Genomic DNA, 127,944 nt, shown 5'->3' on the forward strand with positions numbered 1-127,944 from the left:
CTTCTTCAGTCCCCAAGACAAGAAGGGGCAGTCTTCTCTTTTATTCCTTTCATACCATATCCTTGGTTTCCTGGCTCTAGTCGCCACTTCAGAGGACTGGAATTCCTTTTGGAAGCAATCCTTTGAGGTAGATGTTATGATTGTCATTATGGACAGATGAGGCAATCAGAGACGAGAGATTAAATTAACTCTTCCTTTGGTAGAAACTTGGATCTAGATCTGGATCTTGATTATGTTAAATGGGAGCTAAATGAATAAAGAAAATGATTTCTCTCTGAGTCCAATTTCAAGTCTACTGTCTTGCTGAACAATCCTATTTTGAGTCTCAATAGATGCATATTAGCTCTTTTCTTCTCTTTATATTCCTTCTGAAACAATCCTAATCTTCTCACAAGCAGATTGATGCCACTACCAAATAAGAAGGAGGTCATTTAGTTGTTAAGAGCAAAGAGAAAAGCACATGTATAGTTTCTCCATACATTACTCATTCCAGCTCCCTGTTTCTACCTGACTTCCCTTCTCCAAAGTCTAGTGAATTTTTATCTAGTCCTCTGATTGTGTGCATGCACACGTGTGTCAATATGTGCGTATGTATGTGTGTGAATGCATTGGATGTGTGACAGTGCTGAGAAAAATGAACTCTTTAATTATTCTTCTAAAACTGTTTCTTTTATATAAATGTATTTATTTTATTTATTTATTTTTGGCTGCATTGGTCTTTGTTGCTGTGCGTGGGCTTTCTCTAGTTGCGGTGCGCGTGGGCTACTCTTCGTTGTGGTACGTGGTCTTCTCATTGCGGTGGCTTCTCTTGTTGTGGAGCACGGGCTCTAGGTGTGTGGGCTTCAGTAGTTGTGGCTCATGGGCTCTAGAGCGCAGACTCAGTAGTTGTGGCGCACGGGCTTAGTTGCTCCTCGGCATGTGGGATCTTCCAACCGTCTCTGTGCTGGTGGTCAGAATGCAGTTAACGTCTTCCACCTGGTGGGGGTTTTAGTATCTGCAAAACAACTCAAGGATATGGCTCAGGATATGATCTGTAGCTCATGAGGAGCTAAATGTCCTTGAGTTTGTTTTATGACTAAAGTATTATCATTTTGTCTTGCTTGACTGTTTTCCTTTGTTTCTGCATTTTTTTTTACTTCTCTGATGAAATTTGCTCTTTGAAACTTGGGGAAGGCCTAGGAGGCTATGGCTTTTTTTTTTACAAACAAGAGGCAGGGGACACAGTGGGTGGTGGGGGGAAGGTCTATCCCCAGGAAGGCCCTGCAGGGTCCTGCTTGGTTTCAGTAGGTATTATCATTCTTACTTTTTTTTTTTTTTTTTTGCCGTACGTGGGCCTCTCACTGTTGTGGCCTCTCCTGTTGCGGAGCACAGGCTCTGGACGCACAGGCTCAGCAGCCATGGCTCACGGGCCCAGCCGCTCCACAGCATGTGGGATCCTCCCGGTCCGGGGCACGAACCCGTGTCCCCTGCATCGACAGGCGGACTCTCAACCACTGCACAACCAGGGAAGCCCTCATTCTTACTTTTTAATGGTGAGGGAGCACAGCCTGAAAGAGGTTGAATAAATTCTCCAAAGCCTCACAGCTAAAACATGAAAGAGGTGGGATTCAAACCCTATCCACTGTGACTACTAACCTCACCATCCTTTCCCTATGTTAAGGTGCCTCTTGAGAGAATGTGCTGGCACTACATGGGGAGGACTCTATAAAGATGAGTATTTTCAGGACTTCCCTGTTGGCGCATTGGATAAGACTCCACGCTCCCAATGCAGGGGGCCCAGGTTCGATCCCTGGTCAGGGAACTAGATCCCATATGCATGCCGCAACTAAGAGTTCACATGCCACAACTAAGGAGCCTGCCTGCCACAACTAACACCCAGTGCAACCAAATAAATAAATTAAAAAAAAAATAGGTGAGTATTTTCTTCCTTGTAGAAGTTTATTTTTTAAACAAGCAGAAAAGTAAGTATACCTAATCTGGTTTTAAACTAAAGGGATCAGATTTAAGCCACTGAAAAAAAAATCACAAGTGGAGAGGGAGGTCCCAGCTCCCTTGCCATGTGTTAGAAGGAGCTCATACTAGGATGGGTCCAAAAGTCACCCTGTCTGGAGGTACTTTTGGGAGCATTTCCTATTCTTCTCTTTAAACTTAGGCTTTTGAAGCATATAACTGTGGGTGAAGAAAACAATACCCATGGTTCATTCTTCTTAAAGATTTTTTAAAATTCTAAAATGTATTTTTTCTTCCAGACCAGCATATGCTTTTAGCTGCCTTGTATGTTTGGCTCTTTTCAAGTACAGTCTAAATGTTGTCAGACCTTCTTGGTCTGTAGAGGAAGTCTCTCAAACACTGAGAACTCAAAGTTCCTCTTCTGGTTCAGTTTTGGTTATCTGTTGATATATAACAAACTGCCCCAAAACATGGTGTCTTAAAACAGTAACCATTTTATTGTTTCTCACAATTCAGTGGGTCAGGAATTCTGGCAGGTCACAGCTCGCCTCTGAGCCCTGTAGTGTCCACTGGGGCTGGAAGGTCCATGAGGATGTCTTCACTCATGTGTCTAGAGCCTCAGGTCGGAGGGCTCCCAGTGGCCAGGGGATGACTAGAACTGTTCAACTGTGGTTACACTTCTGAGGCCTCAGTTCTCAGTACTTTGTCATGAAATCTCAGGGTCTCTCCCTTTCCGTGTGGCCTCTCCGTGCAGTCACTCCAACAGGGTAGACAGACTTCTTACCTGGAGATTCAGAGTTCCCAGAGAGGAAAAATAGAAACTATCAGGTTTCTGAAGGCTTAGGCTCAGAACTGGCACATAGTCACGCCCACTGTGCTCTATTAAATCAGGCCACAGGGCCAGCATAGATTCAAGGAGAGGGAACTACACGAGGTTGTGAATATTGGGAGGCATCCACTGGAGATCACCTATGTCACAGACCACCACAGGTCTCAACCTGCATCGGCCAGTCCTGCAAACAATTCCCTCTCCTGGTATTTCTAGATGAGCCCACAAGAGGCCTTACATGTGTTCATAAACATCAGCTGTGGCCACCTTGAAGCATCTGCCATGTTCTTCCTCTTCTATTCTGCTTCAGTGCCCACAGTTCTCAGAACCACTCAAGGAAGTTTTGCTTTCTAACGCTCATATCTCACTAACATCCATTCCCACTGGAAGTAAATTCTTTACTATAATTGGTTCATGCAATGCATTCCTGATGAACTAGCCAATGTCTTTTTGCCTTCACTTGTGAAGAAAAACAATTCACCTGGACAGTAATGCCTCAGGGTTTCACTGAGTCCTTATTTATCACAAATCCTGAAGGCTTATCTAGATGACAGAAAGTTCCCTAGAGGTTTGACTTTGTTGCAATACATAAATGGTTTGCTTCTTCGCTCTCTTTCTCAAGGCTCCTCCCAGGGAGACAACATCCAGCTTGCTAAAGCTTTCAGCCTTAAAGGGACATGAGGTTGCCAAAGAGAAAATGCAGTTTGCCAAAACCTGGATTTGATATCCGGGCATCTGCTATCAGAACAAGGGCTACACCTAGATCCAGTTAGACTTCATGGTATCCTAAGTTTCCCAAAACCCAAAACTAAGTGCCAACTGTGAGGTTTTCTCTGGATAATTGGTTATTGCCAAAATTGGATTCCAAATTTCTCTCTTATGGCCAAACCTCAGTATGTTTTACTCAATAGTAACAACCCCAACCCAATTTTATGGAAAGAACTGGAGGACTTAGATTTAAGGCTTTAAAGGAGAGTGTAATGAACCCACACACCGTTAGGCATCCCAATTATCAGATTCCCTTTTTCCTTTTTGTATATGAAAACTAAGGGAATGTCCTTGGGATATTCACCCCAAAACACGGGGACCACCATTGACCCATCATGTCCCTTGCCTTAGAGCCATTATGGTCACTGCCCTTTAGGTTGAAGCCACTGAGAAAATTGTTGTGGATCCCCTTTAGCCATTTATACCTCATGCAGTAGAAGCGCCCCTGAATTCTCATTACACTGAACATTTCTCAGCCAGATGCCTCGCCTCCTATGAAGTCCTTTTGTTAAATGGTCTCATGTAACTCATTTATGTTCTAGTAATCTTAACCCTGCTACTCTTCTCCCCTTTTCACCAATGAAATCCCTCACAACTGCTTAATGCTGATGGACCACCTTGTGATTCCTCTTGGTGATCTTGAGGAACTTCCTCTGGGTAATTCTGATTTCTTATGGTTTACTGATGGTTCTTATTTAAAAGGTGATAGCAGTACATATTGTTCTGGGTATGCTACTACAACTCCTTTTGATGCTCAGGCAGCATCTTTACCTATGGCCAACAGGCTGAAGTTTCTGTTTTTACATGGGCTTGTACTTCAGCCAAGGACAAAACTGCCAATATTTATACTAATAGTAGATATGTTTTCAGAGTAGTTCATGATTTTGGAATGCTGTGGAAGCACTGTGGCTTCCTTACTTCCAGTGGAAATAAAATTTAAAATGGCCCCTATGTGCAGAAATTATTAGGTGCAATACTTTTACCTGCCACTTTAACTACTGGTAAAATTCTGGGGCATTCTGAACTTGACTCTCTGGAAGTTAAGGGAAACCACCTTGCTGATACTTCCACAAGAAATGCTGCCCTTAAAGGGACTACCAGCAGCCAAACTTCTGTCACAGTCCAAAGGGATATTTCTCCCAAATGATAACTTAGAAAAACTGGCTAGAGAAGCCCAACCAATTGGCCTCAGAAAAGGAAAAAAAAGATTAGGAATTCAACAGTTGTTGCTTTGACTCTAAAATTCCCACTCCTCACCACTGTACATGGATTAACCCATTGGGCTACTGACAAAATGATAGCATTCACGAATCAATATTGGTGAGGAAGCATTAACAAGGCCACAAAAAGTGCCCACTTCACTTGTCCCACTTGTCAGAAGTATAACCCATGGAAGCCTATTCATACTTCTCCTACACTTAAACTGCCTAATGGACCATTCAAGATCTGGCAAATGGATTTCAAACAACTTCCTCCATCTCATGGATATATGTTTTCGTCATGGTCTGTATGTTTTCACTCTGGACCAAAGCCTTCCCTTGCAGATGAGCTACTGCCTCTATTGTGACTAAAATCCATTTGGAAAAGATTATCCCTACCTGAGGAAACTCCTCTCAAACTTCATTAGTGATCAAGGAACCCACTATATTGGCCAGATACCTCAACAAGTCTGTACTGTTTGGCCAGTTTTACAATGCTTTCACTGTGCTTACTACTCTCAATCCTCTGGTTTAGTCGAATGCACTAATGGCATCATTAAGACTTAACTGGAAAAATTTGTAGAGGTCCTTCAATTACCTTGGAGAGACCCTCCAAAAGCATTGCCATGGGTCCTTCTAAGTCTCAGATCCACCCCTTTTGGAACTCATAAGCACTCACCCTTTGAGGTAGTCACAGGATGCCCAATGCACTTGGCTTCTGCTTCTTTTGACTCACAACTGATAAAAGGAGAGACACTCCAATATTGCAAAGGCCTAATTTCTTCTATTAAAAATAACCGTGCTTTGATCTTGAGAACGAAAAATGGAGCTGGAGGAATCAGGCTCCCTGACTTCAGACTATACTACAAAGCTACAGTAATCAAGACAGTATGGTACTGGCACAAAAACAGAAAGATAGATCAATGGAACAGGATAGAAAGCCCAGAGTTAAACCCACGGACATATGGTCACCTTATCTTTGATAAAGGAGGCAGGAATGTACAGTGGAGAAAGGACAGTCTCTTCAATAAGTGGTCCTGGGAAAACTGGATAGGGACATGTAAAAGTATGAGATTCGATCACTCCCTAACACCATACACAAAAATAAGCTCAAAATGGATTAAAGACCTAAATGTAAGGCCAGACACTATCAAACTCTTAGAGGAAAACATAGGCAGAACACTCTATGACATAAATCACAGCAAGATCCTTTTGGACCCACCTCCTAGAGAAATGGAAATAAAGACAAAAATAAACACATGGGACCTAATGAAACTTAAAAGCTTTTGCACAGCAAAGGAAACCATAAACAAGACCAAAAGACCACCCTCAGAATGGGAGAAAATATTTGCAAATGAAGCAACTGACAAAGGATTAATCTCCAAAATTTATAAGCAGCTCATGCAGCTCAATAACAAACAAACAAACAACCCAATCCAAAAATGGGCAGAAGACCTAAATAGACATTTCTCCACAGAAGATATACAGACTGCCAACAAACACATGAAAGGATGCTCAACATCTTTACTCATTAGAGAAATGCAAATCAAAACTACAATGAGATATCATCTCACACCAGTCAGAATGGCCATCATCAAAAAATCTAGAAACAATAAATGCTGGAGAGGGTGTGGAAAAAAGGGAACACTCTTGCACTGCTGGTGGGAATGTGAATTGGTACAGCCGCTATGGAGAACGGTATGGAGGTTCCTTAAAAAACTACAAATAGAACTACCATATGACCCAGCAATCCCACTACTGGGCATATACCCTGAGAAAACCATAATTCAAAAAGAGACATGTACCAAAATGTTCATAGCAGCCCTATTTACAATAGCCCGGAGATGGAAACAACCTAAGTGTCCATCATCGGATGAATGGATAAAGAAGATGTGGCACATATATACAATGGAATATTACTCAGCCATAAAAAGAAATGAAATTGAGCTATTTGTAATGAGGTGGATAGACCTAGAGTCTGTCATACAGAGTGAAGTAAGTCAGAAAGAGAAAGACAAATACTGTATGCTGACACATATATATGGAATTTAAGAAAAAAAAATGTCATGAAGAACCTAGGGGTAAGACAGGAATAAAGACACAGACCTACTAGAGAATGGACTTGAGGATATGGGGAGGGGGAAGGGTAAGCTGTGACAAAGTGAGAGAGTGGCATGAACATATATACACTACCAAAAGTAAGGTAGATAGCTAGTGGGAAGCAGCCGCATAGCACAGGGAGATCAGCTCGGTGCTTTGTGACCGCCTGGAGGGGTGAGATAGGGAGGGTGGGAGGGAGACGCAAAAGGGAGGGGATATGGAAACATATGTATATGTATAACTGATTAAATTTGTTATAAAGCAAAAAAAAAAAAATAACCGTGCTTTGGTAGAGCAGTCTTTCCACAGTGCATACTCAGGAGAGAAAGACCTTAAGCATCACACCTTGCAACCTGGAGACATCATCTCTTGGAAAAGAAACCTCCAGAAGGACTCTCTTCAGCCTCTCCGGAAAGGCTTTTACTGGGTACTTCTACCAACCATTGTGCTGCCAAACTCCAAGGAACAGACTCTTGGATTTACCTGACACACCTAAAGAAAGTACTGAACCCTGACTGTATCTGCACATCATTTGGTGACCTGATAAAGATTCCCAGAATTGAAGCAGATGACATCTGATGAGACAGCTTTCCCAAGATATCCAGACCAGGCCTGTTGAAAAATTTTCCCCAAACCTTTTTGATGACGTAATACTTCAGATGGGGACTTCCCTGGTGGTCCAGTGGCTAAGACTCCATGCTCCCAATGCAGAGGGCCCGGGTTCGATCCCTGGTCAGGGAACTAGATTCAACATGCCACAACTAAAAGTTCACATGCTGCATCTAAAGGTCCCACATGCCGCAACTAAAAGATCCCATGTGTCGCAGCTAAGGCCCGGCATGGCCAAATAAATAAATAAGTAAATATTAAAAAAAAAAAAACTTCAGGACTTCCCTGGTGGCGTGGTGGTTAAGAATCCGCCTGCCAATGCAGGGGACACGGATTCGAACCCTGGTCTGGAAAGATCCCACATGCTGTGGAGCAACTGGGTCCATGCTCCACAACTGCTGAGCCTGCACTCTAGAGCCCGCCAGCCACAGCTATTGAGCCCACGTGACACAACTACTGAAGCCTGCGTGCCTGGAGCCCATGCTCTGCAACAAGAGAAGCCACCACAATGAGAAGCCCGCGCACCTCAATGAAGAGTAGCTCCTGCTCACCGCAACTAGAGAAAGCCCGTGAGCAGCAATGAAGACCCAATGTAGCCAAAAATAAATAAATAAATAAATAAAATTTATATTTAAAAAAAACTTCAGATGGTATCCAGTGTCTATGATCTTGATAACATGTGGACTTTAGGTAAAAGGCACATGAGAGTTCTCCCTCGTGCCCCTCCTTGTTGCTCAAATGTGACCTTGATAGGTTTTCAATCTGTGCATTTTCTCTCTGACATAAGACACTACACCCAAGAAAGATCCTTCCTGATACTGAGGGACAAAAAGCCGTTGAAACTAGAACACCTGTCTCTGGATCTGCAATGCTTTCAGAGAATGATCTTGATCAAAAGGGAGAAATGTAAAAAAAGTAGTATCAATAAATAGAAACCTCAATTAAATACAGTCAGGAGACCAGCACGGGGAGCTCTCACACCCTGCGACAACAGCAGAGACCAATAGGAAGAAGAAAGACTCCTTTCCTGGCAAGGACTCCGCCAGTGAAAAGCCATGGATTCTTTGTTTGCTATAGCCCTCCCAACTTCCCTCCCTTGCTGTGTAGGGACTTGCACGTGCCTCACCAGACTGCAGATCCCGAACTGCAACTCTCTGCGGATCCCTAATAAGCCTATCTTTGCTGGAGAAATATCTGGCAGTCTATTTACTTTAGGTCAACAGTACTAATTAGAGAGACTCTAGACTGGAGGACATCAGAGAGCAAGGGTGTCATCCTGAAATAGGAGGATTAAGTGAAAATTAAGAGTTTCCCAGTGAAAGTTGAGATTCCCCGCCTTTCCCCCCACTTGGCTCACAGACCCTGACGACCAGACTGTAACCCTGCAGACAAGAGATTGTCCAGGAAATATGACAAGGACAAAAGTAAAGACCTAAAAATACAGATGGAAGTTCCCAAGTAACAGCCCAGCTAGGTCACTACAGCAGACATCACTGCCCCCACTCGTATCCTGTGGGCAATCCCACTTCAGTGTACTCCTGCTGACTTCCAGCTGCCAAAATCTAAGCCTTTTTGCCTGGAGTCTCTCTCCAAAGCCAGGTAAGGCGACCTTGCCCAGGTACAAGGCAGAGGCCAGAGGTTCTAGGGAATTAATACCTTCCTCCACAGGAGCAGCTCTCAACCAATGACTGTCGGAATTTGATGTATAAATGCTCCATCTCTCTCGCCCTTGTATGCAATAATTGAGGTGTGTGTTTTACACCATTTTCCCAAAGTTACTCCATAGCATTCAGCCTCAATCATAGTTAGTTTTACAGCTGTTTTCTCTTCCCTGTCTCACTTTCCTACTCCCCTACTATGTTTCCACCAAGTACTTCCACTCGAATACATGGCTTTCGGTTCTCTTTTGGGAGAACCCAAACTAAGATTATCATGTTAAAGTTGAAAAGCCCCATGCAAAGTGAACAGATCTTCTAATCAGCTTTTTAGTGCACCATTTAAAAATAAATTTATTTATTTTTGGCTGCATTGTGTCTTCATTGCTGCACATGGGCTTTCTCTAGTTGCTGCAGGCAGTGGCTTCTCTTGTTGCAGAACACGGGCTCTAGGTGCACAGGCTCCTAGTGCACCCAGGCTTAGTTGCTCTGCATCATGTGGGATCTTCCCAGACCAGGGATCAAACCTGTGTCCCCTGCATTGGCAGGCGGATTCTTAACCTCTGCACCACCAAGGAAGTCCCACCATTCTTAAATATAGGCAGACAGCCAAGGATCATCAGAAGTTTAAGAAAAATCTCCAACTGGAAATATAGAGATCAAAATAAGAAAATACCTCATAGGAAACAGAGACTAAAAAGGAGGAAGAAAACTTGCCAAAATATCTATTATTAATTTCTTGAAGAGAGTTAAGAAAAGAAATTACATTCATGAAACAATAACAGAATACTATAAAAAATAATATTCAGAAAACAAAACAGAACTCTTGAAAATGAAAAAAAAATATATGATAGAAGTGAAAAACATAGAGATTGGAAAGATAATCTTGGTGAAATCGCCCAGAAAGTAGAGCAAAAGGAAAACAATATGAAAAATGAGGGGAGAAAAGGATTAAAAAATTTAGAGAATCAGTCCAAGAGATCCAGTACCTGATTCTGGGAGTTATATAAAGAAGGAAAACAGCTGGAAGGATATAACCAAAGAAATAATTTAAGAAATTTCCCAGGACTGACAGATGAGTTTCTAGAATGACAGGGCCCAGCACATTAAACAAAAATATGCCCGTTCCAGAGTTATATCATTTTGAAATTTCACCAGTGAGGAAAAAGAGAAGATCCTAACAACTCCTAAAGGAAGATAAAACAGGTTTTGTTTTGTTTGGTTTGGTTGCACCACGTGGCATGAGGGATCCTAGTTTCCCGAGCAGGGATCAAACCTGCGCCCCCTGCAGTGGAAGCACAGAGTCTCAACCACTGGACCACCAGGGAAGTCCCCTAATAAAGGTTTTATACAAAGAATCAAGAGCAAGAATGCCATCCATTGAAAGCAAGAACACAGTGGAGCAATGCCTTCAAATTTCTTAGGAAATTTTTTTTCCTGAATCTAAGATTCAGTACCAAACCAAACTACTAATCAGTGTATGAATAGGATAAATACATTTCCAGACATACAAAGTCTCAAAGCATTTACTTCTCGTGCACCTTTGCTCTGGAAACTTTTACAGGATGTGCTCCACCACAACTAGGAGGTAAACAAAAAAGAAGGCTTGATATGTATGAAACAGGAGGTCAAACACAAGGGAGGAGGAAAATTCCTAGGAGGACAGTGAAGGGAGACCCCAAACACCAGAGCTGTTCGGCAGGACTGGAGGGCAGCCACTTCCCATTGGAGCTGATCAGAGGCTTCGAGAGGGAATTTCATTCAGAAGATGTGATAGACTACTTGATGTATTTGAACAAATTGAGAAGAAATACATACTGGAAGATATTTGGGGGTTGAATTAATGGTAAGAACATAGAAATAATATACAAAAAGGCAATTATTAGGTCAAGGGAAAATGAGAGCTTATTCAGTGAGTAATGTTTGTGCAGTTGTAATAGGTTAATGATGAATATCCATCTAAGCAAAATGAGCTATAATGTACTAACTCTGTATAGTGACAGATGATAATTAGACTTATCATGGTGATCATTTCATAATGTATAAAAATATCAAATCACTATGTTGTATGCCTGAAACTGATATAATATTATATGTCAATTATAATTCAATAAATAAATAAATAAATAGTTTTAAAAAATGGGCTATGTTGGACTGGAGAAATGGGCAGATGGGTGGGAGAAGGGATGTTGTTTCCCAACTATTTGAATCTTTAGACTATGTGCATGAATAACTTTGATTAAAAAATAATAAAAGTATGAAATTAATAGCAAAATAAATAGCTAAGTGAAATAAGGTTGGGACCTCTAAACAGGAGAGGAGATAAAAGTAAGGATCAGCAGTTTACTTTTTTTTAAAGCCTTTTTAAATTTTTTATTTATTTATTTATTTATTGGCTTCGTTGGGTCTTCATTGCTGCGTGTGGGCTTTCTCTAATTGCAGCAATCGGGGGCTACTCTTCATTGCGGTGCACGGGCTTCTCCTTGCGGTGGATTCTCTTGTTGTGGAGCATGGGCTATAGGCACGCAGGCTTCAGTAGTTGCAGCACGTGGGCTTCAGTGTTGTGGTATGCAGGTTCAGTAGTTGTGGCTTGCAGGCTCTAGAGCGCAGGCTCAGTAGTTGTGGTGCACGGGCTTAGCTGCTCCACAGCACATGGGATCTTCCCAGACCGGTAGTGAACCTGTGTCCCCTGCATTGGCAGGTGGATTCTTAACCACTGCACCACCAGGGAAGTCCCTATTTTTCTAATTTAAAAAATTTTTTTATTTTTTGTTATTGTTCTACCTTTTATTTTATTTTATTTTATTTTTCTGCTGTGCCTCACGGCTTGCAGGATCTTGGCTCCCAAGCTGGGGTCAGGCTTGAGCTCCTGTGGTGGGAGCGCCGAGTCCAGACTGCTGGACTAACAGAGAACCTCAGACCCCAGGGAATATTAACTGGAGTGAGGTTTCCCGGAGGTCCTCATCTTGGCACCAAGACCCGGTTCTACCTAACTGCCTGCAAACTCCAGTCCTGGACACCTCAGGCCAAACAACCAGTAAGACAAGAATACAGCCCCACCCATCAATAAAAATGAGACGACTAAAGAATATGTTACAGATGAAGGAGCAAGGTAAAAACCTACAAGACCAAATAAATGAAGAGGAAATAGGCAACCTACCTGAAAAAGAATTCTGAGTAATGATAGTAAAGATGATCCCAAATCTCAGAAATAGAATGGAGGCATGGATCGAGAAAATACAAGAAATGTTTAACAAAGACCTAGAAGAACTAAAGAACAAACAGTGATGAACAACACAATAACTGAAATGAAAAATACTCTAGAAGGAATCAATAGCAGAATAACTGAGGCAGAAGAACAAATAATGACCTCAAAGATAGAATGGTGGAAATAACTGCTGAAGAGCAGAATAAAGAAAAAAGAATGAAAAGAATTGAGGACAGTCTCAGAGACCTCTGGGACAATATTAAATGCACAAACATTCGAATTATAGGGGTCCCAGAAGAAGAGAAAGAGAAAGGGTCTGAAAAAATATCTGAAGAGATTATAGTTGAAAACTCCCCTAACGTGGGAAAGGAAATAGCCACCCAAGCCCAGGAAGTGAGAGTCCCATATAGGATAAACCCTAGGAGAAACACACCAAGACACATATTAATCAAATTAACAAAAATTAAATCCAAAGAAAAAAATATCAAAAGCAGCAAGGGAAAAGCAACAAATAACATGCAAGGGGATCCCCGTAAGGTTATCAGCTGATTTTTCAGCAGAAACTCTGCAGGCAGAATGGAGTGGCAGGATATATTTAAAGTGATGAAAGGGAAAAACTTACAACCAAGATTACTCTACCCATCAAGGATCTCATTCAGATTCACCGGAGAAATCAAAAGCTTTACAGACAAGCAAAAGCTAAGAGAATTCAGCACCACCAAACCAGCCTTACAATAAATGCTAGAGGAACTTCTCTAGGTGGAAAACACAAGAGAAGAAAAAGACCCACAAAAACAAACCCAAAACAGTTAAGAAAATGGTAATAGGAATATGCATATCAATAATTACCTTGAGGGCTTCCCTGGTGGCGCAGTGGTTGAGAGTCCGCCTGCCGATGCAGAGGACACGGGTTCGTGCCCCAGTCCGGGAAGATCCCACATGCCACGGAGCAGCTAGGCCCGTGAGCCATGGCCGCTGAGCCTGCGCGTCCGGAGTCTGTGCTCCGCAACGGGAGAGGCCACAACAGTGAGAGGCCCGCGTACCGCAAAAAAAAAAAAATAATAATAATAATAATTACCTTGAATGTAAATGGATTAAATGCTCCAAACGAAAGACACAAGCTGGCTGAATGGATACAAAAACAAGACCCGTATATATGCTGTCTACAAGAGACCCACTTCAGACCTAGGGACACATACAGACTGAAAGTAAGCGGATGGAAAAAGATATTCCATGCAAATGGAAATCAAAAGAAAGCTGCAGTAGCAATACTCATATTAGATAAAGTAGACTTTAAAGACTGTTACAAGAGATAAGGAAGGACACTACATAATGACCAAGGGATCAACCCAAGAAGAAGGTATCATAATTATAAATATTTATGCACCCAACATAGGAGCATCTCAGTACATAAGGCAAATGGTAACATCCATAAAAGGGGAAATAGACAGTAACACAGTAATAGTGGGGGATTTAACACCCCATTTACACCAATGGACAGATCATCCAGGCAGAAAATAAATAAGAAAACACAAGCTTTAAATGACACAATAGACCAGATAGATTTAATTGATATTTATAGGACATTCCATCCGAAAGCAGCCGAATACACTTTCTTCTCAAGTGCACACAGAACATTCTCCAAGATAGATCACATCTTGGGTCACAAATCAAGCCTCGGAAAATTTAAGAAAATTGAAATCGTACCAAGCATCCCAGAGAAAAGGAAACCCTCTCACACTGTTGGTGGGAATGTAAAACTGATACAGCCACTGTGGAGAACAGTATGGAGGTTCCTTAAAAAACTAAAAATAGGACTACCATATGACCCAGCAATCCCACTACTGGGCATATACCCTGAGAAAACCATAATTCAAAAAGACACACGTAGGGGCTTCCCTGGTGGCGCAGTGGCTGAGAGTCTGCCTGCCAATGCAGGGGACATGGGTTTGTGCCCCAGTCTGCGAAGATCCCACATGCTGTGGAGCAGCTAGGCCCGTGAGCCATGGCCGCTGATCCTGCGCGTCCGGGGCCTGTGCTCCTCAACGGGAGAGGCCACAACAGTGAGAGGCCCGCGTACCGCACAAAAAAAAAAAAAAAAAAAAAAGACACGTGTACCCCAATGTTCATTGCAGCACTATTTACAATAGCCAGGTCATGGAAACAACCTAAATGTCTATCAACAGATGAATGGATAAAGAAGATGTACATATACATAATGGAATATTATGCAGCCATAAAAAGTAACAAAATTGGGTAATTTGTAGAGATGTGGATGGACCTAGAGTCTGTCATACAGAGTGAAGTAAGTCAGAAAGAGAAAAACAAATATCGTATATTGATGCATATATGTGGAATCTAGAAAAATAGTACAGATGAACCTATTTCCAGGGCAAGAATAGAGATGCAGATGTAGAGAACAGATGTATGGACACAGGGGCAGAAGTGGAGGGTGGGATGAATTGGGAAATTAGGTTTGACACAAATACACTACCATGTGTAAAATAGATAGCTAGGGGGAACCTGTGGAATAGCACAGGGAGCTCAGCTTGGTGCTCTGGGATAACCTAGATGGGCAGGATGGAGGGATGGGAGGCAAGTCCAAGCGGGAGGGGATATATGTACACATATATAGCTGATTCACTTCATTGTACAGCAGAAACTAACACAACATTGTAAAGCAATTATACTCCAATAAAAAAAAGTTTAAAAAAAGTTTTAAAAAAATCTCAAAAACAAACAAAAATTCATGAAGAAGACATCATAGTCCTAAATGTTCATGCACTGAACACAGCTCCAAAATACATATTGCAAAACTTATAGAACTGAAAGTCAAAATAGATAAATCCACAGTTATAGCTGGAGGCTTCAATACTCCTGTCTCAGTAATTGATGAAACAAGTAAACAGAAAATCAGCAAAGGTAAAAAGATCTGAACACTCTATCAACAGATTTGACCTAATTGACATTTATAGAACATTCCACCCAACAACAGAAGAACAACATTCTTTCCAAGGGCACATGGAGCGTTCATCAAGATAGATAATAGTCTGGACCATAAAACAAGCCTCAACAAATTTTAAATAACTGAAATCATAAAAAGTATGTTCTCTGACCACAACTGAATTAAATTAGAATGATATCTGGAAAATCTCCCAAATATTTGCAGGTTAAACAACACACTTCTAAATTACCCATGGGTCAAAGAGGAAGTCACAAGGGAAACTAGAAAATATTTTGAATTGAATAAAAATGGAAAAATAACATATCAAAATTTGTGGGACACAGCCAAAGTGGTGCCTAAATGGAAATTTAAACATTAAACTAGAAAACAAAAAAGTTGCAAATTATTAATCTATGTTCCATCTTAAGAAGCCAGAAAAAAGAAGAGCAAATTAAATTCAAAGTGAATAAGTAAGAAACAAGGAAGATTAGAGCAGAAATCAATGAAATTGAGAACAGAAAAATAGAGAAAAATCAATGATACCAAAAGCAGGTTATTTGAAAAGATCATTAAAATCAATAAACCTATAGACAGACACTAAGAAAAACTATTTTTAAAAATCTGGGGGCTTCCCTGGTGGCGCAGTGGTTGAAAGTCCGCCTGCCGATGCAGGGGACACGGGTTCGTGCCCCGGTCTGGGAGGATCCCACATGCCACGGAGCAGCTGGGCCCGTGAGCCATGGCCGCTGAGCCTGCGCGTCCGGAGCCTGTGCTCTGCAACGGGAGAGGCCACAACAGTGAGAGGCCCATGTACCGCAAAAAAAAAAAAAATCTGTAGGAGCAGAAATCAGATCAGTGCTTGCTAGTGGCTTCATGTTGGGGGAGGCGATTGACTACAAAGGAGCCTGAGGGAATTTTGAGGTGGATGGAAATGTCCTATATCTTGATTGTGGTGATGTCTGCGACTGCATACATTTGTCAAAACGCATGGAACTGTACACCTAACAAGGGTGGATTTTACTGTATGTAAATTATGTCTCAATGAACCTGAAGTAAAAGAAAATACAAGAGTGCATTTTAGCACTTTATGTAGAAGGAGAATTTCATGAAATTTTTGTTTTGGATGCATGTGTTCTGGATTGCAGTAATAAAATGCTTTTTATCCCATAAATTGTAGTTAAAAAAGAAAAAGCAAGTCATTGCCCGAGAACGTGCCAAGGTCTTCCCTGTCTTGCGACTTGACACTAGCCAGTCCCTCTGCCTGAAACACTGGGACAGTTCATTCTCCGACTTCAAGTCGCCCCAGGGAGTCATTTCCAGGCCACTCTATCAAGAAACCCAATACCTCCCTTCTCTCTATAGCTCTAATTCTCTCTCACGCTGTTTATTTCCTTTATATCACTTACTACAATCTATAATTTTTTTCTCTCTGTAGCAGTACATTGAGTCTGTGGGCTTGTAGGTTGTAATCAGATAATAGCTTTATCCTTTTCCCCCATTGTCCCTGGTAACCTGCCCTGTGGAGCTAGTTCTTTCTCTGCCTTTGAACAATACTCAGGAAGGTCACAGAGCGAATCTGCTCAATCTCTCTATAAAAAGTCCTCCACACTTCATTTTATTTTTTTATTTTTTTGCGGTACGCGGGCCTCTCACTGTTGTGGCCTCTCCTGTTGCGGAGCACAGGCTCCGGACGCGCAGGCTCAGCGGCCATGGCTCACGGGTCCAGCCGCTCCGCGGCATGTGGGATCTTCCCGGACCGGGGCACGAACCCGTGTCCCCTGCATCGGCAGGCGGACTCAACCACTGCGCCACCAGGGAAGCCCGCACACTTCATTTTAAATTAAGTTTCTTCCCTCGGCCAGCTATCACTGGCTTGACTTGGAAAGTTGTGCTGGGGAACAAAGACAGTGTCGCCGGATTCTTCTTTGTGAATTTCTTTCCAGACTCCCGCAGCATCCCACCATACCCATCAGTGCCAGATGCAGGTGAGGAAATGCTTTACTTAACCAGCACAGATCAGAAGTGGTTTTGGTTTCCTCTGGCTGTGATAGATGTTCAGATTGACTTTTGCTCTGTGGAATGTTTGTAGGTTTGTATAGCCCCATGATTGCTGGCTATCTCTCACATGCACTCTGTATCCCACACTTCACATTTATCTAGGTGTAGAATTGGCTGCAATTCTCCCCACTTCCTGTTATCTGAGCTCTTTGCAATGTTCTCTTGGCAGCTACTCCATCAGAAGGTGGAGCTTGTTGCCGCACTCCTGGAATCTGGATTGGCCTTGTGACTGGCTTAGGTCAATAAAACCAGGTGGAATCAACCTTGTGCCAGCCAAGGCCTCAGAAGGCCCTGTACACTTCTGCTCTCAATCCCGAAACCCTGCCAGCCAACACCCTCAGGCTAGTCTTCTGTATGACAAGACCTGTGGCCCAGGCACCTCTTATCACTGCAGCAACACCCAGGCAACCTTCAGAAGCAGAGCTGTCCAACTGACCAGCTGCTGATCACAAACATATGAGTGAGCTTTGCTGAGATTACAAGAATTCCATACAGGAGCCCAGCCCATGCTGCCAACCCACAGAAGGGTGAGTTAATTAAATGGTTAAGACACAAAATATTGGGATAGTGAGATACACAGTGTTAGAAAACAAACTGAACAGAGAGAATTTGAAGATCTAATTGGCTTTATTCAATGATTCGTGAATTGAGCAGCATCCTATCTAACAAAGAGGAGTGTGCTCAGGGAATTCCCTGGTGGTCCAGTGGTTAAGACTCAGCACTTTCCCTGATGTGGGCCTGGGTACGATCCCCGGTCGGGGAACTAGGATCCCACAAGCCATGCAGCAGGGCCAAAAAACACTGCCAAGAAACTAGGGCTTCCCTGTTGGTGCACTGGTTAGGAACCCGCCTGCCAATACAGGGGACACAGGTTCGATCCCTGGTCCTGGAAGATCCCACATGCCGTGGAGCAACTAAGCCCGTGCGCCACAACTACTGAGCCTGTGCTCTAGAGCCCGTGCTCTGCAGCAAGAGTAGCCACCGCAATGAGAAGCCTGCACACCGCAATGAAGAGTAGCCCCTGCTCGCCGCAACTAGAGAAAGCCAGCGCACAGTAGCGAAGACTCAACGCAGCCAAAAATAAATAAATAAAACAAATAAATTTATTTAAAAACAAACAAACAAACAAAACCCACCAAAAAACAAAGAGAACTGTGCTCTGAGGAGATGTTCAAGATGGAAAGATTTTAAAAGCAGAAGGAGGATGAGACAAGGAAGTTAAGTGAATTTTCCAGGGAAGATCCCCTTGCGTTAGGGGAAGGCAGGGGGTCTTATCAAGCTGATTACTTCACTAGGGTTGATCAGGTACTTTCAGACTAATTGGTTTAAAATTCCACTCCTGGGAGAAGTTGAAAGTACAATTAAGTTAGGTACTAAGTCTTGGTGGAGCTTAGCATAAATGACTCCATTTGGGGTCTGGTGTTCCTTTTTAAAAACAGCAATTAGGACTTCCCTTGTGGCGCAGTGGTTAAGAATCCGCCTGCCAATGTAGGGGACACGGGTTAAAGCCCTGGTCCAGGAAGATCCCACATGCCACGGAGCAACTAAGCCTGTGTGCCACAACTCCTGAATCCACATGCCACAACTACCGAAGCCTGTGTGCCTAGATCCCGTGCTCTGCAACAAGAGGAGTCACCGCAATGAGAAGCCCGTACCCCAACGAAAAGTAGCCCCTGCTCGCCACAACTAGAGAAAGCCCGCGGCAACGAAGACCCAACGCAGCCATAAATAAATAAATAAATAAATAAATAAATAAATACCAAAAATAAATGAATAAATAAAAACAGCAATTAGCTAACTAATACAGTCTGTTAAGAAGTTATCTGTGCCAGCTGGATTCTTGTTCAAAATTTGCATGGCATACTCTTATCACTTTGCCTTAATTTTTTGTGTGTCCTTATGATTTTTTTTTTAAATTAAGGGTACCTTTATTTATTTATTTATTTATTTATTTATTTTTGGCTGTGTTGGGTCTTCGTTTCTGTGCAAGGGCTTTCTCTAGTTGTGGCAAGCGGGGGCCACTCTTCATCGTGGTGCACGGGCCTCTCACTGTCGTGGCCTCTCTTGTTGCGGAGCCTCTCTTGTTGCGGAGCACAGGCTCCGGACGTGCAGGCTCAGTAGTTGTGGCTCACGGGCCTAGTTGCTCCGCGGCATGTGGGATCTTCCCAGACCAGGTCTTGAACCCGTGTCCCCTGCATTAGCAGGCAGATTCTCAACCACTGCGCCGCCAGGGAAGCCCCTTATGATTCTTTTTAAAAAGCCAAATAACAGGACCAGAATTATTGTTTATTTTGGTTTTCCAAGCTATTTTTTCTTGGCATAGGCTCTTTAACTCCAACTTTGTGAAGTAGAGATTATTATCTACTTTATGGATAGTTGATTGAGTCAATGAAATTTAAAAGATTTGTCCAAAGTTACTTAGTTAGCAAGAGGCAGAACTGGAACATGAACCCAGCAGTCTGGCTCCAGAGCTGATGCTATTAAACACCATCTACTCTGTTCCCTGCCATACTGACAAGTATTTCCTGGGATGTGTGTAAACCAGTTTGAAAAGCATGGTTTAAAATAAAGTATGTATATATTTACCTCCAGCCCTTACTTTCCCAAAGTTATTTCTAAATAACAGGCAGCACTCCCCAACATATAAAAATCTCTTTCAAATCAATAAGAAAAATATTGACAACCAATGGAAAATGAGCAAAGACATAGATTATTTATAGGAAAGGAAATTCAAATAGTTTTTCAACCACTTGACTGAAATAGAAATACACTTAATTTCACTCCTAACTTTTAAAAGTAAATTAAAATAACAATGACACCCTATTTCTTGCCCATCATATAGACACAGATATAGAAGTTTGATAACACTCTCAGTTGGCAGGGGCCAGGGAATGAAATTAATACTGTCCACACATTGATGGGAGGGTGCAACCTCTACAGACAGCAATTTTATAATATCTACTGAAGTTAAATATTTACATATTCTTTAATCTAGTGATTCTCCTTCAAAGAATATACATCTACACTGGACATTTTTGAGAATCTAAGGGAGCACTGTTACAAGCAAGGACTACCCCAGACACCTGCAGGTATGGTCACCCTGACTGTGAATTACATACAAGGTTATTCATTGAAGCACCGTGTGTATGGGTAGAATAGTGGAAATAACTCAATTATTCATCAATAGATGAATGTTTACATAAAAGTACCATTATCCCTACAATAGAATGTAACACGATGGTTAAAAAGGAGGCAACTCTTGTAAATACTGATTTCAAGATATGAAGTGTAAAAAAGCAAGGCAGAGAACAATGAATATGATATACTACTGTTTATGTATTTTTATAGAATATATGCAAATACACGCTTGTATATGAAGACACTGTCTCTGGAAGCTAGCAGATTCAGGTTTGAGGGGCTCTGAAACTTGTACAATTCTGGTGGCCCTTTTTAAGAAAAAGAATACAAAAAGTACAAATACAAAATTCGGTATAAGGCCTGGGAAGGGGCCTAAGCAAGCAACGGACGCTGATGCAGAAGCATAGTTGGCTTCACAGTAAATTGCCTCTATCTGGAAAGATGCAGGAGAAACCAGTAAAAGAGTTTGGCTCCTGAGAGGTGAACTGGGTGGCTGCAGGACACGAGAAAACAAGCGATGCATCTTTCTTCCTTTGGGATTTTGCACATACGTTATCTATTCAATAGGAAGAATTCCTTTGTAAATTAATTGCAGTATCAAACCAATACAATTCCTAAATAACCAGAACAAACAGTAATTTCTCAGAGAAAGATACATTTCTTTCTTTAGAGACTCCCTTCATTTTCAAGACAGAAGAAGAAGATACATACCATTTTTGGTTGGTTGAGCTAAGGATAATAATGACAACTGTTGTTTTTTAAATACCAGTAGCTTCTTTCCCTCATCAGAAGAAAAATCTGGATCTTAAAATCGGCCTTAAGGTTTTATTTCTCATATAGTGTTGATCATCTTACAGCACCTCCTTGCTGATTTTTTACAGCATCCTGTTCTTCTTTCAGAGATACTCTAGCTTATCTATGAAGTTTATTATAGTTTATGTGACATTCCCCTCTTCTCTCTGCCTCTGTTTGCTCTGTATTTTGTTGTTGTTGTTTGTTTGTTCTTTGCCACAGACAGAGCCCGTTGTTCATAGACCTCTGCCTTGTCCGTCTGTCCATCCATCCGTCCGTTCTCCTATGTATCTGTATATGTCTACGGAAGGGGAAAGGGGGTTTCTCATGTAAAAATCCAAAATATAGTTCTATGAACACCCATGTACTAGTCAGTCCGAGTGTGGCTGTGAAGCCCCAAGCAAGCCTTGGCACACGGGGCCGGACCCTTGGTCTGGGGGGCCACGCCCAGACCCGGGCCTCTAGGAGACAGTGGGGTCCCTGGCTTTGGGGGGGCTCAGAGCCCATCAGCAGGGAGATGGTGGGGTTGTCGGCGTGGTCGGCCTCCTGCGAGAAGCAGGAGCCCTCCCCCAGCTCTAAGAGCACCGGCAGACCGCTGCCCCGCACTTCCACGGAGCCCAGGTCCAGCAAGAGCTGCTTCCCCAAGTCAGGGCTGCTGCTCTCTGCCTCGCGAGGCCTGGGGGTCTCGCGGGCCAGGCTGCTGTCAAAGTCGGGCAGACTCCTGTCGGGCACTGTCACCGAGGGGCCAAACAGGTCTGGCAGGGCACTGGTGTCCACGCTGAAGACGTGGCTAGTCGGCTTGGTCTGCAGGTCGCCCAGGTTGGAGTCCATGGCGTCCAAGTGGTCCCTGAGCTCGGTCCCCTGGCTGGACTCAAACACGCAGAGAGGAGGAGGGGCAGGGGAAGAAGCGGGCGACCCCAGCCATCTGTGGAGCGCGAGTCAAATTGTCCAGGTGGGCTACACTGAGGCACTTCTGGGAGGGATGGGGGTGGGGCCGAGGCGGGCAGGAGCGAGAGGGGGCACCCCTCCCCCCTCCGCCCCCGCGTCTGTGAAGGGTGTGGCCGAGGCAGCCGGCGCAGGCTCTCCCACAGGATGGAGTCAGTGAGGGTGGTTGCGGACAGGGGCGTATCCACCATGGTGGACGGGTGCCTGGGACCGGCATCCTCTGCCCGGGGGCTCCTTCTTGACTCGAACCAAGGGCCTACTGGACAGGGGCCTCTCGTCGACTATGCTCCTGCCTGGAGAGGCCAAGGGGCTAGTGGGACAGCTCAGTGATGTCAGAGATGATGGGTCCCGAGCCGGCGACAGCATCTGGGGAACAGAGGCTGCAGCCGCTGTAGGCCAGGCTGGAGCCGAGAAGGGGCCCGGGCCATGGATGTACTCCAGGGAGTACTGGGCATGGAATAGCTGTCATACAGCATCAGGGGGATCTTTCTCTTCACCCCCAGGATCTGGTTCCGCTGCACCAGCGAGATGAGGAACTGGATGAGCTTGTTGATGACTTTCTGCTGCCGGGCATGCTTCTGCCGCAGGCCAGCCACCTTTCGCCACAGGGCCTCGTTCTCTTGCTTCACGGTCAGCAGTTTGGAATCCATGCTCTCCTGCTTCCCCATCATCCGCTGCACGTCGGTCAGAAGCTTGGTGACACTGTCCTGGGGAATCTTTATGTCCTCGCTCCGCAGAGTGGACACGCTGGTCACTTTCCTCTTGACCAGGGGCTGCTCCTGGCCGCACAGGAAGCACGGGTGCTGGAACTCTGTGTCGCCCCCCTCTGGCTTGACCAGGCTGCCCTGCTCAATGCGGACCACCTTCCGGAAGCCACACATGTTGAGCTGCCCCACGAAGCTGGCCGTGCTGCTGTGCTTGGAGGACTTAGATGGCACCTCCTTGGCAAACGGGCCCTGGTTGAGCACGTGGACGCTGCTCCTGCTCGGGCTCCAGAACGTCTGTGTCTTGGCTGCTCACGAAGGTCCACAACTTGATCAGGAAGACCTGGACGTTGCTGGGCTCTACTGTGCCCAGGCCCGCGGGCAGATCCATCCCGGGCAAGGTGGGAGAGGCGGAAGGAGTGACCACGAAGAGAGACCACGGGCCGGCCTAAGGCCATGAACGCCGCCATCTTGCGACGGGCGAGCTCCCACCGGCGCCGCCCACCGGCCTCTTTTTAGCTTTTTATTTTGATTTTTTGTTCACGTCCAAAGTCTCCCTCAAATACAGTATATGGTGGTCCTGACCTGAGCACCCCTGTTTAAAAGCGAAACACCCACAAGCTGGTGGGCCACTCTGGAACCTAGGTGGGAACTAGTGGCCTTGAGTAATTGAGTGGGAATCCAGACTTTAAAATTTTTGAATCATGGGAATTCCCTGGCAGGACAGTGGTTAGGACTCCGCGCTTTCCTGCACGCAGAATGGCAAATTTTTTGAATCACATTCAAACGTCAATATCTGTGGGTATTTTTTCTTGAAGGAGTCAGTTGCCCTGGGGGGTGAGAGTGGATTGTCAGTCTTCTGGGAACCAAATGGGGAAAGGGGGCTGGCTGGTGGTTCACTGCTTGGGATATAGATCTTCACTAAAGGCCCCTGTGTTCTGTATGGAGCCTGCTCTCTGCTCTCATTTGGGCTTGGTGTCCCCAAGGCCAGAATCTGTCTGGTTTGGCCTTTCCCCAGTCTTCTCCCAGCATGATGGGCTGGCCTGGGACTTGCCTGGTTACCAGCTGTGGGGGGAATTAACTGCAGGTATCTCAGCTTCTTCAAAAACTTTTAATCCATCCTCCCCTTGCACCTCTGCTTTCACGGGAAGCTAGAGCTGTGAAATTCCTACATCTTCCCGAAGTTCTGCCTCAGGAATTGCTTCTTGTTGCCCACAGCTCCTGCTCTCAGCCTTAGGTTTTGCTTTTTCAGATTGACAAGGTCAGTAATCACTCTTCTCTCAGCTCCACCAGCTTTCCAATTAAGATGTTGTCTTCTCCTGTCTGATATTGTCTCTTCCCCTGTTCTCGTTGTGCCTTTCTTATCCCATTTCAGGGAGGTTTGCGGCATGAGGCGAGAGGAACTTGAATGTCCAATTCTCAAGATTTAACCAAAAGAGCTTAAAATTGCTTTCAAGTTCAAAGAAATGAAGCACAAATTTGTCCTTGGATCAAGATATACCTTTGTTTGGGGATGGACTACTTCTGTAAACCTTTTGTTTAGCATTGGTTTTTTCATCAGTTGATTCAAAAATATTTCCAAGTGTCCAGTATACTGCACAGACTGGACAAGACAGTGTTGGTTGCCAGCCTCATAGAGCTTTGATTCCAGTTTTGAGAAAGGAGACCCACAGATAAAGAAGAGAAGACAATATGTATATATATATTATAAATTGCAGTAAACATTATAATGAAAACAAATAAAAGGGATAAAGAATAATCCTATTGTCCTCCTCCAAATAAGAATTGTTAGTATTGGCTTTTCCCATCCCCCACCTCCCACTCATTTTTCACAACCCACTCCAGTTGGGCTTCTGCCTCTTACTCTCCTAAATCCCCCAATGACTTGGATGTAACTAAATACAATAAATTTCCAGACCTCCTCTTACTTGATTTCCCCAGCACCAGATGAGTGGACTTCCACTTTCTTGGGACACTTTCCTTTGTCTCCAAGACCCACTTTCTAATATCCACCTCTGTGATCACTCTTGACCTCCATTGCCTTCTTGATCCTGATGATCTTGGGAGACGCAGCAGCAGTGAGTGGTGGCTTGAAGCAAGATCTTAGTTCCCTGCCCAGGAATTGAACCTGGGTAGCCTGGATGAAAACCAGGAATCCTAGCCACTAGACCAGCAAGGGCTGGAGGCTAGAAGTAAATTTTCTCTGGCTCTTGCCTCCACTGAAAAATGCATTTCTCAGGGAGACAAAAACTGTAAAAACAGGTATGAAGTTTATTATTAGAGACACAGCACAACAAGTGGGAGAGCACACAGAGAAAGTTTGTTTAGTTAAGACAGAAGCAAGGCAGAGATAACACACCCAGACAGAAAGGGTGTGGGCGTTCTCCCTAAGGAGGAGGAGTAAAGAGGCGGTTAAATCATTTATACAGCGTGGCTCTTCCCAGTCTTTGTTTACCTTTGGCCAATTATCTGGTTTCTTTTTCCACACCTGACCTGTCCTAGGACCCTCCCCAACTTGCGTGCACAACTTTTTTCCAAGATGGATTCCAGCTCAGAGGCCTATGGGGGCCATTGGCATCACCTCTTCTGGGGTGGTGACCCCTCCTTTTTGACCCCCAAGGAGTCTTTCTGCACATGTGCAGTGTCTCCTTTGCCCCAAAGATGGGAAATATAGGACCTCTTGATCTTTTACTCAAACAGGGTTTAGCCCCTCTCTGTTCCTGCCATGACTGTTATCTTAAAGTGTACGCAGGAGACAAAGCCTGACTACTTACCCTGTTCTGTTGTTATTCCTATTTCGAAGTGCAAACAGGAGGCTGGTTTTAAATATCTATCCTGGAGCCCACCTATCTCCTGTTTCAGGAAATGCAAACAGGAGGCCTGTTGTAAATGCTTAGCCTGGAGCCCATCTACCACCTGCCCCACTGACATTAAATATTGGAGCTGTCCAAAGCTTGAACCCCCTTCTTTTCTCATTTTGCTACCCTGGGAGAGTTCATCCTTAAGAACTGGAAATTTTAGGACTCACCTTCCTGTCTGGACTTCACCAATAATCCTGATGTTACCTTACATACAGCCTTGACTCCTTTGCTCCTTCCCAGCACTCTTGGCAAAGTCCTAACTCTCTGCCAACTCTGCCATTGCATGCATGTGGCTGAACATATCTGGAGGGAAAGGAAAACACATACCATGCTGACTGGTCTCACTTTGAATTTTTGGTTAAGTCTCAAGTAGACCTTGTGCTGGCTGACAATCATACTACATGTCCCTAGTCCAGTGGTCTTCACCCTGGAGTGTGCAGACTCCAAGGAATACACAAAGTCCTACAAGGGACAGGAGGACATGGCCAGTTATGAATGTATCCATTTTCACATTCTCTATTTCTGTATATCCTTTTCCTAAAACTGATTTACCTGCGAACTTTTGTGCATATTTTCATTTCTCTCCTCCTCTTTTGCCATTGCCCATTTGCCATTCTCCCAAGATGAGGAAATATAAAAACATCTGAGTTGCTAAACTAAAGTACAATTTGAAATATTTGAAATATTGTTTTTGAAAGTAAATGACTCTAATGATTAATGAATCCTTTAGCAAGTCAGGTGGTTTTCAATTCGTTGCTTTCAACAAAATTAAAAGAGAATCTAATTGAGTTTTCAGCTTGAATATCATTAAAATACATTTAATGATGGCTCATTATGTGATTTTTGGCATATAATTCAGAAGGATTTCAAAGAAGTGAGTGTCATTGCTATAATAAAAGTATTTCCATTCCCATTTACTTATTTATGTGAACAAGAACTCTCAGCTTTTATTCTGATGAAAAAAAATAGATAGAGAATTGTTACTGAAGGTTGTCTTATTCCAGCTATGCTATTCTTACGATTCAATGATACATGAATTGTTACCTAAAGCAAGCCCATGTGCCTGAGGCACAGTGAGGCCAAACAATACCGGAACGTTGTTGTTGTCAGAGTCTGGAGCAGAGAAAGGTTTACTGCAGGGCCAGGCAAAGAGACAGGTGGCTCATGCCTTAAAAAGCCCAAACTCCCCAAAGGCTTTCAAGCAAAGCCTTTTTCTTTTTCTTTCTTTCTTTTTTTTTTTTTTTTGGCCACACTGTAGGGCATGCAGGATTTTAGTTCACTGACCAGGTATTGAACCCGTGCCCCATATAGTGGAAGCAAATGTGGAGTCTTTACCACTGGACTGCCAGGGAAGTCCAGCAAAACCCTTCTAAAGGCAAGATGAGGGAGTGGCGTGGTTAGTTGTCGCAAACTTCTTGGTGTGGGATCGTTTGTTCTTGCAGCTGTCCAGGTAGGTCAGTTCACAGGTCATGATGTTCCTCTAAACCTCCAACAAGACAAATGTTATTCTGTGTTCAGGTCAGGTCAAGGTCAGGCTATCCTGTATACTTGAAGCTATAGGCAACATTCTTTTACAAAAGGTGCAGAGCCAGCGTGACTAAGCACAGGCAACAGAGCATAAAGATTAAAGTAAAAGGAGGACTTACCTGGTGGCACACTGGTTAGGAAACTGCCTGCCAATGCAGGGGACACAGATTCGAACCCTGCTCCTGGAAGATTCCACATTCTGTGGAGCAACTAAGCCCATGCACCACAACTAGGGGGCCTGTGCTCTAGAGCCCAAGAGCCACAACTACTGAGCCTGCATGCTGCAACTACTGAAGCCCACACGCCTAGAGCTTGTGCTCCGCAACAAGAGAAGCCACCGCTCACCACAATTAGAGAAAGCCTGCGCACAGCAACAAAGACCCACCACAGCCAAAAATAAATAAATAAATAAATAAATAAATAAATAAAAATTTTAAAATAAAAGAAAAAAGTAAAAGGAACAGATCTAATATGGAGTCAGATTTGTTCTTCCTTAATACAGAACTAGCTAAAAACCCATTAAAATATGCATTGTGAATAAAATTTTATATTTATGTTTATTGATATCTATCAAGATGTATAATATATTTATGTGATTTTGATCAATTTGCTTTGTTGCTAATAGTTCAATCCAAAAGAAAAGTTTAAATATTTAGAGTATTATGCTTAAAAGAAATTAAAAAGAACTAATTTTTAAAAATATATTTTGTTAAGAGAAATATAGAAAGATCAATACAAGACTTTCACATATAAAATACATTAAGAAAAAATTATGTAGTGGAAGTGAATGAAATATGAATTCAAGGAAAAAGTAAATAATGTAAAATGTCCAGCTGTTGAAGAAGACTTTATTCATATGTTCTATCTGTTTTTTTTTAAAGATTTGTTTTTTGGATGTGAACCATTTTTTAAAAGTCTTTATGGAATTTGTTACAGTATTGCTTCTGTTTTATGTTTTTTGGGTTTTGGCCTGAGGCATGTGAGATCCTAGCTCTCCGATCAGGGATTGAACCTGTAATCCTGCATTGGAAGGCGAAGTCTCAACCACTAGACCCCCTGAGAAGTCCCTATTCATATGTTTTTCAAAAGGATGATGTTGAATAACAAAAAGCTATGGCATTGGGACTTCACTGGCGGTCCAGTGGTTAACACTCTGCTCTTCCACTGCTGAGGGCGCGGGTTCAATCTCTGGTTGGGGAACTAAGATCCCACATGCCTCGCAGTACAGTCAAAAAAAAAAAAAAAGCTATGGCATTTAGGTTCTATTGGTTACATTTAAAACAGTAATATAAACAGTCTTATTTTTAAATGTTGATATTTATAAGATACTAAAATTTTTACACTGTTTGTAGTTATTTAAATTTACAAGGAAAGAAATTAGATATGAAGTAAAAGATATGCAGAAGGTCACATAGTTTTCCAAAATGTTTTTAGGGAACATGCAAGCAAAAAAATTGAAGACTGATGAACTAGTCCTGGTACTATTAGTACACCCAGGCAAGAAGGGACTCTGCCTTGAGCCCACATTTAAGAGGACACCTCATGTCAACACACACAAATGATTTCGAAGGGACATAGGGGTATCTCTGTTACTAAGGATCTGACACTTAATTCTGGCACAGTGTATTAATTATCTCTCACTATATAAAATTACCCCCAAACTAGTAGCTCAAAACAACACACATTATTTCATGATTTCTGTCAGTCAGAAACCTGGGAGAAGCTTAGCTGGATCCTCTGCTTCAGGGTCTCCCATGAAGCTGCAATCAGGGTGTTGCCAGTGATCTCATCTGAAGGCTCAGTTGGGGAAAGACCTGCTTCTAATCTTGCTCCATAAATTGCTGGCAGGATTCAGTTCCTTTAAGGTTGTTGGACTGAAGGTATCAGTCTCTTTTTGGTTATTTCCCAGAGGCCACCCTCAGTTTCTTGCCATGTGGGCCTCTCCAAAGTGGCAGCTTGCTTCTTCAAAGCCAGCAATAGAGTGCCTACAAGACAAAAGTCATGACTTTTAATCTCAGAATTGACATCCCGTCACTCTTTACCAAATTCTGTTCATTAGAAGCAAGTCACTAGGGGACTTCCCTGGTGGCGCAGTGGTTAAGAATCTGACTGCCAATTCAGGGGACACGGGTTCGTGCCCCAGTCTGGGAAGATCCCACATGCCGCGGAGCAGCTGGGCCCATGAGCCATGGCCGCTGGGCCTGCGCGTCCGGAGCCTGTGCTCTGCAGTGGGGGAGGCCACAACAGTGAGAGGCCCGTGTACCACACACACACACACACAAAATATATATATATATATATATTTCATAGGATTTAATTAAAATTTCAAAGTTAAATTTTCAAATGGCAGCTTTCTTTCTTCTTAATTAATTAATTTATTTTATTTTATTTTTGGCTGTGTTGGGTCTTTGTTGCTGCTCGCGGGCTTTCTCTAGTTGCGGCGAGTGGGGGCTACTCTTACTTGTGGTGCGCAGGCTTCTCATTGCAGTGGCTTCTCTTGTTGCGAGCACGGGCTCTAGGCATGCAGGCTTCAGTAGTTGTGGCACGTGGCCTCAGTAGTTGTGGCTCACGAGCTCTAGAGTGCAGCCTCAGTAGTTGTGGCGCATGGGCTTAGTTGCTCTGTGGCATGTGGGATCTCCCTGGACCAGGGCTCAAACCTGTGTCCCCTACATTGGCAGGCAGATTCTTAACCACTGTGCCACCAGGGAAGCCCTCCCTTCAAATGGCAGCTTTCTATAAATAACTTTTAATATTTATTCAGTATAATTTGCAATTTACACTTCAATTTTAATAGATGATTTAAATATTATAAAAATAACATTTGAAAGCATGATAATAATTTTAATTTTACATTAACTTCATTATATGTCTTCATGAAAATATATTCAAATTATGTAAAGTTTGAAGTCAGTTGCATTTAAGTTTTATTTTATTTTTAATTAACTAATTTTTGGCTGCATTGGGTCTTCACTGTTGTGTGCAGGCTTTCTCTAGTTGTGGTGAGCAGGAACTACTCTTCGTTGCAGTGCACAGGCTTCTCATTGTGGTGGCTTCTCTTGTTGCGGAGCATGGGCTCTAGTTATGTGAGCTTCAGTAGTTGTGGCACGTGGGCTTGGTATTTGTGGCTCATGGGCTTAGTTGTTCCACGCCATGTGGGATCTTCCCTGACCAGGGCTTGAACCCATGTCTCCTGCATTGGCAGGCGGATTCTTATCCACTGTGCCACCAGGGAAGTCCTGCATTTAACTTTTAAATTCTTTAGCCCATTACGGTTAATAGAACATAGATTATATGAAAATCTCAATTATAACAACATAATTAATGACTGCAAAAATGAAGATAAGAAAAATAAATGGTTTGAAATATATATTTATTAACTTGTAAATAATGCATGTCTCTTTTAAATTGAGGTAACATTGGTTTATAACATAAGTTTCATGTGTACAACATTATACTTTTACTTCTGTATACACTATAGTGTGCTCACCACCAAAAACTTTGTTTCCATCCATCACCATAAAGTTGACCTCCTTTACCCACTTCACCCTCCCCTCATCCCTTCACCTCTGGTAGCCACTGCTCTCTCCTCTGTATCTACGTGTTTGTTTTTGTTTGTTTTGTTTTGTTTATTTATTTATTTATTTATTTATTTTATTCCACATATGAGTGAAATCATATGGTATTTGTCTTTCTCCATCTGACTTATATCACTTAGTGGAATACCCTCAAGATCCGTCCATATTGTCTCAAATGGCAAGATTTCATCTTTTTTATGGCTGCATAGTGTTCCATTTAATATACATACACCACATCTTATTTATCCTTTCATCTGCCAGTGGGCACTTAGTTTGTTTCCATAGAGTAGCTGTTGTAAATGATGCTGCAATAACACAGGGGTGCATATTTCTTTTAATTAGTGTTTTCATATTTTGGGGATAAATACCCAAAAGTGGAATGGCTGAGTCATATGGTAATTCTATTCTTAATTTTTTGAGGAATCTCCATACTGTTTTCCACAGTGGCTGTAGCAGTTTACATTCCCACCAACAATGTACAAGAGTTCCTTTTCTCCCTCCACATCCTCATCAACACTTGTTATTTCTTGCCTTTTTGATAATAGCCATTCTGACAGGCATGAGATGATATCTTGTGATTTGATTTGCATTTCCCTAATAATTAGCGATGTAGAACATCTTTTTCATGCGCCTATTGGCCATCAGTGTGTCTTCCTTTGAAAAATGTCTATTTGGCTCCTCTGCCCATGTAAAAAAATCAAGTAGTTTTTGAGTTGTATGAGTTCTTTATATATTTTAGATTTTAAGCCCTTATCAGATATATGATTTGTAAATATCTTCTCCCATTCGGTAAGTTGTCTTTTCATTTTGTTGATGGTTTCCTTTGCTGTGCAGAAGCTTTTTAACTTGATATAGTCTCTTTTGTTTATTTTTGCTTTTGTTTCCCTTGCCTATGGAGACATATCCGGAAAGATATTGCTACAATCGATGTCAAAGAGCATACTGTGTATGCTTTTTTCCAGGAGTTGTATGGTTTCAGGTCTTACATTCAAGTCTTTAATCCATTTTGAGTTGATTTTTGTAAATGGTGTGAGGTAGTGGTCTAGTCTCTCCCTCTCCCTCTCTCTCTCTCTCTCTTTTTTTTTTTTTTTTGCATGCATGTTGGCTGTCCAGTTTTCCCAGCATCATTTATTGAAGAGACTATTCTTTCTCCAGTAATGCACATCTTTATTTTGTTACTCATCCAGCCATATCTGGTCCACCAAAAGAATACCTAGATACATGCGATAATAATTAAATGTAGTCATTTTGATATTTTTTTCAGCTGTGCTTCTTTACACACATTCTTTTGTTGTTATGAAAGTAGACTTGGCAAAGTAAGAGTAAAGAACATACCTAACAGTTTATTAGCTTGATGATTAACCTTAAAAAATTTAGACGTATGATATGTGAGCTTCCATTTTTATTCTTGCCCTGGGGCACCTTCTTTTCTCTCCTCAAATCAACTCCCTCATGCCCAGCTGATGACATTACTTCCTAGTTCACTGAAAACCAGGGACAACAGAAAAGAAGTTCTTTTTCCACTTCCCACCTTCTCCTACATTTCTGCCCTTAGACTCTGTCTCCCTCCAGGTATCACAAATGTGTCTATCTAGGGTCACCCCCTCCACTTGTGCACTGAATCCCAGTCCTTCCCAGTCAAGAGCATCACTCCTACAATCCCACTCTCTGGTCCCTGTCCCTGTCTACTTTGTCATTCCTATCAGCATATAAAAATACCAAAATATGCCCATTTTAAATATCCTTCCTCTGAGCCCACATTTCTTTCTACATTATGCTGCATTTCTTTCCTTACCTTTATGGCAAAATTCTTTGAAAGGACTGGCTGTACTCTTGTTGTCTTTCTCATCTACTACTTTGTCTTGAACTCTTTCCATTTCTTCTGTCAAGAGGTTGGTTTATAGACTCACAGACAAAGAGAACAGACTTGTGGTTGCCAAGGATGGGGGGGTGGGGGAGGGGAGGATTGGGAGTTTGGGATGAGCAGATGCAAACTATTATATATAGGATGGATAAACAACAGGGTCCTACTGTATAGCACAGGGAACTATATTCAATATCCTGTGATAAACCATAATGATAAAGAATATGAAAAAGAATCTATCTATCTATCTATATATATGTATAACTGAATCAATTTGCTATACAGCAGAAATTAACACAACTTTGTAAATCAACTACACTTCAATAAAGTAATTTAAAAAAAGAAGTGGGTTATGAGGTCCATACCTCCTCCCCTTAAATCTAAACATGTTTGTAACTGTGTTATAACCAACAGAACGCAGCAGAAGTCACACTGCATGATTTCTGAGGCTAGCTCAGAAAAGATTAAACAGCTTCTGCCTTACTCATTTCAACATGCTTTTGGAGCCATGAGTGCCATGTAAGAATTTTAACTATCTCAAGGTTGCCATGCTGTGAAAAAGCTCATGCTACATGGAGAGGACAAGTGCATGTGTTCTGGCCAACACCCCTGGCAAAGAGCCAGCTGACAGCTAGCATCAACTACCAGAAATGTGACAGAAGATGCCTCCAGATGATCCCAGCTCTCAGTGGTTAAGTCACCCTCAGCCTTTAAGTCTCCCCAGATAAGGACCCAGACATCACTGAGCAAAGACAAGCCATCCTTACTGTGTTCTTTTTGACACAGTATTCCACGAGCATAATAAAATGGTTGTTTTACACCAAGTTTTGGGTGGTATGTTAGGTGGCTATAGTAACTGGAACAGTGTGTATGTGTGTGTGTGTGTGTGTGTGTGTATGTATGTGTATATATATATATACATTCATATATTTCCTAGCTCTATTTGCTGAGAAGGCCTAGGAACAATGGCATCATAGTAGCAATGAAGATATCTGGCACCCAGATCTTGGTTTCCAAATACTACCCTTTGTTAAAAGAAGCCAGAGAGGGCTTCCCTGGTGGCACCGTGGTTAAGAATCTGCCTGCCAATGCAGGGGACACCGGTTTGAGCCCTGATCCGGGAAGATCCCACATGCGTGGAGCAACTAAGCCCGTGAGCCACAACTACTGAGCCTGTGCTCTAGAACCCTCGAGCCACAACTACTGAAGCCTAGAGCCTGTGCTCCACAACAAGAGAAGTCACGTAATGAGAAGCCCACGCGCTGCGATGAAGAGTAGCCCCCGCTCACTGCAACTAGAGAAAGCCCACAGACAGCAACGAAGACCCAACGCAGCCATAAATAAAATAAATAAATTTATTAAAAAAAAAAAAAAAAAGAAGCCAGAGGCTCTTGAAGAAATGGTTGATTCCTGGGCTAAGTCAGGAAAAGTACAAATTGAGCCTGAATTACCTCTTGTACCAGAAAGTAAGGGAATGATCAAATAATGTTGTAGACATTGCAAAAGGACACAGGAACCAGCTTGGAGCACTTTCTCATTTGCCAAACTTGGGATACTTTTTTTTAAACTTACTTTCTGTTTAATTCATTTTGCCAAACAAACATAGTGAAAACTTTAATCTGACTAATTGTACAGAAAATAGAATTTGTAGCAAACATAACAGGATAGACTTAAGTCCCTGGCAAGCTGGATCTCCACGAGATCCCATAGATTGCCTTGTAGATGGCCTCCTGGGAGGGAGGTCCTATGAGGGAGAGGCACAGATCTGCCAGTCCCTATCAGAAGCACAGGCTGCACGTGGGAAGGAAAAGCACAAAAGGTAGAACTGATGTTACTTGGATCTCTTATCACTACACGTGGAAGAGTTCTGATTGCTGGCCAAACTCAAGGTGTTGTCTTCCCAAACCCATAGTCCTTGGGCATCCTGCCTGCATCCGTAGGGGATAAGTTTCAAGTTCAATGGTTCTGAAGCCTCAGTACTGTCAACCAGTGCCCCAGGAGTATGAGGGAGTTCAACAGTGGCGGCCTAAGGTCCCCACTAAGCTGCTAGGTGTCTGGGAGTCCTGAAGGCCGAAGTGGGACTTGCTCACATCCTGTGCTTTTTGCGGATGACAGCCATAGCCAGCAGCCGATCCCTCTCGAGGAGTTCTTCACGGAGCTTGGCCTCGGTGAGACACAGGTGAGGATGCTGCCCTTCATCTCCTTCATCTTCACCTCCATCAGCGCCAGGATGTCCAGCTGCTCATCCAGCTTGCAGGAGCTCCTCCTCCATGGTGCCTGACGACGAGTGGTCCAAGCCAGTATCAGGGAAGCCCTCACCCCCCTCCCTGCCCCCACCAGCTGGGGGCCCTTGGGGCTGTAGCAACCTCTAGCTCCGATGCTGCAGCTGCTGCAGCTGTGGCCTATGAACTCCACTTGCACCACCAAGCCCATGGGCTTCCCATCTTCTCCCGCGGGAATGGTGGGCGCCAGGCGGCACGGATCCCAGAGTCTGGCGCCACCCAAATTTGGGATAATTTGTGCATGAAGTTAATGATGATAGTAACTGACTACCATTAATTAAATAAAATAGAGATGCATGGGTCCAGGCAATATAAATAAATATGGTAGTAATGGATTACAGGTTATTGAGTAAAATTGGAATCCATGAGTCCATATGATATAAATAAATAAATGAATAAATGAGGGAGAAAGAAATGTTCTTTTATAGTCGATTGTTGACTGAAAACTGAAGAAGAAATGACGGAGTAAAAAAAAAACCATCACCATTTAATAAACATCATCCGGCTTCCCTGGTGGCGCAGTGGTTAAGAATCTGCCTGCCAATGCAAGGGACATGTGTACGAGCCCTGGCCTGGGAAGATCCCACATGCTGCGGAGCAACTAAGCCTGTGCGCCCCAACTACTGAGCCTGAGCTCTAGAGCCCACAAGCCACAGCTACTGAGCCGACGAGACACAACTACTGAAGCCTGCACGCCTAGAGCCCGTGCCCCACTACAAGAGAAGCCACGACAATGAGAAGCCACAACGAAGAGTAGCCCCCGCTCACCGCAACTAGAGAAAGCCTGCGCACAGCAACGAAGACCCAACACAGCCAAAAATAAATAAATAAATAAATAAATAAAAATTTAAAATAAACATCATCATGCTTATTCCGATGAGAGTCATTAAGGGGATGCTAAGGCAGGTAGGTGGAGATTTGGTGATGTGTCAGATACTTAGGAATTACAAAGGGACAGTTAGGACTTTAAGGTGGAGAACGTGCCAGACTGGTTTGGCAGCATCAGGAGTGAGATGGTTTTGCCTCCAGCAACTTCTGATGTGATACACAAAGGCCACATCATTTCTCTCTTGCCCCAACATGCACTTAGGTTGGAGAGATTGTACAGAAATGAAAAGCCTGTACTCTTTTAAACTAATTCATGAAAGAGAAAGACAGAAGAACTGCCCACATTGAAGGAGTCTGCAGATGTGACTACCAAATGAGATTTGTGATCCTAGACCAAAAAGGACAGAGGCATTAGTGGGACAGCTGAGGAAATCTGAATTGTACCTATAATTGGATAGTGGTGTTGATTTCCTGATTAAGATGGTGTATTTGTTTGTTAGGGCTGCCATAACAAAGTACCACAAACGGGGTGGCTTAAACAGTAGAAATTTATTTTCTTACAGTTCTGAAGGCTAGAAGTCAGAAATCAAAGAGTCAGCAGGGTTGGTTCTCTCTGAGGGCTGTGACAGAAGTCTCTTCCATGCCTCTCCCCTAGATTCTGGTGGTTTGCTGGCAATCTTTGGCATTCTTTGGCTTGTAGACACATCAACCCTATCTCTGCCTTCACATTCACATGACATTCTGGTCTTGACGTATGCTGGTCTGGACGTGATGTTCTGGTCTGGACATGACATGCTGGTCTGTGTCCAAATTTCTCCTTTTTATAAGGACATCAGTCATATTGGATTAAGGGTCCACCCTACTGGAGTATGACCTCATTTTATTTTAACCAATTACATCTGCAACAACCCTATTTCCAAATAAGGTCATATTCTGAGGTACTGGGAGTTAGGGCTTCACTATTTGAATTTTGAAGGGACACAATTCAACCCATAATAGATGGTTATATTGGGGTTGAGAGAAATAAGCAAATATAACCAAATGTTGACAAATGGGGAAGCAGGGTGAAAAGGATACCAGAGTTCCTGATACTGTTCTTAAGTGTTTTCTGTAAGTTTGAAATTACTTCAAAATTTTTTAAAAATTCAATAAAGTGCTGAGTTTATGTATTACACAAGATCTTAGTGCTGAACCTACCATGGGGAAGGAACTATAAGGAAATGATAAAGGTGTTTGGGTGGCCTTATTGCAAACTTGCCTGAGACATAGTGAGGGTATCAGAAATTAATACATTATGTTTACACAGCACTTCATAATTTACAAAAAAAAAAAAATCTTATTTCGTTTGTCCCTCCTGACGATTTTGTGAGGCAAGACTTTTTCAATTCTATAAAAAAACTAAAGAAAGTTCAGGTAACTGGCCCAAGGTCCCCATCATACAACTGTTAAAGGTAAACTGAGGCATGTTAAATTTTTAAGTTTATTTGAGCAAAAAATGCATTCAAATGGGGCCGCGCCAAACCAGAAGTGGTTATGAGCGCTCCTCAGACCTCAACCAGAAGAAAAACTTAAATGCAGAAAGTGTGGAAACAGAGAAAGGAAATTATTTGATTGGCTATAGCTTAGCCTAGTTGGCTGTGTGTGATTGGTTGTCCTTTAGTGGTTTTTTTGTTTTGTTTTGATGTTTTGTTTTTGTTTTTGTTTTGCCTGTGCCTCCCAGCATGCAGGATCTTAGTTCCCCAAACAGGGATCGAACCTGTGCCCCCTGGAGTGGAAGTGCTGAGTCCTAACCACTGGACTGCCAGGGAATTCCCTCCCTTGGCATCTTGATTACATGACCTTGAGGCATTTACAGGTTTAGATTTTGGCTTGCTTAAGTAGGCCGCCATGACATTAGAGCCACTCAGTCTGATGGCCTCCTTGTTTAATTAACACAACTAATAAATGATTAGTTTGGCCCTGATCCAGTTTTTTTTTTTTTTTTTTTGACTCGTAATGACCTCCTGTAGCGGTAGCAAACGATAATACGAGTTGACTCTAAACAAAACTGTCACTTCCCTGGTGGTCCAGTGGGTAAGACTCCACGCTCCCAATGCAGGGGGCACTGTACGATCCCTGGTCGGGAACTAGATCCCACATGTATGCCTCAACGAAGTCAGCATGCCACAACTACGACCCAGCGCAGCCAAAATAAATAAACAAATATTTAAACAACAACAACAAAAAAAACCCTGTGACATCCTTTGTACCATTTTGGGGTAAACAAGTTCTTCCCAAGAAAACAATGTCTTCTTATTAAGATTAAACTGGAGTTTAGGTACGAGACCATAGAGGCTCCAGATATGAGGTTCACTATGGACCCTTTCCTCCACTGTCCACACTCCACCCCCCAACCACCACCTACGGGGCGGGTGCGGGCCTGTCCCCATATGGACTTCGATTGCCCTCACGAACTTTCAGGCCAGTGCCTGGGGAACAGGGTCAAGAAAAGGCCTTCAACCCGTGCCACAAGACAACCTCTTGGACATTTCCCACCAGCAACTCTCAGACCACGCCCCTCACGCACAAGCTCGCTCTTCCTTATTATTGCCCCAATAGTTAAGTCCCAATCATTCTCCTTCGCACCGCTGGCTAATCATGTTCTTTCTCTTTTTATAAACCTCCGCCCTGGCTCCTGCAGTCCCATGATTGATATAATCGTCTTCGAAGTCACGAAGTGAGCGTGCGGGGTTTCAGCGCTGCAACCTCGGGGCCCCGCAGACCTGGGGAAGAACTGCGCGCCTTCGCGGACTGTAGCCACCGCTGCTCGCTCCCCCGCCACCAGCCACCTAGGTTAGGCGTGTCCCACCCACCCACCCCCGACCACCCAATGTAAAGCCGAAAAGGGCCTTAGGTGCTTGACTGACAGCGGCTCACAGTAGCATTCTAGGTCCACTAGCTCACTCTGTCTGTAGGGGCCCAAGACCTTGAGCCTTAAGCTTAGAGGCCCAGAATGACTTGGGCAGCTCCAGCTGGCATGTCTCTGTTGGGCCTTCAGCTTCCGAAACACAGAATTATAAAACAGTAAAGCTGGACAGACTTTAGGAATTGTTTAATCCAGACCATTCACATTGCATTGACTGTTCCAAAGGCTCAGAGGCCCTCCTCTCCTTTCTTTCTCTTGGTTGGGGGAATTAGGGTCAAACTCGGCAGGTGCAGGACTTGCTGACACCACGCCCCTTAATCCTGGCAAGGCTGAGTAAGGGCTTCCATCCCAGCCTCCGTGCTCCAGCCAGCTGTCACACCGTGGGTTAGGATGGCTGAGGAGGAGGGTGATGTGGACGAGGAGGATGTGTTCCTGGCGTTTGCCCGGAGGCCCTCTCCTCCCAGGGGTCCCCTGCGGCAGGCCATGGACAAGGCCTTCTTTATCTTCCTGGTCCTCATCCTGACACTTCTGACGCTGGAGGCTGTTTATAAGCTGCTGTGGCTGTTACCATGGGCAAAGTTTGGGGACTGGCTCCTGAGAACACCTCAGATGGAGGAGGAGCTGGAACTGTGACCGCCTTTCCTATAACCGTCCTCTTTCCCTGCCACAGAGGTGAGAGGGGAGAAAGGGGGAAATGGGGCTTTGGAGGGACACTTGGAGAGCTGAGAGCAGCTATCTTAAAATTTCTGCACCTATACTCCGGGAATTAATTTTGAAAAAGTTTATACTCCTCAAGTATTTTTAAGTAAGCACCTAAAACTTTTCATCATACATTAACATTGTTTCAAGGATGTAATTCCTGGCATACAAAAAATATTCACATTTTAAAATAAAACAATTAAATCAATCTTTTGTGTGTCCAGGGGAGTAGAAATATCAGAGTGACTTGATATTCACCACCACTCGTTTAAAAATATAATTGGGAATCCTTCCTTTTCTTCTTCCATCATTCTCTTTTCTCCTAGAACTCCTATTACCATTCTACTTCTCCACAGACAATTTTATGCTTTTATACTTGAAAGTCTTTTATTGACCAATCTATCACTCTTTCCTACATAAGCATATATATTAATTGAGATGAAAAATATTTTTCTTTCTTGTGACCATAAGACTCTAGTTTTTTAGAAAAATTTCTTCTGGGTTATCATTACAATTATTACATGAGCAGAACTGATTAAATAGCATAAAGATTGTACACATTTTCATAATTGTTAATATTGAAGGTACATTATTTTTTTCTATGTTTCAGCTTGCAGGATCTTAGTTCCCTGACCAGGGATCAAACCCTGGCACCCTGCTTGGCAGCACAGAGGCCTAACCACTGGACTGCCAGGAAACTACCTAAAAGTACATTTTAAATGAGATAGATGAGGTGGTGCTTACCGTGCCTTGAAAGAAATAGGTTACATGTCTCTTTATTTAAGACAAGGTAAGGGAATTCCCTGGCAGTCCAGTGGTCAAAAGAAAAACAAACACAAACAAACAAAACCAAAAAACAAACAAACAAAAAACAAGGTAACATTATCCCCAGGAGATTTCATGACTGAGAACTACAGTAGCCTTTTTTTTTTTTTTTTTTTTTTAAGAGAGAGAAAGTCTATTGTAAAAGAGGAAAGGAAGAAGGAGAAGCTCTACTGCAGGAATTTACTGAGGAAAATAAATTTTGGGAAAATTGAGAATCTGGAAATTAAGTCCCTTATATCTCCCAAATCCGAGTACCCTTGGCCAAGTCTTCATGTCCCCCAATTTGAAGACTATAGGCTTAGACGACTGAAGAGAAGTGGTGTGGGATTCTTTAATGGAAGGGAGAGTTTGAGGTTCTGGGACCCTGAGGGCTTGGGGATGTAAGGGTCTGTGGTCCCAGAAAGTGGCAAGATGCTCACCATCTGTGGAATTCGCAAGGATGCAGGAAGTGGGAAACTCAGCACTTGGAACCGTGTTAACATTTCCAGTTTCCCCAGAAGCTCACCTTTGGATCCAGCTCTGCCTCCACGAGTCCCTCCAGCTTCCCTAAAGCTGGGTTGGGGTGGGGGGTGTTGGGTGGGCGAGGCGGGCGTCAAAGTCGGTTTCTTCTCTCTTCCTTCTTTCATCAGCTCTCTCAGAGGAAGAGGACGAGAGAGACTCGAGGTATTTTACGAGCCTCATTTCGTCTCACAGCCCTCACAGCGGCAATTTGCACAGATTCTTCTCAGAAACCCCTCCCCACATCGCCCGTCCTCAGGCCCTGGAGCCCCTGGACAAAGCACAGCCTCCTGGTCATCAGCGCCTGCGCCTCGGGAATCCCCTCCAGAGAAGGAAGGAGAACCACCCAGGTCCCACCTACTTGGTTGGTCATTAGTTCTGTGGTGAAGCTTGAAAAGCAAACCAACAACAATAGCAGTAATAATAACACATTTGTACAGCGTGTTGTGCTCATTTGTGTGCATGTGTTATGACTTCACGATTGGGAGATGTAGGCAACTGGATGTAGAAATAGCTTCTGGACAGCGACAAGGGAGCGCACAGCCCACAGAAAGGAATGACAGGCGCAGTCGATTAAGCCGTGGAAACTGGTACCTGGCAGGTAGGAAAGCAGCACCAGAAGGCTTGTCAATAGCCCAGTGGATGGAAAGGTTTTATTTCCCTCTTAGGAGATTCCCGCCCTTCCGTGCATCCTTGTGCAGCCTTGTAAGGCCAATTCCTCAGCTGCCCTGTTCCGTTCCCCCCTCCGCTACTTAGAAAGGTGGCTCAGTCCTCCCGGCACGCGACTCGCCGGCAGTTGGGCCAGGATGCGGGAAGTTTCTGATTGGCGGAGTGGCAGAAGCACCGGGTGAAAAGAGCTCCACTGGCGGCGCGCCCCAATCCGGGCGTAGCCAGCGCCGTACGGCAAAATGGTGGCCTCCAGGTATTTGGGACGCCCGGATGGGACAATTCCGCCCCCTGCAGGTCAGGGGGAAGGGAGCCGCAGACAATGTGGGCGGCATTGGAAGCCCTCGCGGGGCGGGTCTACCGTCACTTCCGGCCACGGGGGGGCGGGGGGACTGGATTCCGTACGACAATATGGCCGCACCCGGGTGCCTGTGGGCGGAAACTCCGCGGTTTCCGGTCCGGAGTAGGGCCTGCGGTGGGAGGGGGAAGGAAGACGGAGGGAACCATGCGAGGTTTTGAGATCAACGGCGAGGGTCTTCTCGAGCGACCGTTTCTGAGGTGGGGGCCGGACGGTGCGGGGGGCGAAGGCGGGGGCGAGAATGTCGAGGGAGAGGTACTGGGGGGTTCCGGGCGCTGAGTCTGAGGGGCAAGCTGTGGTACCTTCCTTCCTATCCCTGAAGGGGAGTGGGGCGGCCGGGGGGCTGAACTGGGGGAGGGGTACTTGGCGGGAAGCTCATCTAGGGGAAGGACCGGACTCAGGGCTGGAATCTGAGTGGAAGCAGGAGAGCCCAGTGTGGGGCTCACGGTCGGTTTCAGGTCCCAGAAAGAGAATGGGGAAAATTAGGGTGGGGTGAGAGGTAGGGGGCTTGAGGTGAAATATCTCCAACCTAACGCCCCGGTTTGAGGAGAGCCATCAGAGGGTGGAATATGGAGATAATTTAAGTAGGAGAAAGGGAAATGGATTGTTGGGAGGGAACCTTCTTCGCCTCAGAGGGTCTCGGAGTTGGGGTGATCCTTCAGGATGGAGTGAGGGTGTGGATTTGATGTGAGAGCGAAAGGGGAAAACACCTGAGGTGGTGCCAGCGGGGGTGTGGTATCTGTTCGAGGGGATGTCAAGGAAATCTGGAGTGCAATGTGAGAGGTCGTCCAGGGGTTGAGAGGAAGAATCAACTTGCCAACTATGAGAAATAGTGGGGAAATGCAACTGAAAGACCGGATATCGACGTGAGGGGTGGAGCTGGGGGTGGGACTTAAGGTTTTCAGATGGTTTGGGGCTCCCACAGTAAAGGGCCCCAAAAACATATGGTACTAATGGTTGCTGAAGATAGGCAGTGAGGACACTGTTGGGCATGGCTGGGTGTTTTGAAACCCAAGAAGACTGGAAAATGTGTGAGATGAAGGGATGGGGCTATGCTGGAGGGGCTCTGTCTGAGGCCCCATCCCCTTCCAGCAGGAATTACGAAATCCCCAACACTTCCTCCCTCCGGGGGATTTGATCCCCCATGGCCACCGCTAACAGCATCATCGTGCTGGATGATGATGACGAAGATGAAGCAGCTGCTCTGCCAGGGCCCTCCCACCCACCCCCCAATCCGGCCTCACCCAGGGCAGAAGCCCCTGGCTCCTCCCAGCCCCATGGGGCTGGAGGAAGCAGTAGTTCGGGCGGCAAGAAATGCTACAAGTTGGAGAATGAGAAGCTGTTTGAAGAGGTGAGCTTTAGGGGAGAAGATTCTTGTACCCCAGGGAGGGGGATGGCTGACTGGCTCTCCTGTCCTTTCTTCCCCACTAACCCCACCTCGCCTTCTTTCTCTCAATCCCATCCCTTGTCTCTTTCCCCCTCCCTTTTTCTCCTGAACCTTCCAGTTCCTTGAACTGTGTAAGACGCAGACGGCGGACCACCCTGAGGTGGTCCCGTTCCTCTATAACCGGCAGCAGCGGGCCCACTCTCTGTTTTTGGCCTCGGCGGAGTTCTGCAACATCCTCTCTCGGGTCCTCTCTCGGGCCCAGAGCCGGCCAGCTAAGCTCTATGTCTACATTAATGAGCTCTGCACTGTTCTCAAGGCCCACTCAGCCAAGAAGAAGCTGAACGTGGCCCCTGTCGCCACCACCTCTAGTGAGCTCTCTGGGAATAACCCTCCCGCAGACCCGTCCTCGGACCCCACAAGTGCTGAGACCACTGCCTCTGAGGCCCCAAGGACCCATGGTTCCCGGCGGCAGATCCAGCACTTGGAGCAGCTGCTGGCACTCTACGTGGCAGAGATCCGGCGGCTGCAGGAAAAGGAGTTGGATCTCTCAGAATTGGATGACCCAGACTCCACTTACCTGCAGGAGGCGAGGTTGAAGCGTAAGCTGATCCGCCTCTTTGGGCGGCTGTGTGAGCTGAAAGACTGCCCTTCACTGACAGGCCGGGTCATAGAGCAGCGCATACCCTACCGTGGTACCCGCTACCCAGAGGTCAACAGGCGCATTGAGCGGCTCATCAACAAGCCAGGGCCTGATACCTTCCCTGACTATGGAGACGTACTGCGGGCCGTAGAGAAGGCAGCTGCTCGGCACAGCCTTGGCCTCCCCCGGCAGCAGCTCCAGCTTATGGCTCAGGATGCCTTCCGAGATGTGGGCATCAGGTTACAGGAGCGTCGCCACCTTGATCTCATCTACAACTTTGGCTGTCACCTCACAGATGACTATAGGCCAGGTAGGCATTAGTGAGCTGCTCCTTGGTCACCCTCATTCGTCAGGTGTGTGGTGGAGGGGGTGTCTCTCTAGTCCCCGCTTCGAGGGCTCTGGGTGAGTACACTGACTTTGTATCTTCCCGCACAGGCATTGATCCCGCACTGTCAGATCCTGCCCTGGCTCGGCGCCTGCGGGAGAACCGGAGCTTGGCTATGAGCCGGCTGGATGAGGTCATCTCCAAGTATGCAATGATGCAAGACAAGAGCGAGGAGAGCGAGAGACAGAAGAGAAGAGCGCGGCTCCCCCAAGCCACCTCTTCCCACTCTGCAGCCCCCTCCAAAGCCTCCTTGGATTCTGGTGAGGTATCGAAGGGAATACACCCTTCAGAGAGACCTTGTCCTTCCACTGCACTGGCCAGGAGGGAGTACGTGGTGACTGATCATGGCGTGTGCAGAAGGAACGCAAGAAGCAGCCCCTCTGGGGCAAGGGATTCCTTAGAGAAACTCCTTTGTCCCCTGCAGGGCCCTAGTGGGATGGCATCCCAGGAGTGCCCTACCACCTCCAAGGCTGAGACCAATGATGAAGATGAGGAAAGTGATGAGGAGGAGGAGGAAGAGGAGGAAGAGGAAGATGAGGAGGAGGAAGACGAGGAGGCCACAGATTCTGAAGAAGAGGAGGATTTGGAACAGATGCAGGAAGGTCAGGGGGACGATGAAGAGGAGGAGGAGGAGGAGGAAGCAGGTATGTCAAGGAAACAGTCTTCTCATCGGTTCCCTCTACTCTGTTGGGCATGAGCCCCCAGTTTGAGATCCTTCCCTTCTTCCTCTTACTCCTAGTGTCCTCTCAGCAGTTTTCTTTCCCCTAGCTCTTTTGGTACCCCTCCCCTCTTTTCTTCTTTTCCAGGGAAGGATGGAGATAAGAGCCCCATGTCCCCACTACAGATCTCCACTGAAAAGAACCTGGAACCTCGCAAAGGGATCAGCGGGTCGTTGGGGGAGCAGCAAAACAAAGGCCTCACAGTGTCACCATCTTCACTGGCAGAAGAGCCCCCGGCCCACTCCAGCGTAGTTGCTGAAAGCAGTGAAGAGCACCTTGAGGAGTTGCCCCTGAAGGAAGAGAGCCCTATGTCTCAGCTCTTTGAGCTAGAGATTGAAGCCTTGCCCCTGGATACTACTCCTTCCCCTGAGGAGAGGGACGTTTCCTCTTCCAGGAAGCAATCAGAAGACCCCCTCACCACTGTCTTGGAGAATGGAGCAGCCATGGTCACCTCCACTTCCTTCAACGGAGGCGTCTCTCCTCACACCTGGGGAGATTCCAGTCCTCCCCACAAGAAATCTCGGAAGGAGAAGCAAACAGAAGCCGGGCCATTAGGAAAGAGGTAACAGCAATAAGGAGGAGAAAGAGGGAAGCCAAGGAGGGACGGTGGGGGCTTTCTGAGAGGAATACTGTGGAACGGAGTCTGCGGGGAGAAACTGGATGCTCCCCCTCCAGCCTCAGTCTCCACATACCCTTCCACCCACATATGTTTCTGTCTCTAGCTATGTGGAAAGGCAAAGGGCAGTGCATGAGAAGAATGAGAAGAAGACATATACCCTGCCCAGCCCGCCTTCCCCCTTGGCTTCCATGGCTCCAGTTGCCGATTCCTCCACGAGGGTGGATTCTCCTAGCCACGGCCTGGTGACCAGCTCCCTCTGTAGCCCATTTCCAGCCCGGTTGTCCCACACCCCACAATCACAACCCTCCAGGCCTGGTACTTTTAAGGTAAGAGAGGGAGGGCCTCCCTGGTGGCGCAGTGGTTGAGAGTCCGCCTGCCGATGCAGGGGATACGGGTTCGTGCCCTGGTCTGGGAGGATCCCATATGCCGCGGAGCGGCTGGGCCCGTGAGCCATGGCCGCTGAGCCTGCGCGTCCGGAGCCTGTGCTCTGCAACGGGAGAGGCCACAACAGTGAGAGGCCCGCATACCGAAAAAAATAAAAATAAATAAATAAATAAATAAATAAATAAGGTAAGAGAGGGAGGCTGTGTTTCCTGACTTCATTCTCTTTCATTGTTCAGTTTGGGGTTCTCTGTCTGCTGCACTCATCACCTCCTCTCTCTCTTTTCCCACCCCAGTTTTTTTTTTTTTTTTTTTTTTTTTTTTTTTGAGGTTTGCGGGCCTCTCACTGTTGTGGCCTCTCCCGTTGCGGAGCACAGGCTCTGGACGTGCAGGCCCAGTGGCCATGGCTCACGGGCCCAGCCGCTCCACGGCATGTGGGATCTTCCCGGACTGGGGCACGAACCCGTGTCCCCTGTATCGGCAGGCGGACTCTCAACCACTGCGCCACCAGGGAAGCCCCACCCCAGTTTTTGATCTCTGATAAGTCCTTTCCTTGGCTTCTCGTCCGCTGTGTTCCAGACCTCTCTGACTCTCTGTCTCTCACTCCCCTGCAGATGAGTGTGGCCACACAGTGCGATCCAGAGGAGATCATCGTGCTCTCAGACTCTGATTAACTGCCTCCCCCTCCTCCCTGCCTCCAAAATGTTTTGGGATAGTATTTGGAGGACGGTGGGAAGCAGACGACTGAGGAAGGGATGGACTGAGCTAATCGCCTTTTGGTGGTTTCTTTAAAAAAAAAAAGCTTAAGTTTTACACAGAAACGTTAATAAACAATAAAGTTGTTTTCTTATTGTATCCCTGTCTTTTCCTTGTCCCGCTCTCATCAGCTGGTGATTGGCACGAGCTGTTCTCTGGCTTAGGGTTAGCCGTGCCCCCGGGATAGCCCTAGATCTGTCCTTTCCAGCTGCCTTCGGTACGCCTCTCGCGGAGTTTTTCTCGCCCTCAGGCCTTCTCCGTGCCCTCTGCCACGCGCTGAAAAAATGTACTTCAGCCTCCTGAACGCGCTTTACTTTCTCACTTTGAGCGGTAGCGGTAAAAAGGCCAATCACGGGCCGACTCAAGGTTACTTAGCCAATCCAGGCCCGGAGGTAGGGGGCGGGGTTTCAGGGGGACTGTCAGAAGCTGGGAGACCGGGGCGATTAGATCCCGCAAACCCGCTAATGGCCACAGCTCAGGGGCGGAGCCCAGGTAGCGACGGCCTAGACCCATCGCCAATGGGAAGAGGCAGGCTTACCGAATTAAAGGGGAATGAGAGCTTCGGCCGAACCGAGTCCTGCGTCCTCATCGGCGGAAGAGACCTGGTACCCTTAAGGTGGAAGGAAGAAGCTGTTCTTTAAAGGAGAAGTGGCCGAGTCGGCCGAGTATTGCCCAGCGGGTCGGGCGGGGTTCCCGCCTGTGCCTTTAAAGCCTGAGGGGCGGGAGGCGGAGCGGAGGCGGAGGGCGGAGGGAGTCGGCGCAAGATGGCGGCGGGAGGGGCCCAGGCTGCGGCTCTGGCCGCCGAGTGAGGGGCGGGGGGGCCCGGGGGCGCGCGGCCCGGTAAGCGGGGACGCGCGGGGTTGGGGGGCGCCTTCCGGGTGGGAGAGGAGGTCGAAGTAACGCTTGGGGCGGAGCAGAAGGGGGCGGGGCCCGATGTGGGCGGGGGCAGATAAGGGGCGGAGCCCAAAAGCTATGGGCGGGGCCGAAATGGGCGGGGTTAGGGATAACTGGGGGCAAGGGGCGTGGCCAGCGAGAGAGCCGGGGGCCATGGCCTAAAGGGAAGTGGAGAGAGGGGTGGTTTTCAACACTAGAGCCAACCTGCCCCCCTCCCAAGAAAAGGGTACAAAACCCCAGAAGGTAAATTTTGGAAAGTCAGGCTCTCAGGCAAATGGGAATTTCTGAGGGGAGGCACCCGACTCCCCAAGAGCACCTTATTTGTGTAATGTCCAAGGAAAGAGCACTAGATTTGGAGTTAGGACACCTGCGTTTGTGGGTGCTGCCACTTAATGGTGTAACCTTGGATAATCTCTTAATCTTTCTGAGCCTCAGTTTCCTCATCTGTCAAGTGGGGTTGAAAGGAATACCTACCTTATAGTGTCTCTGTGGGGAGTTACTCAGATAATGTGTGAACATGTTTTTAAACTGTAAAGGGCTGTGTCATTATAGGATGTTATCATTCTTCTCTCTTTCTTTCCAGAGACCCCCCCGGCCGCCCTCCTCCTTCCCTTGTTCCTGTGGCTGGGGGGGTACCCCTTCCTTCCATACCATGGAGCCATCTCCTCTGTCTCCCAGCGGGTCAGCACTCCCCCTGCCTCTATCGCTGGCCCCACCACCACTGCCCCTGCCTGCAGCGGCAGTGGTGCACGTGTCCTTCCCCGAGGTGACCAGTGCCCTCTTGGAGTCTCTCAATCAGCAGCGGCTGCAGGGCCAGCTCTGTGATGTGTCCATCCGAGTGCAGGGACGGGAGTTCAGGGCTCATCGTGCTGTCCTGGCTGCCTCTTCCCCTTACTTCCACGACCAGGTCCTACTCAAGGGCATGACCTCCATCTCGCTGCCCAGTGTCATGGACCCAGGCGCCTTCGAGACTGTCTTGGCTTCAGCTTATACTGGCCGCCTGAGCATGGCTGCTGCTGACATTGTCAACTTCCTCACAGTGGGGTCTGTGCTCCAAATGTGGCACATCGTGGATAAGTGCACTGAACTCCTCCGAGAGGGCCGGGCCTCAGCCACCACCACCACCATCACCACTGCTGCAGCCACATCGGTCACTGTCCCTGGTGCTGGGGTCCCCTCAGGGAGTGGGGGCACCGTGGCCCCTGCCACTGTGGGATCCGTACGCTTCCATGCCTCCAGCCGGGCCAGTGAGAATCAGTCCCCCAGCAGTAGCAACTATTTCAGCCCTCGGGAGTCCACTGATTTCTCATCTTCCTCCCAGGAGGCTTTTGCAGCTTCTGCAGTGGGCAGTGGGGAGCGTCGAGGAGGTGGCCCTGTATTCCCCGCCCCTGTGGTTGGCAGTGGGGGGGCTACCTCTGGGAAGCTGCTGCTGGAGGCAGATGAGCTGTGTGATGACGGTGGGGATGGGAGGGGTGCAGTGGTCCCTGGGGCTGGGCTCCGCCGGCCTACCTATGCACCCCCCAGCATTGTGCCGCAGAAACACTGGGTATATGTGAAACGGGGTGGAAACTGCCCAGCACCAGTGCCCCTCGTTCCCCAAGACCCAGACCTGGAAGAGGATGAGGAGGAGGAAGACTTGGTGTTGACCTGTGAGGATGATGAAGATGAAGAGCTGGGGGGTGGCTCCGGGGTGCCAGCAGGGGGAGGACCTGAGGCTAACCTTAGCATAAGTGACGTCCGGACCCTGTCTGAGCCTCCAGACAGGGGAGAGGAGCAGGTCAATTTCTGTGAGTCCTCCAATGACTTTGGCCCCTATGAAGGTGGGGGTCCTGGGGCAGGGCTTGATTCAGGGGGACCAACCCCTTCCTCCTATGCTCCCTCCCATCCTTCGAGGCCCCTGCTTCCACTGGACATGCAGGGAAACCAGATCCTAGTCTTCCCATCCTCTTCATCCTCCTCCTCCTCCTCACAGGCTCCAGGCCAGCCACCAGGGAACCAAGCTGAACATGGGGCAGTGACCCTGGGGAGCACATCGGCAGGGGCCCTGGGCATGCCGGGTGGCACCGGCGGGACTCCTGGAGGGACAGGGAGTGGGGATGGAAATAAGATCTTTCTGTGCCACTGCGGAAAGGCCTTCTCCCACAAGAGCATGCGAGATCGCCATGTGAACATGCACCTCAACCTGCGGCCCTTTGATTGCCCCGTGTGCAACAAAAAGTTCAAGATGAAGCATCACCTGACAGAGCACATGAAGACACACACAGGCCTCAAGCCCTACGAGTGCGGCGTCTGCGCCAAGAAGTTCATGTGGCGAGACAGTTTCATGCGCCACCGGGGACATTGTGAGCGCCGGCACCGCCTAGGCGGCGGGGGCGGGGCCGGATCCGGACCCGGGGGGACCACCGGGCCAGCCTTGCAGCCCAAGAGAGAGTCCCCCGGCGGCGGGGGCAGCGGCGACGAGGCGAGTGGGGCCACGCCCCCGTCCAGTCGACGGGTCTGGTCCCCGCCCAGCGTCCACAAGGTGGAGATGGGCTTCAGTGGGGGCGGAGGAGCAAACTGAAGAGGCGAGCTACTGGGGGTAGCTTTCCGGGAAGAGGGATTAGGGATCACTAGCCAGTGGCGCTGTGGCCCGTAGGTGATCTCCCAACACACTTACTGTCTTCCTATCTCTATGGACTTGTATATATTCTGGAGAGGGAACCGCCTCGCACCATGGGCCACCCCTTTCTACTCCTCAGCCCCTCCTCCCTAAAGTGTCACCGGAACTCAGCCCTTCCTCCCCTTCAGATGGGTACACTGAAGCCCCAGCTCCCGAGTAGGGCGCAAGTGGTGGGGGGAGGGAGGGAGAGGAGGCTTGTTGAGCATCCTGGAGTCGCTGGGTCGAGGGTCAGGTGGTTGTAGTCTGTACCTAAAGTCTGTGTTTGCGTAGTTGTGGGGACCAGGTCTTTGAGCCCCACCCTTGTCCTAGAACATACCCTGCCCCCCAAAAGGATGTGCCCCTTATTTCTACCCTAATCCCTCTTCCTCCACCTTGGGGGTCCCCCAACTCCATTCTCACTGGGGAGTGAGGGAGTGGAGACAAGGAGGGAGTAAGTCGTAGGAGTACAAGGGTTTTATTTTAAATCTTATTTTTTTTTAAACGGTGATTAAAATATTTATTGGTCATTTCATTTGCCTTCCCGACAACCCCTATGTGTTTGCTGGGGACCTGGCCCAGGTCGGGGAAGGTGGAGTAAGGGTTCTCAGGGAAGTGGATTCGGGGTTGGGGTGGACAGGAGGGGGTGCCTCTGGTGTGGGAAGGCTCCCGGACTCTGTGGTGCTGGGTGGTTCAGGAGGGCTGGGCGGGGCTGAGTTCCCCAGATCAGAACTGGAGAGGATGTTCCGGGATCCCTGCCCAGCTCGCGGAGGAAGCACCTGCCTCCCCCGAGCCTTCCCCTAACCGGAGCGGAGATTTCCTCCGCCCCTCCTGCCGGCCTTTGGAGGAAAGTGAAAGTGAAAGGGGGAAGAGGCGGCTTCGGAGCTGAGAAGATCGCGGCGCCATGAAGCCCCTGTCCCTGCTCCTCGCTGTGGCTCTGGGTGAGCGAACGCCGCGACTCTAAGCCCAGGGAAGCGGTGGGAGGTGTCTGCCACCGTGGGTCTGGGGGTGGGGTGGGGGAGGTCGGGTCACCTGACGTTGGGGCCGTCCCCTCACTCGCGCCCCTCCCCCCCAGGCACGGCGACCGCCGTCTCGGCGGGACCCGCAGTGATAGAGTGCTGGTTCGTGGAGGATGCGGGCGGGGGCCGGTTGTCCAAGAAACCCGCTGCACTGCTGCTGCGCCAGAGCCCGGAGAGCCCACCTCCCCGGCCGGACCTCGACCCAGAGCGCTACCTCAAAGTGCATGGTGAGTCATGCCGGACTCGCTCCCAACTCTGTCGCCTCCACCGAAACCCCCTGCTCTTTAGGTCTCACAGTGACCTCGGGCCTCAGTTTCCCCCTCTGTAAAATGAAACTGGATCACTTTTAAATCTCTCGCTACCGGGTAGTCCGTACCTTTAAAATTCCCTGGACGCTGCCCTCCCCGCCCCTTTCCTGGCGGAGATTCTACGGCAGCAACTTCTCTCTCTGCGCTCACAGACCCCGCGGGCACCCTCCTGGCCGCCTTCAGGCGATACCCGCGGGACGCCCCCGCGCCGCGCTGCGAAATGAGCCACTACGTCCCGTTTCCTGCCTCGGAGAACTGGGTCAGCGGCTTGACCCCGGAGCAGAGCTGCCCGCGGGCCCTGGATGGGAGTTGGCTCATGGTCAGCATGTCCAGCCCGGTCCTCAGCCTTTCCAGCCTCCTTCGACCACAGTCCGAGCCTCAGCCGGAGCCGGCTCTCATCACCATGGCAACAGGTAGCTACCGAGGGGAAGTAGAGATAAACGGGTAGATTCTAAGGGTCCAGATCAGCCGTTAACTCGCTATGTGGACTTGAGCGAGTCATTTCCCTAGTCGGGTCTCAGTTTCTTTATTTATAAATCGAGGCAGTTCAGCTAAAGTTAAGATGTCTCTACCGCTTCTTCTAGTCCCAGCCTAGTTTAAACAAAAGTGCGGTTTGGGGCGGGGCTTTGGAGCCAGGCTGGGGTTCCTGACACCCGACCTTAAGAAACTCGCTAGGCGACGGAGTTGGGAGGGTCTCAGAAGCAGGAACTTTTGCACCTTTCCTCCTAGATCTTGCTAGGCTCCCCCACATTTGCGGTTCACCCAGTTTAAAAAAACAGGCTTCGCGCCCCACCCGCGCCCACATCCGGCACTGCGGCAACCAGCAAAGCACAGGCTCTTGACCTCAAGCGCGTCGACCTCCCCTGACAGCCCCTTCCCTATGGCGCGTGATGATGCCCTGACTCTGTGGTCACCGAATGGTGGGCTTGAGTGCGTGGAAGGGAAGCGGCAGGAGATCTAATGGTTCCCGCTGCTGTGCATTGTGTGATGCGGTTTGAGGCCCAGGGGTCGGGCACCTTGCTGGGCTGGGGCGCAGGGAGGGAGTGGGCTGATAAAGCAAGAATGGGGAAGATCTGACCGGGATTTGGGATTTCTCGGTGGTCCTCTCGGGAGGGTGGGTAGGATATTAACAGAGTCCTCGGCTTCCTTCAGTCTTGTGCGATTTTATGGAAACAATACAGCCTGACCGGCTGGTCAACCCCAGCCGAGCCCTACACCCTCCCTTCCCCAGTACCTTCTCCCTGCCACCCTCATCACTGAGAGAGAATCACCCACAGGGCTCAGCACCCACCCTGAAACCCTCACATCTGCCTACACCTCCATTCTTAGTCCCCAGACCTCGCTGTGGGCAGGGGCAGAGGCAAACTGCTCCTTGTGGGGACAGTAGCTCTCTCTAGTGGGCAGGAATACTTCCCAGGCTGTTGGCTTCACAAGGTGGGGTGAGAATGTCCTTTTCTCTCTGAATCTGCTTTTCCAACTGTAAAATGTGGACGGTTATTTCCCATCTGCCTTCCCATTGTTGTAACAATCAAGCGAGACACTTTGTTAATTTATTCACTGATTAAATATTTATTATTACCAAGAATAAATTAGGGCCCAGTAGTTCTCAGTCCAGGCTGCAAATAAGAATCCTTTTGGGGCTTCCCTGGTGGCGCAGTGGTTGAGAGTCCGCCTGCCGATGCAGGGGACACGGGTTCGTGCCCCTATCCCGGAAGATCCCACATGCCGCGGAGCGGCTGGGCCCGCGAGCCATGGCCGCGGAGCCTGTGTGTCCGGAGCAAAAGAATCCTTTTGGAGGTTATACTGAAATCCGAGTTTTACTCCAGATGAATTAAATCAGAACCTCTGGGGTGGCCTTGGGTACTTTTAAGGGTCACAAAGGTGACCGGATGTAGAGTCTACTCTCAGGAAGGTTCCCATTAGATTTGTCATGGGTAGTTGTAGAGTAGAAAGTGACTTGTACCGTAAAAGAAGTGCAGATAGGGAGCCATGGGCGTGTGCCCAGGAGAGAAAATTATTGCATCTCACCCACCACCAGGGGTGAAAACTAGTTGCTGTACTCAGTCCTCCTTTTCAAGCATTCCTACTTGATGAGGGATTTAAGAATATGAAAGTTGTTGTTTCAATGTAAAATTAAAAATGAACTCTTTCCAGGGTCACAGATCATCAGTAATTTTGCTAGTATGCATTTATACTTTATTTCTTACCAAATTAGTTGTCAAATACTCTAAAATATTTCTTGAGAAATATACTTTCGTAATATACTTGTGTGTATAGTATTTAATTCTCATCATTCTTTTAAAATTGTTATAGAAAGTTTCAGTGACACACTAAAGTAGAGAACAGTAAAATGAACCCCCCCATATACCAATTATCTACTTGTATAGTTATTACATTTTACCAAATTGTTTTACCTATCCTCCCCCAAACTTCTATTGTTTTTTGGAAGTATTTTTAAGTATATCCCATTGTATTATTTTACTCATAAGTACTTCAGTAAGCATCTCTATTACATAAGGACTTTAACAACCCCCCCCACACAATAGCATTATCATACCTAACAAAACAAACAATAATTCCTTAGTATCATTTAACTCCTGGCTCATATTAAATTTTTCCCGATTGTCTCAATGATGTTATTTTACAGTCTATTTGCTTGAATCAGGATCAAAAAGAGGTCTATATATTCTATTTGGTTGTTGCAGCTGCTTGGGCTGCCATAACAAAATATCATAAACCAGGGGGCTTAAACAATAGGAATTTATTTTCTCACAGTTCTGGAGGCTAGAAGTCCAAGATCAAGGTGCTAGCAGGGCTGTTGTCTGGTGAGAACTCTCCCCTTGTGGTTACAGATGGCTGCCTTCTGGCTGCGTCACCACGTGGAGGGGAGAGAGAGAGCTGCGGAGTTTCTTCCTCTTCTTATAAGGGCACCAGCTCTATCAGGTTAGGGCCTACCTTTATGACCTCATTAACTTTATCACCTCCTCCTAGTCCCTACCTCCAAATACAGTCACATTGTGGGTTAAGGCTTCAACATCTGAATTGGGGGGGGGGGGTTGGGGGAGGGAGAACCACAGACATTCAGTCTATAACAGTTTTGTCTCTCTTTTTAAATTTATTTATTTTTGGTTGCCTTGGGTCTTCGTTGCTGCATGCGGGCTTTCTCTAGTTGTGGCGAGTGGGGGCTACTCTTCATTGCAGTGCGCAGGCTTCTCGTTGCGGTAGCTTCTCTTGTGGAGCATGAGCTCTAGGCGCACGGGCTTCAGTAGTTGTGGCGCATGGGCTTCAGTAGTTGTGGCACGCGGGCTTCAGTAGTTGTGGCTCACGGTCTCTAGAGTGCAGGCTCAGTAGTTGTGGCACACGGGCTTAGTTGCTATGCGGCATGTGGGATCTTCCTGGGCCAGGGATCGAACCCTTGTCCCCTGAATTGGCAGGCGGATTCTTAACCATTGCGCCACCAGGGAGGTCCCAGTTTTGTCTCTTAAGTCTCTTATTTGTAATTGCCCCACCCCTTTAAATGCTATTGATTTGTCATTTGTTCTGTAGAAGTTCCCACATTCTATATTTGACCAATTGTTTCCTCATCCTGTCATCTCCCTTGTTCCTTTTCCCTCCATATTTCCTATAAATTGGTAGCTAGAGGTAGAGCCTTGATTAGATTTGGGTTTAAATTTTTTTCAGTAATATTTTGTAATAGTTTTTACCATTCACTTTTTAACAGAAAAGCATAAGCCTATATAATACAAGCTGCAAAACAGGTAGAAATTTCCTTACCAACAGGTTCTGGCTTTGTTGTGTTTACATTTGTATTTTTACAGAGTCCAGGTTGTGGGATGCAGGTCTAAAATTGCTTCATAAACCCATATTAAAGAGCACTGTTAGCTTAAGGTTGAACTGTAAAACCTTTAGGTTTTGTTTATTAATCCTACGGATTGATTCTTACAATTCAAAACTGTATTTTTGGATTTTAATAAACTAAATGAAATTGCTTACTTTTTTTTACTCTATTGAACAAAAACAATCCCATGAAGTTCAGAGAAGTTTAACCTTGTAAGCCTTAGAAGCTAGGATTAAAAATTACACAAAAATAGGGAATTCCGGGCTTCCCTGGTGGCGCAGCGGTTGAGAGTCCGCCTGCCGATGCAGGGGACACGGGTTCGTGCTCCGGTCCGGGAGGATCCCACATGCCGCAGAGTGGCTGGGCCCGTGAGCCATGGCCGCTGAGCCTGCGCGTCCAGAGCCTGTGCTCCGCAGCAGGAGAGGCCGCAATGGTGAGAGGCCCGCGTACCACAAAAAAAAAAAAAAAAAAAAAAAAAAAGGGAATTCCTTGTCAGTCTAGTGGTTAGGACTCTGCACTTTCACTGTCGAGGGCCTGGGGTTCAATCCCTGGTTGGGGAGCTAAGATCCCATAAGCCCCGTGGCATGGCCAAAAAAAAAAAAATTACATAAAAATAACCACAAGAGAAAAAAATTACTTCTACCTGGAAGACCCAGACACTTCTGGCAGTGGAACAGATCTGAAGGACATGAAGTAGTTAGATGTTGGAGAAAATGAGGGAGGGACATTGGAGACTGAAGGAACCAAAGCAAAGAAAAGCCCAGTGACTAGAGTTTCTACTGGTCACAAGAAAGGGATTCTATGTGGCCGGTTCTTAGGGTGCAAGAGAAGTCTGGAAAGATGGGTTGGGGGCTGGATTACCAAGTACCCTGAAAGCTGGAGTTTATAAATGATAGTGAACCATCATAAGTTTTGTATGTGTGTGTGTGTGTGTGTGTGTGTGTGTGTGTGTGTACGTACCATTTTTCCAAAAGCCTGTTATTTTACTTGATTCCTACAAAAGGTAGGCAAGGATTAGATCATTGGACTAATGGGGAAAATAGAGATTAAGTCCTTTTCCCAAGATGCCCAGCAAGTCCATCATGATGATGATGACAGTAATGAAAATAGTAACAGCTAAGCATTTTCTATATGCCAGCTCCTGTTCTAAGCACTTTATAGGCATAATCTTATTTATTCCTCTCAACAACCGTAAGAACTAGGTACTGATGTTATTCCCATGTCACAGATGAAGAAATATGAGACACAGAGCAGTTAGGTAATTTGCCCAGGGACACACAACTTGTAAGAAGCAGGGCTAGGAATTGAACCCCAGGCCATCTAGCTCCAGTGTGTGCCTTTAGCTGCTGGCTTCCTAGGTGGGATTTTTAAACAGGCAAGTGCCCAGACCAGACTTGTAGCCACGCTATTTGGTTTTAGTGTGGAGGATGAAATGAAAGGGAGAGAGATACTGATAGAGGATAGGGAGACCTGAGAGGAGGCTGTTGTAATTGTCCAAATGTATATTGATAAGAACTTGAGTAGGAAACATGTAAGATCTATTTGGGAGACAGAATTAGGGCCTGGTGGGGATAGCACATAGCACATTATATTTGGCAATCTGTCTCCTACACAATGTGAGGGCGGGGGCTGCCTGTCTTGTTTACCACTCTCGTCAACCGTGAACATCCTAGGTGCTCAATAAATATTAGTTGAATGAATTAATTAGAAGCAGGAGTCTTAGGGAGTCCAAATGCTTGCCTTTAGTGCTTGGGGGCTGGTGGTGATCATTGGTCAAGGCAGGGAAGATGGGCATTGGAGCTGAGTGGGGAAATGTTCTAGAGATGCTATTGAGTTGGGGCACGTTAACGTTTGTCTGGCAGATGGTTGACTGTAATCACAGCAAACACTTTTGTAGTCATACTGTGTTCCAGGCACTGTTCTAAGCAGCTTTCATATATAGATGTCTTTGTTATCCAGAATCAGGAACTGCATACATCTGAGTAGCAGGTGTTAAATGATTTAACCTTCACTACAACCCCATGGGATAGGTACTCTCATCATTATTATCCCTATTTAGGAGATTCGGAAGCTGAAGAGTAAAGTAACTGTTCCGAGGCCATATAAATAGCTGCAGAGTGGGGATTAACCAGGGCAGCCAGGCTCCAGGCACTCAACCAGCACATACTGCCTCAGTAGAGCATAGATGTCTGTGTTCAGGTCTAGTCTAGAGCCAGAACCTTCCAGAGTCAGTAAATACTCTGCATAGCACCATAGGGTTGACAGTCATGAGTCATCACTTCTTCACCAGCAAACTAAGAAGGGCCTGGATATTCAAAGGTGGGCGTGGAGGCTGGTGGGCTGGTTCAGGTTGTGTCAGAGCACACTCAGATCCCGCTGACCCCAGAGCTGGTGCAGCACGGGCTGTGTGTTCCGAGCAGCCTTAAAGGGCTGTACCCACTCACTGCCTCCATTCACCGTGAGACCTCTCTGCTCACTCTGAGTCTCACTGAGTCCCACCCAGTCCCAGGGCAAAGGGGATTTGCAGGGAGGGCTGGGAGATGGTGAATGTCAGAAGGGAGGTGTCCTCAGAGGGGTGGGTAAATTAGAGTCGAGTCCCCCCCTGTAACTCCATTTCTCTATTTTTTTCTCTTTCTTCCTCTCCCCCTCCCCACCTTCCTCTCCCCATCTTCCCCAGCTGTGCTGACTGTCCTCACTCACACCCCCACCCCTCGCATCCGAATGGGACAAGATGCCTTGCTGGACTTGAGCTTTGCCTACACGCCCCCCTCCCCCAAGGCTGCTACCTCTCTGGCCCCAGGTCCCCCTCCCTTTGGGCTGGAATGGCGACGCCAGCACCTGGGTAAGGGGCACCTGATGCTGGCTGCGACTCCTGGGCTGAGTGGGCAAATGCCAGTTGCCCGAGAGGGGGCGGTGGCATTTGCTGCTTGGGATGATGATGAGCCCCTGGGGCCATGGACTGGAAATGGGACCTTCTGGCTGCCTGCAGTGCAGCCCTTCCAGGAGGGCACCTATCTGGCTACTGTACACCTGCCATACCTACAAGGACAGACCACCCTGCAGCTTGCTGTACAGAGTGAGTGAGGGGACAGGGGTCTCTGTGGGTAGAGGGTGATCACTGGGATTATGGGGACACCATGATGGGGGAAGGATGGTGGAGAAAAGGGTGCTGGGTGAGTAGAGGGAGATAGATTGGGGGTCCCTGAGAGTCAGGGGGGCAATGGGTAGAGGGTCCCTGGGAACCTGAGCGGCTCTGGGATGAAGGTTTCCAAATCTGACGGAGTAGGGGTCCCTGAAAATGGAGGCTTTGGCATGGAGATTCCTGTGAAACACCAATGGGGAGATGGCGGGTTCCCCATCCTGGGAGGAAAAAACCCAAACCCCTCAGTATTGGGGAAGCCAGAGGGCACACTGAGGGCCTCTGAGAGAGGACAGTGTAGATTGATTCCCCCATGCTGCTTTCCTACTCTCTCCCCAGAGCCCCCCAAGGTGACCCTGACACCAGCACCTCTTATATGGGCCGCCCCCAGGGAGGCGCCCCCGGAGCTGCTCTGCCTCGTATCCCACTTCTACCCCTCTGAGGGCCTGGAGGTGGAGTGGGAGCTCTGGGGTGGCCCAGAGGGTCGCTTTCAGAAGGCCAAGGGGCAGAGGTGGCTCTCCGCCCTGAGCCATCACTCAGATGGCTCCGTGAGCCTCTCTGCACACCTGCAGCCACCCCCGGTCACCACCGGGCAGCATGGGGCACGCTATGCCTGTCGTGTCCACCACCCCAGCCTGCCTGCCTTGGGACGCAGCGCCAAGGTCACCCTGCAGGTAGCTGGTAAGAGCCTGGAATATGGAGAAATGGGGAGGGAGGTGGGGAGAGATGCCTGGTAATTTCAGACTCATTCTTGCCCCTTCTGCCTGCCAGGTCTCTCTGGCCCCTCTCTGGAGGATGGCGTAGGCCTCTTCCTGTCTGCCTTTCTCCTCCTTGGGCTCATCAACGTGCTGGGCTGGGCCGGTGAGTGTAAGCCCCACCCAGACTGGGACCCTTGACTGGCAGACATTCTCTTCCTCCTCCCAGAAGTCTGACACCCATCCCTCTGCCCTTCTACTGCCCCATCCCATCCCTTCTAAATTTCTCTCCACAGCTGCCTACCTGGCAACTTCCAAGGATTCAGTGGAAAAGGTAACGACACTCTACCTTCCTTATTTTTCCCTTCTCATTTTATCCCCTTTGCCCAACTCCTCACCCAGGAGGGAGGCTGCTGGCTTGGTGGGCAGAACCCAGACTTGGAATTCACACAGACCTGCATTAAATTCTGCCATCTCAAACATGCTACACCTCCGTTTCCTTGGGTGTAGGGGGAAAAAACTGCTTAGGCAGTGCTGTCCAATAGAATTATAATGCAAACCACATATGTAAATTTAAATACATAATCTAGGGACTGCATTAAAAAGGTAAAGAGATGTCTAATGTGTCCAAAATGTTATCGTGGCAACATGTAATCAGTATAAGAAATTATAGTGTTTTTTCCATTCTAAGTCCTCAAAAACAGGAGTTTATTTTAAACTGGCAGCACACCTGAATTTGGACTAGCCACATTTCAAATGCTCAACAGACACACAAGTGGGTGGTGGCTACCCTACCGGCCAGCAGAGCCTCAGAGGGCTCTTGGAATGATTAAAAGAGAAAGGGCATCTCCTCTGGAAGATGCAGGAGCAAAAGCACTTGGCACAGTGCCAGGCTTAAAACACAGAAAATGTTAGCCTCTTTCATCTGCCATCCTCTGTGCCCATGATGTTCATTTGTCTCTGGATTGACCATGAGCACTTCACCCTGCCCCGAATTCCTCACCTCCTTTTTACTTCTCTTCCAGAAAACACAGTGAGGCCAACTCACCACCATCCTGGGGAAGCCACCATCATCTCTGGTCTGAGCCACTGTAGTAACTCCCCCAAATTGTATACCCTTGGTTCCTGCCCCCTCCAGTCTCTCTCCAGTGAGCAGCTGCTTTCTGAAAAGATACAAGACATTCACCTTCTTAGGGGTCTAGAGCAGCGGTTCTCAAAATTTTTGTTCTCAGGACTTCTTAAAAATTATCAAGGACCCTACAGCGCTTTTGCTTATGTGGGTTGTAAACTATAGATATTTATAGAACTTAAAACTGAGAACAATTTAATACACAGGAAGACACAAGCACACGTTCCATTAGCTGTGGGGACGATGTCAATACACGTCATGTAGCTTCAGGAAAACACTGTACGTATTTTTTTTTTTTCCCCGTACGCGGGCCTCTCACTGCTGTGGCCTCTCCCGCTGCGGAGCACAGGCTCCGGACGCGCAGGCCCAGCTGCCATGGCTCACGGGCCCAGCCACTCCGCGGCACGCGGGATCCTCCCGGACCGGGGCACGAACCCGTGTCCTCTGCATCGGCAGGCAGACTCTGAACCACTGCGCCACCAGGGAAGCCCCACTGTACGTTTTTTAGAGAATGAGAATGAAAAGGCCAATAACAGTTTGGGATTGTTATGAAAATAGCCTAAACTTCGCATACCCCCTGAAATAGTCTCAGGGACCTCTGGGACAGAAACGGGTGCTCTAGAGGCAAAATCCATTCTTCTTGTCCTGGCTTGTGTATCCCTGCACTCCAGCCACTGCTTACCTCTTCGATCCCGCCTCGTGTTCTCTCCGGCCCTCTTCTCAGTGCTCATCACACCTACGACTGATCCTTTTCTTCAATAGCCTCCCACCCTCCCTGGGTCCCAGAGCGCTGTTCCCTCTGCCTGGTCCACCCTCGGCCTTCCTGGGCTCCAGACCAGGTCAGCCTTGTCATTCCCTCAGTTCGCCGCGTATCCCTCTTGCGCGGTTCACCACGGTTGTATTTAAGTGATTGTGCGAGTCGTTGTTAAATGCTTGTCTCCCTGCCCGGACTGTCGGCTCCTCGAAGGCGAGGATGAGCCTGTCCGTCCCTTGGTGTATCCCCCGCGCCGGCACAGGGCCTGGCGCCCGCTGGAGTGCGCTCAGTATAAGAAGTTAGTCTTTTTGCGTCCTAAGCATTCAAAAGCAGGTGTTGGATCAAATAACTATTGGAGGAAGGAAGCAGCGGCTCGGCTTAGGGACCTCCGAAGGTCAGGACGGTCGGCCAGACCGACGCGGGGAGCGGGTCTAATCGTATGGAAATAAACTTGTTCAGTGCTTCCAACGGGTGCCTCAGTTCTTCCCCAGGGATCCCCTTTCCAAGCGCAAGAACACTTCCAATCACGTGTGGTTCCTTCCAACGACCCCGCCTCTCAAATGCCTCGGCTGCACCCAATCCCCCTTCGGAACTGATTGGGGTCGGGCGCCACTAATGACGGACGGGACGCCCTCAAGCAGCCGGCCCTCGCGGGGTGACCGTACGTGAACCGAGATCCAGGCCTTGGCGTCGGAAACCCCCGAGCGCCGAGTCCCTAACCGGACATGGCGGCTTCCTGCTCCGCCCCCTTCCGAGGGGGCGGGAACCCAGGGCTCTCAGGAAAAATCGGAGTGGATTTCAGCCCGCTACACGCGTGGATGGGGGTGGGAGTGGAACCCCGCAGACTGGAGTAACTGTGTCCGTCCCCGCCTAAAACGCTTCCCGCGGGAGTTTTGGCCTAGTGGTTGTGTTGGGGGAGAGGAATGTCAAATTTGGCTCCTGCCCTTCCCCGGGGACTGGAGACTGAAATCTTTATACCAGTTCAGTGCGGGGCGACTTGGGTTCCAGGATCCCCGAGTCCGGGGGGCTCGAGGACAGCGGAGCTGGAGACCCGGGCTCCTGGGTCCCGGCCCCTGAGTGTCCAGCGCTCCTCTCGTTCGCGGCCCTGGCTCCTGTCCTCACTTCCTTCCCTTTTTGGCTCCTGCTCTCGGAGCGGGCGGACGTGGGGGGGAGCGGAAAGGGCGGGAGGGCCCGGGAGTCTGGCGAGGGGGTGGGGTACAAGGGGGTGCGGAAAAGCCAGGGAAGGGACTCGGTCTGGGAACTTGATCAGGGACCGGAGACCTACGGGAACAGCGGCCCGGGACCTGCGCTGCCCCCACCCCTACTGAGCAGGTCAGAGCCAGAGCACCCTGTGACCCTGCCCGTTCCCGTACTCGTGACCCCCTCATCCCTAAAATGCAAGGCCCCCCATATTCCACCCCTGTATCCCTCCTTCCCCCCCGCCTAGCCTCCCTGCAGGACTCCCATCCGGTTACCTAGAACCCACCCGCTTACCTCCCCTCCGGATCCCCTGCGCCCACCTGACTCTCCACCTGCCCCCCTCCTGTCTCTCCCCAGGCGCCCCCATGGCCCGACCCCGCTGATTCCTTCACTCGGCCATGCTCCCGCGGCCCCTGCGGCTGTTTTTGGACACGAGCCCCCCCGGGGGAGTCGTGCTGAGCAGCTTCCGGAGTCGAGACCCCGAAGAGGGTGGGGGCCCAGGTGGCCGGGGCGTGGGCGGGGGGCAGGAGGAGGAGGAGGAGGAGGAGGAAGACGACGAGGTGAGACGCGGGAGGTGGGAGGTAGGGGGCGTGTATATTTCAGAGACTCTCCACCTTTCGGTGTCTGTGTCCCTTCATCTCTTCCTGCCTCAGCTACTTCCGCGCCTCTCGCTGGTGTCTGCCTGTCTCCCCGCTGCGGGGAGTCCCGGCGTTTCTGTGGTTCTGTGCCGCAGTGTGACTCAGGACCTGCCCGCAGGAACCTGCCCTGTTCCTGCCAGGAGCGTCTGGCTGGCTGTCCTGCGGGTCTCTGGCCCTCTCCGCCTGTTCCCGAGTGTGCCCGTCTCTCTGGGCTTGGTGTCTAGGTCCCTGTCTCCCTCCCTGTTTTTGTTTGGCGGGGAGGGGTTTGTTTCCACAGTAACCCGCTCCTCTGATTCCGGGATTGGGGAGGGAACCCTTTGATTTCGTGACCCCTCCCCCCTCTCCTGCCGGGCTCTGGATGGAGGCGCGAAGCCAAGGTTCTCGGACCTTGGAGGGACCATCCCGGGCTGAGTGGCGGGTGGTCACCTGCTTTTCTCCGGGACTAATGGTGGTGGCCAGGAGTATGACTGGGGCCTCGGGAGGCGCCAAAAGTTGGATTTGAGGCCCCGAGGCTTTGGACTCCTGGGTCCAGAGTCTGGGTGAGGGCTGGGTGACTAGCAGGGCTGGTTTTTCGGGATCGGTTGGGGGAGGGGCTGGGTCACATGACATTCTGAGTCTTTCCCCCATATCATCCCCACTTCCCCTTCTCCTTCCTGTACTGGGATCAGAGCCGCCACCTCGAGGGGGGTCTCCAGGGCTGAGGGACCCGGGGAAAGGGGGCTAAGGGGAAGGACTAACTCTTTGGGCTTGGTCAGTTCCTGCGGGGGAGGGCGGAGCATGCAGCTGTGCCTGTGACTGAGGTTTCAGCTTCTCAAGGTCTCTGCCTCAAGCTTTCTGCCTCTCTCGCTTCCCGTCTCCTACCCTTTGCACCTTGATTCTCCGCTGTTCTGGGGTTCAGCTCTGGGGGGAAGGGGCTACAGCGGTCTCCAGGACCAGGGTTCCTGCATTCCATCCAGCCCCCCACGGCAACCCCCTAGACTCCACCGGGCCCTGAGGCGGCTTGCGGGGGGCTGTCTGGGCCCCAGTGGGGGAGACCTGGGGTCACCAGTCCCCCCCACCCCTCGTACTCGCTGGTACTGTCCCCCGCCGCAACAGGTGAGGGGTACAGAGGGAGGAGTAGGGCCTGGGACTGAGGGTTGGGCAGTGGGGTATGGTGGGGAACTGTCTGACCTCCCCTTCCTTGCTCCTCCAGGCCCCTGTGTCTGCCTGGGACGAGGAGGAGGATGGTGCCACCTTTACTGTCACAAGTCGCCAGTATCAGCCTGTTGATCCCTTGGTGAGATCATAACTTTGACTTCACACCTCTGACCCTCCACCTCCCAGTTCCCCTTCCTCCGGCCAACTTTCTGGCCAGAGTGCCAGGTTGGAAGTTTGCAGACCGGACTCTGCTGTGTGACTTAGGTCAAGTCTTTTGCCCTCTCTGAATCTTAATACAGTGAGCCTGGATCATCTCCTAGGTCTGGGATTTCCCCCAGATATCTAGGGGCAGAGTTGAAAAAAGGGTCAGTGACTGGCCCTCTGTCTCCCCCAGGCCCCGAGGCCTCCCCCGCGTTCCTCCCGGAGGCTCCGAGCTGGCACTCTGGAGGCCCTGGTCAGACACCTGCTGGACGCCCGGACATCAGGGACTGACGTGACCTTCACGGCAGCCTTCCTGGCTACTCACCGGGCCTTCACCTCCACGCCTGCCCTGCTAGGGCTTATGGCTGACAGGTCAGGGTCATAAGGGACCAAGGGTCATTGACATGTCTGGACTTTCTAAAGCCAGAATATCCCGCCCAAATAGTCAAAGCCACTAGCGTTTTGGAAAAAATGGACAGATAGAATCTCTTCCACTCCCCAGGCTGGAAGCCCTTGAATCTCATCCTACTGATGAGCTAGAGAGGACAAAAGGGTGAGTGACCCCTGATTCTTAACCTCACAGTTCCCTCCGCCCAGGCTGCAGCCTGACATCTGACCCCTGGCGGATTCCACTTCTCTCAGGGTAGCCATCTCTGTACTGTCAACCTGGCTGGCCTCTCACCCTGAGGATTTTGGCTCTGAGGTCAAGGGTCAGATTGACCGGCTTGAGAGCTTCTTGCTTCGGACAGGGTATGCAGCAGGGGAGGGTGTTGGGGGGGGCGGCGCTGACCTCATCCGCAACCTCCGGTCCCGGGTGGACCCCCAGACCCCCGAACTTCCTAAGCCCCTGGCCCTCCCCGGCGATCCCCCTGCTGACCCCACGGATGTCCTGGTGTTCCTCGCTGACCACTTGGCCGAACAGCTGACCCTGCTAGATGCGGTGAGACCTTGACCTCTGACCCCCATGCCCCCTGCCTCCTACTAACCTGTCCCTGACTCCAGATCCTTACCGTGCTTCCAACCCTTCCTGATCCAGCTCCCAATCTCTTCCATCCACCCAGTTTTGACCTTGCCCCCTTTCCTCTTGATTGTTGCCCTTCAAACCCTGTGCCCCTCTGGTTCCTTGGCCACCTGAGATCCTCACACCCCCGATATTGGAAGGCTGACCTCACTTGACTACAAACTTTAACCTCTAACCTCCGCCCCACAGGAGCTATTTCTCAATCTGGTCCCCTCTCAGTGCCTGGGGGGCCTGTGGGGTCACAGAGGCCGGCCAGGACATTCCCACCTCTGCCCGTCTGTCCGGGCTACTGTCATACAGTTCAACAAGGTGGCAGGGGCAGTGGTCAGCTCTGTCCTGGGGGCTACCTCAACTGGAGAGGGGCCTGGGGAGGTGACCATACGTCCACTCCGTCCCCCCCAGAGGGCCCGGCTGCTGGAGAAGTGGATCCGTGTGGCAGAGGTAAGAGAGAGGCTCGGCCCTACTGGGGACTGTGGTGTGGAAAGAGGCCCACAGCTGCGGTCCCCTCTTGTGATCCCCACAGGAGTGCCGTCTGCTCCGAAACTTCTCTTCAGTGTATGCTGTGGTGTCGGCCCTGCAATCCAGCCCCATCCACAGGCTTCGGGCAGCCTGGGGGGAAGCAGCCAGGTGGGGAGGATGGGGCACTGGAGTCGGGTAAGGGCTGGGAGGGGGGCAACTGAGCCAGGCCCCTCCTCAAGGCCACTGCCCCCTGCTCCCCAGGGACAGCCTCAGAGTCTTTTCCAGCCTCTGCCAGATTTTCTCCGAGGAGGATAATTATTCCCAGAGCCGGGAGCTCCTCCTGCAGGTGAGGCCTGTTCCCGGCATTCCCAGACATTCCCCCCCCTCCCCCCCCCACCCCCACCCCCATGTCTCCTTGTTCTGTCACCACCAGGAGGTGAAGCTGCAGCCTTCTCTGGAGCCCAATTCCAAGAAGTCCCCGAGGTCTGGCTCCCGGGGTGGGGTGAGTGACTAGTTGGGGGTGGAAGCAGTCTGAGGGATGGAAGAGGAGGCACAGCAGGGTGAGCAGAATTCAACTTGTTCTCTGAGGCAATGGGATAGGAAAGTGTGGAGAGATGGAGCGCCCTTGGATCAATGGCAGGGGTGACCGACTCTTCCCTCTGATCTCAGGGTGTGGTCCCATACCTTGGCACCTTCTTGAAGGACCTTGTGATGCTGGACGCAGCCTCCAAGGATGAGCTGGAGGTCAGTGGGGTGTGTGTGTGTGTGTGTGTGTGTGTGTGCGCGTGCATGCATCGCGATAATGGAATGAGTAGGCCTCAGGGTCAGACAGACCTCCTTCCAGAAGGGGCTGCAAGGCAGAAGCACTGCCAGGACTCTGTTACTTCGGCAAGTTTGCTTAACCTCCTTGTGCCTTAGTGATCTGTAAATGGGAAACTAGTGATGCATCTACATCAACCTTTTATTATGAGAGTTAAATGAATTAATGTTTGACGAGTGCTCAGAACATGCCTGAGATGTAAGCATATATATATAGTTTGCTAAATAAACCAATACTGGGATCTTGGGCAAGTTCCTTATCTTTTCTGAGCTCTAACTTTCTCAACTGTAAAGTGGACACAATTTTGACCCATGATGTTCTATTTAAAGGGTAAGGTAGGGGGCTTAGGACATGATGGATGAGAGGGGGAGGAGGGGGAGGGCCGGAGGAGTCAGAGAGGCCGAATGAAATGTGTTTGGGAGAGGGAATGTTCTCTCTGTGGCAGGGTTGGGACCCTCACCCCATCCCCTTTATCCTTGCAGAACGGATACATCAATTTTGACAAGCGGAGGAAGGTGAGGGGAGCACTTGGGCTGGATGCTCGCTGTCCCTAGCCATATCCCAGGAAGGGGAGAGGAGGGCAAAGTCAGGGGTTCCTGAGTTTTGACGCCTGCAGTCTGTGGGCTCCTTCCTAGGAGTTTGCTGTCCTTTCTGAGCTGAGGCAGCTCCAGAACAAATGTCGTGGCTACGACCTCCGACCTGACCCCGATATCCAGCGGTGGCTACAGGGGCTCCGGCCACTGACAGAGGCCCAGAGGTGACTGGCTGGGTGCGGTTGGGACTCCAGGGCTCAGGCTGGGCGTGGGGGTCAGTGTGTCACACACTGACCTCTGCCCATTGCCCTCATCCTCAGCCATCAAGTGTCCTGTGAGGTGGAGCCATCCAGTACCAGTGACCCTCCTGCCCCGCGGGTGCTTCGGCCAACGCTGGTCATCTCGCAGTGGACAGAGTGAGGGAGTCAGTGGTGGGAGGGTGGTCTCTTGGGGACTTGTCCTTCTCCCTCTGACCTTCCCAATGTCCTGCCACTCCAGGGTGCTGGGTTCTGTTGGAGGTCCCACACCCCTTGTCTCCTGGGACTGGCCCAGTGTGGGGGCAGAGGAGGTGCCTGCAACCCCTGCTCCACTGCTGACCCGGCTGGCCCAGGTGAGCTCCGCTCCTGACCTCTGACCTCAACACTGACCCTGACTTCGTGAATCTTTCTCCCTTGACCTCCCTGCCTTCGTGCCAGTTCCCTGTGTCGTTTGTCCCCAGCACATGAAGTGGCCGTCTGTCTCATCTCTGGACTCCGCCCTGGAAAGCACTCCAGCCCTGCAGAGTCCCGCTGACCCCAGCCACCTCTCTCCCCCAGCTTCCTCCCCGAGGCCTTCTCGAGGTCACCGCCGCTCAGCCTCCTGTGGCTCCCCGCTCAGTGGGGGTGCAGAAGGGGCCTCCAGGGGGGCTGGATATGGGGGAGGGGGGTCTGGGCCAGGGGCCTCTGATTGCCACATCATCCGAGTCCAGATGGAGCTGGGGGAAGACGGCAGTGTCTACAAGAGCATCTTGGTGAGGGAGCTGCGGGCTGGGAGGTGGGGTGAAGGATGGTGCCCCGAGGGACTAGAGATGGATGATGTCTTAGATGTCAACAGCCAAATGGGAGGATGATTTTACTTTTAACCGACCTTTGGTTTTAGCAACCATATTTTCTTTTGAAGGTTACTTTGCATTAGCTGGTGCACCTTGAACTTTGGGTGGCCGTATTAGATTTTCAGAACCAACAGCGGTTTCCCCACAGGAAGCAGCCCAGCAACTATGCGGGCTGGCGGATGGAGTACAGGGAGCCACCATGTTGGGTTTCCCTCTTCGCTCGAAAGTTTGGGCGCGGGTAACCTTTTCTGGTTGGGATCACTGGCTAGGGTTGGAAAAATGGAAAGCACAGGTCATCATGGCCAACTGATTGCTCTTTTGGTCTGCTGTCCTGCCAGGTGACAAGCCAGGACAAGGCTCCAAGTGTCATCAGTCGTGTCCTTAAGAAAAACAATCGTGATTCTGCGGTGGCTTCAGAGTATGAGCTAGTGCAGCTGCTCCCAGGGGAGCGAGGTCAGAGGCCGGGAGGGCAGACAGACTCTGGAAGAGAGTGCGTCCACATCCGGGGGGTTGTGCGGGGAATGACTGTGTTTGTGTTTGACACCCTTTCTGAACCTACAGAGCTGACCATCCCCCCCTCGGCTAACGTCTTCTACGCTATGGATGGAGCTTCACTCGATTTCCTCCTGCGGCAGCGGCGACGGCCCTCCACTGCTACACTGGGCCACGCCAGTGGCCCTTCTGCCTCGGGAACTCCCCCAAGTGAGGGAGGAGGGGGTTCTTTTCCCAGGATCAAGGCCAAAGGGAGGAAGATTGCCCGAGCACTGTTCTGAGGAGGAAGCCCTGTTGGCTCCTAGAACTCATGGTGGCTGTGCCAGATGTGGGGAGCCATCCTGAATGGTGGCAGTTGCCACACTGGGAAAAAAATCCAGAAGGACCTGGGGCAGTGAAGCGCCACTGGTTTAACAGACAGCCGAGATCCAGCCCTACGGGAACTGGTAATCTTGGTACCCAAGACGGATACCCGTGTATAGCTTCCCACTTTCCATGAATGCAGCACACAGCTAGTGCTGGGAAAAGGATCCGTTTCTGATTCCTGGCCACATCCTAGCATGCTAAGGGCCAAGGAAAGGCCTGGAAGTAGGGGGAAAGGAAAGGCCTGGAAGTAGGGGGAAAGGAAAAGCCTAGAGGCTCTGAGCCCCAGGGGAAGGGAATGGTAAGAAAAAGGTTCTAGTAGGAGCTCCTCTTCCTAGTCTGGGGGTTCCTGTCACTGTGACACTAAGAAACCAAAACACTACGTGAACTCTGCTCCCGTCCTTGCAGTGTGTACGAACTAGCTGCTTGGAGTGGGGGTGGGGAGTTGGCTGAAGGTAGACACCATGGAAAAAGAGGGGCCCAGTGTTCTCTATCCATGAAGAGCTGGAAGCAAGAACTTGGTGGAAACGGTTTCCTCAGAATGGTTTGCTCCACCCCAACAACCTCGCCATCCCTGGTCCCTTTATTTGCTCTTACATGTTTCTCCTCAGTTGCTACAAACCCATGTCAAGTACTAGCCATCCCAATTAAAGTGATCAGCACGAAGAACACCCCTGACTCTGAATTTGTAAGAAACAATTTTAGGACAAAGAAATGGAAGAACAACTTTGTGGACAATGTACAAACTGGGAGACCTTACAATATTACAATGCATTATGTGCTGGGGCTTGGAATCAGTTTAAGCTACACTCAAATTCTAGGAAGAAAGAGACTAAAAATAATATGCCAGGGCTATTTTGAGGATGACAAGAAATCATAGCAAAGGAGGGTCACCATGTTTCATTCTGGGGTTAGAGAATTGTGAGTTCTTCAATAAACTCACTTTCCCTGAAATTATTGCACTGTAAATGCCCTTTTCTTGTTTCCAACCAAAATAAGGAAGAGTTAAGGGTTCCACATACAGGCAAGAATTAGGTTTGAGACATTTCGGATTTTAGTCTCAAGAAAGAAGGGTTACTCTGCCACACAGAGATTCCAGTGCAAGGGTCTGGACCTGAGAGGGTAATGCAGGTGATAAACATATAAGGTGGAAGGGACCAGGAGAATGGATGGAGACAATTAAGACAGAAGCGGCTGGTCAGAAAACGGCCAGGTGTTTTCACATTTTATTAGCTACAGTATAGACCCTAGAGCTGCCTCATTTCCTCCCCTCCCCCGCCCCCAGGACAGGGTCAGACCTTCCCAGGAGCCCCTGCTTTTGCTGCCTGGGCCCGCTGGAACTCCTGCTGCAGCTGAGCAAGGGTCTCTCTCTGTTGCTCTGACTGCCGCTCTAGGTCCCGGAGCTGGGATTCGTATCGCTTACTGAGGAAAGGCAAAAAAGCAAGTAAGGAGAAATTAGTGAGACTTACTGTTGAGGGTGCTGAAGGCAAGAAGGAGATTGGTGAAAAACTTGAGATCTAAGGGGAAGATGGCGGCTTCCCTGGTGACGCAGTGGTTGAGAGTCCGCCTGCCGATGCAGGGGACACGGGTTCGTGCCCCGGTCCGGGAGGATCCCACATGCCGCGGAGCGGCTAGGCCCGTGAGCCATGGCCGCTGAGCCTGTGCGTCCGGAGCCTGTGCTCCGCAACAGGAGAGGCCACAACAGTGAGAGGCCCGTGTACCGCCAAAAAAATAAATAAATAAAAAATAAGGGGAGGATGGAGGAGAGGAGTTACAAGGGAAGGGTTGGAGGAACTGGACAATTGGGGGCTACTCTGGAGAGCGACTCTACAATGGTTCCTCAACACCTTTATCCCAACGCGTCAGGTACATCACAGGGGGGTGGAATAAAGACTCACATCTCAGCCGTGATGTAGTCCAGCCTTTTCCCCACTGTGGCCCGAGCTTCCCCCAGCTCCTGTTTGACCAGCACGGGACCCAGAAGTTTAAAGACCACATTGGATCCATCCAGCAGGGCCAGTTCCTGATGGAGGGGTGGGACATATATGATCAGAATTACTGCCAGGACAGATCCCTCCTCACCCCACAAATCCCAGTCTCTCACCTCCTTCACGATATTATTTTCTGTTAGTTGTGCCTCTAGTTTCTGCCTCCCTGACATGGATTTACTCAAGTCTGGTGGGTGGGAGGAAAGACTTTATTAGAGACATCACATGCGCCACCCGACCCCCAAAATCCTGATGAGAAAAAGATGCAGTTGAGAAAGTAGGCCAAGGACGGGGCGGCGAGTCAGTGGATGGGAAGAGTATAGAGGTGGGGATGGAACCGCACGCTGGGGCCGGGAGTAGGGGGGTGGGGTGGAGGCAGTGCAGAACACATGGTCTGGGTATGGCTTTGGGTTGTGAGGGAATTGGGGCGAGGCCACACCGACCCTCCTCCTTTACCCTTCTGTAGCTGTTGATATTTCTCCACTTCTCCCTGTAGCTTCTTCTGGATTAGCTCAGCCATGGCGGGGACGAAAGCCTGCGGGGAGCGGGAGCGGGGCGCTGGGTCTCACACTCTGGAAGGTACCCGAGCTCCCTTTTCTGGCCTGCGGAAATGACAGCCCTCCTGACAGGCAGCCTCTCGGGACACCGCAGTCTCTCCGGATCCGGAATATCTGCTCCACCCCGGCCCCAGGGGGTGGCGGGGCAAACAAGACCCCAAACACCTCCACCGAAAGCCTGACCCACTCACGTTCTCCCTTCAGTATTGGTAAACCCGGAAGCAAACATCGAATGCCGGGAAAAGACGGCGCCGGAAGCTTTCGTCTGACGCATGCCGGGAAATGTAGTTCTAACATGTTTAATGAGCGGCGTTCCGCTGAAAAGATTGGATTTGAAAGGTTTTAGGCAAGATGGGGAAACCAAGCTGGAAAAAGAAACTGCACGGTTGCTTGGGTCCTGGCCCCGGACAGCCTCTCTTTCATTACTCGGGTATAAGCAGCTGCACGGGGGGGCGGGGCTAAGGCCCGCGGAGGCCCTCAGTGGCGAGCGCACCCTCAGTCAAGATGGCGCCTAAAAGGCTTCAGACCGGGGGGCGTCGCTGATTGGATGAGGGTCGGAGAACTTCCGGGAGTTCTCCATCCGACTGTGGGACAGCTGAGAGGAGTTTCCACGTGTATCGTGGTTCGAGTGGACTAGATGGAGACGGTGCCCAAGCTGGGCAGTAATGTCCCGCCCAAGAAAGACAAACTTCAGCGCAAGAAGAAGGTAGAGACCTCCTTGGGGTGGAAGGGAAGTTTTTAGCTGCGGGGTTGGAGGGGTGGGGCGAGGGGCAGCGGACTATCGGGGATCCTGATCTGCCGGCAGAAACCGCGGCGATACTGGGAGGAAGAGACCACTCCGACCGCTGCCGGAGCCTCCCCAGGTCCCCCTCGTAAACGGAAGAGGAATCGAGAGCTCCGCCCCCAGAAGCCAAAGAACACTCACAGCACAAAGAAGTCACGGATCTCCAAGAAGCCCCAGGTCCCGAAGAAACCCCGGGAACGGAGGAGTCCAGGGCCTCAGCGGAGCTTGTCTGGGGTGAGCCTGGGACCTGATAGGGTGGCAAGGCAAGTCGCCTTGTGCTTGAGGGCACGAGGGTTGGGGTCAACCTGAGCCTGTTTCCTAATTGCCTCCTCCCTGCCCCAGGCCCAGGACCCATTTGCAGGCCCCGCCCCCGTCCCTGTGGAGGTGGTTCAGAAGTTCTGTCGCATTGACAAATCCAAAAAGGTGAGGACCAGTCGGAGAGTGGGGAGGGGTTGCAGGCAGGGAGTATCTGGGTGAGTTGGATGGAGGCGGGGCCAGGTGGCTCTCCTGTGACTCCCATATCCCTTGGTTCTCCTCCCACTCCTTCTCCACCAACGATGTTGTAGCTGCCACGTTCTGAGACCAAAATCTGGAGCCGACTTGAGGCGGCTGAAGCTCAAGAAGAGGAAATAAGTGTCAAAGCTGCTCGTTCTGAGCTGCTGCTTGCTGAGGAACCTGGGTGAGTGGACCCTAATATGGGCCTCCCCAGCCCCTGCTTTATAGGGCTCTCATTTCTCATTTTTATGTTGGTACACCCACTTCATATTAGGAAGCCTTAATGCACCCCTGATGCTCACTTGCAGGTTTCTGGAAGGAGAGGATGGGGAGGACACGGCAAAGATATGCCAGGCTGACATCGTGGAGGCTGTGGACATTGCAAGTGCAGCCAAAGTGAGCCTGAGGATGGAAAAGGGGCCAATGGGTTGATGGATGCAGAGTAAGATGGGAGTGGGGACTAGAAGAGAAAATTACCAAAGGGAGCCAATTCTTTCTTTTTTTTTCTTTTCTTTTTTTTCTAGCATTTTGACTTGAACTTGAGGCAGTTTGGACCCTACAGGCTTAATTACTCTCGAACTGGGAGGTAAGGGATTCCAGTTACTTCAGTCTTGCCCATCTCAGCCATACCAGTGTGTGTCTGGGTTGTTGATGTGGGGAGGGTCTTGTGATTTGCTTGCATGTGAGGGTGAGCGTGTATGGCAGCATCTCTGCTCTCACCTGGAGAGGAGGAGCTGGCGTAGGGCAGACCTCTGAGCCCAGGTGCCCCCCTGAACTGACACCCTGCCTGTCCTCCAACTCCAACAGACACCTGGCTTTGGGAGGGCGCCGGGGTCATGTGGCCGCCCTTGACTGGGTGACAAAGAAGCTCATGTGCGAGATCAACGTCATGGAGGCAGTGCGGGACATCCGGTCAGTGGCCTCGGGCAGCAGCGGTGGGGCTGAGACAGCCCATCCCTGATCGAATGACAGCCGGTGACTCCCTTTCACGTGGTACCGTTACTCCGCTCCTCCCAGGTTTCTGCATTCGGAGGCACTGCTTGCTGTCGCCCAGAACCGCTGGCTTCACATTTACGACAACCAGGGCATCGAGCTCCATTGCATCCGACGCTGTGACCGCATCACGCGGCTTGAGTTCCTGCCTTTCCACTTTCTCCTGGCCACAGCTGTGAGTGGCTGCAGAGCACAGGGACCGGGTGGCAGCCCCTGAGAAGACTGACCATCCTCCCCTGGGGCCCCAGTAGAGGAAGGACAGAGGGCAATCAGGACTCATTTTTTCTCTCTCTCTCTCTCTTAGTCAGAGACAGGGTTTCTGACCTACCTGGACGTGTCAGTGGGAAAGATTGTGGCAGCTCTGAATGCCCGGGCTGGACGGCTCGATGTCCTGACTCAGAACCCTTACAATGCCGTCATCCATCTGGGACACAGCAATGGTCGGTCCCTGGGTGAACTTTGACCCTGACCATCCTGTTCTACTTTTCTTTCTTTTTTTTTTTTTGCAGCTTGAGGGATCTTAGTTCTCCGACCAGGGATCGAACTTGGGCCCTCGGCATTGAGAGCTCTGAGTACTAACCACTGGACTGCCGGGGAATGCCCCTGCTTTTCTTCTATATTTGCTTCTAACGGGTCCCTTCAGCTTGCTCCTCTGCTTCCCTCTCTTGTTACTTCTTGGCCTTGAGTCTCCGTCTTTCCCAGGTTTAATCACCTCAGCGCCCTTTTAGTAACTAAAGTTCTCCTCTGATGCCCAGGGACTGTGTCTTTATGGAGCCCAGCCATGAAGGAGCCACTGGCAAAGATTCTCTGTCACCGTGGTGGGGTCCGGGCTGTGGCAGTAGATTCTACAGGCACGTAAGTTACTTGTTTGGGCCCGAGGTGTTGGGGGGTGAGGGGCGGTGTGTGTGTCACAGCTGGGCAGAAAGGAGGAGCACAGACGCTGCAGCCAAGCTGCTTGGGTTTAAACCCTGGTGTTCTCCCCGACCAGCCATGTCAGCGAGCATGTTAGGTGACCTCAGTGTACCACACATCGGCCTCACCCTGAGACTGGGGATGTGAGTGTCTCGCTCAAGGGCCAGAAGACTTTCTGTAAAGAGCCTGATAGTAAGTATTTTAGGCTTTGTTGGCAATGGGGCATAACTGAGTGATTTATGTAGGTCTTTAAATAACAAGAGGAAACAAAGGATTACAAATTTTTAAGCAATGAACTTAGAAAAATAATTGAACACAATATTTTTGTAATACAGGTCTACTCATGAGAATTGGATTCCTGTTTTTGAGAATAACATTTGGCTTAATTGAGGTTGAAAGTTAGTGTCCCAAATCATCCAACCCAATTGCAAGTGTTTATCTACAGATGCCGATCTGTGGAGAGATTTTGCGTATGTTATCTTTGCAAACATCTTTTCGCACAGATAGATGATGAGATGGGTCGTACTTGAAATGCTCTCAAGTGAGATGCTTTACGTGGTGTCAGTCTTGACCACAATACCGTGCTGTCTTAGCACAAAAAGCAGCCACAGAATAAGTAACTGAATGAGTGTGACTGTGTCCCAATAAATTTTTATTTGTAGATGCTGACCTTGGAGTTTTCAAATAATTTTCATGTTTCAAAATATATTTCTTTTGATTTTTTTTCCCCAACTACTTAAAAATGTAAAAACTATTCCTTACAGCTTGTGGGCTGTACAGAAATAGGTGGTGCGCTGGCTTTGTTGGCTCATGGGCCGTAGTTTGCCAAGCCTGGGGCTTAGCTTAGAAAACTGTTGTAGGTATGAACACGAGTTAAGGCCTATAGAGTTGATCATGGTGCCTGGTGGGTAGGGAGCGCTGTGTTTCATCATCTTTGTCAAAGACGATCGTCCTCTTTAGGTCTGGCTGGTGATGTGAAGGGTTGGGGGTGGCAGGTCTGCTTTGAATTTCCGCCTCACGACCGCTGTGAAGTCCTGACTGCTTTTCCCCTCCAGGGTCCCTCCAAGGTCTGTTTCTCGCCATTCTCGCTGTCTCTGTTTCTAGCCTCTGGTTCTTCCTCCTTCTTGTGTGTCCTGGGTGTTGATGTCAGAATACTCTTTCCCACATGGCTTTCCTCCTTTTACGCCATTGCTCAGGAATCTTCTACATTAAGTATTAACTCCATAACCTTACTTTTAAGTTGTTTGATAGAAAATCAGGAAGAAGAAAATCCCAGTGGCTACCAACTTATGAAAGCCTGCCAGATGCTCAGGCCTCCTGGGCCCCCCATAGTTGTGTCTCTGTGGACAAGTGGTTCGCTTCTGCCCCTTTTACTCCATGTCTGTGCCAGTCTGGAGCTAGGACTGTCGGGGAGCCTGTCCTGAGGTTTTCTGCCTTCTGTGGGCCATTGGACCTGAGCTGGACTTGGCCTTCCCCGGGCTGCCTGGGTCAGCTACTCCTGCGCTCAGGGCTCCATCAGTTCGTTCACGGAAGTTTGGTCAACAGCCTGACACCAGACAGCTCTGGTCCTTGGTCTTAGGCCCACCCCGGCTTAGCTCTGGTCCTCTTCAGGGGTGCCTCAGACAAGCCACAGGGGCTCCAGAGATGAGGCTGACTATTGTCCTCAGCTGGCTTTCTGGAAGCTTGCATTAGGATTGGATTGGACTTGCAAAGCTGAAGTGTTTCTTGCAAGTTCAGTAGCGTGGTAGTGTGGCCTTGGATACCCATCTGGCCACTGGGTGGGCATTTGCACAGGGGATCCCAGAGCTGGGTGTGTTTGGGGCAGGAGCCAGCGTGTGCTCCTGAGTTGTTGGCTCAGTGAAGGGTGTGACCCTGTGTCCCAGGAGCCCTCCATAAGTCCTGGTTTGTGCTGATGGCCTCTCCCTTGGGTGGAGCTGGGCCCTGATTGTCTTGTCAGGACAAGTATCCAGCTGGGCCTCTCTTCGGCCCCATCACAGGCCAAGTCTCTGCTCAAGTAGGAACTCCTTAGTGTCTTCCTCCTGGGTTCACAGCCAAGGCTAAGAGGAGGGTCTTTGGCTTCTGGCAAACATACATCCCCTGGCCTGGCTGGTCCCCCTTCAGCCTCTCTGAGGAGCAACTTGAACATCAATAGAAACTCCAACCTCTGCAAGTAAATGACTTGTATGGTACATGCTTCCTTGAGAGGATTTGGTCACCAACCTTGCCCACCCTCCTTCCAGGGAAGGGGGCGGGGCAGGGCCCTCGAGCGCATCACTTCCTTGCTTCCTAAGGAGGTTTCTTCAGGTCCATGCAGTCTCCACCTTGTGGCCTGTCATTGCCGGAGAGCAGCTTTGGGAACTATCTCCCGTCCGACCTTCAGGAGCCCCTGCAATTTGTCCCCTCCTGGCCCTATTTCCCACCAGCCTGGAAAACAAACCCCTGCTTCCATCTCCCTGTCTCCACGCTCTGATGTGCATTCATTTGTACCTGCTTATACATGCATCTCTGTTTTTTGTGCTTTCTTGAGAATTACCTAGAATGGCTCAAATCCCACGAAGCCCTCCCTGACCACTGCCATGAGCCCTTCCCGCTGCTTACCGACGGGCTGCCTGTCTATGCGGTGGGACCTCACACCTGGGTGTAGATCGTCGCGTGTGTCCTCCCTTTCATTCACATGTCGTGAGTGGGTAAGAGCAGAGACACTGAAGACCCAGGTCTGACTTGAATTCTAGCTCTACCACTCACCCTGATTTCCTTTCTCGGAGCTAGCTTCAGTTTCTTCTCTGTAAAAGGGAAATGAAAATAGTACAGCTGCGTGACGCCTCACTGAGCAGAGGTGCGCGGAGTGTGTGGTGTGATGGTAGTGATCACTGTCGTTACTGGTCTTCTCCTCAGCCAGACCTGATGCCTGGACTTCGCCACAGGCCTGCCCAGTAAGCTCATACTATGGATTAATCACCACCCCCTTGCCCCCAGGCACATGGCCACCTCTGGTCTGGACCACCAGCTGAAGATCTTTGACTTGCGAGGGACATTCCAGCCTCTGAGCACTCGGACCCTGCCCCAGGGAGCGGGGCACCTGGCCTTCTCCCAGCGGGGACTGCTGGCTGCAGGAACGGGCGATGTGGTCAACATATGGGCAGGACAGGGCAAGGCCAGCCCCCCGTCCCTGGAGCAGCCCTACCTCACCCACCGGCTCTCAGGCCACGTGCATGGCCTTCAGTTCTGCCCCTTTGAAGATGTGCTGGGAGTGGGGCACAGCGGGGGCATCACCAGCATGCTGGTCCCTGGTGAGTGGGCAGGGCTGGGGCTCTAAGTGGATGACCTCGGGATGGAAGCTGGAGTGGGCCTGACCCTGAGACAGCTGGGGGCCAGAGGCTTCCTCAGGCTGGAGCAGGTTCCTGTTTACAGTTCCGTGTTCCCTCCTCCCTCCAGGGGCTGCTGAGCCCAACTTCGACGGCCTGGAGAGTAACCCATACAGGAGCCGGAAGCAGCGCCAGGAGTGGGAGGTGAAGGCCCTACTGGAGAAGGTGAGGAAGTGTCTGCGTGTGGTTTGGGGCCAGGGGTCTTGGGAAGAGTGGGCTTCAGCGGCGTCTCTGGTTTCCAGCCCTCTTTGGTGTCACCCTCCTGTGGCTCCTTATGCATTCCTGTCCCTCTGTGACACACCCAGGTACCTGCAGAGCTCATTTGTCTGGACCCACGAGCCCTGGCAGAGGTTGATGTCATCTCTCTGGAGCAGGAAAAGAAGGAACGGCTTGAGAGGCTGGTATGGAACAGGCCCCCGAGGGCCCGGGGCCTTCCTCACCCCCACATCCTGTCCCCGCCATGTCCTCAGAAGTGCAGTTCCCTGCCTTGGAAGTCTGTTTCAGGTTTCACTCCTGTCCCCTCCCTCAGGGCTACGATCCCGACACCAAGCCTCCCTTCCAGCCAAAGCCAAAGCAGAAGGGCCGCAGCTCCACAGCAAGTCTGGTGAAGAGGAAGAGGAAGGTCATGGATGAGGAACACAGGGTAAGCGAGCACTGGGGGATGGGCCGGGCGGCCTGTGGGCTGTGCCCTCCTGCTTGTATCTTTGGCTTTGCCAGCCTGCCACTTCTCACCTCGCCCCTTTCTCCCCACCCCAGGACAAAGTCCGGCAGAGCCTGGAGCAGCAGCCGCAGAAGCAAGAGAAGGCCAAGCCCATGGAGGCCCGGCCATCTGCCCTGGACAGATTTGTGCGCTGAGCCAGGCTCCAGGGGTTCCTGGGAATGACATTCTCTCCCCAAGAGCACCTGTGGGGAATGACCTGTTCCCTGGAATGAGGAGGGAGCAGTGAGCCGCCCCCCCCCAACAGGGGGTGGAAAGCTGACTACCGGGGGTTGGGGGAGAGGGCTTGGTATTAAACAGGAAGGTGGGTTTTTGGATAACATGTCTGGATCATCCCGTGGACCTGTTCCCTTCCCATGTCCGGCCTGGGGCTGCTCTCAGACGCGAGAGGTCGTGGTGTCTTGCTTCTACCCTCACCCCTATCTTGTGGTCACTGTGGCTTTAGTCTGGCTCTCTAGGGCCTTCCTCCAGGGAGAGGCTGTCCTCCCTCTACCACATCCCTGGAGATGTCCTTTCCATCCAGCAGCCTCTGGTAGCCTTCAGGCTCCCCAGGTTTGTGATCTGAGACTCCTGGTGAGGACCACACTGTACTCGAAGAGGGAAAGAGACAAGTTTATTGAGGGGCTTGTGCCCCTCCCCTGCCGTGGCTGGAGAGAACAACCCAGCATGTGCAGCTCTTCTTGATGACCATCTTTGGGGCTGGCAGGCCAAGCAGCCCCCTAGGTGTCTCCTGTATCCCTCAGTCTTCAGTGACAGACTGAGCATCTGGTGTAGGGCAACCAATCAGTTGCAGCCAGCTAGAGCCCCTGCCTTGGGCCCAGGAGAGAGAAGGTGGTGAGGGTGCTGGCTGGACTCTCAGCTCCTCACCCCTCTCCTGGGCGCCCAGGCCCTCTCAGCTGTGAAGCCAGGCTATTATCCGGCATCGGAGGATGCCGAGGACTCCCTGGAGCCAGGAGCAGAAGGGTACAGTTCTTTCCCCGTCAGAGCCACCCACCAGCTTCCAGGCTTCCTGCATCTCCCAGGGGTCCAACTTGTGAGATGTCAGCAGGAATTTCCCATAGCAGCACCGATCCAGGGGGTAGTGGGTGGCACCAGCCAGCTTGACACAGTGGGTTGGGGCGAGGCCTCCTCGTCGGGCACTTAACCCCACAAAGACATCCTCCAGTGGCAGAGGGGGTGCCCGGCTGGCTACCTTCAGTATGAGCTGCACAGCAGAAGCCGATAGCACATACCCCGTGCCTGAGGCGTAGGGGGGAAAGGGGCCCCAGGTGGGAGGCCACTGTTTCTCTGATATCTGGTGCTTGCCCCCTGGTGTCCGAGAGGGGTACACCCACCAATGCACACGGCCCAGGTACAAGAGGGGCACGGGCTGCCTCGCCAAGGTGGGGCCTCCTTCCCACTTTTCATCTCCAACTTTCGCCTTTCTCGGGGGCCCCATGCCCCTTTCCCATTGCTCCCAGCGGCCTCCTCGCCGGACCAACTCTGATACCAGTTCGGGGACATTGACGAACACATCATCGTCGGTCTTGAGGATGTAGCGGGCCACGGGGCAGTGTTTGTCGGCCCAGTTCAGACCGCTGAGGGTCTTGAGAGTGAGGTTGCGGTAGGAATCCTGGAAGGCCGCCTGCATTATGTCCCCCTGGGCCGCTGACTCCCGCGCCAGGTCGTTCCCGCGCGAGCCCCAGCTGGGTTCTCCCAGCAGAAAGACAGTCTGCACCCTGAGCCCTCGGGCCTCGCGCAGCCGGCCCCACGAGGCCCGAATGGCGTTTCTCCGATTCAGGTTCTCCGGGGCCGTGCACACCAGGATTAGCAGAAAGGGCGGAAGACCGGGACCGCCGCACGCCTCCTCGTTGGGGATCAGGAGGCGGGGCAGGGTCAGGGGCGGCCCGGGCGAGGCCGGGCCTGGGAGCAGGGAAGCTAGCGAGAGGCTCAGCAGCTCCTCCCCGATGCCCGAGGGCCCAAAGAGCGTCCAGATAATCACGAGCAGCAGGGCGGCCAGGAGAAGGCGCCGGAAGAGGCTGAGGCGCATGGTGCGGCGCAGAGGGGACCTGGAGGGAAAGATGGAACGCGGTTAGAGGGCGGAGAGTGCAGATCTAGGACACTTGGATCCCTAACCGGCCACGCCAGGGCTGGGGCGGGCGGAGGGTACGGCCTGTACCAGCGCCCTAAGGTGCCGGCGCGGGAGGCGGCGCGGCGGAGCCCATGGCTGCAGCTGGGGGGAGGTTACCTTGTCGGCTCGGCCGCCGAGGCCTGCCTCCATGGCCGGCGGGTTTCCGCTTCACCAGTCACCTCCCCCGTCCGCGGAAGCGGCCTAGTCCCGCCCCTCTCGCTGGGAGGGCGTGGCGTGCGCGTCCCCAGCAACCCTCTGAAAACCTTCGCAGCCGCGCGGCAACCACAATGCAGATGGGAGGGAGCGGGTGGTGTAGAAGTGGGGCCTTCCCCGAAACTGGCCAAGAATGGAATTGGACCTGCCGGCCTCTGGCACAGCGGGCGAACGCTGTGCAGCCGGAACGGCAGCGGCTCCCTGGCAACAACGCGCCCCACCCCTCCCTGCCGCTCAGCTCTTCCGGGTCACCAATATCAGCATCTCCCCCCAACTCTCAGAAACCTAAGGTGGTAAAGAGCTGGAAATACCTAAGCGGCAACCGGCTAGGCTCAAATACCTACACAAGCCTCAACACCCTGCAAGCCAACAATAGGGAGCCTAGTCTTGAAAATCATGAGGGCTTCTCCTGAGGATGAGCATGTCGATTGCCCCTTCTCCCACCCACCTGGAGAGCGGGGCACCACTAAGTAAAATGTTGCTTCCCGCAGTGGGGAGTGGCAGCAGCACAGCTTTAACCAAGACCAAGGACACTGTCTGGGCAGCTGAGTGGGGAAATCAAGCAGGAGGGAAAATGACCAACAGGGCCCAGTGTGAGAACATGTTCCCTATTAGTGTCTCCAGAAAAATGCAAAGAACCATAAAGAAGGAAGCCACAACTGTATAAACTATTTATTAACAGACAACGCCCACAAATTTATTTCTTCTTGGACACACCCACGGTGCGGCCACGGCGGCCTGTGGTCTTGGTGTGCTGGCCTCGTACACGAAGTCTGCAGGTGAGAAAAGAGAAGGGTTACAGGTCTTACACCACACAAAACAAACGTCTGGAAAAAGACAGAGCATGAAAATTCCCTGGGAGTCTAGGGACAGGCAGAGATGAACCCCCGCCCCACTCACCCCCAGAAGTGGCGTAGCCCTCGGTGGGCCCTAATCTTCTTCAGTCGCTCCAGGTCTTCACGGAGCTTGTTGTCCAGACCGTTGGCCAGGACCTGGATACAGAGGAGAGGGTGAGGTATGCTTGTTCTACCCCCTGGCCTATGACCAATTCTAAATGGACATCCTGCTTTTCTCTAATCTCTCCCATCTTTATACACACCTGGCTGTATTTTCCATCCTTCACATCCTTCTGTCTGTTTAAGAACCAGTCTGGGATCTTGTATTGGCGTGGATTCTGCATAATGGTGATCACACGTTCCACCTGGCAGGCAGGACAAGGGTCAGGTCCAGATGGTCTCCCCGCCCCCTCCCCATAGGCCCAACCCCCAGCCCCCCTTGTCCTCACCTCATCCTCAGTGAGCTCTCCTGCCCTCTTGGTGAGGTCGATGTCTGCTTTCCTCAACACCACATGAGCATATCTTCGCCCCACACCCTGAGGAAAGGTTTCAGAGTCGGATGAGTCTGATTTTTTTGGTTTCCTTTATAGACTCATGATTCAAAAAGCACAGAAAGGTAGGTCCTAAAATAAACTAGTGTCTTATACTTTTCCAGATACAAAGCCTAATCATTAAGAGAAAAAGTTTTGTTCAGAGGCAGGGCTGGACCAGAGGACTTGGGGCATACACCCCTTGAAAGCAGATTTTTTCCCCACATTGCCCAGCATACGGACGTAGTTGTAAATGCTGCTGTTAAGACAACACAGCAGCACCCAAGAATGGCACCTCCTCATTTCTGCATCGTGGAGGATGAAGCTGATGTCCCTCAGAGCTGATGTGGCAGCAAGATTAGGGTATTTTGAATAGGGTTGATTAAGGGGTAGGAATGTCAGTTGCTAATGTCTAAGGGCCACGGGCCATGATCCTTTGGGCAGGTCACTGCACGATCAAACTAAACGAACACTTACATCAGTGACACTGTATCACCACCACCACTGGTACTCCTTGCCACCTGAATTCAAAGCCAAATAGACTTGGATAGTGAAGGACTGTGTCCTGGGATGACTAGTGTCCCACCAAATGTATGTCCATCCGGAACCTCAAAATGTTACTTTATTTTGAAATATAGTTTGTTAAAATGAGGTCATACTGGATTAAATCCAATGACTGGCGTTCTTATCAAAGGAGAGGACACAGACACAGAGGGAAGCAAGCATGTGATAAGAGGCGAGACACCAGAGTGATGCAGCTGTAACACAAAGAAACCAAGGATGTTTGGCATCCAGAACTGAGAGATTAAGTTTCTGTTGTTTGAAGCCAACAAGTCTGTGTTACAAGGGCCCCAGGAAACTGAAATAGATGATATTTCCTCTCTGCAAGAAAGTGACCAGGAAGTCAAATTACCAGATTGATTTGGAAGAGACTAGGATCTTAAGTCTCTCTCAAACTTTCTTTTCCTTCTACTTTTAAGTGTTTAAAACTTTCCATAAACAAGTTTTTTAAAAAGTTGCTGTCAAGCTAAGATTTTTGAAAGCCCTATTTAGATACTGGCTTGCCAACCTCCTAAGTTAGACCCCCAGATCTCCTTTACTCTGCCCCAAGCAGACCACCCTTATTCTCTCCATCCAGAAGAGTACACTACAGGAAATCATCACTTTCTCATCAACAGCCTGGACCATCTAACAGAAGAGTTGATACTAACTTCATACTAGTCTCTGAAACCCAGTCATTGTGACCAATTCCAACCCCCTCCATGTTTCCAAACAATCCACAAACAGTTATCATCCTGATTTAGAGAAAGAGCAGAACAACCAGCCTTAAAGAATACTCATAGCAAAAGTGTACAAATGGAAACAAAACAACAAAGGGATCATGGCACAGAATAACCTTGCAGGTGTGTATTACCTCTCAGCAAATACCCTCTTCTGCTTGTGCCAACTTCGATACTTCACCTTTCCCTGGCCAATTAACCTTGCTCCTCTAACTACATTTTTTTGAGGAACCCCTCCTTATACTCAACCTCAACCTCCCCCCGGCAACTTTCTTCCAATTTCTAAGTATTACCCCACCGTACATTCCAGATCATTAACAAAAGACCACCTGCAAAGGTGGTGGAGCAACAGGGCTTCCATTCATTTCTGGTAGAAAGTGTAAATTGATACGACCACTTTGGAAAACTGTTTAGCAGTATTACTAAAGCTAAACATATACATGTCCTATATACCTACCAGAAATGTAGATGGATGTTCTTTAAGAATGTATATGTACATGTACTAGAACATTTGTAACAGCACTATATGTAATAGCTAAAAACTGCCCCCCCCCAAAGACCACCTGCAAGCTTTAGTTGTCTCACCAGAGGAAGAGCCAGCAAAGGCTGACTTTCCACACAATTAGCAACGGCCCTAGTACCTGTCTATATCTAATCTTTCCCAGTGATAAGTAGGGCATCAAGTTAATAAAAAGATTTATCAAAATACTCATTAAGTATCGGAAACTGCTTTGGTTAAACTGTTTTAAGCTGACTACAAAGGTTGACACATACTTAAGGTAACAAATAACAAACTAATTAATTTCAAAGAGGCAAAGGAAGGGTTTAACAGAAGTATCCTACTAACCATGCTCATCTTTTATTTTCACTGTCTCATCTACAGCCTTTAAAAAGGGAACAGGCAACCTCACAGATACAGTGGGCTCAGTTCCAGACCATGCCGAACAGTGAATATTGCAATAAAGGGAGCTACACAATATATTTTGGTTTCCCAACACATGTAAAAGTTATGTAACCTATTAAGGGAGCAATAGCCTTATGTCTCAAAAAAACCCATACATACCTTAACACCAAAGACCACCGATCACAGATCACCATTAACAAATACAGCAATGAAAACGTTTGAAATATTGCAAGAATTACCAAAATGTGACAGAGACACCAAGTGAGCAAATGCTATTGAAAACTGACTTCCTTGAGACAGGGTTGCCACAAAAAACACATTATTGCCAAGCACGATAGAATGAGGTAAGCCTGTACTGTATTTCACACTGCCTTACTAGTTTCACAGAAGGAAGCAGTCTTCATATGTACCTTTTAAGTATGAAAGCTGTGCTCCTTGAATTACAGAATGAAAAAGTAAATGCGATGGATCTTATAAAGAAAAGTTTATGATATACTGTTTTAAGTTAACAAGCTATCTATAAAATACTTATAATGGTGTCCTGTCATGACATAGTGACACCTCCCATCTCCCAACTTAGGATCTCTTGGCATTTCTACTCACCCTTCGAAATGTACAATTATCCAATTCCTAGGATATACACATTTCCCAGGAAGACTTTATGTTATGATGCACTGGGGGAGAGGGGCAGAAACCAAATGTAGCACGGACCTTACAAGCTGATTGATGGCTGATGGTCCAGGAAGTTTTTAGTGTATTCAGGTAGACAACCAAACCCATTCCCCATCCCCTAGGTGAAATACACTGGCTTGACCTGAGACTGTTCTTTGGCTTTTATCACTTACCTTTTAGGGCAAATATGGTTAAGGGGACTAGTTGCGCTCTTAACTATTCTTTTTTTACCCAGCAAACGTGGTGATCTGGTTGGGACTTCCTCCACCTTGCCTTAACGACAGCTCAATTGTTAACAACCCAAGTTTCACTTACAACCCAAGTAGTCCTTACCCTACTTTACCTTAATTGCAGTGATGGCAAAGGCAATTTTCCGCCGCCCATCGATGTTGGTGTTGAGTACTCGCAAAATGTGCTGGAACTTCTCGGGGATTACTAGAGACTGACAGAGATTCGGGGAGAAATTAGACACCGTGAACTACCATTAAACCGTAACCTCAAACACGAGCGTTAAGCTTGTCACACAGAGAGCAAGAAGCCTCCGTCAGGTTTCCACGACACAACAAATCCTCAGTCCTGCAGACAGCAGGAGCATCAAGTGTTCAGGCTTGGAAAGATGCAACCTCCGGGAGGAAGCACGTCTCCTGCCTGTTCCCAAAGTACACTCTTGAGTGGCGGAGGCCGAGGTCCCCACTCACATCCAAGCCTTTCCAGCGCCCGGGGAATGACTTCCTCCGGCCCCACTCCCCAGAACTGGATGTCTTTAGTCGTCCTTTTCCAGGGGTGCGATCCAAGGCTCCACACAGAAAGTTGCAGGCCCCCAGGATAGGACATTTTCGGCCCCCTGACAGCAGACCTTCCTTGCCCCGGTTCCGATGTCGCCAGATCCCCGAACCGATTCCTGTCTTACCATGGCGGCGGCCCCAGCCGCGGCGTGTAGGCCTCCAGTGGAAGAGAGAACGGAAGTGACGTACCAGCACTATATCACTACCCGTCAGAAGGGGCGGAGCGATCTTGATGAGGAGCTTCCGGAAACTGTGCAAGAGTCTGAGTTGGGAGCCAAGACTTCCGGTGCGGTTTTTCTTTACAAGTTCGTCAAGTTCTTGGATGTGAGAGCAACGAAGGTTCCGGATTGAGATCGTGCTTAAGACTTCCGATTCCCATTTGCACTTGGGTGAAGCGGTTAGAGCTGAAAGGGAAAGGCTGGAGGCAAACAATTTAACTCAAATATCTGGGAGCGATTTCGCGCCGTGCAAGACACTCCAGGACTTGTGGTTCCACTCCGGGGAACAGACTCGCCTGACAGCTGCCGGAAGTGAGGCTGCGCGGAATGGCAGCCGCTGCGACCATGGCTGCAGCCGCCCGGGAGCTGGTGTTGCGGGCCGGAGCCTCAGATATGGAGGAGGAGGAGGGGCCGCTGGTGAGAACGCAGGGTTGTTTCTCCTCCAGAGTCTCGTCCGATCTCCTCACGTCAGAAAGGCCTGGGCTGGGTGTAGGCACAAGGTTGGGAGCTCGGCTGCTACCGGTGATGCTACCCGGTTTGGCTCTCCATACACCTTCCTGGAATCGGACCTGAACCTGAGCGGGGACCAGAATGGCCGAGACTCAGGTTCTGGGGCCACAATTTCAGTTAATCTCCAGATGTTTGGGCAGAATAGAGAAGCAGTGTAGAGTAACAGCTAGAAACATGGCCTCTGGAGTTAGATTGCTTGGGTTCTGATTCCATCTCTGCCACTTACACTCTGTGTGTCTTTGGGCAAGTTAACTAGTCCCTCTGTGCCATCACTTTCCACACCTATGAGATGAAGAAAATAAGACCTACTGTATAGGTTGTCGGTTAGGATTAGGCAAATGAATACAAATAAGATGGCACCTGGCATGTAGGTAAACACTGTAGGTTAGCTGACATTTCTAGAAAGGCTGGGGCTCCCCAGAGGGATGGTGATGGAACACCTGAGATAGCAGGAGTCTAGAGATCCTAAATTCAACTGCAGGTTCTGCTCTGTCCTCTGCATCTCCTAATTTTCCTCATTTGGTCACCTCCGCCCTTTCTGGGTTGCCTGTCTGCTGGTCATATTCCCTACCCATCAGCCCCAGTCAGTAAGACTGAGACAATATGAGACTTTTGGAATTTTTGGACTCAGTATTTACCTATGGCTCACCAGTAAAAGTCCTTCTCCCCCACTTGAAGGGTTGGTGATTATCCCATTGTATTTTGTTCTCCCCCTTGCTTTCCCATTAACCTGTCCCTCTCCAGGAGGGTGGTCCGGGTCTTCAGGAGCCATTGCAGCTTGGAGAGTTGGACATCACCTCTGATGAATTCATCCTGGATGAAGTGGATGGTAAGTGATGGCACGGGGGCGGGGGGATGCAGTTCCTATAACCTGAGAGGCATGGGGGCTGGAAGTACGAGGGCAGGGGTTAGTGTGTGGATGTTCAGTGTGGGGATGGAGCTGTGGAGGAGCTGGATGGACCCTTATGATGAACTTCTATTTGCAGTTCACATTCAGGCGAATCTGGAGGATGAGTTAGTAAAGGAAGCTCTTAAAACGGTGAGGTTTTCCACTCTACTAATCTGTCCCTCCACTTACCCTCCCCTCAGAGAAAAGAAGAAAACAATCTCTTGCTCTTCTAATACCACCTTGGTGTCTTACTCTTTAGTCCTTCATTGACTCTGTTCCAGCATCCCTTCACTGACTCCCTCCTGACCTGTCACGTTTCTGTCCTCCCAGGGTGTGGATCTCCGTCACTATTCAAAGCAGGTTGAGCTGGAGCTACAGCAGATTGAGCAGAAATCCATTCGGGATTGTATCCTCCAGCAGAGAAAAAGGGTGGTGTTATTAAAATGGGCATTTTGGGGGGCATGGTGCTGACAGCCCAACTGGGGCTGCCATCTTCTCTCTGAGGTTTATGTCACCTCAGGGAGAAATTGGAGGGGTCCTGCGGGTCTCAGGATCTCCATCTCCACAGTGAGGCCCCTTGACTTATTATGAGTCAGATATCCAAGAGAGTGAGAACATAGCGTCTCTGCACAACCAGATCACAGCCTGTGATGCTGTCCTTGAGGTTAGTAACCCTCATAATCCTGAGCCCAGATCATGGTCTCTGGGACCTTTCTTTACGTCATCAGCCTCAGGCGGGGACAGTTAGAGTCACTTTCAGGATGACCTCAGCAGCCTTTTTTGTTGTTGCCGCTATGACTAATGTTATTTGCCAGTGACCTTTCAGTACCCTCAGACTGATAGATGCTGGAGATTTTACCAAGAAACTTGGGTGGCCCACTCGTCCCCTACCAACCCTATGGCCATTCAGTAACACTTCCACCTTCCCCCAGCGCATGGAGCAGATGTTGGGAGCTTTTCAGAGTGATCTCAGCTCCATCAGCTCTGAGATCCGGACACTGCAGGAACAGTCAGGAGCCATGAACATTCGGCTTCGAAACCGCCAGGCTGTCCGGGGGAAACTCGGGGAGCTTGTCGATGGTCTGGTGGTGCCCTCTGCTCTGGTCACGTGAGTCATCAGTTGGAAGGGGCATAATGTCTGTACCAAGTAGATGGGCTGGAGCGACCTACCCTACTTACCACATGGGTCTCCATCACGTCACTTCCAGAAACTGATGAGTGGGTTGACAGCTCTTCCTAACCTTGATGCAGGCTTTAGGCATCAAAGATTAGGAATCATCCAGGGTCGGGCATAGAGAAGGGGGTCCAAGGCTTACGTGGGTGGTGGAGGTGTGTGTGTCTAGGAACAGAAAACTTTGTACGTGTGTCCTGACTCTGTGATGCAGTGTAAGAAGGGAGAAGAGACAGAGGCTGGATGCCAGGGGTATGGTTTAGAGTCTAGGGGTGTCTGGGTCTCCCTCTTCACCCATCCCACCCCTCCTTGCTCCCCAGGGCAATTCTGGAGGCACCTGTCACAGAGCCCCGGTTCCTGGAGCAGCTGCAGGAGCTGGATGCCAAGGCAGCTGCAGTCCGAGACCAGGAGGCTAGGGGCACAGCAGCCTGTGCAGACGTCCGAGGCGTGCTCGACCGGCTCCGGATCAAGGTGGGGAGGGGGGTGGATACCCTAGAGACTACTCAAACCTGCCTCCCTGAGAAGCCCACCCTGAATTGCCCTGGCAAAGCTCATTGTAGCCTGTGCCCAAGAACTTCACCTTGCCTTTACCTGGCAGAGCTCATTCTCACATCTCTCGATTCCCCTGAAAGTCTTAAGAAATATCAAAGAGGTATTCTCTACTCTTCCTCCTCCCATATCCAACATTTGTTCCTTCCCTCAGTAATTCCCAAACAGTGAGGAGGTTGCAGCTTCATGCCCTGTGTTTGGTCCCCCATGTCTAGGCGGTGACGAAGATCCGAGAGTTCATCCTTCAGAAGATCTATTCCTTCAGAAAACCAATGACCAATTATCAGATCCCCCAGACGGCCCTGCTGAAGTACAGGTTGTCGCCCAAAGGAAGGGCTGGGGGTGGCCTCGGAGCTCTTGAGCAGCCCAGCATGATGCTGGGCATCTTGGGCCGTCAGGGAGACTGACTGGTCCCTGGCCGCTCCAGGTTTTTCTATCAGTTCCTGCTGGGCAACGAACGGGCCACCGCAAAGGAGATCAGGGACGAGTATGTGGAGACACTGAGCAAGATCTACCTGTCCTACTACCGCTCTTACCTGGGGCGGCTCATGAAGGTGCAGGTGAGGCCATGGAGGGAGAGGCGGTCCTGGGCCCCTGGTCTGGGGGGAGGGGCAGCTACGGGGCAATGGGGGACAGTATAAAAAGACATTTTTTTGTTGCACTTTGGGAAGCAATGGTTCCCAGTCCTCTCTGCTCTTTTCTCTAGTATGAGGAAGTCGCTGAGAAGGATGATCTAATGGGCGTGGAAGATACAGCCAAGAAAGATATCCTGGAGCTGAGGGGCCCTCATGCTTGGTCTGGAGAGTGAGGGGGCTTCTGGCTCCAGCCTCCAAGGCACTGCTGCTTACCTTTTTCTGTGGGACCAGAACCTTTGAGAATGTGATCAAGGCTGTGTCCTCCCTTCCCAGAAAAATGCACAAATCATCTTGACACAGAGTTTTGCATATGATGTCAGGGTGCAGAGGCTCCTTAGGGCCCATTCACCGATGTGGGGCCCCAGAACTGGGAAAGAGGGACCCTGGGGCTGTGTCTGGCTGCTGGGGGCCCCTGGAGGTCCTGAGTCTTTGACCTTCCATCACAGTTGTGATGTGACTGTTTTCCTTGACTCTGACTCTCCACGATTCTTCTCAAAGCCATCCCTCCGCAGCAGGAACACCATCTTCACCCTGGGGACCCGGGGCTCCGTCATCTCCCCCACTGAACTGGAAGCCCCCATCCTTGTGCCCCACACCGCCCAGCGGGGAGAACAGAGGGTAGGAGGAGGAGCAAGCCTTAGCCGATGGGGTGGGAGTGGGGGGGCAGGAGAACTCCGAGTACAGACCTCAGGGCAAAGCTTCCCCCACTGCAGGCCCCCGTGGGAGTCCCCTTCTCCAGTCACCCCAGTGTTCTGTGATAAGAGGGTTAGGACCATTGACTTAGGGTGTACAGAGGGGAGAGGTGGGTGATATGTCATGAGGCAGGTGTGGAGGAGGATATGGGAGCAGCAACAGCAGATGGGGGCGGCCTCTTCTCATGCCCCCCCTCCCCCTATCTCTTCAGTACCCGTTCAGGATGCTCTTTTGCAGCCTGGACTAGGGGTAGATGGGGAGGGTCTCCTGAGTTCCCGTTACCCAGGTGTGCTGATTTCCCAGCTGTGTCCATGGACTGCTGGTACTGGGGTCCATCCCATCTCTTTTTTCTTACCCCTTCCATCCTAGTATCCTTTCGAGGCCCTCTTCCGCAGCCAGCACTATGCCCTCCTCGACAACTCTTGCCGTGAATACCTTTTCATCTGTGAATTCTTTGTGGTGTCTGGCTCGGCTGCACACGACCTCTTCCACGCAGTCATGGGCCGCACACTCAGCATGACCCAGGTAGGCTCCCTTGCTCCCGGGCTCTTAGACCTCTGTCCCTAGTTCTCATCAGTACCACAGTGAGGTCACAGCCCTGGGGTTACTGAAACCAGGATCCCTTCGTTTTAAAATGCATGAGCCACGTCCTCACTGTGTGATTCCCCATGAAACCATCAAAGCTTGGGGTCCCGGAGGCTCCTGGGGACACACAGGTGACAGCACCTGAAAACTCAGGGGCCCCTAAACCTTGGTGCTCAGCCCTGAATTCTGCTATGATGGGCTTGTGATCTTAGATCTGGGGAGCAAGGCTGCAGGACCACCCAAGTGGCCAGTGGGCAGGGAAGGAGGGAGCATTTCCCATTTAGATCCCCTCCCCAGTGCCATGTCCCCAGGGGAGCACAGGCATCTGTCCATGGCCACTGGGAAAAGCAAAGTAACAGATACTCTCTTCCAATCCCCTGCCTGTTCCTAAATCACAGAAACACCTGGAGTCTTACCTCACTGACTGCTACGATGCCATTGCTGTTTTTCTCTGTATCCATATTGTCCTCCGATTCCGCAACATTGCAGCCAAGAGGGATGTTCCTGCCCTGGACAGGTCGCTGAGTTCTGGTCCTTGATGTCCCACTGGCCTTGAAATCTTTGGTCTTGCACCAGCCTGCCCTGACCCGTGGGCTCCTCCTGACCTGAACCATTGACCCTGTTCCCATTTGTCTGTCTAGAGGCAGTACTGCTGCTTCCAGACTCACCTTTCACACCCACTCCAGCCTCCACCAGCTATCACCCGTCGATCAGGGTTCCCGCACACACACCCTCCCCCTGGCCCCCACCCCTGGCATTCCTTGCCAGATCTCTGATTCTGATCAAGCCCACAGGTACTGGGAACAAGTGCTTGCCTTGCTGTGGCCACGGTTTGAACTGATCCTGGAGATGAACGTCCAGAGTGTCCGCAGCACTGACCCTCAGCGCCTCGGGGGGCTGGACACTCGGCCTCACTATGTGAGGGCGGGCAGGGGTAATGGGCTGTTGAAACGCAGGGCTTGAAGCCTCGCTGCAGGGGTCACCCAGGTTCACGGTTGTGTCCATGGGCCTGGCTGGACAGCTAGCCACGCTGTGTGAGGGGCAGTCTGGGAGTGTGGTCAGACTCAGGGTGGGTTTGGGCAATGTGGTGGGAGGGATTGGAGGTGGGAGTCACCCGGAGACCGGCTGGCCAGCTTCAAGGGAGTTGGGGGTTTCATGGGTTGGGCCAGGGGGTTGGCTTGATTTTTCTTCCTACCTTCTTTCTCCCAGATCACACGCCGCTATGCAGAGTTCTCCTCGGCTCTTGTCAGCATCAATCAGACGATTCCCAATGAACGGACGATGCAGCTGCTAGGCCAGCTACAGGTGAGGGGCGGCTGGGAGAGGTTTCCGAGCCACAGGGCTGCTGCAGGGGGCTGGAGTGTGAGGTGGGGGCCCTTGCCTGCTCCTGTCACCTCCTCCTCTCATTTTTTCAGGTGGAGGTGGAGAATTTTGTCCTCCGAGTGGCAGCCGAGTTCTCCTCAAGGAAGGAGCAGCTTGTGTTTCTGATCAACAACTACGACATGATGCTGGGGGTGCTGATGGTACCTGAAGCCCTTTCTCCTTGTCTCCCTCCCCAGAGAATTCGGGTTCCCCCCACTGCTCCATTACCTCCACGAGGGCAAAGATTATGCTGGCTCTGTTTGGTGTTTTATTCTTGCAGACTGGCACAGCGTCTGGCTACATACAGTAAATGTGGGGAGAAGGGGTATTCTGACGTGAAGGGCAGCTTCTCCCCAAACTTGAGATTTCCCTCCGTCTTCCCTTAGGAGCGGGCTGCGGATGACAGCAAGGAGGTTGAAAGTTTCCAACAGCTGCTCAATGCTCGGACACAGGTAGGGGTGTGGGGAAGAGGAAAGGGGTAGTCCCATGTGCTGTTTAGTTCAGAGAGAGAGAGAGAGAGAGAGAGAGAGAGAGTGTGTGTGTGTGTGTGTAGAGGCCGTTAGCAGACTCCAGATACACAGAATTGGAATTGTTATAACTCTTGGTTCACAGCATGCTGTCATTATTGGTCTATTTTATTTTCTTTTGTATTTTTTTTTTTTTTTTGCCGTACGCGGGCCTCTCACTGTTGTGGCCTCTCCCATTGCGGAGCACAGGCTCTGGACGCGCAGGCTCAGCGGCCATGGCTCACGGGCGCAGCCGCTCCGCGGCATGTGGGATCTTCCCGGTTCGGGTCACAAACCCGTGTCCCTTGCGTCGGCAGGCGGACTCTCAACCACTGCGCTACCAGGGAAGCCCTTCTTTTGTATTTTTTTAATGATATAGACATCCATGAACCTACCACACACCTTGGCAATAAACCCCACCCCATCACCCTGCGTCTCACATAGAGGCACCTCTTGACCTAAATGTTGTCTTTATCATGACCTGGCTTTTAAAAATACAGCCATCGGGACTTCCCTGGTGGTCCAGTGGTTAGGACTCTGCGCTTCCACTGCAGGGGGCACGAGTTTGATCCCTGGTTGGGGAACTAAGATTCCACATACCGCATGGTGTGGCCAAAAAAAAAATAGAGCTATAGGCATGCCAAAACAGTAACTATTTGGTTTTGGGTTTGAGTGCCATAAAAGCGAGAATCACAGGATTATTTCATGCATAATTTTTCTAGTATCGTCCTGTTATGACATATGGCTGTAGCTCATTCTTTTTCACTGCAATATAATGTTACATTGTGTGAATATAACAGAGGACATTTGGATTATTTCCAGTTTCTTGCTCCTGTGAGCATTGTTTTATGAACAATTATGTCTTTTAGCACACATAGATATATCAAAAGTTTTATCAAGAATCTCTCTTGGGGCTTCCCTGGTGGCGCAGTGGTTGAGAGTCTGCCTGCCGATGCAGGGGACACGGGTTCGTGCCCCAGTCCGGGAAGATCCCACATGCCGCGGAGCAGCTGGGCCCGTGAGCCATGGCTGCTGAGCCTGTGCGTCCAGAGCCTGTGCTCCGCAACGGGAAAGGCCACAACAGTGAGAGGCCCGCGTATCGCAAAAAAGAAAAAAAAAAAAAAAAGAATCTCTCTTGGAAGTAGGAGTAGCCTTGCTGCATCTAGAGAATGCTAGTATTCAACTTTATGAGACAATGCCAAATTGTTTTCCTAAGTGATGGGACCAGTTTATTCCTTATCTGAAATGTATAAGAATTTTCAATGAGTCATATTTTCTCCAACATACAATAGATCAGACTATCTTTGCCTTTCTGGTAGGTGTCTCACTGGGAGCTTGATTTGCATTTTCCTGATTACTAATGAGATTGAGCATCATTTCAAATGTTAAGTAACCATACAAATTTTTCTTTTCTGTAAAATGTCTGTTATAGCATTTGACCTTTTAAAACTTGGGCTGTTTGTGTTTTTCTTATTGATTTATAAGAGTTTTTAATACATTTACCTACTAATCTTTTGTTGATTGTATAGGTTGCAGATACCTTTCAGGAGGTGTTTTATCTTTTAACTTTTTTTTAAATTTAATTTTATTTAAAGAAATTTTTTTGCCTGCTCTGCGAGGCTTGTGGGATCTTAGTTCCCTGACCAGGGATCAGACCCAGGCCCTCGGCAGTGAAAGTGCGGAGTCCTAACCTCTGGACTGTCAGGGAATTCCCCTTTTTACTTTTTCTATGTTGTCTTATGATGAACAGAAATTTCTAATTGTAACTTGATGAATTTAATAATCCTTATTTTTGTGTCTTGTTTAAGGAATCCCTAATTACCCCAAAGTCAGAAAAATATTATACTGCATTTTCTTCTTAATATTGTAGAATTTTGCTTTTTACTTTTAAGCTCTAAATTTATCTAGAATTGATTTTTGTGTATGATGTGAGGTAGGAAACTAATTATTTTCTATTTGGAAAATGATTGGCCTAGAACCATTTATAGGAAGTCCCTTTCTTTCCCCATTTGATCTATAGTCCTGTCTCTGTCACACAGGAAAACTCCACAAACATGTGCCTCTTGCCTCTAGTCTATTCCATTGATCAATTTGTCTACCCTGCAAAACAGTTTTAATTATTATGCTTTTAGGACAAATTCTCCTACCTTCTTTTTTGTTTGTTTTGTTTTGTTTCTGGTGGCACCATGCAGCTTGTGGGATCTTAGTTCCGCAACCAGGGATTGAACCCATGTCCCTGCAATGGAAGTGCGGAGTCGTAACCACTGGACTGCCAGGGAATTCCCTCTCCTACCTTCTTTTTCATCATTATCTTGAGTATTATTGGCCTTTTGATTTTTCATGTAAATTTTATGATCAGCTTATAAGTTTTCAAAAAAGCTCATTAATGATTTTGAATGTAGTTGCATTGATCAGTTTACAAGAATTGATACTTTTTGATATTGAAACTTCCCATCCAGGAACATGGCCCCTCTCTACATTTTTTTTTTTTTTTTTTTTTGCGGTACGCTGGCCTCTCACTGTTGTGGCCTCTCCCGTTGCGGAGCACAGGCTCTGGACGCGCAAGCTCAGCGGCCATGGCTCATGGGCCCAGCCGCTCCGCGGCATGTGGGATCTTCCCGGATCGGGGCACGAACCCGTGTCCCCTGCATCGGCAGGCGGACTCTCAACCACTGCGCCACCAGGGAAGCCCCCTCTCTACATTTTAAAATATATTCTTTAATGTCTTTTGATAACCTTTTATAATTTTCAGCCCAAAGATATTGCAAATCTTTTGTTAGAATTGCTCCTAGGTAGGTGTAATATGTAGCTTTAGTCCTACTAGGAATACATAAATCCTTCCCAATTCTTTACCTTTAATTTCTTACATCTTTGATCTTTTACTCTTCTGGCCAGGACCTCTATGACAGTTTAATAGTTGAATAATATCCTGTTCCTGAGTTTAAAAGAAATGCTTTTATCATTTTCTCATTAAGAGTAACGTAGATGTAGGTTTTTTTGTAGATGCCCTTTATCAGGTTAAGAAATTTCCTTTTAATCACTCTTACGCTAAGAGTTTTTATCATAGTTTTTCCTACTAGAAATAAATCTACATTTATTTAGGGATAATTACTAAGAATAATACTAGGAATTACTAGAAATAATAACTACATTTTTTTCCTCTCTAACTGTTTGGACTTTATTCTTTTAGGATTTGTCCTTTAAATAAACTGTTGTTCCTTAAATATTGTCTTTTAAAAAAGAAATTTACTTGTTTGAAGTGGTGTGTAGAAATGCTGTTGATTTTTGTACATGGATTATATAGCCAGCCACTTTCCTAAATTCTTTCTTTTTTTTAAGTATCATTTTAACTTTATTTTTATTTTTTTAAACTTATTTATTTATATTTGGCTGTGCCGGGTCTTCATCGCTGCGTGGAGGCTTTTGCGGTCTTTCTCTGGTTGCGGCGAGCAGGGGCTACTCTTTGTTGCAGTGCGTGGGCTTCTCACTGCGGTGGCTTCTCTTGTTGTGGAGCACGGTCTCTAGTCGCGCGGGCTTCAGTAGTTGTGGCACTCGGGCTCCATAGTTGTGGCTCATGGGCTTAGTTGCTCTGCGGCATGTGGGATCTTACTGGACGAGGGATCGAACCCGTGTCCCCTACATTGGCAGGCGGATTCTTAACCACCTCGCCAGCAGGGAAGTCCCCTAATTTATTTATAATAATATTTTTGGAGGTGTGTGTGTGTTTCTTTGTAGGCATTCATCATCTCTGAGTTGTGACAGTTTTATTTTTTCTTTTCTGATCCCTATGTATTTAATTTCTCTATGTCTTTATTCTCTTACTGCATTGGCTAGTACCTCCAGTACAAAGCTGAATGGTTGAATAGAAGTGGTGATAGTGAGAACGCTTATCTCTTCCTAATTTTAAAAGGAGTGCTTTCATCATTTCCGCATTAAGAGTACTGTTGTTGTAGGTTTTTTATAGATATCCTTTATCAGGTGAAGAAAATTCCTTTCAATCTCTAGTATGCCAAAAGTTATTAGTTTTTAAAAAATCATGAATGGGTATTGAATTTTTAATCAAGAATGTGTGCTTTTTCTGCATATATTGAGATAATCGTTTATTTAAGTTTAAAAAAATCTATTATATCATGGGTGGGATAAATTAGGATTTTGGGATTAAGATACACACAACTATATATAAAATAAACAGCAAGGGCCTACTGTATAGAACAGGGAACTATATTCAATATCTTGTAATAACCTATAATGGACAAGAATCTGAAAAAGAATATATATATCTATCTGTATATATATCTATATCTGAATCACTTTGCTATACACCTGAAAGTATCACAATGTTGTAAATCAACTATACTTCAATTTTAAAAAATCTACTGTGTGGTATATTACATTTGTAGATTTTAGAATGTTAAACCATTCTGGATTTGGTCTAATTCATGTGGAATTTTTGCTTCTCTGTGCAGAAGTGAGATTGGCCTGTGATATTCTTTTCTTATACTGTACTTGTGTGGTGTTGGTACCAAAGTCATACTGGATTTGTAGAAGCAGGTGGGAAGGAAGTATTTCTTCATTCTTTTTATTCTGAAAGAGTTTGAGATTGAAATGATCTCTTCCTTGGAAGTATCTTAGAACTTGCCAGCACAAACATCCAGGAAGATTTAAAACTATGAAATTCCTGGGCTTCCCTGGTGGCACAGTGGTTAAGAGTCCGCCTGCCAACGCAGGGGACATGGGTTCGAGCCCTGGTCCGGGAAGATCCCACATGCCGCGGAGCAACTAAGCCCCCGCGCCACAACTCCTGAAGCCCGTGTGTGTCCTAGAGCCTGTGCCCCGCAACAAGAGAAGCCACCGCAATTAGAAGCCCGCGCACCGCAACAAAGAGCAGCCCCCGCTCGCCGCAACTAGAGAAAGCCCGCGCACAGCAATGAAGACCCAACGCAGCCAAAAATAAATAAATAAATTAATTAATTAAAAAAAAATTGTGGCACTGCCATTTAAAAAAAAACTATGAAATTCCCACTAAGTACTCCTTTTATTGAGTTCTGTAGGTTTGAATATGTAGCATTTTTATTATTCAGTTCTAAGAATTTTTATATTTCAATCATTTCTTCTTCAATCCATGAGATTTTTTAGAGGAGTGTTTTAAAATTTCCAAAAGTAGTTTTTTAATTTATCTTTTTGTTATGAATGTCTAACTTAATTGCATTGTGGATGGAGAATGTGGCCTTTTGGTACTGAAAATTTGAAATTTAAAAACTTTTTGAAATTTGTTTATATTTGCTTTGGCCTAGGACACGATCAACTTTTGTAAATGTTCCATTTTTTTTTTAATTTTTAAATTTTTAAAAATTTGTTTATTTGGCTGCACCGGTTCTTAGTTGCAGCATGTGGGATCTAGTTCCCTGACCAGGGATCGAACCCAGGGCCCGTGCATTGGGAGTGCAGAGTCTTAGCCACTGGACCACCAGGGAAGTCTCCCATGTATGTTTAAGAAGATTGTGTATTCTTTGATTGTCAGATGTGGAAATCAAGCTCTTTAATTCTGCTTTTCACATCACCTATATCTTTACTGATTTTTTTTGTCTACTTATCAGTAGTTGAGAGATATTTTGAAATTCATAAGTTTATCAGTTTTTCACTGCAGTTTTTTTTTTAACATCTTTATTGGAGTATAATTGCTTTACAATGGTGTGTTAGTTTCTGCTTTATAACAAAGTGAATCAGCTATACATATACATATATCCCCATATCTCTTCCCTCTTGCATCTCCCTCCCTCCCATCCTCCCTAACCCACCCCTCTAGGTGGTCACAAAGCACTGAGCTGATCTTCCTGTGCTATGCGGCTGCTTCCCACTAGCTATCAGTTTTACATTTGGTAGTGCATATATGTCCATGTCACTCTCTCACTTTGTCCCAGCTTACCCTTCCCCCTCCCTGTGTCCTCAAGTCCATTCTCTAGTAGGTCTGTGTCTTTATTCCCGTCCTGCCCCTAGGTTCTTCGTGACCATTTTTTTTTTTTTTAGATTCCATATATATGTGTTAGCATACGGTATTTGTTTTTCTCTTTCTGACTTCACTCTGTATAACAGACTCTAGGTCCATCCACCTCACTACAAATAACTCAATTTCATTTCTTTTTATGGCTGAGTAATATTCCATTGTATATATGTGCCACATCTTCTTTATCCATTCATCCGATGGTGGACACTTAGGTTGTTTCCATGTCCTGGCTATTGTAAATAGAGCTGCAGTGAACATTGTGGTATGATTCTTTTTGAATTATGGTTTGCTCAGGGTATATGCCCAATAGTGGGATTGCTGGGTCATATGGTAGTTCTATTTTTAGTTTTTTAAGGAACCTCCATACTGTTTTCTCCATAGTGGCTGTATCAATTTACATTCCCACCAACAGTGCAAGAGGGTTTGCTTTGCTCCACACCCTCTCCAGCATTTATTGTTTGTAGACTGTTTGATGATGGCCATTCTGACTGGTGTGAGATGATATCTCATTGTTTTGATTTTGATTTTCATTTCTCTAATGAGTAATGATGTTGAGCATTCTTTCATGTGTTTGTTGGTAATCTGTATATCTTCTTTGGAGAAATGTCTGTTTAGGTCTTCTGCCCATTTTTGGATTGGGTTGTTTGTTTTTTTGATATTGAGCTGCATGAGCTGCTTGTAAATTTTGGAGATTAATTTGTCAGTTGCTTCATTTGCAAATATTTTCTCGCATTCTGAGGGTTGTCTTTTTGTCTTGTTTATGGTTTCCTTTGCTGTGCAAAAGCTTTTAAGTTTCATTAGGTCCCATTTGTTTATTTTTGTTTTTATTTCCATTTCTCCAGGAGGTGGGTCAAAAAGGATCTTGCTGTGATTCATGTCATAGAGTGTTCTGCCTATGTTTTCCTCTAAGAGTTTTATAATGTCTGGCCTTACATTTAGGTCTTTGATCCATTTTTAGTTTATTTTTGTGTATGGTGTTAGGGAGTGTTCTAATTTCATTCTTTTACATGTAGCTGTCCAGTTTTCCCAACAACACTTATTGAAGCGGCTGTCTTTTCTCCACTGTATATCCTTGCCTCCTTTGTCATAGATTAGTTGACCATAGGTATGTGGGTTTATCTCTGGGCTTTCTATCCTGTTCCATTGATCTATATTTCTGTTTTTGTGCCAGTACCATATTGTCTTGATTACTGTAGCTTTGTCGTATAGTCTGAAGTCAGGCAGTCTGATTCCTCCAGCTCTGTTTTTTTCCCTCAAGACTGCTTTGGCTATTCGGGGTCTTTTGTGTCTCCAAACAAATTTTAAGATTTTTTGTTCTAGTTCTGTAAAAAATGCCATTGGTAGTTTGATAGGGATTGCATTGAATCTGTAGATTGCTTTGGGTAGTATAGACATTTTCACAATATTGATTCTTCCAATCCAAGAACATGGTATATCTCTCCATCTGTTTGTATCGTCTTTAATTTCTTTCATCAGTGTCTTTTAGTTTTCTGCATACAGGTCTTTTGTCTCCCTAGGTAGGTTTATTCCTAGGTTTTTTTTTTGGGGGGGTGGGTACGTGGGCCTCTCACTGTTGTGGCCTCTCCCGTTGCGGAGCACAGGCTCCGGACACGCAGGCTCAGCGGCCGTGGCTCACGGGCCCAGCCGCTCCGGGGCATATGGGATCTTCCTGGACCTGTGTCCCCTGCATCGGCAGGCGGACTCTCAACCACTGCGCCACCAGGGAAGCCCTATTCCTAGATATTTTATTCTTTTTGTTACAATGGTAAATGGGAGTGTTTCCTTAATTTCTCTTTCAGATTTTTCATCATTAGTGTACAGGAATGCAAAAAATTTCTGTGCATTAATTTTGCCTCCTGCAACTTTACCAAATTCATTGATTAGCTCTAGTAGTTTTCTGGTGGCATCTTTAGGATTCTCTATGTATAGTATCATGTCATCTGCAAACAGTGACAAGTTTTACTTCTTCTTTTCCAGTTTGTATTCCTTTTATTTCTTTTTCTTCTCTGATTACCGTGGCTAGGACTTCCAAAACTATGTTGAATAATAGTGGTGAGAGTGGACATCCTTGTCTTGTTCCTGATCTTAGAGGAAATGCTTTCAGTTTTTCACCATTGAGAATGATGTTTGCTGTGGGTTTGTCATAAATGACCTTTATTATGTTGAGGTAGGTTCCCTCTATGCCCACTTTCTGGAGAGTTTTTATCATAAATTGGTGTTGAATTTTGTCAAAAGCTTTTTCTGCATCTATTGAGATGATCATATGGTTTTTCTTCAGTTTTTTAATATGGTATATCACATTGATTGATTTGCGTATATTGAAGAATCCTTGCATCCCTGGGATAAATCCCACTTGATCATGGTGTATGATCCTTTTAATGTGTTGTTGGATTCTGTTTGCTAGTATTTTGTTGAGGGTTTTTGCATCTATATTCATGAGTGATATTGGTCTGTAATTTTCTTTTTTTGTAGTATCTTTGTCTGGTTTTGGTATCAGGGTGATGGTGGCCTCATAGAATGAGTTTGGGAGTTTTCCTTCCTCTGCAATTTTTTGGAAGAGTTTGAGAAGGATGGGTGTTAGCTCTTCTCTAAATGTTTGATAGAATTCACCTGTGAAGGCACCTGGTCCTGGACTTTTGTTTGTTGGAAGGTTTTTAATCACAGTTTCAATGTCATTACTTGTGATTGGTCTGTTCATATTTTCTATTTCTTCCTGGTTCAGTTGTTGAAGGTTATACCTTTCTAAGAATTTGTCCATTCCTTCCACATTGTCCATTTTACTGGCATAGAGATGCTTGTACTAGTCTCTTAGGATGCTTTGTATTTCTGTGGTGTCTGTTGTAACTTCTCCTTTTTCATTTCTAATTTTATTGATTTGAGTCCTCTCCCTCATTTTTTTGATGAGTCTGGCTAATGGTTTATCAATTTTGTTTATCTTCTCAAAGAACCAGCTTTTAGTTTTATTGATCTTTGCTATTATTTTCTTTGTTTCTATTTCATTTATTTCTGCTCTGATCTTTATGATTTCTTTCCTTCTACTATCTTTGGGTTTTGTTTGTTCTTCTTTCTCTAGTTCCTTTAGGTGTAAGGTTAGATTGTTTACTTGAGATGTTTGTTGTTTCTTGAGGTAGGATTGTATTGCTATAAACTTCCCTCTTAGAACTGCTTTTGCTGCATCCCATAGATTTTGGATCATCGTGTTTTCATTGTCATTTGTCTCTAGGTATTTTTTGATTTCCTCTTTGATTTTTTCAATGATCTCTTGGTTATTTTGTAACGTATTGTTTAGCCTCCATGTGTTTGTGTTTTTTACGTTTTTTTCCCCTGTAATTGATTTCTAATCTCAGCGTTGTGGTCAGAAAAGATGCTTGATATGATTTCAATTTTCTTAAATTTACTGAGGCTTGATTTGTGACCCAAGATGTGATCTATCCTGGAGAACGTTCTGTGCGCACTTGAAAAGAAAATGTAATCCACTGTTTTTGGATGGAATGTCCTATAAATGTCAATTAAATCTATCTGGTCTGTTGTGTCATTTAAAGCTTGTGTTTCCTTATTAATTTTCTGTTTGGATGATCTGTCCATTGGTGTAAGTGAGGTGTTAAAGTTCCCCACTATTGTTGTGTTACTGTCGATTTCCTTTTTTATAGCTGTTAGCAGTTAGTTGCCTTATGTATTGAGGTGCTCCTATGTTGTGTGCATATATATTTATAATTGTTACATCTTCTTCTTGGATTGATCCCTTGATCATTATGTAGTGTCCTTCCTTGTCTCTTGTAACAATCTTTAATTTAAAGTCTATTTTATCTGATATGAGTATTGCTTCTCCAGCTTTCTTTTGATTTCCATTGGCATGGAATATCTTTTTCCATCCCCTCACTTTCAGTCTGTATGTTTCCCTAGGTCTGAAGTGGATCTCTTGTAGACAGCATATATATGGATCTTGTTTTTGTATCCATTCAGCAAGCCTATATCTTTTGGTTGGAGCATTTAATCCATTCATGTTTAAGGTAATTATCGATATGTATGTTCCTATGACCATTTTCTTAATTGTTTTGGGTTTGTTTTTGTAGGTCCTTTTCTTTTTTTTGTGTTTCCCATTTAGAGAAGTTCCTTTAGCATTTGTTGTAGAGCTGGTTTGGTGGTGCTGAATTCTCTTAGCTTTTGCTTGTCTGTAAAACTTTTGATTTCTCCATCGAATCTGAATGAAATCCTTGCTGGATGGAGTAATCTTGCTTGTAGGTTCTTCCCTTTCATCACTTTAAGTATGTCATGCCGCTCCCTTCTGGCTTGTAGAGTTTCTGCTGAGAAATCAGCTGTTAACCTTATGGGAGTTCCATTATATGTTATTTGTCATTTTTCCCTTGCTGCTTTCAATAATTTTTCTTTGTCTTTAATTTTTACCAGTTTGATTACTATGTGTATTGGCATGTTTCTCCTTGGGTTTATCCTGTATGGGACTCTCTGCACTTCCTGGACTTGGGTGGCTATTTCCTTTCCCATGTTAGGGAACTTTTTGATTATAATCTCTTCAAATATTTTCTCTGGTCCTGTCTGTCTCTCTTCTCTTTCTGGGACCCCTGTAATGTGAATGTTGTTGTGTTTAATGTTGTCCCAGAGGTCTCTTAGGCTGTCTTCATTTCTTTTCATTCTTTTTTCTTTATTCTGTTCCACAGCAGTGAATTCCACCTTTCTGTCTTCCAGGTCACTTATCCGTTCTTCTGCCTCAGTTATTCTGGTATTGATTCCTTCTAGTGTATTTTTCGTTTCAGTTATTGTATTTTTCATCTCTGTTTGTTTGTTCTTTAATTCAATTCTTCTATGTCTTTGTTAAACATTTCTTGCATCTTCTCGATCTTTGCCTCCATTCTTTTCCGAGGTCCTGGATCATCTTCACTGTCATTATTCTGAATTCTTTTTCTGGAAGGTTGCCTATCTCCATTTCATTTAGTTGTTTTTCTGGGGTTTTATCTTGTTGCTTCATCTGGTACATAGCCCTGTGCCTTTTCATCTTGTCTATCTTTCTGTGAATGTGGTTTTTGTTCCTCCTGCTGCAGGATTATAGTTCTTCTTGCTTCTACTCTATTTCTGTTTTGTAGACAGGTTCATTTGTGCCATATTAGATTCCACAAAAGATTTTATTTTTAAGTGGAAGTAGTTTATTTTTAAATGGAATAAAAGTTTCATTTTCACCTTACCAGATTTTACTATTTGGGTTGGGTGTTTTATTTTTGTGTTTTTTCTTTTTCCTTTTTGTATTTTAATTCCTCCCTTCCATTGTTTTTTACTTGTTTGTTTGCTTTTTCATTTTAACTCTGTGTTTTGGGAAATTTCAAATGTACATGCTATGTAGAGGATAGCATGGTGAAGTCCCAGGGGCCATCACAGATCTTCAACCAATAACAACTCACAGACAGTTTTGTTTCATCTGTATCAACACTCACTGTTCATCCTCCTCCCACCCGTCCCCCCCACCCACAGTGATTTTGAATTTTAAAAGTTTTTTTTTTTTTTTTTTTTTTTTGTCTGCATTGGGTCTTTGTTGCTGTGCGTGAGCTTTCTCTAATTGTGGCGAGCGGGGGTACTTTTCATTGTGGTGCGTGGGCTTCTCATTGTGATGGCTTCTCGTTGCTGAGCATGGGCTCTAGGCGCACGGGCTTCAGTAGTTGTGGCGCTCAGGCTCAGTAGTTGTGGCGCACGCGCTTAGTTGCTTCACGGCATGTGGAATCTTCCCAGACCAGGGATCGAACCCATGTCCCCTGCATTGGCAGGCAGATTCTTAACCACTGTGCTACCAGGGAAGTCCCTGAATTAAATTCTGTACATCCCTATCACTTCATCTATATCAGGATGTGTTTTAAAAACCACAATACTTTATCACACTTAAAAAAAATGATCACTTCAGGGAGTTCCCTGGCGGTCTAGTGGTTAGGATTTGGCGCTTTCACTACAGTGGCCCAGGGTCAATCCCTGGTCGAGGAACTGAGATCAGCCGTGTGGTGCGGCCAAAAAAAGAAAAAAACCACTCTCAAAATAGCCAGTATTCAGGTATCCCCAGTTATCTCATAAAAGTGGTTCAAGTCAGGATCCATATGCGTCCATACATGTCTCTCTTTTTTTTTTTTCACATGTCTCTTTTTAATCTATAGATTTCCCTTCCATCTTACCCCCCTGCCCCACTCTGCAATTTATTTGTGGAAGAAATTGAGTCATTTGTCATGTAGAATGATGTACAGTCTGGATTTTGCTGACTGCATTCTGTGGCATGTCTAAACTGTTCCTCTTTTCCCATAAATGTGTAATTCGATGGAAAGGCTTGATCAGGTTCCAATTAGATGTTTTTTTTTTTTTTTTTTTTTTTTGCGGTATGCGGGCCTCTCACTGTTGTGGCCTCCCCCGTCGCGGAGCACAGGCTCCGGACGCGCAGGCTCCGGACGCGCAGGCTCAGCGGCCATGGCTCACGGGCCCAGCCGCTCCGCGGCATATGGGATCCTCCCAGACCGGGGCACGAACCCGCATCCCCTGCATCGGCAGGCGGACTCTCAACCACTTGCGCCACCAGGGAGGCCCTAGATGTTTTTTACAAGGCTATTTGAGAGGTAGTGGTGTGTACTTCTATCAGGGGCACATAATGTCTTCTTGGCTCTCTTTTTGCCAGTAGCATCAATGATCACTGCCTAGACCATTAGATTTCTATACTTATCAGTGTCTCAAAAATTTCCATCTCCTTATCTGTCTGTGCTGTATTCTGAGTCAGTTCTTTAATTATAAATTCCAATTTGCTCTGTCATGCTTCCAGATATTTCTAATCTGTGATTTAGCCAGTTGACTCTAAAAAAATTTTTAAATCATTTCTTTAAAATTCCATTTTGCTTCAAGTCTTTCCATTCCTAATCTTGTTAATTGGTCATGTTTGTGTCTGTACCTTTAACTTCTTTGAACAGTTTTTACAGAATGTACAGCTGCTCTGTATCTGACAGTTCTAACATTGGCAGTCTTTGGAGGTCTAAGTCCATTGCTTATTTTCTGTGCTGACTCTCGTGGTAGCTTGCTTTCTTCTGTGACTGGTGATCTTTGAGTCCTTTTCTTGGTCTTAAGCAGTCATAGGGGCCTAAATTGGGATCGAGGGGATTTCAGAGAAGATTTGCCTCTCCTTTTGCAATAGCTGAAAGGTGCTGTCCACCTGGGTCTACATTGGCACCTCTTTGAGGCTCTTGTGAGAGACCAGGCTCAGCATCCCCACTCAAGGCTAGCATCAGGCTCAGCTTCCCGATAGCAGAGTTGCCGTGGCCACTTGCCTTCTGGTAGCCCTGCCTCTCCCAGTTGTCCACTTCTCTGGTTCCAGCCCTCTGCTCCCAGCTCAATTTTTTTCAAATGTAATTAAAAAAATTTTTTTTGAGGAGGGTAATCCTTGGAGATTTCTCCTTTCTTGTGAGACTGGCAGTGTCTTAAAGCATATGACCTTTGCAGAGTTTAGCTGTTCTGTTATGGGAGTTTTCTAAGGACCAAGTTGGGCATGATGCCAGAATTGGGGAAAATCTGCCGACACCAGTAAACTCAACTCTGTATGTGTGTATGTTTCTACAGGAATTCATTGAAGAATTGCTGTCTCCCCCCTTTGGGGGTCTGGTGGCATTTGTGAAGGAAGCTGAGGCTTTGATTGAGCGTGGACAAGCTGAACGACTTCGAGGGGAAGAAGGTCTGAGGATGGGGTGGTTGTGATGGGGTCAGTGGAAAGGTGAACGGAAAAGAAAAATTCAAGGATGCAGGTTACATGGGGAGGGTGTCGAGCAGGAGAGTGTGTTGGGAGAACACTAGGAAAGCGGGCTTGCATGGTGAGGATGGCTATGCCTTGGGGAGGACTTAGAGGGATCAAATATCACTTAGCCATGATCTCTTTCCTCCTACTCTCAGCCCGGGTTACTCAGCTAATCCGTGGCTTTGGTAGTTCCTGGAAATCGTCGGTGGAGTCTCTGAGTCAGGATGTAATGCGGAGTTTCACCAACTTCAAAAATGGAACCAGTATCATCCAGGTGACCTGCAGTTCCCAGTCCCCACTCCCACCCCACCCCACCCCATCACTGATTTTCCCCCCTCTTTTCTCTGGGCTCAGATTCATACAAATGACCCTTGATCTTCAACTACCAGCTGTGCCCAAACTTCTGGATGAGCCCTAACCTGACTCCTAATCATCGTCCTTAGCACCACCCCACCTCTCATCCCTCTGTGACTTTCTCTGAGCAGGGAGCGCTGACCCAACTGATCCAGCTCTATCATCGCTTCCACCGGGTGCTGTCTCAGCCGCAGCTCCGAGCCCTGCCTGCCCGGGCCGAGCTCATCAACATCCACCACCTCATGGTGGAGCTCAAGAAGCACAAGCCCAACTTCTGATGCGCCGGACCCTGGGAGCCGCCAGCCCTCTCCATGGACTTCTGTGCCCCATCCCATACCCTTCTTCAGCTGGGGGCCCCCTTCCAGTTCTTCCCTTGCCTCCCAGGTCCTTGACATGCCTCACCCTTCCTTCATTCCCAGGACCCTGCCTCATCAGGATAAGCTGAATCCCTTTCGCTTTCAGAATCTCCCATGTCTTCAGGTTTCCCAGGACCACTTCCTCCTGGGCTTCCAAAATGACCTTTATTATTTTTCCAGTTTTGTCATTCCTCTCTTTCCCTCCACTGCCCCACCCCCAGGGCTTTTTTTCTTCTTCCAGTAAAACCTTCTGGTTCACTGAGCTCTTGTCACCATGTTATGAGGTGTGAAGCCTCGACTTTTCGAATTGGTGTGGCAAGGGGAGACTGCCTCATAATGGTTGATTTTTTTTTTCTTTTCCCTCAAAGTGAGTTCTTTTCTGTAGCTTTTTGACTTAAGATCTCAGCAACTTTAACACTAACCAGTCCCCTCCTGGCTTGAGAGTTACACCAAGGTCGGTCTGCAGAAAACAATAAATATTTAACATGACATAACACTGTTTTCCCATTTCTTTTCTCCTTCCTCCTGGGGCCTTCAAGTAGCCCTATCTCTGCTCCAGGGTCACCTTTGCTCTCTGACTACCTCCTGGGCCTACATCCCTTCTGGTGGGTGTCCAGAAAGTAGGGGCACATGGTTACCTCTCACCTCTAGCTACCTCAGGCCAGAAGAGTGGCTGTAGTGCTTTTAGGGTGGAGACTGTGTCATGAGTAACCAGCCTGGTGGAGGAAATGGCCCTGGTTAAGATGGCAGATGCATCAAGGGCTGTGCCACCTTGGGCACTGTCCGAGGTGTCCCTTGGCTCCCTGACACCGACACCAGCTCTCTTTGCCTCCTGCCTCCTCAGGCTGACCCTGGGATTGCCTCCTCTCCTTCAGTATCAGCTCCCTAGCTCCTCTGGTGTGGTTGTCACAGCCACTTGCTAGAGGGCTGCGGTACCCACACCACTGGGGCATTAGTAGGCCAGGTTTGCAATGTGACCATCTCATCCATTTCTACGACTCGGCGCCTGCCTGCTGCCGCTGCCTGTACAGCTCGTTTGAACTCAGACTCTAGACTGGGGAGACATGGGGGCGCCTTAAGTCCTAAGGGGGAAGGCTTGGGCAGGCAGGGGAAAATGGTAATTTGGCGACGCTTCCTCCGCCCCTATGGCCTCATCATTCCCTCCCAGCCCCCGCTTCAGCACTCTGGATGCAGGCCCAGCCCGCCTGCGGAGGCAGAGAGAATGAGTCCAAAGGGGTCCCGCGTGTGGCCCAAGCGCGGGTGGCTGAAAGCGAGGACCGCGCAGAGCGAGGCAGAGCTGGACCGGTTTCTGCCGGCGGGCCCTGCCGATTGGCTGCCGCTGGAGGGGGCGTGGCAGGGTCGCTTTCTCCGGCTCCCGCCGTTTTTGGGTTCCGCCCCATCTCTGAGAGCAGCTCTCTGATTGGCTTTGGGACCCATATCTCTGAGCTTCAGTCTCAAGGACTGAAGAGCCGGGGAGGGTGCAGAGATGTTGGGGACTGAGGGCGGCTCCTGACTGGCTCAGACGCCTCAGGGGCGGAACCAGGATAGTGTCCTTAACTGACCTCACCCGGTGTCACCACCACTTTCCCCCTCCACTCGGCGTTCTTCCAGGTTTACCCTGCCTGACTCTTCGCCCCAGACATTCCCTGAGGCCTGCTCAGTGCTGGGCGGTGGTGTGCTGGGCTCTGGGGGACCGCGAGCTCACCGCCGGGCGCCTCCACCTTCCTGTCCCGTTACTACCCCCCAATCCCACCACCACCAGGGGGATCCAGATATTCTCACATTTGACCTGATTCCTGCCCCAGCTCGAGGAGCACAGAAGGGCCCAGGATATGGGACTTGGGACTAGGGAGACATAGGCTGCTTTGACAGAGCGGTTTCTCAGAGAAGGGGGTCTCTGGATATCCCACGAGGGAGATTCCCGAGACAGGTGTCTTCATCGAAGGTCAACTAATACTCCACTGGGAGAAGGGCTGTGCATGCTGGCACCTTGGTTTTCGAAGTTCTGCCCTTCCCTTCTCCTGTCCATCCCTGAACCCAAGTATATACGCTGGACTGATAAGCACGGTTTCTTGCAGGCCTCGCTGAGGAGCATTGCTGGAATATGAGGAGGCTCATATTCTGGAACCTGGAGGCATTAAAGTTACATTGGAGCACACAGTTTTCGGGGACATTGAACTGCTCCGGGAATCCACAGGAGCCCTCTGACCCAACGGTCTCAGGAGGGCATGAAAAGGCGACAGAATCGTGTGAAAGGGAGCCGCGATACCTATATAGACCTCCAGGGGGCAGCATCGACCAGGGGATGGAGTTCTTCATCCGCTCAAACTTGGCAGACTGCTGAAGCGCCCCTTCGTGCTCCCTTCAAGCCGAAGCAACTGAGGGACTTTTCCTTCAGTCTAACAACATTCAGTCCTGTGGCTTAGATGGGTCCTTGTGATCCCCAGACTGAAACTCATAACCTCTGGCTAACATCACCGCCCCTCAAACTTCTCCTTCACTTTTTTCCTTTTGCTGATGACAGACACGCTGGCCTCACAGACCCAGAAGCATCAGGGATCACTCCTTAGGACGGGACTGTGTCAATATCCTCCTTCCCTTTGCTAACCTGTAAGACTCGTGTCTGTATCTGGTACCTTGGTCCCTGTCTTTACCTAGTGTCATATAGGAAGGACTTGGAGGTGTCCTTATGGATTGTAATAGCGCCCCAATGCTAAGGGATCTCTGTCCTTTAAAGAAATATCATTTCCCTCTATTTTTACACCTCTGTGCCCTCAGCTCGTCCTGAGTTACTTCTTAACTGGACTCTCTGGGAAATATCTACTCTGTGTTCAACAGCTCTGTTTCTGCGTAAAATGGGTGTGCCCATCTCAGCGTCAATTTCAGAGCTATTGAATGTGGACATGTACCCTGAGGACAAAAGAAATGAGATTCCTCCTTTCTTCCCATCCTATCAATATGGACCCACCCACCCTCCATTTAAGAAGGGTGGCTTTTCAGATTTTAGGAAATCAGGCATGAGGGGAAGCAGGCAAATTGGCTGGGTTCCAACATAGATTTAGGGTAAAGATTCAAGGAAAGAAGGAGAAAGCAAGACCAAGACAACTTTGAAGGGAGGAATAGAATCAGCTCTCTCCATCCTGGGGAAAATGGATGTAGCGATTCATGTTGCATTTGAGTTTATATAGAGTGTTTTCAGATACAGAGTTCATTAAACCAAGGCATATGTATTGATCCCCTTCTCTGTGTTCTGTGACAAGCACTGTAGATTCAGCAGAGAATAAATCAAGGTCCCTGAAATCACAGAGCGGATATGTCATCTCACCGAATTCACACACCTGTCCTTGGAGGTGTTCTTCCTGGTTCCTGCGCTGGAGTAAGTAATGAGCCCAACACCACACAGCCGTTCAGTGGTTCGAAACTTCTGTGCCCCAAATTCACCTGTTCCATGACTCCAGGCTGGGAGTCATGGAGCTGAGGAAGCAGCTGTCTGCAAAGAAATACCAAATTAACTCTGAGAAGTAAGAGTAAATTATTAGAAGGATCTTTACAGAACTGAGGGAAAAGCTGGACAGGCAGGATTTAGAAAGGACAGAAGCCAGGACAATTCCAGGATTTAGGGTCCAAGTGTCAGAAGACTGGTGGGCGGGGAGCAACGTGTTCTCCTAACCTGGCTTCCTTTCCACTCTGAGACATCGCTGGCTCTAAGGCAAGGCTCTTAATCAGCATCCCAAAGGATCTGTGAATAAGGATGGGGGAAAGTACATTTTATTTTCACTAGCCTCAAAGTGGAATTCAGTATTTCTTCAGGTGTCTGTAGAGAATTTTTTTTTTTTTTTTTTTTTTTTTTTTTGCGGTATGCGGGCCTCTCACTGTTGTGGCCTCCCCCGTTGCGGAGCACAGGCTCCGGACGCGCAGGCTCCGGACGCGCAGGCTCAGCGGCCATGGCTCACGGGCCCAGCCGCTCCGCGGCATATGGGATCCTCCCAGACCGGGGCACGAACCCGTGTCCCCTGCATCGGCAGGCGGACTCTCAACCACTTGCGCCACCAGGGAGGCCCTGTAGAGAATTTTTAAATAATACTGAAATCGACTTTTTATTGTTACCATGCACCAGCAATTCTACAATGATAGTGACAAAACACTGCTGCCTGTGGTGCAGCGCCCTCCCACTCCACCTCCCTTGGTATATCACCGCACATAGGAGAATTAACTATTTTCAGTTCACATACACACACTTAGCCTTTGGAGATTCCCCTTTACCCTCAATTCTCCCTCTCTCCTGAGGCCTCCTCAACCCGATAGTCTGTAATCCCATCCCCTGCGTGGGCAATGATTTGATGGCCATCAAACCACCTTCCATCAAGGGTTTGAATATAATAACCAGCTTCCTCTGCATTCCTCAAGGACACGGAGTCCACACCAGCTGCGTGCCTATCAAAGAAAAGGGGTTTCTTAATTTGTCCAGGCTTGGAACACTCTACTCAGAGGTGTTCCCTGATCTCCTTTGGAACCAATGGTCATCCTCTGAATCCACTGGATGAAATATATTTTTGATGATGACAACTCACTCATGGTACATTCTGGTTGGCCCATCTTGCCTCTCAGGTCTCCAGTCCAATTGCTTCTGTTGCAGAGACAGCTTCTTCTTGTAGATTTTATACTTATTCTTCTTTTTTGAAGCATCATATCACTCCTTCAGCTGAAACTTTGCCACTTTGACCTGTAATGTGTAGCTTCTTAATGTTGTGTTAATTTCTGCTGTACAGCAAAGTGATTCAGTTATACATGTATAGTTTTTTTAATATTCTTTTCCATCATGGTTCATCTCAGGATATTGAATATAGCTCCCTGTGCTATACAGTAGGACCTTGTTGTTATCCGCTCTATATGTAATAGTTTGCACCTACTAACCCCAAACTCCCTGTCCATTCCTCCCTATAGCTTCCAAGTTCATCTTCATCGAAGAGCTGTAATGCAAGATCCAAAGATTTCCACTTCAAATAACAGCAAAGCCCATCTCCTTTAAGATTTCTGTGATTATCTTTGTAAAACTTGACCTTAAATTCTTCTTACGATCTCTCATAATAACACAAAATTTGGATGTCAGCTGTGTAAATTCACCTACTGTAATGTCTAGAGGCAAATTAGATGTATAATACATTTGCATTTCTATCTTTGTGGACATGAGACCATCTTGCTTCTTCCTCTTCTCTCCCCTCTTTTTGGGATCAGTGGGTTTGAGGTTTTTCTTGCGGAAGTTCCTCTGCATCCCTAGCATTGACGTCTTGTATTTTTGCGGTAGAGCTAGACATGCTGTCATTAGAGAAGCCATAATTGGCCTGATATGTAGCAGTGAAACCTTCTGTGATCTTGGGGAACCAAGCCTCCCTCCCAGAGGTAGGCAGTGTCCCCACGCTGCTGCCCCCAAAGAGTCCATTTTTCTACCAGGATCTTCTTGGGTGTCTCTGATCTTGGAGTCATTCTTGCATTTGCGGCTGCTCATCAAACTCCTCGTTCCCATCCAAGGGGTGGCTACTTGGCTTTCCTACCTAGCACAGGGCAGGGGCCAGGTGAGCCAAGAGGCTGCTCCCCTGGGCTTGGGAGCCACCACTAAGTTATCTGAAATGACTGTCCAGACACTGTTCTCAACATTTAACACACTAAGTCACTGGCTCAGCACAACAACCCTGTAAGGTCAAAACTATTGTTATCCCCATTTTACAGAAGAGGAAATGGGGGCCCAGAGACCTTGCCCAAGGTCGTGCATGACAACGCTGGGATTTGAATCCAGCAGGTCTTCTCTAGAGGCCACATCCTGAACCATCACTTCTTATAGCTTCCCAGAGACTAATGAGATGATATCCAGCCTGCCTCCCATCCCTGTTTTTATATTTAAGAGTGAAAATGTAAACTCCCTGGCCCACCTACTCTACCGCGTTGTTGTCTCCACCACACTCTGTGCTTTCTGGCTCTGACCCACGTGCCCCCTCCTGAACCCACCCTCGTGCCCTCTAATAAGCTGGGAGTCTCCTCCTACCCTTCACTTCTCCTTGGAGTGCTTCCTCCACTTCCTGGCTTTAATCGAAATTGAACTCTCCCTGGAGGGTACTACCTCCTCTGCAGACTTCTGAAATGACAGCTGTTTATTTTCTTATAGGTGAGGGTGCTTTCCTTGCTCCAGATTGCTGCCTCCAGACCCTCCTCCTCCACCCCCCACCCCCACCCCCAGTTTCTGCTTTAAAATAACCCTCTGCCTCCGGGGCTCAGCCATTGGGCTAAATTGCTGTCTTCCTTTTTGCTACTGTCTGTCCCCTCCCAGACCTCTCCACCTCGCTCAGGGGGACTCTGGCACTCGGCAAACTGTCTGTCTCTTCCCGTCTCATTGTCCAAGGAGGGGACCTGTTGCCCACCTGACATCTGAACACCTTGGTGACTTCATGTCCTGGACCTTCCCCACTCCGACTTGGCCACCCTTCCTCACTGTCACACCCTGGACCTTGTCATCTGCAGCGGCTCCTCCAGAATCACTCAACCCCCATCTCCTAAGCTTCCCCCCTTCAGTCTGCTCCTCTCACAACCATTTCTCAGTCTCCCGGGACCTCCGGGTCAGTGATGCCTCCCTTCCTCCAGCCCATCAGCCCCACCTTATGTGGCTACACCTGTGTGGTCCTTCATTTCATCAACTCTCTCGACAGTATCCTGAACTGCCTTGCCCCGCTATATTTCCATCCTTCGTATCTCTCAGGCAAAACCTCAACCCTGGTGAGCCTAATGATCTCTTTTCTTCAGGAGTTTATTCTTCAAGCTAAGAAGTGTTGGAGGAAGTCTCGAGCCAGGAAATGGTCACCACTTCTCATTCGTGGTCCCTAAGAGGCATCGCTTTGTTAACCAGTCACATCAGGCTGGTCATTGGCTACATTAAACTCCCTGATCCTGGAGCCTATGAGATGCCTCACTGTCTCCACCTCACATTCAGTTGATGATCTTGCTCTTACATCACAGAGAAAACTGAAGCCATTAGAGGTGGACTCCTTCAGCCACCTGTTACCAAATCCACATAACACCTGTGCCCATCTCTCCCTGTTCCTTCAGAAAAGATCAATGGTTTTCCAACTTGGCGCATCAGAATTGCCTGGAGGGCGTGTTACAACACGTTTCCTATTCAGCGGGTGGGTGCGTGGGGGGCTAGAATTTTCAGTTGTAACTAGTTTCCAGGTGATGCTTGATGCTGCTGACTGGGGACCCCACTTTGAGAGCCACTGGAGCAGAGGCACTGCCCTCCTTCTGCCCAAAGCCAGTTTCACTACCTGTGACCGCATCCCATGTCCTCGATTACCCTCACCCTTTTCCCCTCCTGAATCTTCAGCCTCTCCCTCTCAAAATAAAACGTGAAAAACCAACCCCCACCTCCACCTCACCTCCTCCTCAAAATAAAACATGAAAAGCCAACCCCCACCTCCACCTCACCTCCTCCTCTGACCACTCCCTGTACCTCTCCATCCCCTCATCCAGCCTCACTCTCTCACACCCAGCACGTGTACATTGATGGGATCCTAATTTGAAAAGACATGTATGAAAGACATTTGGGGGTTCATCTGAGTATATTCTGTATATCAGGTGGTATTAGGGGCTGATTTTTATTTCCTTAGCTGGAGGAAGTCCTTATTTTGAGGCAATGTGTGCTGAAGTGTTCAAGTGTGAAGCATCACGATCTCCTAAATTTTCACATGGTTCAAGGACTATATCAAAATATGTAAATATTTGTATGTAGTATAAATGATAACGATTTTAAATTAAGTGGTGGATGTACAAGTGATCATTATACTATAGTTTCAACTTTTCTGTATGTTTGAAACTTTTCATAATAAAAAGTTGCGGGAAAATTCTCTCTCTAGTTCCTCACTTCCACTCACTCCTCAACCCTCTTGGGCTGGTGTCCACCTCTCCCAGGCCACACAGGTGCTATTTTTATGACCCTCATTTCATTAAATCCATTATTTAGTTTTCTTCTGCTTGACCTCCCTCCAGTATTCAATGCTTTTGACCAATTCTTTTATTTATTTATTTATTTTTGGCTGCATTGGGTCTTCGTTGCTGCGTGCAGGCTTTCTCTAGTTGCAGCAAGCCGGGGCTACTCTTCGTTGTGGTACACGGGCTTCTCATTGCGGTGGCTTCTCTTGTTGCGGAGCACAGGATCTAGGTGCGTGGGCTTCAGTAGTTGTGGCGCGCGGGCTTAGTTGCTCTGCGGCAAGTGGGATCTTCCTGGACCAGGGCTCAAACCCATGTCGCCTGCATTGGCAGGAGAATTCTTTTTTTTTTTTTTCCCAGTTCTACTCAGGTTTTACTGCTAAATTATTACAGATCAGGCAAAATGTGAAAATGCTTTCAATTTTCAGTGCTTTTAGATTACAGAATTGTGGACAAAGGATTGTGGATCTGTAAGAATTTGAGGATGAATTTAGATTGACAAGGTGACCCAAAATTTCATTCCTAAATGCTCAGTGGTTCTGCCTTGATTTGGTTGCTGAAATTTGCGTTAACTTTTACTTTTGGACGTTGAACTACTACGAGGTGCTCTCAAGAATATTCTGGGTTGAAGACATGTCCTTCCTACCCTCACAGTATACCAGATACCCAGTTTTCCCTTTGTAATCAGGATCAATCTCTCCATCCAAAAAAAGCTGATCTGCTGACTCAGTAGCATGAGGAGCACTAAATGCCCAACTGGCAGTTTCATCTTCCAATCCAGTTGAAGAACCATGTCGTGGCCCCTTTTGGAAGCATTCTTAACCCAGGAATCAAGATCTCCAGATCAGCAGTTTGATGTTAGGAGGATGGAAAGCAAAAATTTTGCAATCAGGTTTTTACGTATAATAGTGAGAAGAGCCACTCCCACTTTCATCTTTTTATTCCCGTGTTTAGTCTGGCTATGGGAGAGACAGCACCACTCACTGGGCTCTGATTCAAAGCATATATTGCATTTTAAGATGTAAGATGTGGATGATGTAAGATGTGAAACCACATTCTTTCTGGATGTTGTCTTTTTTTTTTTTTGCGGTACGCGGGCCTCTCACTGTTGTGGCCTCTCCTGTTGCGGAGCACAGGCTCCGGACGCGCAGGCTCAGCGTCCATGGCTCACAGGCCCACCTGCTCCGCGGCATGTGGGGTCTTCCCAGACCGGAGCACGAACCCATGTCCCCTGCATCGGCAGGCAGACTCTCAACCACTGCGTCACCAGGGAAGCCCTGGATGTTGTCTTTAAACTGACTGAATCTTGAGTAATCCACTCCACTGTTCTATCCGGCCAGGCCCTTAATCAGAAGCAGTGTTGTACAGAACAGAATGAAAATGAATAAGGCATTTTGTGAGTTCATGGACGGTGGTGCCAGCAGAAGCATTATAGGCAGGGAGGGCAAATCTATATCATATATATATATATATATATATATATATATATATATATATATATATATATATATTCCAGTGAAAAGATCTCTGTCATCTTCCATGAGGGAAGTAGTCCAATATAATTAACTAATCAGCAGGTAGCTGGTTTGTCCTTCCAATGAAGGGTGTCAAATAAAAGACCCAGTGTTGGTCTGTGCTGTTGATTAGTTAGGCACTCAGCAGTGACAATGTAACAAGGCTACAAGGTCAGCCTTGGTGAGCAGATAATATTGCTGAGCCCATGCAGAGCCTCAATTTCAGCCACATGGCCACTTTGCACATGGGTCCATTGAGAAAGCACTAGGGTGGCTGGGGACAGTGGCTTACAGACATCAAGAGAGCATCATTTTGTCCACCTGGCAGGCGGATTCTTAACCACTGCACCACCAGGGAAGCCCTTGACCAATTCTTCATTGAAACACAGTCTTTATTTGGCTTCCAGGACTGAGCACTCTCCTGGGTTTCCCCTCTCACTCTAGCTGCTCCCTGCTCCTTTGTTGGCTCATCCTGCTCTCTTTGGTCGTATTGGAGATCCTCAAGGGTCCTGAGCCCTAGACCCCTCCTCTTCTCATGCTACACTCTGCCTCCAGGAGATCCATCACTCCTGACCTACGGCTTCTGTTGCTATCAGCTGATCACTCGCAAATTTATGTCTTTCCTCTGATCTCCAGACTTGTGGATCTGACTGCCTACCTGGCATCCCTACTTGGATGTCTCAAAGGTACCACAGACTTAGCATATTCAAAAGTGAATATGTAAAAGTGAATTCGAAGTGAATATGAATATGATCACAAACAGTGTCATGCTTAGATCTGGACCACAGGGGCCCTGCTCTGGACCACAGACTTTAGGGGACCTCACCTATCATGTGCAACATTTATGAAACCACACCTGGGCACCTTTGTCACTTGGGATACGGCCCTCAGTTCTGGCACAGCACAATCTGAAACCCTGAATGTCTGCTCTCTTAATTAACATCCTTCTGGCCCCAGGGAAATGCTTCTGCAATCTCTTACCCTATATCCTGGAAACAAAAGATGACTACAACTGAATCCTGAGAAAGTATGAGGTTGTGTCTCTGCCAGATTCCAAAGCACACACTTTTGGGGGGTGGGGAGAAGTTAAGCAGTAGAAGCTCATCACAACAACCCAACTGAGCAAATCTTCATGGCTGCATCGCCTCTGTTGCTTTGTATCTTTTTCTTTAAAAATAGTAATTTAAGGGCTTCCCTGGTGGCGCAGTGGTTGAGAGTCCGCCTACCGATGCAGGGGACACGGGTTCGTGCCCCGATCCCGGAAGATCCCACATGCCGCGGAGCGGCTGGGCCCGCGAGCCATGGCCGCGGAGCCTGTGTGTCCGGAGCCTGTGCTCCGCAACGGGAGAGGCCACAGCAGTGAGAGGCCCGCGTACAGGAAAAAAAAAAAAAAAAAAAAAAATAGTAATTTAAAAAAGCATTACAGTTATAGCTAAAGCTCATCTCATTCCTCTCCTTTCTAGGTGGTAATTATGATTCTGAAGTCACTGGGAATTATTCCCATGCATATTTTCTACTTTAACAAACAGGCTTTTTAAAATATAAGTGTATTTATTTATTTTTGGCTGCATTGGGTCTTTATGGCTGTGTGCAGGCTTTCTCTAGTTGCAGCGAGCGGGGGCTACTCTTCATTGCGGTGCGCTGGCTTCTCATTGTGGTGGTTTCTTTTGTTGCGGAGCACGGGCTCTAGGCGTGTGAGCTTCAATAGTTGCAGCATGCAGGCTCAGTAGTTGTGGCTCGCTGGCTCTAGAGCGCAGGCTCAGTAGTTGTGACACACGGGCTTAGTTGCTCCACGGCATGTGGGAGCTTCCCGGACCAGGGATCAAACCCTTGTCCCCTGCATTGGCAGGCGAATTCTTAACCACTGCGCCACCAGGGAAGTCCCAACAAATAGGTTGTTTTTTTTTTAAAACATGTATCATTGTTTGTGTATTTTAAAACACGTAAATATCATACAACATCCACTTTTGCAACTTTCTTTTACTTATATGTTGGTAAATAAGTCATTTATTTTAACTGGTGTATAGCAGTCCACTGTAAGAATAAACCATACTTTATTTATCCGTTCCTTTATCTTAAGGACAGATTAGGATGTTTCCACGTTTTCTTAACAATCACATGATACTGCAATGCCCATTCTTATCCTTGCCGCCTTGTACATAGGTAGAAATGTTTTTTTTAAAGAGTTATGCATGATCAGGGTTTATTTATTTATTTTATTTATTTTTGGCTATGTTAGGTCTCTGTTGCTGCGTACGGGCTTTCTCTAGTTGTGGCGAGCAGGGGCTATTCTTCGTTGTGGTGCGTGGGCTTCTCATTGTGGTGGCTTCTCTTGTTGCAGAGCAAGGGCTCTAGGCATGCGGGCTTCAGTAGTTGTGGCTCACGGGCTCAGTAGTTGTGGCTCGTGGGCTCTAGAGTGCAGGCTCAGTAGTTGTGGCGCACGGGCCTATCTGCTCCATGGCATGTGGGATCTTCCTGGACCAGGGCTCGAACCCGTGTCCCCTGCATTGGCAGGCGGATTCCTAACCACTGCACCACCAGGGGAGCCCCTAGAAATGTTTTTCTAAGGAATACATCTAGAAGCCGGAGTGCTGGGTTTTAGGGTATGTGTATTTTCAGCATTAAGTGTTGCCAAATTTCCCTTCAAATTTGTTATAGCTGTTCACACTTCAAGCCAAAATGGATGAGTTCCTAATATCCCAAATTGTTGTCAACACTTGGTGTTATCAGAGTTATTTTAATTTTGCTGATTTAGTAAAGTAATATCGCATGGTTTGAGTTTGCATTTCTGCATTATTAGGGAAGTTGAGCATCTTTTCCTATGTTTATTAGCTATTTGGCTTCCTCTTTGATGACCCACCTGTTCAGAGGTTTTGCTCATTTCCCCCTGCCTTGTCCTTTTTTTAAATTGATCTGCAAGAGTTTTTATAAATCCTGAATACCCATCCTTCATTGGTCACATAGGTTGTAAACAGTCTCAAAGTCTGTGGCTTGTCTTTTTGTTTTGTTGTTTCTTGTCTCATAGAAGTTAAAAATTTTTTTAATGTAGTTGTATGTGTCAATCTTTTTTATTTATTTATTTATTTATTTATTTATTTATGGCTGTGTTGGCTCTTCGTTTCTGTGCAAGGGCTTTCTCTAGTTGTGGCAAGTGGGGGCCACTCCTCATCGCAGTGCACGGGCCTCTCACTATCGCGGCCTCCCTTATTGCGGAGCACAGGCTCCAGACGCGCAGGCTCAGTAATTGTGGCTCACGGGGCCAGTTGCTCTGCGGCATGTGGGATCTTCCCAGACCAGGGCTCGAACCCGTGTCCCCTGCATTGGCAGGCAGATTCTCAACCACTGCGCCACCAGGGAAACCCTGTGTCAATCTTTTATTGCCTGTGTTTTTGTATCTTGTTTAAGAAATCCTTCCCTATTCTGATATCATCAATGTATTCTCTTGTATTTTCTTTGAAGAATTTAAAGTTTTCTTTTTCACATATTTAAGGTATCTGAAATTTATTTTTGGATCTGTTATAATGCACGGATCCATTTTGTTTTTCATTTGGATAGCCAGTTAACCCCAGACAAGTTAAGAAATAGTCCATCCTTTTCCACTGACTTATGTTCCTTTTGTCATATACAAAGTTCTCATATCTCTGCGGGTCTGATTCTGGACCCGTGGTCTATCTATTTGTCCATGTGTCAGACCTACACTGCTTTAATCACTCCAGCTTTAAAGCTGTGATATATGGTGAGGCAAACACTCTGGTATTCTTCCACTTCAAACTTGTTTTGACGTTTTTTGGCCATTTACTCTTCCACAAGAATTTTAAGAGCAGCTTGTTAAATAGAATTTAGATTAGAATTGTACTAAATTCTAGTACTTTTGATTAGAATTGTGCTAAATGTATAGATTTTGATTAGAATTGTACTAAATGTATAGATTTGAGAAAAACTAATCTGCTGTATATTGAATTTTCCTCTTCATGAGCATGGAATATCTCTCCATTCTTTTTTGTCTTCTCTTCATGTTCTCCAATAGAGTTTTATAATCTTCTCCATAAAGCTCATGCACATATTTTGCTATATTGATTCCTAAGTATCTTATAGTTTTTGTTGCAATTACAAATGGTATTTTCTTAAAACAAAATTTGCTTATTGCTGTTGTATAGCCATATTGATGTTTGAATATTCATTTTGCCCCCCAAAAGGGTGTTAGATTTAATTGTTTGTAGGTTCTCATAAATTTTCTTTGTAAATAATCAATCATCTATGTATAATTATGGCTTTACTTCTACTTTTTCTTATTGTGCTAGTTCAGACCACCACCACCCCCAGCACAAGTTGAATAGAAACAGTAAAAACTAGTACCTTTGTATTAATGTTGGAAGTTATTTTCTATTCCTAGTTAGCTAGATTTGTTTTTTAAATCATTAATGTTAAATTTTATCCAGGTGCATATCTACCTATTGGGACAATCATATTTTTTCCTTTTAATATGTCAGTGCTGTAAATATCATTAATAGATTTTTTAAAGTAGACCATCCTTGTATTCCTGGAATAAACTCTGCTTGGTCACACATACACACGTGCATATATACATGCACTTGCACAAACTCCATTGGATTCAGTTTGCTAATATTTCATTTAGGATTTTCAATCTTATAAGTTCAATTGGTCCTCTTTTTCCATTGTCTGGGACAGTCTATATAAATAAATAAACAGTTCCTTGAAGAGTTAGCAGAATAATATACCTATAAAGCCATTTGGGTAGTGTGTGTGTGTGTGTGTGTGTGTGTGTGTGTGTGTGTGTGTGTACTTAAAATTTCTCATTCAATTTATTAGAATTTATAGAGCTGTCAGGCTTTCTATTTCTTCTTGAGTCAGCTTTGGCTGTCTTTCATCTAATTTCCCCACCTGTTCAGGACTGAGACCTCATCTGTCTCTGGGTGGCTGGTGAAACAGAACAGGTTGACAGAACCTGTTCCTTCCCAGGCCCCTCCTAGTAACCGTAGCCACAGTGAGCTCACCCTCTGGCTTTCAGTTTCCTCTTTGTTGCTAGCACCTGGGATTTTACTTTCCTTTTGAGAACTCAGTTATATGTTTAATTTTTTTTCCTTTTTATCAGTATTTCTAGGTGATGGTGCTTTTAGATTTTCCACATCCTCCATCTTGCTTGATTCTGAAGTTGTTCCCACTTTACAGATAAGAAGGCTAGGGTTCAGAGTGGTTTAAAAACCAGCTGAGGGGCCTCCCTGGTGGCTCAAGTGGTTGAGAGTCCGCCTGCCGATGCAGGGGATACGGGTTTGTGCCCCGGTCTGGGAGGATCCCATATGCCGCGGGGCGGCTGGGCCCGTGAGCCATGGCCGCTGGGCCTGCGCGTCTGGAGCCTGCGCGTCCGGAGCCTGTGCTCCGCAGCGGGGGAGGCCACAACAGTGAGAGGCCCGCATACCGCAAAAAAAAAAAAAAAAAAAAAAAAAAAACCAGCTGAAGGTCACACCGCTAATACTTTTACCTAGTTATTGAACCCAGATTTCTGGTTCTGAATCCTCCGCTGTTGCCATATTATTCCATGCTGCCTTCTGAAGCCAAGGAGGCAAAACCAGGAAGGGGCATTAGGAAGTCAAAGGGAGAAGGGGTCTCATGGGCAAGGTGGAGGAGTCTGGGAGAGAGGCTCGACCGTGGATGGACAATGCCAGGAAGCATGGAGGAAGGAATGGTGTTAAGGAAATGACATATGGGACTCCTGGGCTGCAGCTGTTGGAGGGAGAATCATGGCCTCAATCCATCCTGAGATCCTGAAATAGGCATCCCCTGCCCCAGATCCAGGCATGCATGCATCCTTTCAACCAATATTTCAACTCCATATTCATAGAGTGTCCAGTTCCAGGTCCAGGGAATGGCAAGAGTGAGCATCTGCAGTCCTGGCTCCTGCCCTCAGGGAGCTTACATTCCATGGGGAGCCAGACACCAATCGAGTAATCCCCAAAAAACGTAGATCTGCGACCACACACAGTACCTCGGAGAAAGAGTGCGCCTTGGTGTGGGAGCTCAGAGGAGGGGAATTTGACCCGAAAGGAAGGTCTGAGTACCTTCCCTGAGGATGTGGTAAAGGAGCTGAGATATGAAGAATGCACAGGAGCTAACTTAAAAGAGAAATGGGGCTTCCCTGGTGGCGCAGTGGTTGAGAGTCCGCCTGCCGATGCAGGGGACGCGGGTTCGTGCCCCAGTCTGGGAAGATCCCACATGCCGCGGAGCAGCTGGGCCCGTGAGCCATGGCCGCTGAGCCTGTGCGTCTGGAGCCTGTGCTCCGCAACGGGAGAGGCCACAACAGTGAGAGACCCGTGTACCGCAAAAAAAAAAAAAAAAAAAAAAAAAAAAAAAAAAAAGAAAAGAAAAGAAAAAAAAAAGAGAGAAATGGAAGAAGCAGCCTTTCGGGTGGAGGGCCCAGCCTGCGGGAGGAAGCACGCTGCGGTGGAGTAGACCAGTAGGGAGTGACAGGGGTGAGTAGTGGGAGGCGAGGCTGGAGAGGCCGTGGGGCCACACCCCAAGGGGCCTTAGAGGCCAGGGTAAGGACTTGGGTCTTTAACTTAAGGTCGGTGGGAAACCATTGACTGTGTTTCAGCAGGGTGCCTGAAACCATCAGATTTGCATTTCAGGAAGTTCTCTCTTACTCAGGCATGCCGCTTGTTTCAGAGAAGGCCTTTCCAGCCTCTCCAGCGATCTCAGTGATTCAGAGAAGAGCCAGACAATCCAAGTGGTGGCTGGCCCAGGGAGGTGGAGGGATGGAGAAAAGTGGACAGACTTGAGAGATATTATAGTGGATACACTTGTTAGGACTAGATGCTGGATTCAATATTGAGATGCTCACCACGAACACCTGAGATCACATTCTTCAAAGGCAGGGGCCACATCACACACCTGTTTGTGGTACCCAGGTCCTAGAACGGTCCTGACACATGGTGGACTCAATACATAGTTTCTGAAAGGGTGAAACTGACCAGCGGTCTCCCAAGTGATCCTTTTACCTTTGAGGTTCTTTCATCCCTTCCTGCATGTGGCAATAATCAGCCTCTCTGATACATCATCGGGAGAAATCTGCCAAGTTCTAAAGAGTTTCCTTTGGGGGAAGTTAATACAAGAACTAAGGTCTACCTTATCCTTGAACATGAACGGTAACAATAAATTTACTGCAGGTGCCGCCCAAGGGGGAAACTCCCCCAGCAGAACCTCCTACAAGAGTGAATGATGATGGTGCCATCCTCGGGGCCACGCTGGGCCCCAGGGGGCCAATCTGGAGGGGATGCTCCATGGGACTCCCTGCTGACTCTTGTTCAAAACCAGTTTCCCAGCCCATGAATAAGACAGTAAGTGAGGAATCTTGCGGAAGAAGTGCAAATGCCAGGAAGTGCTTGTACTGGCCAGGTGTTTCTTGTCTGTTTTCTCCCACACAGCCCTGTTCTACTTTTTCCACACCCAGAACCTCCCACTTTCTCCTCCAACCTCCCTTGTCTTCTTTCGCTGGTCTCCATCTCCTCCATTTCCCTGCCTTCTCCTTGGATACATGTCTCTGCCTATTTTCACCTTTCAATAAGAGGCCCACGGTGCTGCTGGAAAGAGCAGCCTCCGTCTGGGCTTTATTCTTAGCATGAAACGCAGTGAAGGTCACAGAAAGCCCTGAAACAGGGTCCAGGAGTGGGCACAGGGAGATGGCCTCATCCGATGGGGTGCTGGGTGTAGCTTTAGCACCGGAGGCAAGAAGCACCCAGCGGCCTCTGGGGGAAGTGATGGGGTTGGGTGGGATTTGTGGGCGACTAGAATTTGATGGTGGGCGTTGTCATGGAGATATCTGGGGATTCAGTTATCTCTTTAAAAAATCCTTTCAAGAAAATCCCAGGAAATCTGATCCGTCCGTGATGGCAGTAGGTCTCAGGCACCTGGTTAAACTTCTCAGATGGAGGACAGGCGATTGGAAGTACCGATTCCTTTCTAAGAAATAGGAAAAGCTCTTTTCCTGGGGGACTAGATTGTGGACTAGAAGTGAGGTGGACCTGGCCATTCCAGCTCTGAGTAGGTCCCGGTGAGACACTCTGATCACCTAATGTGGTGGCTCTGGCCGGGATGGGGTGGGGCAGGGAGCTGTGCCCCATTATGCCTCCCACAGAAGAGGCAGTCACTCTAACTGTGGAGGGAGTCTGTCCCCAGGGCTGCCCTCCTGGAGTGCTGCGGGGTTGGCGGGTGGCACTGCCACAGGGGCCCTGACTTTGCTTCAACCCCCCTCCCTCCCCGCTCTGTTCATCCTTGTCCTTCCCACTGGGTGTGGACAGTTGTCAAAGCAGAAGGGGGCTCTGAGTGAAGCCACAACCATGGAGGCCAGAGCCATAGGGCCTGTCACCTGTGTGGGAGTGCAGGGGCAGGGGCAGGTGGCCCCGTGGCTGCAGCACTTCCCACACTGGGGGCAGGGAAAGCGCCTCTCACTCAAATGGACCAGGCGGTGCTGGGAGGGGTGGGAGCATGACAAAAGGAGGCTCCACAGTCCAGGCCAGAAAAGGGCTTTGGGGTGGGGGCAGGGGCTGCTGGGAGGGATGTGGGACAGGGTCAGCTGTGACAGCAGAGGGGTCAAGGGGTAGATGGGGAGCTGGAGGTCTGTCCTGCCTTCTCCTCCTCCTCTGCCTTGGCTCCCAGCCTGTAGGGGAGGGGGATGAAGGTGAGAGCAGCCAGGAGGAGGGGGAGGCAGAGAGACCAAGGTGGCACAGGCAGGCTGAGCCCCACCCTGAGGAACCCAGGGCACAACTTTCCCGTGAGCAGTTTGCCAGGGTTTTGAGGGCAGCAGGGTGATAACCAAGCCCTCAGGGTTAGGCCTCACCTGGGCAGGGGTCTCCTGAGGCCCTGGGCTCTGGGGCTCAGCTTCTGCACTTAGACACATAATCTGCTACGGTTTGGGGACCAAGAAGCCTGAAAGAGATAAAATGAGGGGGAGACTAACAGAGAGAGAGGCTCCCCTCCCCCCAGGCCCCCCACCTACTTCCTTCTTCCCCTCCTGTCCATCCAGCCTGGTAGCACCTCCTCTGAGAAGCTCTTCCTGACCACCCTGCAGCTCCCAGTGATGTCCCTGACCTGAGGCCTGGCATCCCTCCAGAGGACACTTGTCCTTCACACTGTAAGGACCAGAGCATCTACTGCAGGGGTTCTGGGCCCCGAGCACATCAGATTCACATGGAGGGCTTGTTAATACACAACTGCGGGCCCCACCTCGCAAGTCCCTTTCCTATGCGAGGTCGTGTGGTTTGTAAGTGCCGAGATGGACATTTGGACCCCGATCAGGCTGAATCTAATGTCTTTCTTTCTCCACCTTGCTCTTCTGGGTAGTTACTCTCCTTTTATCCTCTGTATCTTGTCTCTCAACAAAATAATCAGGTTCCCTTTTGTATACTTTGTGTCTCTCACTTTGCCTCACCCATAGGTGCAGGCTTCACTGACAGAGGCTCAAAGACTTGGGGAGCTATCCCAGGGAGTGGGGGTGGAACAAAATTGGAGCAAACCCACCCCCCATTCTGCCAGCATTGGGGAAGGGGAACGCCTGGTCAGGTCAGGTAGTCATTTTTTCTTTGCTGTGGGCAGGGGAGATGGACCTGGAGCAACAGTTCTGTATGTCACTCACATGGTGCCATCTAAAGAAACAGGCAGCCTGCGAAGTTCAGCGTCTCGGGGGCAGAGGAGGGCGACAGAGCACTGGCAGCAGAGAGGGGTCCGAGGAGGAGCGTGAGAAGCGGAACGGCGGAGAGTGTGGGCCATGGTGTGGACTGGGGCCCTAGGAGAGAGACCGGGGACCAAGGCCCGCAGGCGGCTCCAGAGTGAAGCCAGAGGGCGGGGGAACAGGCAGAAGGGCCGCCGGGTCGGGTAGGGCTGGCGAGAACGAGGAGAGCGAGGAAGTGTCGCTCCGGGCAGCCCCTGGAACCAGAAGAGAAGCGGGTTCATTCCAGACTCTTTGGCTTCCACCTCGGTACCTCCCGCGACTCCTCCCCATCGGTTTCTCTCCCTTGAAACTCCGGGAGCGACGCCCACCTTCCTCCCGCCCTCACGTCCCGGGAGCGTCGCCCCCCTGGATGCCTGGGGTGGGAGAAAAGGGGAGCCAGGATCGGGGCTCCAGGGAGGCGGGGGTAGAAAGGGGCTTCTACGAGAGTGAAGTGGGTGTTGTCTATTTCTACAGGGCGAGAGGTCTCGGGGGTGGGCGCCCGGTCACCGGGGCTGGAGGGTACCCCCCGCGTCCGTCGTATTGAGGGTGAAAGGGACGAGGGGCAGCAAACGAGAAACGCCAAGCGTGGAGTGAGGTGCCCTCGGGCCGGCGAGTCTGACGCCGAGGCTGACTCCTCAGCCGGGAGGGCCGAGACTGAGCGAGCCACGGGAATTTGGGGCGGAGCGGGGTGGGGGCGCGAAGGGCAACGGAAACAGGAAGTGAGGGGCAGAGAGGCCAAAGGGGGTGGCAGGAGGCAGCGTCAGTCCCTCCTGGGGAGGCGATCCTCTCCACCTCGCCGGGGCGCGGCGCGCTACGTGGGCCCCTGACCCCGGGCCCCGCCCGCGGAACTCGAGGCGTGGGGGTTGCGGAGCAGGGAGCGCTTTACTGGATGCCCCACCTGGGCTCTCCGCTGCCGCCGGGACCGGCACAGAACTACAACTCCCGGGCAGCCCTCCCTCCGCTCGG

The 127,944-nt window shown here is 48.4% G+C and overlaps 10 protein-coding genes, 1 long non-coding RNA gene and 2 pseudogenes across 13 annotated transcripts; 7 read left to right on the top strand and 6 right to left on the bottom strand.

The window, feature by feature from the left end:
- Positions 1 to 21,711: 21,711 nt before the first annotated feature.
- LOC132497405 (heat shock factor protein 1-like) lies at positions 21,712 to 23,290 on the bottom strand (annotated as a pseudogene).
- A 4,818-nt stretch (positions 23,291 to 28,108) lies between these two features.
- LOC132497437 (uncharacterized) lies at positions 28,109 to 41,316 on the bottom strand. The gene is made up of 2 exons (XR_009533597.1): positions 40,771 to 41,316; positions 28,109 to 29,272 (listed from the first exon to the last, which is right to left on the bottom strand). It is a non-coding gene; the product is annotated as an uncharacterized LOC132497437 (long non-coding RNA).
- On the top strand, positions 39,132 to 39,374 carry SMIM40 (small integral membrane protein 40). Its single transcript, XM_060109562.1, has one exon. The coding sequence runs from the start codon at positions 39,132 to 39,134 to the stop codon at positions 39,372 to 39,374; it is 243 nt and encodes an 80-aa protein (XP_059965545.1).
- A 580-nt stretch (positions 41,317 to 41,896) lies between the features above and the next one.
- DAXX (death domain associated protein) lies at positions 41,897 to 46,773 on the top strand. 2 transcript variants are annotated; one of them, XM_060109570.1, is made up of 8 exons: positions 41,897 to 41,987; positions 42,880 to 43,138; positions 43,293 to 44,124; positions 44,250 to 44,464; positions 44,624 to 44,843; positions 45,006 to 45,480; positions 45,641 to 45,863; positions 46,533 to 46,773. In XM_060109570.1, the coding sequence occupies exons 2-8, from the start codon at positions 42,932 to 42,934 to the stop codon at positions 46,590 to 46,592; spliced, it is 2,232 nt and encodes a 743-aa protein (XP_059965553.1). In that variant the 5' UTR covers positions 41,897 to 41,987; positions 42,880 to 42,931; the 3' UTR covers positions 46,593 to 46,773. The 2 variants fall into 2 exon arrangements, with proteins under 2 accessions (XP_059965553.1, XP_059965554.1); XM_060109571.1 differs by having other exon boundaries at positions 42,883 to 43,138.
- Positions 46,774 to 47,446: 673 nt separating this feature from the next.
- Positions 47,447 to 50,831, top strand: ZBTB22 (zinc finger and BTB domain containing 22). Its single transcript, XM_060109296.1, has 2 exons — positions 47,447 to 47,514; positions 48,152 to 50,831. The coding sequence occupies exon 2, from the start codon at positions 48,221 to 48,223 to the stop codon at positions 50,126 to 50,128; it is 1,908 nt and encodes a 635-aa protein (XP_059965279.1). The 5' UTR covers positions 47,447 to 47,514; positions 48,152 to 48,220; the 3' UTR covers positions 50,129 to 50,831.
- Positions 50,832 to 50,914: 83 nt separating this feature from the next.
- TAPBP (TAP binding protein) lies at positions 50,915 to 61,553 on the top strand. Its single transcript, XM_060109297.1, has 8 exons — positions 50,915 to 51,144; positions 51,279 to 51,449; positions 51,683 to 51,943; positions 58,046 to 58,444; positions 58,847 to 59,188; positions 59,279 to 59,368; positions 59,499 to 59,536; positions 60,228 to 61,553. Exons 1-8 carry the CDS (start codon positions 51,108 to 51,110, stop codon positions 60,237 to 60,239), a joined length of 1,350 nt encoding a protein of 449 aa, XP_059965280.1. The 5' UTR covers positions 50,915 to 51,107; the 3' UTR covers positions 60,240 to 61,553.
- A 728-nt stretch (positions 61,554 to 62,281) lies between these two features.
- On the top strand, positions 62,282 to 69,993 carry RGL2 (ral guanine nucleotide dissociation stimulator like 2). The gene is made up of 18 exons (XM_060110349.1): positions 62,282 to 62,417; positions 62,643 to 62,845; positions 64,116 to 64,199; positions 64,455 to 64,633; positions 64,764 to 64,814; positions 64,904 to 65,201; positions 65,472 to 65,723; positions 65,806 to 65,909; positions 66,003 to 66,087; positions 66,175 to 66,243; positions 66,411 to 66,485; positions 67,044 to 67,076; positions 67,197 to 67,318; positions 67,415 to 67,510; positions 67,593 to 67,704; positions 67,813 to 68,103; positions 68,523 to 68,637; positions 68,746 to 69,993. Exons 2-18 carry the CDS (start codon positions 62,684 to 62,686, stop codon positions 68,955 to 68,957), a joined length of 2,340 nt encoding a protein of 779 aa, XP_059966332.1. The 5' UTR covers positions 62,282 to 62,417; positions 62,643 to 62,683; the 3' UTR covers positions 68,958 to 69,993.
- A 256-nt stretch (positions 69,994 to 70,249) lies between these two features.
- PFDN6 (prefoldin subunit 6) lies at positions 70,250 to 71,796 on the bottom strand. The gene is made up of 4 exons (XM_060110150.1): positions 71,484 to 71,796; positions 71,144 to 71,214; positions 70,938 to 71,062; positions 70,250 to 70,461 (listed from the first exon to the last, which is right to left on the bottom strand). The coding sequence occupies exons 1-4, from the start codon at positions 71,545 to 71,547 to the stop codon at positions 70,332 to 70,334; spliced, it is 390 nt and encodes a 129-aa protein (XP_059966133.1). The 5' UTR covers positions 71,548 to 71,796; the 3' UTR covers positions 70,250 to 70,331.
- A 330-nt stretch (positions 71,797 to 72,126) lies between these two features.
- Positions 72,127 to 79,173, top strand: WDR46 (WD repeat domain 46). The gene is made up of 15 exons (XM_060110291.1): positions 72,127 to 72,290; positions 72,390 to 72,602; positions 72,711 to 72,791; positions 72,935 to 73,047; positions 73,172 to 73,259; positions 73,388 to 73,449; positions 73,671 to 73,775; positions 73,881 to 74,031; positions 74,161 to 74,296; positions 74,612 to 74,711; positions 77,745 to 78,058; positions 78,204 to 78,298; positions 78,439 to 78,534; positions 78,663 to 78,776; positions 78,890 to 79,173. The coding sequence occupies exons 1-15, from the start codon at positions 72,222 to 72,224 to the stop codon at positions 78,986 to 78,988; spliced, it is 1,836 nt and encodes a 611-aa protein (XP_059966274.1). The 5' UTR covers positions 72,127 to 72,221; the 3' UTR covers positions 78,989 to 79,173.
- A 274-nt stretch (positions 79,174 to 79,447) lies between these two features.
- B3GALT4 (beta-1,3-galactosyltransferase 4) lies at positions 79,448 to 81,142 on the bottom strand. The gene is made up of 2 exons (XM_060110348.1): positions 81,079 to 81,142; positions 79,448 to 80,899 (listed from the first exon to the last, which is right to left on the bottom strand). The coding sequence occupies exon 2, from the start codon at positions 80,878 to 80,880 to the stop codon at positions 79,744 to 79,746; it is 1,137 nt and encodes a 378-aa protein (XP_059966331.1). The 5' UTR covers positions 80,881 to 80,899; positions 81,079 to 81,142; the 3' UTR covers positions 79,448 to 79,743.
- Positions 81,143 to 81,819: 677 nt separating this feature from the next.
- RPS18 (ribosomal protein S18) lies at positions 81,820 to 86,410 on the bottom strand. The gene is made up of 6 exons (XM_060109278.1): positions 86,307 to 86,410; positions 85,740 to 85,838; positions 82,460 to 82,546; positions 82,274 to 82,375; positions 82,075 to 82,166; positions 81,820 to 81,947 (listed from the first exon to the last, which is right to left on the bottom strand). Exons 1-6 carry the CDS (start codon positions 86,307 to 86,309, stop codon positions 81,872 to 81,874), a joined length of 459 nt encoding a protein of 152 aa, XP_059965261.1. The 5' UTR covers positions 86,310 to 86,410; the 3' UTR covers positions 81,820 to 81,871.
- A 40-nt stretch (positions 86,411 to 86,450) lies between these two features.
- On the top strand, positions 86,451 to 108,266 carry VPS52 (VPS52 subunit of GARP complex). Of its 2 annotated transcripts, XM_060109276.1 has the most exons (20): positions 86,451 to 86,816; positions 87,654 to 87,738; positions 87,896 to 87,948; positions 88,129 to 88,204; positions 88,395 to 88,462; positions 88,731 to 88,906; positions 89,290 to 89,440; positions 89,734 to 89,834; positions 89,946 to 90,078; positions 90,225 to 90,282; positions 90,638 to 90,771; positions 91,216 to 91,371; positions 91,830 to 91,948; positions 92,226 to 92,349; positions 92,641 to 92,736; positions 92,847 to 92,954; positions 93,180 to 93,245; positions 106,891 to 107,002; positions 107,218 to 107,336; positions 107,548 to 108,266. In XM_060109276.1, exons 1-20 carry the CDS (start codon positions 86,727 to 86,729, stop codon positions 107,692 to 107,694), a joined length of 2,172 nt encoding a protein of 723 aa, XP_059965259.1. In that variant the 5' UTR covers positions 86,451 to 86,726; the 3' UTR covers positions 107,695 to 108,266. The 2 variants fall into 2 exon arrangements, with proteins under 2 accessions (XP_059965259.1, XP_059965260.1); XM_060109277.1 differs by lacking the exons at positions 86,451 to 86,816; positions 87,654 to 87,738; positions 87,896 to 87,948 and having other exon boundaries at positions 88,134 to 88,204; positions 88,391 to 88,462.
- Positions 108,267 to 112,037: 3,771 nt separating this feature from the next.
- LOC132497915 (HIV Tat-specific factor 1 homolog) lies at positions 112,038 to 115,275 on the bottom strand (annotated as a pseudogene).
- Between the last annotated feature and the right edge of the window lie 12,669 nt (positions 115,276 to 127,944).

This window comes from Mesoplodon densirostris, chromosome 10 (assembly GCF_025265405.1).
Source record: "Mesoplodon densirostris isolate mMesDen1 chromosome 10, mMesDen1 primary haplotype, whole genome shotgun sequence".
In the NCBI taxonomy this organism is placed as follows: Eukaryota; Metazoa; Chordata; class Mammalia; order Artiodactyla; family Ziphiidae; genus Mesoplodon; species Mesoplodon densirostris.

Bases quoted from the DNA above. Each gene is read 5' to 3' on its own strand.
- TAPBP (XM_060109297.1), top strand. From the start codon at position 51,108: ATGAAGCCCCTGTCCCTGCTCCTCGCTGTGGCTCTGG. The intron at 59,189-59,278 runs GTAAGAGCCTGG...TCTGCCTGCCAG, and splicing joins GGTCACCCTGCAGGTAGCTG to GTCTCTCTGGCCCCTCTCTG. The intron at 59,369-59,498 runs GTGAGTGTAAGC...TTCTCTCCACAG, and splicing joins CAACGTGCTGGGCTGGGCCG to CTGCCTACCTGGCAACTTCC.
- RGL2 (XM_060110349.1), top strand. From the start codon at position 62,684: ATGCTCCCGCGGCCCCTGCGGCTGTTTTTGGACACGAGCCCCCCCGGG. The intron at 65,910-66,002 runs GTGGGGAGGATG...CCTGCTCCCCAG, and splicing joins GCCTGGGGGGAAGCAGCCAG to GGACAGCCTCAGAGTCTTTT. The intron at 68,638-68,745 runs GTCAGAGGCCGG...CTGAACCTACAG, and splicing joins GCTGCTCCCAGGGGAGCGAG to AGCTGACCATCCCCCCCTCG.
- RPS18 (XM_060109278.1), bottom strand. The intron at 82,167-82,273 runs GTGTGTATAAAG...CTCTGTATCCAG, and splicing joins AGGATGGAAAATACAGCCAG to GTCCTGGCCAACGGTCTGGA. The intron at 81,948-82,074 runs GTGAGTGGGGCG...TCTCACCTGCAG, and splicing joins GGGCTACGCCACTTCTGGGG to ACTTCGTGTACGAGGCCAGC.
- DAXX (XM_060109570.1), top strand. From the start codon at position 42,932: ATGGCCACCGCTAACAGCATCATCGTGCTGGATGATGATGACGAAGAT. The intron at 44,844-45,005 runs GTATGTCAAGGA...CTTCTTTTCCAG, and splicing joins GGAGGAGGAGGAGGAAGCAG to GGAAGGATGGAGATAAGAGC. The intron at 45,481-45,640 runs GTAACAGCAATA...TTCTGTCTCTAG, and splicing joins GCCGGGCCATTAGGAAAGAG to CTATGTGGAAAGGCAAAGGG.
- WDR46 (XM_060110291.1), top strand. From the start codon at position 72,222: ATGGAGACGGTGCCCAAGCTGGGCAGTAATGTCCCGCCCAAGAAAGAC. The intron at 72,291-72,389 runs GTAGAGACCTCC...ATCTGCCGGCAG, and splicing joins AACTTCAGCGCAAGAAGAAG to AAACCGCGGCGATACTGGGA. The intron at 72,792-72,934 runs GTGAGGACCAGT...ACGATGTTGTAG, and splicing joins GCATTGACAAATCCAAAAAG to CTGCCACGTTCTGAGACCAA.
- B3GALT4 (XM_060110348.1), bottom strand. From the start codon at position 80,880: ATGCGCCTCAGCCTCTTCCGGCGCCTTCTCCTGGCCGCCCTGCTGCTC.
- SMIM40 (XM_060109562.1), top strand. From the start codon at position 39,132: ATGGCTGAGGAGGAGGGTGATGTGGACGAGGAGGATGTGTTCCTGGCG.
- VPS52 (XM_060109276.1), top strand. From the start codon at position 86,727: ATGGCAGCCGCTGCGACCATGGCTGCAGCCGCCCGGGAGCTGGTGTTG. The intron at 88,463-88,730 runs GTTAGTAACCCT...ACCTTCCCCCAG, and splicing joins CCTGTGATGCTGTCCTTGAG to CGCATGGAGCAGATGTTGGG. The intron at 89,441-89,733 runs GTGGGGAGGGGG...CCCCATGTCTAG, and splicing joins TCGACCGGCTCCGGATCAAG to GCGGTGACGAAGATCCGAGA.
- PFDN6 (XM_060110150.1), bottom strand. From the start codon at position 71,547: ATGGCTGAGCTAATCCAGAAGAAGCTACAGGGAGAAGTGGAGAAATAT. The intron at 71,063-71,143 runs GTGAGAGACTGG...CCCCTCCATCAG, and splicing joins AAAATAATATCGTGAAGGAG to GAACTGGCCCTGCTGGATGG. The intron at 70,462-70,937 runs GTGAGTCTTTAT...GCCTTTCCTCAG, and splicing joins GACTACATCACGGCTGAGAT to TAAGCGATACGAATCCCAGC.
- ZBTB22 (XM_060109296.1), top strand. From the start codon at position 48,221: ATGGAGCCATCTCCTCTGTCTCCCAGCGGGTCAGCACTCCCCCTGCCT.